Raw genomic sequence first — 144,179 nt, 5'->3', positions numbered from 1 at the left:
CACAAACATGGAAGATCACCGTGTGTTCAAATGGTGACGTCCAAGTCTTGAGGACGGTCAAAAATGGGGTGTCTACACAAGTAAACACCATAATTACATATCTGCCATCATTCATGAGGGTCCGAATAAGTGTCCAAGGGTTTAAACCCCAATGCATGAGAAATGGCAAACAAACATCATAATTACATATCTGCCATCATGCAAGATGGTCCGAATAAGTGTCCTAGTGTTTAAACCTTAATGCATGAGAAATGGCAAGTAAACACCATAATTACATATCTGCCATCATGCAAGAGGGTCCGAATAAGTGTCCGAGTGGTCGAATCCTAATGCTCGAGAATTGGAAAGTAAACACTATAATTACATATCTGCCATCATGCAAGAGGGTCCGACTAAGTGTCCGAGAGTTTGAACCCTACTACAAAAGAAATGGGCAGTAAACACTATAATTACATATCTGCCACCGTGCAAAAGGGTCCAAAGAAGTGTCCGAGTATTTAAACCCCAATACATGAGAACTGGCATGGAAACACCATAATTACATATCAGCCATCATGCATGAGAGTCCGAATAAGTGTCTGAGGGTTTAAACTGCAATGCATAAGAAATGGCAAATAAACACCATAATTACATATCTGCCATCATGCAAGAGGGTCTGAATAAGTGTCCGAATGTTCGAATCCTAATGCTCGAGAAATGGCAAGTAAACAATATAATTACATGCCTGCCATCATACAAACTGTCCGAATAAGTGTCCGAGTTTTTAAACCCTAATGCATGAGAAATGGCAAGTAAACACCATAATTACATATCTGCCATCATGCCAGAGGGTCCGAATAAGTGTTCGAGTGTTTAAACCCTAATGCATGAGAAATGGCAAATAAACACCATAATTACATATCTGCCATCAGGCAAGAGGGTCTGAATAAGTGTTCGGGTGTTCGAATCCTCATGCTCAAGAAATGGCATGTAAACACCATAATTACAGATTTGCCATCATGTAAGAGGGTCCGAATAAGTGTCCGAGTGTTTAAACCCTAATGCCTGAGAAATGGCAAGTAAACGCCATAATTACATATCTGCCATCATGCAAGAGGGTCCAAACAAGTGTCTGAGTGTTTAAACCATAATGCATGAGAAACTGCAAATGAACACCATAATTACATATGTGCCGTCATGCAAGATGGTTCGAATAAGTGTCCGAGTGTTTAAACCCTAATGCATGAGAAATGGCAAGTAAATACCAAAATTACAAATCTGCCATCATGCAAGAGAGTCCAAATAAGTGTCCGAGTGTTTAAACCCTAATGCATGAGAAATGACAAGTAAACACCATAATTACATATCTACCATCACGTAAGAGGGTCCGAATAAGTGGCCGAGTGTTTAAACCCTAATGCAATAGAGATGGAAAATAAACACCATAATTACATATCTGCCATCATGCAAGACGGTCCGAATAAGTTTCCAATAGTTTGAACCCTAATGCATAAGAAAAGGTAATTAAACACCATAATTACATATCTGCCATCATGCAAGCGGGTTCGAATAAGTGTCCGAGTGTTTAAACCCTAATGCACGAAAAATGGCAAGTAAACACCATAATTACATATCAGCCATCATGTAAGAGGGTCCGAATAAGTGTCCGAGTGTTTAAACCCTAATGCATATGAAATGGCAAATAAACACCATAGTTACATATGTGTCGTCATGCAAGAGGGTCCGAATAAGTGTCCGAGTGTTTAAACCCTAATGCATGAGAAATGGCAAGCAACTACCAAAATTACATATCTGCCAACATGCAAGAGAGTCCGAATAAGTGTCCGAGTTTTTAAACCGTAATGCAGGAGAAATGGCAAATAAACCCCATAATTACATATCTGCCATCATGCATGAGGGTCCGAATAAGTATCCGAGGGTTTAAACCGCATTGCATGAGAAATGACAAATAAACACCATAATTACATATATGGCGTCTTGCAAGATGGTCCAAAAAAGTGTCCTAGTGTATAAACCTTAATGCATGAGAAATGGCAAGCAAACACCATAATTACTTATTTGCCATCATGCAAGAGAGTCTGAATAGGTGTCCGAATGTTCGAATCCTAATGCTCGAGAAACGGCAAGTAAACACCATAATTAAATATCTGCCATCATGCATGAGTGTCCGAATAAGTGTTCGAGTGTTTAAACCCTAATGCATGAGAGAAGGCAAATAAACACCATAATTACATATCTGCCATCGTGCAAGAGGGTAGGAACATGTTTCCGAGTGTTCGAATCCTCATGCACGAGAAATGGTAAGTAAACACCATAATTACATTTCTGCCATTATGCAAGAGAGTCCGAATAAGGGTCCGAGTGTTCGAATCCTAATGCTCGAGAAATGGCAAGTAAACACCACAATTACATATCTGCCATCATACAAGAGGGTCCAAATAAGTGTCCGAGTGTTTGCACCCTAATGCATGAGAAAATGGAAAGTCCACATCATAATTACATATCCGCCATCGTGCAAGAAGGTCCAAATAAAACTTGGTCCAGAAGGCTGTGTTTCGCTCTTGGCTTTGTGTACCATGTTGGTTTGGTTTCTCACCAAACATACATTAAGCCTTTTGGTGTTTTGTTCCCCCTACTCTGTTTATTCCTTCAATAAATAAAACTTTCTTTGCTGATCAAAAAAAAAAAAAAAAGAAGGTCCAAATAAGTGTCCGAGTGTTTAAACCCAAATGCATGAGAAATGGCAAGTAAACACCATAATTACATATCTGCCATCATGCAAGAGTGTCCGAATAGGTGTCCAAGTGTTTATACCCTAATGGATGAGAAATGGCAAGTAAACACCGTAATTACATATCTGCCCTCTGGCAAGAGGGTCCGAATAAGTGTCCGAGTGTTTAAACCCTGATGCATGAGAAATGGCAAGTAAACACCATAATTACATATCTGCCGTCATGCAAGGCGGTCTGAATAAGTTTCCGAGTGTTTAAGCCCTAATGCATGAGAAATGGCAAGTAAACGCCATAATTACATATCTGCCATCCTGCAAGAGGATCCGAATAAGTTTCCGAGTGTTTAAACCCTAATGCATGAGAAATGGCAAGAAAACACCATAATTACATATATGTCATCTGGCAAGAGGGTCCGAATAAGTGTCCGAGTGTTAAAACCCAAATGCATGAGAAATGCCAAATAAACACCATAATTACATATCTGCCATCGTGCAAGAGAGTCTGAATAAATGTTCGACTATTTAAATCCTAATGCATGAGAAACGGCAATTAAACACCATAATTACATATCGCCTATCACGCAAGGGGGTCCAAGTAAGTGTCCGAGTGTTCGAATCCTATTGCTCGAGAAACGGCAGGTAAACATCATAATTACATGTCTGCCATCGTGCAAGAGGCCGAATAAGGGTCCGAGTGTTTAAACCGTAATGCTTGAGAAAAGGCAAGTAAACACCATAATTATATATCTGCCATCATGCACGAGGGTCTGAATAACTGTCTGAGAGTTTAATCACTAATGCATGAGAAATGGCAAGTAAACACCATAATTACATATCTGCCATCATGGAATAGGGTCCGAATAAGTGGCCGAGTGTTTAAACCCTAATGCAAGAGAGATGGAAAATAAACACCATAATTACATATCTGCCATCATGCAAGAGGGTCCAAATAAGTGTCCGAGTGTTTAAACCCAAAAGCATGAGAATTGACAAGTAAAAACCATAATTACATATCTGCCATCATGCAAGACGGTCCGAATAAGTGGCCGACTGTTTAAACCCTAATGCGAGAGAGATGGAAAATAAACACCATAATTACATATCTGCCATCATGCAAGAGGGTCCGAATAAGTTCCAATAGTTTGAACCCTAATGCATAAGAAAAATCAAGTAAACACCATAATTACATATCTTCCATCATGCAAGAGGGTCCAAATAAGTGTCCGAGTGTTTAAACCCTAATGCACGAGAAATGGCAAGTAAACACCATAATTACATATCTGCCATCATGTAAGAGGGTCCGAATAAGTGTCCGAGTGTTTAAACCCTAATGCATGGGAAATGGCAAGTAAACACCATAATTACATATCTGCCATCATGCAAGAGGGTCCGAATAAGTGTCCGAGTGTTTAAACCCTAGTGCACGAGAAATGGAAAATAAACACCATAATTACATATGTGCCGTCATGCAAGAGGGTGTGAATAAGTGTCCTAGTGTTTAAACCCTAATGCATGAGAAATGGCAAGTAAATACCAAAATTACATATCTGCCATCATGCATGAGAGTCCAAATAAGTGTCCGAGTGTTTAAACCCTAATGCATGAGAAATGGCAAGTAAACACCGTAATTACATATCTGCCATCATGCTAGAGCGTCCGAATATGTGGCGAGTTTTAAACCCTAATGCAAGAGAGATGGCAAATAAACACCATAATTACATATCTGCCATCATGCAAGAGGGTCCAAATAAATGTCCGAGTGTTTAAACCCTAATGCATGAGAAATGGCAAGTAAACACCATAATTACATATCTGCCATCATGCAAGAGGGTCCGAATAAGTGGCCGAGTCTTTAAACCCAAATGCAAGAGAGATGGCGAATAAACACCATAATTACATATCTGCCATCATGCAAGAGGGTCCGAATAAGTTTCAAATAGTTTGAACCCTAATGCATAAGAAAAATCAAGTAAACACCATAATTACATATCTTCCATCTTGCAATAGGGTCCGAATAAGTGTCCTAGTGTTTAAACCCTAATGCACGAGAAATGGCAAGTAAACACCATAATTACATATCTGCCATCATGCAAGAGGGTCCGAATAAGTGTCCGAGTGTTTAAACCCTAATGCATGAGAAATGGCAAGTAAACACCATAATTACATATCTGCCATCACGCAAGAGGGTCCGAATAAGTGGCCGAGTCTTCAAACCCTAATGCAAGAGAGATGGCTAATAAACACCATAATTACATATCTGCCATCATGCAAGAGGGTCCGAATAAGTTTCAAATAGTTTCAACCCTAATGCGTAAGAAAAATCAAGTAAACACCATAATTACATATCTTGCATCATGCAATAGGGTTCGAATAAGTGTCCTAGTGTTTAAACCCTAATGCACGAGAAATGGCAAGTAAACACCATAATTAAACATCTGCCATCATGCATGAGTGTCCGAATAAGTGTTCGATTGTTTAAACCCTAATGCATGAGAAAAGGCAAATAAACACCATAATTACATATCTGCCATTATGGGTCCGAATAAGTGTCCGAGTGTTCGAATCCTCATGCTCGAGAAATGGCAAGTAAACACCATAATTACATATCTGCCATCGTGTAAGATGGTCCAAATAAGTGTCCGAGTGTTTGAATCCTAATGCTCGAGAAATGGCAAGTAAACACCACAATTACATATCTGCCATCATGCAAGAGGGTCCAAATAAGTGTCCGAGTGTTTAAACCCTAATGCATGAGAAAATGGAAAGTAAACACCATAATTACATATCTCCCACCATGCAAGAGGGTTCGAATATGTGTCCGAGTGTTTAAACCCTAATGCATGAGAAATGGCAAGTAAACACCATAATTACATATCTGTCATCATAGAAGAGGGTCAGAATAAGTGTCCGAGTGTTTAAACCCTAATACACGAGAAATGCCAACTAAACACCATAATTACATATTTGCCATAATGCTAGAGGGCCCGAATAAGTGTCCGATTGTTTAAACCCTAATGCATGAGAAACGACAAATAAACACCATAATTACATATCTGCCATCATGCAAGAGGGTCCGAATAAGTGTCCGAGTGGTCGAATCCTAATGCTCGAGAATTGGAAAGTAAACACTATAATTAAATATCTGCCATCATGCGAGAGGGTCCGAATAAGTGTCCGAGAGTTTGGACCCTAATGCATTAGAAATGGCAAGTAAACACCATAATTACATTTCTGCCATCATGCAAGAGGGTCCGAATAAGTGTCCGAGTGTTTAAACCCTAATGCATGAGAAATGCCAAATAAGCACTATAGATACATATCTGCAATCATGCAAGAGGGTCCTAATAAGTGTTAGTGTGTTTGAACCCTAATGCATGAGAAATGGCAAGTAAACACCATAATTACATATTTGCCATCATGCAAAAGGTTGCGAATAGCTGTCTGAGTGTTTAAACGCTAATGCTTGGGAAATGGCAAGTAAACACCATAATTACATATCTGCCATCATGCAAGAGGGTCCGAAGAGGTGACCGAGTGTTTATACCCTAATCGATGAGAAATGGCAAGTAAACACCATAATTACATATCTACCATCAGGCAACAGGGTCCGAATAAGTGTCCAAGTGTTTAAACCCTAATGCACGAGAAATGGCATGTAAACTCCATAATTACATATCTGTCATCATGCAAGAGGGTCTGAATAAGTGTCCGAGTGTTTAAACCGTAATGCATGAGAAATGGCAAGTAAACACCACAATTACATATCTGCCATCATGCAAGAGGGTCCGAATAAGTGGCCAAGTGTTTAAACCCTAATGCAAGAGAGATGGCAAATAAACACCATAATTACATAACTGCCATCGTGCAAGAGGGTCCAAATATGTGTCCGAGTATTTAAACCCTAACGCATGAGAAATGGCAAGTAAACACCCTAATTATATATTTGTCATCATGCAAGAGGGTCCGAATAAGTGTCCGAGTGTTCGAATCCTAATGGTCGAGAAATGGCAAGTAAACACCATAATTACATATCTGCCATCATGCAAGAGTGTCTGAAAAAGTGCCCGAGTCTTTAAGTGTCCGAGTGTTCGAATCCTAATGCTCGAGAAAAGTCAAGTAAAAACCATGATTACATATCTTCCATCATGCAAGAGGGTCCGAATAAGAGTCCGACTGTTTAAACCCTAATGCTTGAGAAATGGCAAGTAAACACCATAATTACATATCTGCCATCATGCAAGAGGGTCCGAATAAGTGTCCGAGTGCTTAAATGCTAATGCATGAGAAATGGCAATTAAACACCATAATTACATATCTTCCATCATGCAAGAGGGTCGGAATAAGTGTCCGAGTGTTTAGACCCTAATGTATGAGAAGTGGCAAGTAAACACCATAATCACATATCTGCCATCACGCAAGAGGATCCGAAAAAGTGTCTGAATTTTCGAATCCAAATGCACAAGAAATGAAAAGTCGACACCATAATTACATATTTGCTATCTTACAAGAGGGTCCGAAGAAGTGTCCGAGTGTTTAAACCCGAATGCAAATGAAATGACAAGTAAACACCACAATTACATATCTGCCATCATGCAGGAAGTTGCGAATAAGTGTCTGAGTGCTTAAACCCTAATGCATGGGAAGTGGCAAGTAAACACCATAATTACATATCTGCCATCATGCAAGATGGTCCGAATAAGTTTCCGAGTGTTTAAACCCTAATGCATGAGAAATGGCAATTACACACCATAATTACATATCTATCATCTAGCAAGAGGGTCCGAATAAGTGTCCGAGTGTTTAAATCCTAATGGAAGAGAAATGCCAAATAAACCGCAGAATTACATATTTGCCATCATGCAAGAGGGTCCAAATAGGTGTCCGAGTGTTTAAACCCCAATGCACGAGAAATTGCAAATAAACACCATAATTACATATCTGCCATCATGCAAGAGGGTCCGAATAGGTGTCCGACTGCTTAAACCCTAATGCTTGAGAAATGGGAAGTAAACACCATAATTACATATCTGGCATCGCGCAAGAGGGTCCGACTAAGTGTCCGAGAGTTTGAACCCTAATGCGTGAGAAACGACAAGTAAACACCAGAATTACATATCTGCTATCATGCAAGACGGTGCAAATAAGTGTCCGAGTGTTCGAATCCGAATGCTCGAGAAACGGCTGGTAAATGTCGCAATTACATATCTGCTATCCTACAAGAGGGTGCGAATAAGTGTACGAGTGTTTGAACCGTAATGCTTGAGAAATGGCAAGTAAACACCATAATTACATATCTGCAATCATGCAAGAGGGTCCGAATAAGTGTCCGAGTGTTTAAATCCTAATGCATGAGAAATGGAAACTAAACACCATAATTACATATCTGCCATCATGCAAGAGAGTTTGAGTAACTGTCCGAGTGTTTAAACCCTAATGCATGAGAAATGGCTAGTAAACACCATAATTACATACCTGCCACCACGCAAGAGGATCTGAATAACTGTCCGATAGTTTAAACCCTAATGCATAAGAAATGGCAAGCAAACACCATAATTACATATCTGCCATCACGCAAGAGGATCCGAAAAAGTGTTTGAATTTTCGAATCCAAATGCACAAGAAATGGAAAGTCGACACCATAATTACATATCTACCATCTTACAAGAGGGTCCGAACAAGTGTCTGAGTGTTCGAATCCTAATGCTCGAGAAATGGCAAGTAAACACCATAATTACAGATCTGCCATCATGCAAGAGGGTCCAAATAACTGTCCGTGTGTTTAAACCCTAATGCATGAGAAATGGCAAGTAAACACCATAATTACATATCTGCCATATTGCAAAAGGTAGCGAATAACTGTCTGAGTGTTTAAACCCTAATGCCTGGGACATGGCAAGTAAACACCATAATTACATATCTGTGTAGCACGCCCGCGTGGGGCCCTCGCTACAGTTCGGACTCGGTTTGTGTCACGGTTCTTAATCTTTGAGCCAAAGAGTCCAAATCTGGCAAATCGTTTTGAGAAAACAGATTTTAGGAAAGAAGTGCCAAACATGGACTGCTTTGCCAGATACAGAGTCGCCACCTAAATATTTTTTAAGGGAGAATTTAGGAAACCCTGACTCGGTGCCGAATGCCACATGTCCGTCATCACCGGAGTTGTCTCGGCTCGGGAGCTTGGGTACGATCGGGGAAGGTCAGCTACGAGCACCCTCTTTCGCCCGGTCCAAAGACCGGCCTCTACTAACCATGATATCCGATTTTGAAAATGTTATGTGTTTTTATTCCATTTATTAGCCTAGAATTACTATGTTATGCGCGCAACAAACAATTATAGGCTAGATTGCCTAATTTGGAAATAAGCATTGCATATCCATTTGTTTTGGAAAATGTTTTCGAATTTGCTACTCGCAAGTAGGCTAAAATACAGATTTCAACGAGTTTTTCCAACTCAAATAATCCAACCTTCACCCACAGGCATTCAAACAGTTTATCTCATATAAGCACTTAGCCACATAGTAAGCATGCTATCATGTTAACATTCACACGCATGCGAGATGCTAAAGCATAAATACTTACATCGTACTCCGTGCCAAAACAATAAACTAGTTAGCAAACATGCGTGATCCTAGTTCATGTCAAATTGACTAATGCAACACATGCAAGATGTAATTAGAGTAGGCTCGGCTAACCTAAACATGGCATGTGAAATGTAACCAATTGATGCACGTATTCAATTTGGAATTTGAAATACAAATGACGTTAGCATGATGTACCGAGCCCGGTGTATGCAGGACAGATGTATGAATGCACGCATGCATTGCATAAGGTATGCTAATTTTAAACATGCCCTAGTCTACCATCATAAGCAGGTAAATAAAAGGGAAGAAAGAAGTGGGGATTGGAAGACATACACATCACTCACACACACTTATTACAAATTTGCCCTCGCGCGGAGGGACCAAATAAATAATACAAATTAATTAAGTACACAAGCTAATTAAATATTACAAATTTCCTAATTAATTAACAAGTTAATTAAGCTAGGAAAAAGCGATAAACCGCCTCGGGAGGAGAGCCAGATGCAGCACGCGCTCGGGTCTTGCTCGGAAGCGCACCGCCATGCATAGTCTGCCTCTGTTTTCCCTGCTCTGCCTCTCTGAAGACTGCCAAAGTCTCAAGGATGCCTCTCTGGATACTGGGAATCACCACCGGCAGAGTAGAATTACCACCGGCAGTGGTATGTGGTCACCGGCACTAAATGCATCCATCGGCTGGTGATTTAATGCCGGTCGGCAATTTATAATGCCGGTCGGCAAAGAATGCCTGCAAAACCTGCAACTCACAGCAGCAGAGGACAGAACTTGCATGGCAATACAATTCAAGCAATGTATGCACCAATCATGTCCCCTATCATGTTTGTGACTCAAAGGGGCATGTGTCTCGATTCTCGGACCGCGAATCACGCATTTCCATGCATGACGGCCCAAAGAATCAAGTGTGCAACTTTCATGTCAAATGAAATGCAAACCAAACAAACAAACCAAGGCCCAATTCCTATCACCAAGTCAAGGAATAAGGCATGCATGCAAGATGCAATGCAACCTAGGCATGCAAGCTAAGGATGCAACATGGCATGGCAAGACACTTATGTAAGCATACAAGCAAACATGAGGCAATGCAAATTGATGGAAAGGTGGACTTACACATGATTTAGGCAACTCTAAATAGGCCTAAAACAATGGCCAAAATGACAAAAATAAAGGACTAAACACATACACACATGCACATGTTGAAGGCCTAAATGCTTAAGCATCAAAAGACTACTTCTAAGCACACTTCGAAGGGAATGATCATGGACATATAACATGCAAGGTAAGCATTGAAAATCATGTTAATGTGATGACAAAACTAACCTACCAATGCAAGCTATGCATGCAACAAATGGCCCAAGCATTCAAAGTAAACCAATGGAGTATTGAACTACACTTAACAAGACCAAACATGGCATGAACTTATTGACCAAAAACAGAGTTTTAGCACATTAAGACAAGGCCTAGAGATCACTTAGATGGCATCCAAATGACCTAAATTCAAAGGCATGCATAAATGCCAAAACAAGGAGCATGCTACCCAAGCTTTCAAAGCATTAAGGAGACATCCAAGGCAAACATATAGGCATGCAAAAGGGACTGAAATGACATGGTGGATGGTTCCAAACCACTAAATCAATGCAAGAATGTCATGCTATACATTCATACACTTAAGGCCAACAAGCCGGAATGCAAAGGAGCTATACTAAGCATGTCAAATCTGACCCAAACAACCTAGGACATACCTTAAACATGGCAAAATGAGCACAAAACCTTCACAAGGCTAAGCCTAAAACATGCTAGAACAAAGGCTAACAACCTAAGGCATATTAAGGCAATAACATGGCATTACATGGTAGGTATGCTAAGCATGCATGGTGTACCAAAACCAACACACAACAAGGTTATATCATGGCATAATAAGCATGGAAAACAGCCAAGATATGATCAATACACACTCTAACATGATGCTCTCTCAAGAGGCCAAAAAGGGTCCATTTTAAGGACAACAAGGAGAGGGGGTGGCCCTCCCCTTTTGGAGACTTCAAGGCACCATCTCCGCCACTGAAATCCCTCAAGATTTCAGTGGTGAAGAGGCCCAAACACCAAAGTCTCGAATCTCACTCAAAATAGCACAAAATGGGGCCTTTCAAGGCCTAAGAGGGGTCAAACACCTCCAAACCACAAAACACTCTTAATAAATAGTCAAGAGGGTTAAAAAACAGAAATTTTTTGTATTATACACTAAGCTCAAAAACGATTTTAAGATAGGTAGAAATACAATGCAAGATTGGGGAATAAAGAGGCAAAATTGTTACCCTTGAAGACCCCTTCAACAATGGTGCTCCAACAGCTCCTTCTAGGTTGAAACCAGCTCCAAAACTTCAAAACCAACCTCTTAGAACCTCAGTAGCTAAGTGAAGGTGAAACACTATGTGTTTGTATGCAATAGTAAGACACAAATGCACCTAAACACACACAAGAGGGAGATATAGAGATAGAAAGTGTATGGTTTCTAACCCTAGAACTCAAAACCCTAAGAATGGCTGTCTAAAAATATCTCAAGTCTCTCAAGTGTCTAACCTTTGCAACCAAGAGAGAAGACTCTCTCTTATAGAGCCTTTTGTCTTGTAAAGCTTACAAGACAAGCTTCTCAAGAGAGAGATCCCTCCATACACGTGTATGGAGGGGAGCCAAAAGCAAGACAGCTGTGATAAAATATCTGCAAAAGCAGATGCACAGTAGTCGGCCGGCCAAAGATGCCATTTTGGCAAAAAGGAGTGCCGACTGGCAAACAAAAGTGCCGATGGTAGCAAAAACCAGCCGGTGACCTCTAGCCACTGCTGGTGGTGTGTGGGGATGCCTCACAAAGCATTCCCTGCCCTTCCAAGGCAAAACACAAGTGTTTGGTGCAAAACCAGACACTGAAAAGTCGAGTTCGGAGATCCTGAGGCAGGGCGCGTAGCCGAGACCTCCGGGAACTCCAAACGAACACAAACATGGATGATCACCGAGTGTTCAAACGGTGACGTCCAAGTCTTGAGGACGGTCAAAAATGGGGTGTCTACAATCTGCCATCGTACAAGAGGGTCCGAATAGGTGTCCGAGTGTTTATACCCTAATGGATGAGAAATCGCAAGTAAACACCGTAATTACATATCTACCATCAGGCAAGAGGGTTTGAATAAGTGTCCGAGTGTTTAAACCCTAATGCATGAGAAATGGCAAATAAACACCATAATTACATATCTGCCATCATGCAAGAGGGTCTGAATAAGTTTTCGAGTGTTTAAACCCTAATGCATGAGAAATGGCAAGTAAACAACATAATTACATATCTGCCATCACGGAAGAGGGTCTCAATAAGTGTCTGAGTGTTCGAATCCTAATGCTCGATAAATGGCATGTAAACTCCATAATTACATATCTTCCATCATGCAAAAGGGTCCGAATAAGTGTAAGAGTGTTCAAATTGTAATGCTCGAGAAATGGCAAGTACACGCCATAATTACATATCTGCCATCACGCAAGAGGATCTGAATAAGTTTCCGAGTGTTTAAACCCTAATGCATGGGAAATGGCAAGTAAACACCATAATTACATATCTGTCATCTGGCAAGAGGGTCCGAATAAGTGTCCGAGTGTTTAAACCCTAATGCACGAGAAATGCCAAATAAACACCATAATTACATTTCTGCCATCATGCAAGAGGGTCCAAATAGGTGTCCGAGTGTTTAAACCCTAATGCATGAGAAATGGCATGTAAACACCATAATTACGTATCTGCCACCATGCAAGAGGGTCCGAATAAGTGTCCAAGTGTTTAAACCCTAATGCATGAGAAATGGCAAGTAAACACCCTAATTACATATCTCCCATCGTGCAAGAGGGTCTGAATAAGTGTCCGACTATTTAAACCATAATGCATGAGAAACGGCAAGTAAACACCATAATTACATATCGCCTATCACGCAAGGGGTCCAAGTAAGTGTCCGAGAGTTCGAATCCTATTGCTCAAGAAACGGCAGGTAAACATCATAATTACATATCTGCCATCATGCAAGAGGGTCCGAATAAGGGACCGAGTGTTTAAACCGTAATGCTTGAGAAATGGCAAGCCAACACCATAATTACATATCTGCAATCATGCAAGAGGGTCCGAATAAGTGTTCGAGTGTTTAAATCCTAATGCATGAGAAATGCCAACTAAACACCATAATTACATATCTGCCATCACGCACGAGAGTGCGAGTAAGTGTCCGAGTGTTTAAACCCTAATGCATGGGAAATGGCAAATGAACACCATAATTATATATCTGCCATCATGCAAGAGGGTCAGAATAAGTGTCCGAGTGTTTAAACCCTAATGCATGAGAAATGGCAAGTAAACACCATAATTACATATCTGCCATCATGCAAGAGGGTCTAAACAAGTGTCTGAGAGTTTAAACCCTAATGGATGAGAAATGGCAAATAAACACCATAATTACAATTCTGCCATCACGCAAGAGGGTCTGAATAAGTGTCCGAGTGTTTAAACCCTAATGCATGAAAAATGGCAACTAAAAAATATAATTACATATCGGCCATCATGCAAGAGGGTCTGAATAAGTTTCCGAGTGTTTAAACACTAATGCATGAGAAATGGCAAGCAAACACCATAATTACATATCTGCTATCACGCAAGACGGTTCAAATAAGTGTCCGAGTGTTCGAATCCTAATGCTCGACAAATGGCAGGTAAATGTCATAATTATATATCTTCCATCATGCAAGAGGGTCCGAATAAGTGTCCGAGTGTTTAAACCGTAATGCTTGAGAAATGGCAAGTAAACACCATAATTACATATCTGCAATCATGCAAGAGGGTCCGAATAAGTGTAAGAGTGTTTAAATCCTAATGCAAGAGAAATGGCAACTAAACTCCATAATTACATATCTGTCATCATGCAAGAGAGTCCGAGTAATTGTCCAAGTGTTTAAACCCTAATGCATGAGAAATGGCAAATGAACACGATAATTATATATCTGCTATCATGCAAAAGTGTCGGAATAAGTGTCTGAGTGTTTAACCCCTAATGCATGAGAAATGGCAAGTAAACACCATAATTACATATCTGCCATCATGCAAGAGGGTCTGAACAAGTGTCTGAGAGTTTAAACCCTAATGGATGAGAAATGGGAAGTAAACACCATAATTACATATCTGCCATCACGCAAGAGGGTCCGAATAAGTGTCCGAGTGTTTAAACCCTAATGCATGAGAAATGGCAAGTAAACACCATAATTACATATCTGCCATCAGGCAAGAGGGTCGGAATAAGTGTCCGAGTGTTTAAACCCTAATGCATGAGAAATGGCAAATAAACACCACAATTACATATCTGCCATCATGGAAGAGAGTCTAAACAAGTGTCCGAGAGTTTAAACCCTAATGGATGAGAAATGGGAAGTAAACACCATAATTACATATCTGCCATCACGCAACCGGATTCGAAAAAGTGTATGAATTTTCAAATCCAAATGCACAAGAAATGCAAAGTCGACACCATAATTACATATCTAACATCTTACAAGATGGTCCGAACAAGTGTCTGAGTGTTCGAATCCTAAATCTCGAGAAATGGCAAGTAAACACCATAATTACAGATCTGCCATCATGCAAGAGGGTCCAAATAAGTGTCTGTGTGTTTAAACCCTGATGCATGAGAAATGGCAAGTAAACACCATAATTACATATCTGCCGTAATGCAAAAGGGTCCGAACAGGTCCCCGAGTGTTTATACCCTAATGGATGAGAAATGGCAAGTAAACACCGTAATTACAAATCTGCCATCAGGCAAGAGGGTCCGAGTAAGTGTCCGAGTGTTTAAACCCTAATGCATGAGAAATGGCAACTAAACACCATAATTACATATCTGCCATCATGCAAGAGGGTCGGAATAAGTGTCCGAGTGTTTAAAGCCCAATGCATGAGAAATGGCTAGTAAACACCATAATTACATATCTGCAGTCATGCAAGAGGGTCCGAATAAGTGTACGAGTGTTTAAATCCTACTGCAAGAGAAATGGCAACTAAACACCAAAATTACATATCTGCCATCATGCAAGAGAGTCCGAGTAATTGTCCGAGTGTTTAAACCCTAATGCATGAGAAATGGCAAATGAACACCATAGTTATATATCTGCTATCATGCAAGAGGGTCGGAATAAGTGTCCGAGTGTTTAAAGCCTAATGCATGAGAAATGGAAAGTAAACACCATAATTACATTTCTGCCATCATGCAAGAGAGTCTGAACAAGTGTCCGAGAGTTTAAACCCTAATGGATGAGAAATGGCAAGTAAACACCATAATTACATATCTGCCATCACGCAAGAGGGTCTGAATAAGTGTCTGAGTGTTTAAACCCTAAGGCATGAGAAATGGCAAGTAAACACCATAATTGCATATCTGCCATCATGCAAGAGGGTCTGAATAACTGTCCGAGAGTTTAAACCCTAATGGATGAGAAATGGCAAGTAAACCCCATAATTACAGATCTGCCATCATGCAAGAGGGTCTGAATAAGTGTCCTAGTGTTTAAACCCTAATGCATGAGAAACGGCAACTAAATACCATAATTACATATTTGCCATCCTGCAAGAGGGTCTGAACAAGTTTCCGAGTGTTTAAACCCTAATGCATGAGAAATGGCAAACAAACACCATAATTACATATCTGCTATCACGCAAGATAGTTCAAATAAGTGTCCGAGTGTTCGAATCCTAATGCTCGAGAAACGGCAGGTAAATGTCATAATTACATATCTTCCATCATGCAAGAGGGTCCGAATAAGTGTCCGAGTGTTTAAACCGTAATGTTTGAGAAATGGCAAGCAAACACAATACATATCTGCTATCACGCCAGACGGTTCAAATAATTGTCCGAGTGTTCGAATCCTAATGCTCGAGAAACGGCAGGTAAATGTGATAATTACATATCTTCCATCACGCAAGAGGGTCCGAATAAGTGTCCGAGTGTTTAAACCGTAACGCTTGAGACATGGCAAGTAAACACCATAATTACATATCTGCAATCATGCAAGAGAGGCCAAATAAGTGTACGAGTGTTTAAATCCAAATGGAATGGAAATGGCAACTAAACACCATAATTACATACCTGCCATCATGCAAGAGAGTCTGAGTAATTGTCCGAGTGTTTAAACCCTAATGCATGAGAAATGGAAAATAAACACCATAATTATATGTCTGCTATCATGCAAGAGGGTCGGAATAAGTGTCCGAGTGTTTAAACCTTAATGCATGAGAAATGGCAAGTAAACCGCATAATTACATATCTGCCATCGTGCAAGCGGGTCTGAACAATTGTCTGAGAGTTTAAACCCTAATGGATGAGAAATGGCAAGTAAACACCATAATTACATATCTGCCATCACGCAAGAGAGTCTGAATAAGTGTCCGAGGGTTTAAACCCTAATGCATGAGAAAGGGCAAGTAAACACCATAATTACATACCTGCCATCACGCAAGAGGGTCTGAATAAGTGTCCGAGTGTTTAAACCCTAATGCATGACAAATGGCAACTAAACACGATAATTACATATCTGCCATCAGGGAAGAGGGTCTGAATAAGTTTCCGAGTGTTTAAACCCTAATGCATGAGAAATGGAAAGCAAACACCATAATTACATATCTGCTATCACGCAAGACGGTTCAAATAAGTGTCTGAGTGTTCGAATCCTAATGCTCGAGAAATGGCAGGTAAAGGTCATAATTACATATCTTCCATCATGCAAGAGGGTCCGAATAAGTATCCGAGTGTTTAAACCGTAATGCTTGAGAAATGGCAAGTAAACACCATAATTTCATATCAGCAATCATGCAAGAGGATCCTAATAAGTGTACAAGTGTTTAAATCCTAATGCAAGAGAAATGGCAACTAAACACCATAATTACATATCTGCCATCATGAAAGAGAGTCCGAGTAATTGTCCGAGTGTTTAAACCCTAATACATGAGAAATGGCAAGTGAACACCATAATTACATATCTGCCATCATGCAAGAGGGTCGGAATAAGTGTCCGAGTGTTTAAACCCTAATGCATGAGAAATGGCAAGTAAACACCATAATTACATATCTGCCATCATACAAGAGAGTCTGAACAAGTGTCCGAGAGTTTAAACCCTAATGGATGAGAAATGGCAAGTAAACACCATAATTACATATCTGTCATCACACAAGAGGATCTGAATAAGTGTCCGAGTGTTTAAACTCTATTGCATGAGAAATGGCAAGTAAACACCATAATTACATATCTGCCATCATGCAAGAGGGTTTGAATAACTGTCCGAGAGTTTAAACCCTAATGGATGAGAAATGGCAAGTAAACACCATAATTACATATCTGCCATCACGCAAGAGGGTCTGAATATGTGTCCGAGTGTTTAAACCCTAATGCATGATAAATTTTAAGTAAACACCATAATTACATATCTACCATCATGCAAGAGGGTCTGAATAAGTGTCCGAGTGTTTAAACCATAATGCATGAGAAATGGCAAGTAAACACCATAATTACATATCTGCCATCATGCAAAAGGGTCAAGCGAAGGAGTTTACGCTCGAGCGGACTTTTGGGGTTCTCAGCAATTTTGCAGACGGCCTGAGATTCTGGGAGTTGTGAATCTCCGCTTGAGCGGAGAAGTTGACGCTCGAGCGGACTGCTTTATTGGTCTGTGCGCGCTCGAGCGGTTGAAGCGACGCTCGAGCGTGAGAAGTAAGATTTCCCTTGACATTGTAGTGGTGTATTTGGAACGCCGTTATTTTATTTTGGGGTCTTGATTGTGGTGGTAATATGATGGTAGAGTAAGATTGGATCAAAAACTTTTGTCTGAATATTTTGTCTACGATCAGCCGCCACTCTTTTGCCCTGTTCTTTTTCCACACTTTGAATTTGGATGTGAGGTTGGAACCATTGGAAAGCTTATTTTCGGGGCTTCAATTTGAGCAGAAGAACGACTTAAAACGGAGTCCGGATGGGAGAGTTATGCCTATTTGAAGTTTTGACATCTGTGCTGAATGCATGTACGCTCGAGCGTGAAGATGTGCGCTCGAGCGGGTTTCTCGGACCAGCAGCTTTAAAAACGGGATTTTGGATCATTTTAGATGTTTTTCTTCTTTCCTCTTCCTTCCTCTCTTCCATGTCCGAAACCCTAGCCCCCAAACCCTTGAATTCCTTTACTTTGATCACAATCCACCATGGTTTTTGGCATCAAGGATGAAGAACAAGGGAGGATTAATGTTTTTACCCGATTGGAACTTGGATTTGCGAAGGCTTCTTTCCAAGCCCACTCTTTTGCTTGATTATTGAGGACACGCTTCGGGAGGAATAGATGCTCCACCAATGCACTGTGAGTAATAGTACGGAGATGTACATTTTATTTATTATTGATGATTATTATCACTAACGCTCTGTTTCTTGTAAGTGTTACACAAACATCTTACATGAACAATTATGATGAGTGAAAGTCAATGTGAACGTTGAAAGATTGGCATATATCAGTATGACATTGGAATGACTTCGTTTTATCAATAGCGAATAATAATTCTCTATTATCTATAAGCAAACTACGTCGTTTCTTAATGAATAACTAGAGTTATGTTCATCTTTAAGCCAAGTATCTGTATGAAACTGAGATTATTCTATTGTGTTGCTTATGGACCCGAGGTCATCAAGAACCTATGACACGCATGCAATGTTTAATATTATTATGTGGCCTCAGTTAATAATTGTTATGATTATTATTATCCAGTTGTTCGCGAGACACCTGTATTAATTTGTAATCAGGCCATGGGAAACTTATGTGCATTATTGCATACTGATACTTTAAGAAGACTGAAATCATCCTCATTACAAGGGCTTTATGCCATTACAAGTTTCATGGGCTTTATGCCATTACAAGTTACATGGGCTTTATGCCATTACAAGTTACATGGGCTTTACGCCATTACAAGTTTCATGGGCTTTATGCCATTACAAGTTACATGGGCTTTATGCCATTACAAGTTTCATGGGCTTTATGCCATTACAAGTTACAAGGGCTTTATGCCATTACAAGGGCTTTATGCCATCACAAGTTACAAGGGCTTTATGCCATTCCAAGGGCTTTATGCCATTACAAGGGCTTTATGCCATCACAAGTTACAAGGGCTTTATGTCATTCCAAGGGCTTCATGCCAACTTTTCAAGGGCTATATGCCATCTTTCAAGGGCTTTTAATGCCATATGTTTCAAGGGCTATTGTGCCAGATGTTCCAAGGGCTTTTATGCCATATGTTTCAGGGCTTTGACGCCAATGTGTTTCAAGGGCTTTATGCCGTTTTGATAAGAGCTTCATGCCATTTTGTTAAGGATTGCAAGCCGTTCTGTTAAGGGCTTAAAGCCATTGTGTTCAAGATTAGGCTCAAGGCCGTTCCGTCAAAGATACTTAAAATATAAATGACTTTGATGAAATCCGTATTTGGAGTTACGAAATGTTTCATATGATAAGTAACTTCTGAAATGAGAAAAATGCTATGAACTTATGATATGTTTATAATATGATATGCTTGCCGGATAATTTTCCCCAAAATGCCTAGATGCACTATGGAACCCCGAATGTTCAAGATATGACAAGTTTTCTGAAAAAGATACTTAGCTATGCATACAGAAACAAATAAACCATATGTTCTCTTTATTGATAAACACACGGATATGGATTATAATTCACGTTGAGCATTGAATTGTTATGTATTATTATTCACTGAGCTTGACTCACTCTATTTTATGTTTGTTTCTGTAGGCACTCAACCTGGAGATCAACCTTCACTTGTGGCTTTTGTTACCCAGTTGTCAAACCCTGAGTATCTAAGCCCTTAGATGTTGAATGTTCAAGTTGTGGAGTTTTGCTAGTTTTAATTTGTACCCTAAATGTCTGTTAAGATCGGCGTATATGTATATGTACATAGCTATCTTCAGGTGCACGTCACTGTATATTTAACGGCATTATGTTCTGTTTGTGATCCTGGCATGGTAGTGGTAGCTCAATGGATATGTTGTTACTATTATTATTATTTTTTTTTGTTTGCTATTATATACTATTAAATGCTTCCGTTCAGGCCCCGTAGATTATATTCATCAGGTTTTATGTCCGTTTTTCTGAGGTGGTCATGCCCAAACTTTTAGGGGCGAGTTCTGGGCGTGACAAGTGGTATCAGAGCACGTGTTGCTATCTCACACACGGATCCATTGAGCTGTAGGATGTCTAGAAAAGATTTAGGCTTCATGCATGACATCCTTAGTACATACGAAAAGACTGATAGCAACGGTAAATGTAATTTGTTCACGTTAACGATTATGAGTCATGTTTATTGTACATTCCTTGTGTATATTTTGATTGATTGTTGTGTAGAGCATGGCGGAAATAAGGATAGAGGATCACCTCGGGTTGGTTAGACAAAATGAAAAGGGAAAGTGATTGGTGAGTAATGCACATGCAATTTTTGGTTGATTTTGAACTGATAGTTACCTATCATTTATTTAGATGATTTGCAAATTGCTTAAATACTAAGTATGGAATATTTATGATACAGTTATGTCTTCCTTGTCATGCTACTATATGGACCTATGATTTGAAAACAAAATATTGGGATATGTACTTTGATTATCCTATTTTGTTAAGCACATGACAATGACATGATATGACAAGCAATGCTTTATTTTCTGATATGTTATGTTACGAATTAAGGAATGATGATGGTTTCAGTATGTTACAAGATATGTTTTGCCATCGATGGTCTTGTACGGATGGTGCCACCGACGGTCTTGTACGGGTGGATTATGATCAAGCATAAACTCTGATTTCTGTTTTTGATTCAAGTATAACTAGGAATATGTATGAATATGTTTCTATTATCTGTTTCGTTTATGTGCAATCGGGATCGATTATGGAATCCATGATTTGTGATTTGAAGTCTGTAATCTGATTTGTTTACGTGTATCCTGTAATTTGCGATCAGGATTTCGTGTAAAAATGATTGAATGATATAAAGGACCTTACCCACATCGCGTGTCTACTTACACGAGACAAAAAAAGAAGAAGAGAGAGTAGCTATTGACTACTTCGACGTCAAACTAAATGATCAGTAAATAGCTAAGCTACTGCAAGAATTCAAATTCTGTTTTTGTATATTAAGTGATTTAAGATTGAGAAAATCATTCCTGTGAACTATCTGTGTAACTATGCAAATGTTAGCAATTATGACATTGTCCTATATCACTTATATGGCAGTTATGATGTGAATACGAAACCATGTGATTGACCTCGTGTCTTCCAGTAAGAAAAAGAAGAATCGTTTGAAAGATAAAAAAAAAAAAAAAAAAAAAAAAAAGAAGAGAAGAGGCCAAATTAATTTGTGCTATGACAAGAAAAAGTGTTAGCAAAGGAAAATATCATACCTTATGGTTATGATTGATTAATCAAGTAAGATTTTGAATTCGATTTCTAGCTTTGTTTGATAACTGTATATATTATCCAAATTTGAACTTATGACGGCATGATCAGGTGTTTATAATGGGGATTCTTCTTCCCACCGTTCCGATCTTGTCAACAATTAGTAAATGTGGTTTTGACTCCACATAACGATATGATTTTGATATGTTTTCGGAAATGAAATGACTTTGAGCTTATCACTGTATTGGGGACTGGTGAAATGGAATATATTGTGCCTCTTAGGCAGAACCTTATTTGGTAGGTTATAAGATCTGGTTCAATGATGCAAAATCGGATTTTTATTTGACCACATAATTAAGTTGTTTTGAGAACTATACGTAACCGTAATGGTCATGTACCACCGAGTAAATTGCCTTATAAGATTTACTTAAGGAATTAATGTATGCTGTAGGAATTTTTAAATCATGTTTTCAGTCCTTGTTTTGTACCTTTAAATGTTTACGGTGAAATCCCCTGAGCAGTTAAGACTAAATAGTGGAACCATGTTTAAGGATTCCTATCTGTTTAACAAGAAACGTATCTGTTATACTTAGAATAATCGAATAAGGAATTGGAAGCCTTAAAAGTTTAATTATTTGAATTGATTATGTATCTGTGATTGGCATAATTTTATGTAATCTTAAGTATGGTTACGAGATTTCAATATCTGAATGATTTAACGATTGGATTTTGTCCTATATGTTTTTATATATGACTATCTATATGTATACCTAAGTCTTCATACGTAAGGAATAAGGGTTGAAAAGAAGAGCATAGATCCTCTAGGGAGCAAATGAGAAAGTGAAAGAGGGTATAGAAATCCTAAAACTTAAGGTATGTTTGTTTGGCCTCTCTTGAAGTTAAGTAGGAACTCCTCTACGTAATTGTTTTTAAGGAGCAATTGTATGATGGTCATCACTGTTTTTGTTTTTTTTTTTTAAATGTCAAGTGGAATAAAGAATTAATGATGCTGTTAAGTGAAGTGTAATTGAAAATTTGTTGTTAATTGAGAAGTTATTATGGACTTTGGGATTATAAATGGTTAGTGTTGCTCCTTACCTGTTGAAATTCTGATATGTATGTGTTGATCGAAAGTATTTGTGACCCTATCCTATCCCAAGTGTGGATCTAGTTTTGGAACATTGCAGGGTGTGTTTCCGTTTATGTTTGAACTGTCTTCTATTTGGTTTCTTCAATTTCGAGGACGAAATTTCTTAAGGCGGGAAGGATGTGACGACCAAGAATTTTTCCCTCCGCTCGAGCGAAGGAGTTTACGCTCGAGCGGACTTTTGGGGTTCTCAGCAATTTTGCAGACGGCCTGAGATTCTGGGAGTTGTGAATCTCCGCTCGAGCGGAGAAGTTGACGCTCGAGCGGACTGCTTTATTGGTCTGTGCGCGCTCGAGCGGTTGAAGCGACGCTCGAGCGTGAGAAGTAAGATTTCCCTTGACATTGTAGTGGTGTATTTGGAACCTCGTTATTTTATTTTGGGGTCTTGATTGTGGTGGTAATATGATGGTAGAGTAAGATTGGATCAAAAACTTTAGTCTGAATATTTTGTCTACGATCAGCCGTCACTCTTTTGCCCTTTTCTTTTGCCACACTTTGAATTTGGATGTGAGGTTTGAACCATTGGAAATCTTATTTTCGGGGCTTCAATTTGAGCACAAGAACGACTTAAAACGGAGTCCGGATGGGAGAGTTATGCCTATTTGAAGTTTTGACATCTGTGCTGAATGCATGTACGCTCGAGCGTGAGCATGTGCGCTCGAGCGGGTTTTTCGGACCAGCAGCTTTAAAAACGGGATTTTGGATCATTTTAGATGTTTTTCTTCTTTCCTCTTCCTTCCTCTCTTCCATGTCCGAAACCCTAGCCCCCAAACCCTTGAATTCCTTTACTTTGATCACGATCCACCATGGTTTTTGGCATCAAGGATGAAGAACAAGGGAGGATTAATGTTTTTATCCGATTGGAACTTGGATTTGCGAAGGCTTCTTTCCAAGCCCACTCTTTTGCTTGATTATTGAGGACACGCTTCGGGAGGAATAGATGCTCCACCAAGGCACTGTGAGAAATAGTTCGGAGATGTACATTTTATTTATTATTGATGATTATTATCACTAACGCTCTGTTTCTTGTAAGTGTAACACAAACATGTTACATGAACAATTATGATGAGTGAAAGTCAATGTGAATGCTGAAAGATTGGCATATATTGGTATGACTTTGGAATGACTTCGTTCTATCAATAGCGAATAATAATTCTCTATTATCTATAAGCAAACTACGTCGTTTCTTAATGAATAACTAGAGTTATGTTCATCTTTAAGCCAAGTATCTGTATGAAACTGAGATTATTCTATTGTGTTACTTATGGACCCGAGGTCATCAAGAACCTATGACACGCATGCAATGTTTAATATTATTATGTGGCCTCAGTTAATAATTGTTATGATTATTATTATCCAGTTGTTCGCGAGACACCTGTATTAATTTGTAATCAGGCCATGGGAAACTTATGTGCATTATTGCATACTGATACTTTAAGAAGACTGAAATCATCCTCATTACAAGGGCTTTATGCCATTACAAGTTTCATGGGCTTTATGCCATTACAAGTTACATGGGCTTTATGCCATTACAAGTTTCATGGGATTTATGCCATTACAAGTTACATGGGCTTTATGCCATTACAAGTTACATGGGCTTTATGCCATTACAAGTTTCGTGGGCTTTATGCCATTACAAGGGCTTTATGCCATCACAAGTTACAAGGGCTTTATGCCATTACAAGGGCTTTATGCCATCACAAGTTACAAGGGCTTTATGCCATTCCAAGGGCTTCATGCCAACTTTTCAAGGGCTATATGCCATCTTTCAAGGGCTTTTAATGCCATATGTTTCAAGGGCTATTGTGCCAGATGTTCCAAGGGCTTTTATGCCATTTGTTTCAGGGCTTTAATGCCAATGTGTTTCAAGGGCTTTATGCCGTTTTGATAAGAGCTTCATGCCATTTTGTTAAGGATTTCAAGCCGTTCTGTTAAGGGCTTAAAGCCATTGTGTTCAAGATTAGGCTCAAGGCCGTTCCGTCAAAGATACTTAAAATATAAATGACTTTGATGAAATCCGTATTTGGAGTTACGAAATGTTTCATATGATAAGTAACTTCTGAAATGAGAAAAATGCTATGAACTTATGATATGTTTATAATATGATATGCTTGCCGGATAATTTTCCCCAAAATGCCTAGATGCACTATGGAACCCCGAATGTTCAAGATATGACAAGTTTTCTGAAAAAGATACTTAGCCATGCATACAGAAACAAATAAACCATATGTTCTCTTTATTGATAAACACACGGATATGGATTATAATTCACGTTGAGCATTGAATTGTTATGTATTATTATTCACTGAGCTTGACTCACTCTATTTTATGTTTGTTTCTGTAGGCACTCAACCTGGAGATCAACCTTCACTTGTGGCTTTTGTTACCCAGTTGTCAAACCCTGAGTATCTAAGCCCTTAGATGTTGATTGTTCAAGCTGTGGAGTTTTGCTAGTTTTAATTTGTACCCTAAATGTCTGTTAAGATCGGCGTATATGTATATGTACATAGCTATCTTCAGGTGCACGCCACTGTATATTTAACGGCATTATGTTCTGTTTGTGATCCTGGCATGGTAGTGGTAGCTCAATGGATACGTTGTTACTATTATTATTATTTTTTTTTGTTTGCTATTATATACTATTAAATGCTTCCGTTCAGGCCCCGTAGATTATATTCATCAGGTTTTATGTCCGTTTTTCTGAGGTGGTCATGCCCAAACTTTTAGGGGAGAGTTCTGGGCGTGACATTACATATCTGCCATCACGGAAGAGGGTCTGAATAAGTGTCCGAGTGTTTAAACCCTAATGCATGAGAAATGGCAACTAAACACCATAATCACGTATCTGCCATCATGCAAGAGGGTCTGAATAAGTTTCCGAGTGTTTAAACCCTAATGCATGAGAAATGGCAAGCAAACACCATAATTACATATTTGCTATCACGCAAGACGGTTCAAATAAGTGTCCGAGTGTTCGAATCCTAATGCTCGAGAAACGGCGGGTAAATGTCATAATTACATATCTTCCATCATGCAAGAGGGTCCGAATAAGTGTCCGAGTGCTTAAACCGTAATGCTTGAGACATGGTAAGTAAACACCATAATTACATATCTGCAATCATGCAAGAGGGTCCGAATAAGTGTACGAGTGTTTAAATCCTAATGCAAGAGAAATGTCAACTAAACACCATAATTACATATCTGCCATCATGTAAGAGAGTCCGAGTAATTGTCCGAGTGTTTAAACCCTAATGCATGAGAAATGGCAAATGAACACCATAATTATATATCTGCTATCATGCAAGAGGGTCGAAATAAGTGTCCCAGTGTTTAAAGCCTAATGCATGTGAAATGGCAAGTAAACACCATAATTACATATCTGCCATCATGGAAGAGAGTCTGAACAAGTGTCCGAGGGTTTAAACCCTAATGGATGAGAAATGGCAAGTAAACACCATAATTACATATCTGCCATCACGCCAGAGGGTCTGAATAAGTGTCCGAGTGTTTAAACCCTAATGCATGACAAATGGCAAGCAAACACCATAATTACATATCTGCAATCACGGAAGACGGTTCAAATAAGTGTCCGAGTGTTCTAATCCTAATGCTCGGGAAACGGCAGGTAAATGTCATAATTACATATCTTCCATCATGCAAGTGGGTCTGAATGAGTGTCCGAGTGTCCAAACCGTAATGCTTGAGACATGGCAAGTAAACACCACAATTACATATCTGCAATCAAGCAAGAGGGTCCGAATAAGTGTACGAGTGTTTAAATCCTAATACAAGAGAAATGGCAACTAAACACCATAATTACACATCGGCCATCATGCAAGAGAGTCTGAATAAGTGTCTGAGAGTTTAATCCCTAATGGATGGGAAATGGCAAGTAAACACCATAATTACATATCTGCCATCACGCAAGAGGGTCTCAATAAGTGTACGAGTGTTTAAACCCTAATACATGAGAAATGGCAACTAAATACCATAATTACATATCTGCCATCATACAAGAGGGTCTGAATAAGTTTCCGAGTGTTTAAACCCTAATGCATGAGAAATGGCAAGCAAACACCATAATTACATATCTGCTATCACGCCAGACGGTTCAAATAAGTGTCCGAGTGTTCGAATCCTAATGCTCGAGAAACAACAGGTAAATGTCATAATTACATATCTTCCATCATGCAAGAGGGTCCGAATAAGTGTCCGAGTGTTCAAACCGTAATGCTTGAGACATGGCAAGTAAACACCATAATTACATATCTGCAATCATGCAAGAGGGTCCGAATAAGTGTACACGTGTTTAAATCCTAATGCAAGAGAAATGGCAACTAAACACCATAATTACATATCTGCCATCATGCAAGAGAGCCCGAGTAATTGTCCGAGTGTTTAAACCCTAATGCATGAGAAATGGAAAATGAACACCATCATTATATATCTGCTATCAGGCAAGAGGGTCGGAATAAGTGTCCGAGTGTTTAAAGCCTAATGCATGAGAAATGGCAAGCAAACCCAATAATTACATATCTGCCATCATGCAAGAGAGTCTGAACAAGTGTCCAAGAGTTTAAACCCTAATGGATGAGAAATGGCAAGTAAACACCATAATTACATATCTGCCATCTGTAACAGCGCCCGGGGAGGGGCCTCGCGCTACAGTTCGGACTCTCGATTTGTGTCACGGTTCTTAATCTGAACCAAAGAGTCCAAATCTGGCAAATCGTTTTGAGAAACAGATTTTTGAAAAAGTAGTGCCAAACATGGACTGCTTTGCCAGATACAGAGTCGCCACCTAAATATTTTAAAATGGGGGAATTTAGGAAACCCTGACTCGGTGCCGAAGGCCACATGTCCGTCATCACCGGAGTTGTCTCGGCTCGGGAGCTTGGGTACGATCGGGGAAGGTCAGCTATGAGCACCCCCTTTCGCCCGGTCCGAAGACCGGCCTCTACTAACCGTGATATCTGATTTTGAAAACTTTATGTGTTCTTATCCCGGTTATTAGCCTAGAATTACTATGTTATGCGCACAGCAAACAAGTATAGACTAGATTGCCTAATTTGGAAATAAACATTGCATATCCGTTTGGTTTGAAAATGCTTTGGAATTTGCTACTCGCAAGTAGGCTAAAATACGGATTTCAACGAGTTTTTCCAACTCAAACAATCCGGCCTTCACCCACAGGCATTCAAAACAGTTTAACACATAAGCATCTAGCCACATGTTAAGCATGCTGTTATGGCAACATTCACACTCATGCGATATGCTAAAGCAAAAATACTTACATCGTACTCCGTGCCAAAACAGTAAACTAGTTAGCAAACATGTATGTCCTAGTTCATGTTAAAAGTGGCTAATGCATCACATGCAAAATGTCGCTAAGATAGGCTCGGCTATCCTAAACATGTCATTTGAAAATGCACAATTATCACGTATTCAGTTTGAAAATTGAAGTATTGATGCAATTAGCGTGATGTACCGAGCCTAATGCATGTAATACAAATGCATGAATGCACGCATGCATAGCATAAGGTATGCTAAATTAGACGTGACCTAATACTAACCATCAAAGCAGGTAAGTAAAAGGGAAGAAAGAAGTGGGGATTGGAAGACATTCACACACCCACACACACTTATTACAGATTTGCCCTCGCTCGGAGGGACCAAATAAATATTACAAATTAACTAACTACGCAAGCTAATTAATATTACAAATTAACTAATTTAATTAACAAATTAAATTAAATTAATTAAAGCAGGAAAGCGTCTCGGGAAACGCGCCACCATGCGCAAGCTGCCTCTGTTTTCCTCCCTTTCCTCCTCTGGAGGTTGTCAAAACCTCAGGACTACATCCTTGGACAGAGGGGATCACCACCGGCTAGATGAAACTTCCACCGGCAGTGTGGTATGGCCATCGGCACAAAATAGGGCCTGTCGGCAGAGAAAATTGTGCCGGTCGGCACATTACACTGCCGGTCGGCAGAGTATTCCTGCAGAACCTGCAACTCACAGCAACAGAGGGCAAAACAAGGCATGACAGCATATTTCAAGACATGTATGCACTAACCATGTCCCTTATCATTGTGATGACTCAAAGGGACATGTGCCTCGGTTCTCGGACCACCAATCACGCATTTCCATGCATGATGGCCCAAGGAACCAAGTAAGCAACTTTGGTTTCAAATGCATGCAAACCAATCAAACAAATAAGGCCCAATTCCTATCACCAATTCAAGGAACAAGGCATGCATGCGAAATGCAATGCAACCTAGGCATACAAGCTAGGAATGCAACATGGCATGGCAATCAACTCATGCAAGCATACAAGCATGCATAGAGCAATGCAAATGGATGGCAAAGATGGACTTAAACATGAATTAGGCGACTCTAAAATAGGCCTAAAACAGTAGCCAAAAGTGCTAAAGAGTGAGAGCTAAATGGCATGCACACACACATGCTCATAAGGACCAACACTTAAGCATGAATCAAACAACATTTAAGCACACTTGAAAGAAGGAAACATGGACAAATTAGCATGCAACATGAGCCTTAAAATCATGTTATAAAATGATGCCAAATCAAATTATAAATCAAGTCAAGCATGCAACAAAAAGTCCAAGTGTTCAAGGCAAGTTGATAAGGCATTGAACTACACTTATCATGACCAAACATGGCATGCATTAAACAACTAAAAATAGATTTTTAGCTCATAACAAGGCCAAAGGACTCCTTAGATAGCATCTAAGTGGCCCAAATTCAAAGGCATGCAAAGGCACCAAAACATGGAACATTGCAAAACATGCTTTCAAAGCATTAAAGAGACATGCGAGGCAATCAAACAAGCATGGAAATGGGACTGAAATGACATATAGAATGATCCCAAATCACCAAAACAATGCAAAGATGGCATGCTACACATGCACATACTCAAGGCCAACACGCCCAAATGCAAAGGAGCCTTATAATGCATGCTAAAATCGACCCAAACGACTATGGACAGATCTAAAACATGGCAAAATAAGCATATAACCTTCACAAATACAAGCCTAAAACATGCTCCAACAAAGGCTAACAACCTAGAACATGTTAAGGCACAAATAAGGCATTACATGGCAACTATGCTAAACATGCATAAGGTTCCAAAACCAACTTGAAATCATGTTATATCATGGATATATAAGCATGAAAAACAAACCAAACATGCTCAACACACACTCAAGCATAGGCTTCTTTAAGAGGCCAAAATGTGCCCTTTTCAAGGACAACAAGGAGAGGGGGTGGCCCTCTCCTTCTTGGGACTTCAAAGCATCATCTTTACCACTGAAATCCCTCAAGATTTCAGTGGTGAAGAGACCTCAACACCAAAATCCCGGAGCTAGCACAAAATGGCTCAAAATGAGGCCTTTTGGGGCTTAAGGGTGGTCAACACCCCTCAAACAACAAAACACTCTTAACAAACAATAAAGAGGGCTTAAAAATAGAACTTTTTTATGTTATACAATAATCACAAAAACAGCTCTAAGATAGGTATAAAATTGATGCAAGAATGGGGAATAAAGGTGTAAGTTTCTTACCCTTGTAGTCCTCTTCAACAAGGATGCTCCAATGGCCTCCTTTGGCTCCAAATCAGTCAAGAAGCTCAAGAACAACCCCTTAGAACTCTAATCTTAAGAGGAAGGTGAAACACTAGGTGTTTGTGTGCAATAGTAAGGCACAAAACACCTAGTGTGCAAAATGGGAGGGAAAGAGAGATAGATTGAGTGTATCTAACCCTAACCCTAGAAAACCAGAGCTCTCCTCTGTCTTTTTTCTCTCAAAAATGTCTAAGCCTCCTTTTTAAGCCTTAGAGAGAGCCCTCTCTATAAGCCTCTTGTAAAGCTTATTCAACAAGCTTTGCAAGAGGGAGATCCCTCCATACACGTGTATGGAGGGGAGAAAAAGTTATACAGCTGTCCTAAAATATCTGCAAAAGCAGATGAACAGCAATCGGCCGGAAAAAAATGCCATCTTGGCCAAACAAAGTGCCGACCGGCACAAAAAAGTGCTGACCGGCAACAAATAGTGCCGACCGGCAAACTATTTTGCCGGTGGCAGCAAAAACCAGCCGGTGGCCTCTAGCCACTGCCGGTGATGGGTGGGGATGGTCTACAAGCCCTACCCTGCCCTTCCAAGGCAAAACACAAGTGTTCGGTGCAAAATCGGACACTGAACGGTCAAGTTCGGAGATTCTGAGGTAGGGCGCGAGAGCCAAAACCTCCGGGAACTCCAAACAAACACAAACAAGGATAATCACCGAGTGTTCAAGCGGTGACGTCCGAGTCTTGAGGACGGTCAAAAATGGGGTGTCTACAGTTGCCCCTCTTTGACAGAACTCGAAAGTCATAACAATGACGGGAGTGAATGTCAAAGCCTAGAGACGACCCATTTTTGACAAGGCCGAAGACTTAGACAAACATGCAATACAAATAAGATATGCGCCCGAAGGCAGGGGCAAAATGCACGACAATGCACAGAGCCGAGCATAACTTATGATCATGCAAAGAAAGCTGTAATGAAGCGAACATGCAACAATTTTAAGCTAGCATACCAAACTACACTACAATGCAGAAAGGATGTAAGAGAATTATGGAATTCTCAATACGTCTCACTCGGGAGATACAATACCTGCGCGGCTCGTCTGGTTGCACCAGCTTCAAATGAACCGTACATACAATATCGTGCCTGAAAAAGAAAACAAACTTAACAGGTACAATATTGTTAGCGACATGCATGACAATGCAAAATGGATGAAAAACGAAATGCAATATATACAAAACAATGTATAAACAATGCAAATGCAGATGCAATGTAATTGAAACAATGCAAGCTACATGCAAAGCAATTGAATCGTGATCCAATCACGAGCGGTTCGAAACCACACCTATGTCAAATAGATTGATGGAGGTAACAAGTCTGTCTACCATAGAACGGTCAACTGAACTATGAGTATTGTAGACAGACGCAAGAACAAGTATTGGGTGGAATGACACAAGTGGGGAAACAACCCGCTGGAGAAAGGACTACGATCCTAATGCCGGATGCAAAAATTACACTACAATGTAATGGGTGGATATGGCACGCAGGCCAAACCAAATCTTGCCTAGGAAAGGCATGCATACATACAAGCCATGTGTAACACAGAAAAGGTGCCGCAACCCTCAACCAACATATCAACGTGGAATCGGCGCGATACACATACAGAACTGTGTTCTAACATGAAAAGTAAGGGCACATACCAGACCAAGCTCAACCTGGAAAGGCGCAAGCCATTAGACGGAAGGTGATGCAATGAATGCATGCAATCTACAATGCAATATTTACAAATATGTAATGGAATGGATACAATGGATATGGCATACAAGCCAAACCAAATCTTGCCTAGGAAAGGCATGCACACATACGAGCCATGTGTAACACAGAAAAGGTGCCGCAACCCTCAACCAACATATCAACGCGGAATCGGCGCGATACACAAGAACTGTGTTCTAACATGAAAAGTAAGGACACATACCAGACCAAGCTCAACCTGGAAAGGCGCAAGCCAAAGGCGGAAGGTGATGCAATGAATGCATGCAAACTACAATGCAAATGCAAGACAATGCAAATATGCAATGACTATGATTGCAACTTTCCCTATCTTACCAACAGGGTGATATACTAGGTTGGTTCAGTATCCAGAACTGAGGCGTAGACATGCCGCCTCAACCTATGGGGCTTCCATACAGATTTCAAGCCGAGGGTAAACCTCTGGGTATTTAAACCAGACTTTAGTCTCGGAACTCCCGAACCTTTGCGTTCTAGGCATAAGCCGTTTGAACTCTAGTTTCCACCGTCCCCGTTGGTCTTCTAGGAACTCATCGCAAGCACAGACAGGTGGCTTTACTAGACCACCGAAAGTCGTTCGGGCACGACAAACACCGAAGGAATTGCACCTTCAGAGGATTTAAGGTCTCCTAGACCGGGATGCAAAATGTATGCATGACAATGCATGTTTTGTTGTTTTTTTTTTGAAGTGCAAATGATGTATGAAATGCATGTTGCATGAGATGCGCGACAACACGCGGCTTAAGATATGTACAAAGCAATAGTGTGCACACCAATGCAATAAAGGTCTTGCACCTTCCAAGGATTTAAGGTCTCCTAGACCGTACGTGTTTAAGGTCTCGCCAGACCATGCGTGTTTAAGGTCTCGCCAGACCATGCGTGTTTAAGGTCTCGCCAGACCACGGGGGTATTTACAAGACGCGTGACAATGCGCTGAAGGTTTCGCACCTCCAAAGGATTTAAGCTCTCCTAGACCGTGCGTGTTTAAGGTCTCGCCAGACCGTGCGTGTTTAAGGTCTCGCCAGACCATGCGTGTTTAAGGTCTCGCCAGACCGGCGGTATTTACAAGACGCGTGACAATGCGCTGAAGGTTTCGCACCTCCAAAGGATTTAAGGTCTCCTAGACCGTGCGTGTTTAAGGTCTCGCCAGACCGTGCGTGTTTAAGGTCTCGCCAGACCATGCGTGTTTAAAGTCTCGCCTGACCGGCGGTATTGCACGACGGTATGATGCGCAAAATAGCGCAATGCGTTAGGCAACGCGAGTGCACAAGACAGTGCGATGGAATGCATGCAAAATGCAATGAGATGCGCAAAACAGCGCGAACAATTTTGAAATGCACAGAACAGTGCGATGCGCAGAACAGCGCGAGGTTTGAAATGCACAAGACAGTGCAATGCGCAGAACAGCACGAACAATACAATGCACTAACAAGTGCAATGCGCAGAACAGCGCGAACAAAATACAATGCACTAACAAGTGCAAGTAAGGTGCGCAACATAGCGCGAACAAAATACAATGCACTAACAAGTGCAAGTAAGGTGCGCAAGATAGCGCGAACAAAATACAATGCACTAACAAGTGCAAGGCCAAGTGTGACGTGCATGCCACACGGAGTGTAAATGGGCTTAAATGCGCAACAACGCACGTATTCCGGAATGCATGACAATGCATGGAATGGAAATGCAATGATGATGCATGAGAAATGTGCACGACAATGCAAAGGGGTGCGTGTTGCAACGCATGTAACACGTGCATAACAATGCAAATGTGTGGCGCGTGACAGCGCGATGTAATGCACCGAAGTAGTGTGATGAGTTCGTGCAACACACATGGGGCAACTTTTGAATTCAAAAGGATACAAAAAGGATACACCTTGCACGAATTCGAGTGCCACGCACTGGAGACACGGCCCGAAGTCAAAACGGAGGCCGGTTGAATATCGGAGATGCACTTTCTTGCACTTTCTTGAGCTATGAAGACCACAAACTTCTCATATGGCCTAACCAAGGCTGTGGGAACCCCACCGGCAGTAATGGGAGGCCACCGGCTGGACATCGGCACAAAAATAATTCTATCGGCACAAAAAAGTGCCGGCCGGCACAAAACATTGCCGACCGGCAAACAGTTGCTGAATCGGGGCAGTTTTGTCTTTTCACTTCGGGCATTATAAAATAGGGCTTGAAAACCCTATTCTTCACTTTTCCACCGCCGAAAATTCTTGCCCTCTCTCTCTAGAGTGCTTCTGTCTCATTTTTCGCCCGTTTCTTCGCGTTCTACGCCCGTTTCGTCGTCGGATTCGCGTTTCTCTTCGCGTTTCGGACACTTTCCACCGATCACATTCTCGTTTCGGCGCCTCGTTCGGCGTTCTCGCCTTCTCGGGGTTTGTTCCCCTCACTTTCCTCTTCATTTCCGTGTCCTTTCACATTCCGGCCTTCCCGGCCATTTCCGACCCTCTCGGGAGTTGACTTTTCAGTTGACTCTTCGTATTCCGGCTCGGTTTTCCTTTTCCGGCCATTTTCACACCACTCTCTACATGGCGGACGACATTCCACGTGTCGGGACTCCCCCGGACCACGAGATGGACCCCGGGGTCGAGCTCTTACCACTGAGCGAGCGCCCGTTCGACCCGGCGACCTACCGGCCGGCGATTCACGTTCTGCCCCCAGACGGCCTGCGTCAGTTCCGGAGTTTCGAGAGGTACGCGGCCCCTGAGCTACTGCTGCGTGAGCCTACCTCCCACCTTTCATTCGGCACTCCCGAGGTAACTCTTCATCTTCTGCTTTACTTTCTGCAATGTAGGATACAAAACTGCCATAGTTAGCTGTATTCTTTAATTGCTGAAACCTGATATGCCGTAGACCGTAGTTGACTGTAAACATACATACAACTGATATCTGCTTGAGACTGACACATGCACACACACTGCACTAGTCCTGAATCACCCAAACACACGGCACACACTGTATTCTACTGCACACACACTGGTACCCAGTATTTGTCTGAATCTGTTCGATTTGCACACATGCCACATCTGTTCTGAAACGCCCAAACACGCTGACACAGCACACGTATTTTCTATAAGCACACCGGCACCCGGTATCTGCCTGAATCTGACAAACTTGCATACATGCCATATTTGTCTTTTCAAAATCGCATTTTGAATGTTGTCCTGCAATTGTTGTTTTCTGTTTACAGGAGGGTTCCCATACCATTCGCGGGTATGGGAATACTGGTGCGCGGGAGTGGTATGACGAGCTCCCTGATGCGGTCCAGCGCATCGTGGACCGAGCGGGCTTCGGCACCTTCTGCCGAGGGCTCTCTAGGTTGTCCACCTGCAGACCTCTTCTTCCTGCTCTGGCGGAGAGGTGGTGGGACACCACCGATTCTTTCCACTTTTCTGCCGCAGGGGATATGACGATGACCCCTTATGACTTCTCGATGCTCACAGGCATCGGGGTAGGGGGTGATCCGATCCCCTTCGACATAGCGATGGATGAGTGGACCGCCGCTCAGGTTCATTTACTGGGGGAGGCCCCTCCGCTAGCTCGCCCAGGCTTCGTCCGCTATTCCTGGTTCGAGGCACAGTTCAGGGTCCTGCCCGCATTGGGGGAGGAGACTCAGATGACCGAGGAGGACGTGGAGAGATATGCTCGGGGCTTCCTCATGTTCCTTTTCGGGACTACTATCTTCGCCGACCGGGCGAACACCGTGCCTCTCTGCCTTCTCAGTGCACTGGTGGACGTCTGAGATATTCTGCACTTCGATTGGGGCGGCGCTGCTCTGGCCACCTTATACGGATATATGAGCTCGGCTTCTCGCGGCAGCGGCCAGCTGCTCGGAGGTTACTGGCGAGCTTGGGAGGTACATTTCTTCTCCACTTTTCATTTCTGTCTCGTACTTTCTGTACTCTGTATACTGCACACACTGTAGTCTGCGTTACACTCACTGTATACTGTACACACGGCACACACATACATTCTGTTTTACACTGACTGTACACTGCTCACACTGTACACTGCACACAATACACTGCACAACACACGACTCTGCCATTTCTGCTTTATTCTGTATACCCTGCTTTATCTGAAGGTCATACTGACATCTGTTTTGCAGTTGTGGGTTTATGCCTACTTCCCTAGGCTTGCACCTGTGCCAGTTGCGGAGCCTCCTCCGGCTGTTCCTTTCTCGAGTCGCTTTGACGGGGGATGCACCCGGCGACCTCGGGAGACATTCGGCTTCTTCCGCCGATACTTCGACACCATCACCCCCACAGAGGTATGCTTTACTTTCAGTTCGTTTAGCTTCGCTTTCCCACTGCATGTTTCAATAACAGTAGATAACAAACTGTCTGTTACTTTCAGATCACATGGCGGCCATGGGCTTCCTTGCCGTCGGCGATGCGGGGTCGGTTCCCTGGTGCTGAGGAGACCTCGCGTTTCCGGATTCTGCTAGAGGGCCCGGTCTGTCGGGCTTGGTACCTGGGGGAGCGTTTTCTACGCCAGACCCGCGGGTTACCTGAGCAGATAGTCCCGGCTCACCCTCCTGCAGAGATGAGGGAGACCGAGGGGCTGACCCCTGAGCAGCTGGATGATTACTCCATCGGCTGGGAGGAGGCCGGCTTCCGAGGCACCGGCGACTATCAGGAGTACGTGCGGACGTACCTGATGCGACCTTTGAGCGGTCGTCGAGCAGAGGGGGCCAGGCCTGTAGCATCGGCGGCTGGGGCCGGAGCAGGAGCAGGGGCTGGATCTTCGAGGAGGGCCCGAGTCCGTGGCAGGGGCGGAGCGCGGGGAGGACGAGGAGCTGGCTGGCCTGCCCTGCCTGCTGTACTGACTTTCCAGGGGCAGGGTGGGGCGACCTATCAGATCCCCTTCGCCCCTCCACCAGCTGGGCATGAGTTCACTGACATCCCCGACCTTCCGCCGGTATGTATCACTGCACTTCGTACAGTTATCTCACTTCAGTTTACTGATATTCCACAGAATACTAATGCATCTGATACCTTTGCAGGCTTCTCCTGAGTACACCCGTCAGTCGTTGGCGATGAATGCCTCGATGATGGGGATGCTCCAGCGGACATTTGACCTTCTGGCTGTCTACAGCATACCGGTATGTCCTTCTGACACTGGCCTCAAACCATTCATACACTGCTTCGCATAATCTGATTCACGGCACAACATCTGATACACTGATCTCACTGTATCTGAGCACTGCATACACTGCATTCTGCACTAAACTCTGTACTGACAAACTGCTCACGGCATTCATACACTGTATCCATACACTGCATTCTGCACTGATAAACTGTCTACAGTATACTGATGCATTTCACTTTTTGTGTGCTTTTTCAGCCTCCCTTCCAGATTCCCATGGCAGGAGGTGCTCCAGCCAGACCTTCTGTCCCTGCCCGGGGTAGAGATGAGGAGGGCAGGATATTTCCCCGCACTAGGGGTGGGCGTACTCACGTCGGGAGCAGCTCTCGGGCTCCAGTCCCGGACGATGACGACGACGAGGAGTCAGAGGCGGAGGCAGGGTCGTCGGAGGAGGAGACCGCAGACGGTTCTAGCTCGGGCTCTGATGACGACGCTGTTGGTGCTCCTGGACCTTCGTCCAGGAAGAGGGCCAGGACGGACTGACGGCCCTTGGAGTGATCGACACAGATGCAGATTTTTGTTATCTTTTCTTTCTTTCCTTGTACTTTTCTTTTTGGTTGGTAGATAGATTACCTTGTACTGCCACAGGCAGGTTTTGTTTCCAAAGCTTGTACATTTGAAAAAGATAATGAAATGAAACGAAACGAACTTTTTATCTGAAAAAGTGTTTACTTTTACACATTTCATGCATTGCATCGCATCTCATCATGTTACACCTCAATGTAAATGGAATTGATTGGTTGTCTGAAAATTGAACACTTGCACTGTAATAATCAGATAACTTAAACAGCTAACAACCGAAACAACCCAAGCAACCCACTGCCTGATTCTTAGACACACAGCCCTTACTCTGTTGGGGATTGATCTGCATACAGCCCAAAACACAGCATTCAGTTCATTCTGCACACTGCAATTCTCAAACAAGACAGCCCAATCTAATCAGGACGGACCTCAAAGATGGAACCGGTTGGAGTCGGAACACGTTCCAATGTAGAGAATGGCACAGCATTCTGAGCATAAGCGATTTTTGAAATCGAATGAGGGTTTTTCAAACCGGGATATCGAGCCTACCACTGAACAGAGCGGAAAGGACTCAAATATAGGTACACGACCTAAACACAACGAGACACGCTCGGGAAAGTCTAAAAACAAAAGACGAGACCGTCAAATGAAAGAGACACGACACGCAGACGCGTAACCAAAGATGGGGGACCTCGGACCACGAGGAGCCAGTTCAATCTGGGTATTGTTTCCCACCCCTTCTTATTTGTGATTCTCACATCACTCAATTCTCAAGCTCGGATTTTCTCTCGAAACCCTTTTCCTCGCTTTTCTCTCAACTTACACCTCTCTATTCTTCATTCTCTCATTTTTCATCCCTCCCCGGGGTGATTGATAGAAAGGTGTGGGTTCACGCCCGATGCCGTCAGCTCACAGCTATTTCTTCTGGTGGGCAGAGTGCTCTTCTGGCAAGTACGTCGATGACGGGGGAGAGACAGAACGCCTGGCTCAACTGTGCCCCTAGTTCATCATTTTAACCATTCTTTCGTTTTTGCTTTCTACCAAAACGGTTTTGATCAAAACGAGAGTCGGATTAACGTACTTGTTCGACTTTTGATTTGAAAAGCATGCAAGTCAGGCAGCAAGCACTGAAAATTTTCCTTTTGGGTCCAAGACAATGGTCCGGTTTTGGAAAATGAAATAGTTTTCGAGAAAATAGTCAACCTCAGTAAAAATTTTCAAAAATTATTTTTCAAACAGCTGATGCTCAACAAGCATGGAACTTACTCTTCGAGATGCGCGACCTCGGATCGGAGGCAATGGAAAATTGCCCCTGGTTTGAAGGAGGGTGGGAGGCAACGGAAAGTTGCCCCTAGTTTGAAAGGCGGCTCACAGCGGCTCGTGGCAACGGAAAGTTGCCCCTTGTTTGGGATGGTGCCGCAGCAATTCACAGACAGTCTTCATTGGCGGTGGTCGAGCTCTTAGACACAGCGATGACGAAGACGGTCACAACACATATATGGACACAGTCACCTTGAAGGGTGTTGGCCACTGGACTTTGGAACGAAATTGAAACCATTGCATGGACTGAGACGCTTATGAAAGCGTTGGGGGCTGGACTTCATGATGAAGTTGCCTTCGTATCCCAAACATGGGAATCAAGCCTTACGTAGTTCCGGTTAAGGTCCACTCGGGTATTTTAACCTTCACTTTGTTTGGCTCTTATTTTTGCCAAGGCGCCCAATGCGGGTTTTCGACCTTGCGAGCTTCTTTTCATTTTCTATTTCTTCTTCATTTCTTTTGCATTTTTCTTTTTCTTTTCTTTTTGGTATCTTTTGTCTTTTCTTTTCTTTTCTTCTTTTTTTTTTGTATTTTTCTCTTGCTCTAACTTTTGCCTGGGTCGCCCTTCTGGGTTTTCGGCCCAGCGAGCCTCTCAAAGGGTAAAAGTGTAGCAAGTCCATGCCAAATGGTTCCTGAACTGGAAGCCTCTCCGTGTCTAAGAGAACGGCTGTTGCACTGATTTGCGGAGAACCCATCAGGGTTACTCTACGAGCTTCTTCCGGCGAGATCTACTCCTTCTGATTCGGCCTTGATGCTTCTTGATCGAAGGCTACCTCAAAACTGGCCACACGGGCCTTTCATGGCGTTTGTCCGTTGAACTTTTTGAACAGTCTGAATGGGTTCAAAGTCGGAGCGGGTTGAATCTTGAGGCTGAGAGCGATCCTAAGCTGCGCGATCTCAAGAACGATTCCACACAGGTCTTCACAAGGCCGCGTAAAATATTTGTTTTTGAAAGTTTTTAAGAAAGCGACGAATCGCTCGTGCCGAAGATAGTGTGGAACCAATCTGGATCAGGCCAGGGTCCTTCTCAGTACTCACGCCGACAAGCATGATTTCATTCATAAAAAGGCTTAGCACGCCTCTCTTTCTCTCAAAATGATCAAAATTTTACAAAACCCAAGGAATTCCTTCCTCTTCGTTTTCATCACCGCAGTGTTCAAAAAGTTTTTTTTTGAAAACTTAGGTTAATGCTATGAGTTTGGTGCGCAGGAGAGCAGGCGAGATGTACTGTCAGCCCATTCAAATTCTCTGGTCCTTATGCTGAAAGCAAGCATGAAGGTTGAGATAGCAACAGCTGTTTCAATCGGCTCTGTTGGTGTAACTGGCCCCTCGGCAGGAACAGACTCAAAACAAAAACAGATAATAATAAAACAAGACGGTGTTCGGGACAACAACCCCTGAATCACCGGGTATTATATACAACGGGGACTGACTCGATACAACAAGACAGACCCTTAAGCAAAAAAAGACTGACTCAAGACAAAGAGACAGACTCAAAACAAAAGACCGACTCGATATCCAAGCCAGAATTTACAAAACTCGGTTTCACCGATGCTCAAAAATGCGTGCCAAACGCTTCATCAAAAAAAATACCAAATGTTGCCCGCAGGCGGTTCACTTTACATACTCGCAGTATCTGAGCCCTCGAAATCCAACAACTGAGTGGTGACGGGCTTGCCTGAGGTAGGTGGTAGGATAACCTTATTATCAATCAAATCCTGCACTTCATGGCGAAGGCGGGAACATCCATCGGTGCTGTGACCGGACTGTTGATGGTACGCGCAGTACAAGGTAGCATCATGGGTGGCGGGGAGATTCTTCGGGAGCGGTCGGGGCTCCAAAGGCTTAAGATGCCCATTCTTCGCCAATATCAACAATGCCCTAGACAAAGGCATGTGGAGGTCGTGAAAGACTCTGCGCCCTCGAGGTAGGTACTTTGCAGTTTGAGGATTCTTGCCAGACGCGCTGGCGAAAGGATCAGCTGGCGCTGCCTTGGCTTTTTGAACCTTTCCCGGTGCAGGGTTGGGAACAACAGGAACTGTTTGGGCATGACGGGGCCCATCCCGGTTTTCTGCCTGGCTTGAACTGCCTTTGGTTGGAGCGGGGAAAGCATCATCTATAGCTTTGGTCACTATTGCGGATGTTTGTTGCTTGTTCATCCCTCTGGCCTTCAGAGCCTCGACTGCCCACAGCAGTTGTTCAATAGGGTCGGCATCTACCTTTGCCTTGTCCTTTCCTTTGGCCTCAGCCTGATCGAGGGTCGGGGTTAGTGCTGACATATCGTGGCTATAGCCAGAAGCCATCTCTGGCTGGCTGAGCTCTATCACAATCCGCCCCAGTAGCGGGGGCTCCTGTGGTACAAAATTCCCGGCATACGGTGCCGCTGGTGGTGAAGCCGACATTCCATAGGCGAGGTCTGCCACAGACCTTTGGAGATCGCCTATCATCCCCATCAATTCGAAGGTGGTGGGCTCACGAGCCTGGTATAACTGGGGAGCCCAAACCGGGTGCACAACGGGCGACCTGGGCGGATATGACATACTGATGCTGGCTTCATTCTGCGGAGTGGTTCCCTGCTCCGGTGCGGCTGTCATGACCACAATTTCTTCTGAACTTTGTGTCGCCATGAATCTTGCCTCAGCAAAGGGGAGACACTGGCTGTTCTGTATCAACTCTGCAATTCGCTGGACTGAAAGAAAAACAGACAGCACTTCAGCCCAAACTGATCAAACACGGGTGTAGCCGAACAACTGTTCCCTACTGCTGATCACTGTTCCCAGATTTCTGTTCCCCAAAATACTGAATCTGATACCCGCGGATAACTGATTCTCAAATTCTGATACCAATGCCCTTAGGCCTGATGCCCCAAACTTGCAAACTGGTATGTACATTCCTGTAGAGATACACTCTAAAAGCACATAGCAAGTAAGAGAGAGCCAAAACACCCCTATGTTGGGGTAGGGTTTCCCTGTCCTATTTTGTCAGGAACTAGGATTTCACTACGCACGCAGCGGTTTCAAACAACCTATAATCGGGTAAGCAACCTGTCCTAGCTTGGAATGGTCACTATGGATTCCGAATATGCACTAGGTCGAATGGTCAAAAAAAAGGGTGCCCCGGTAAACCGGGGTTTGTGTTCCCACACTGTCAGAGCCCATAGCCGGTCAGCCTTATGGACATGCCTTGACAAGACAAGCCTCCGGCAAACCGTTCAGGAATGGCAGATGGCAAACACTGTGTTCCTAGGCGCACCAATGCACATGTAATGCAAAAAAAACACATAAATGAGATCAAAAACAGGATATCACGAGTTCGAGTCAAACTCTCTAAAAGTCCCCAGCAGAGTCGCCAGAAACTGTAGCAGCGCCCGCGTGGGACCTCGTGCTACAGTTCGGACTCGATTTGTGTCACGGTTCTTAATCTGAACCAAAGAGTCCAAATCTGGCAAATCGTTTTGAGAAACTGATTTTTTGAAAAAGTAGTGCCAAACATGGACTGCTTTGCCAGATACAGAGTCGCCACCTAAATATTTTTAAAATGGGGAAATTTAGGAAACCCTGACTCGGTGCCGAAGGCCACATGTCCGTCATCACCGGAGTTGTCTCGGCTCGGGAGCTTGGGTACGATCGGGGAAGGTCAGCTATGAGCACCCCCTTTCGCCCGGTCCGAAGACCGGCCTCTACTAACCGTGATATCCATTTTTGAAAACTTTATGTGTTCTTAAACCAATTGTTAGCTTAGAATTACTATGTTATGCGCGCAGCAAACAAGTATAGACCAAATCGCTCAAATTAGAATAAAACATTTCCATGTTTGTTTTTGAAAATGGTTTGCTACTCGTAAGTAGGCTAAAATGCAGGTTTTGCCACCTTCAAGTGGGCTTAAAAAAAATCGCAGTTTTAACGCATTATCCCAATTTAAGCAATTTGACCTCCACCCACAGGCATTCAAGCAGTTTATCTCATGTAAGCACTTAGCCGCATGGCAAGCATACTATTATGGAAACATTCACACGCATGCTGGATGCTAAAGCATAACCACTTACATTGTACTCCGTGCCAAAACAATAACTAGTTAGCAAATGTGCGTGTCCTAGTTCATATTATTTTGCCTAATGCAACACATACAAGATGCAATTTTAGTTAGGCTCGGTTAACCTAAATATTACATACGATATGCAACCAACTGATTCATGTATTCAATTTGGAATTGAAAGTACAATGCAGTTAGTATGATGCGCCGAGCCCGATGCATGCAATACAGATGAATGATGCAAACATGCTGTCATACTGTATGCTAATTGAAATATGCCCTAATCTAACCATCAAAAGCGGATAAATAAAAGGGAGAAAGACGTGGGGTTGGAAGACATACATCACACTCACCCACACTTATTACAGTTGTGCCCTCACTCGGAGGGTCCAAATTAATATTACAGTCCCAAAATAATGAACAAATAAAATTATTACAAAATTTCCTAATTAATTAAAAAAAGGAGGCAAAAGAATGAAGAGGGTGGCCACAGCCTCTGCCTCGGGGCGCGCAGATGATGCATGCTCGAATCCGTCCTGCCCGGAAAACCCGTACTATACTCTTATCGCCTCTGTTTGTACTGCCTTGTCTTTCCGAAAATTACCAAAGTGCTGGAGCAAGCTCTCTGCATCTTGCAGAGCACCACCGGCCAGACAGAATTGCCACCGGCACTCCAAAATTCCCGTCGGCACTTTATCAGACCCATCGGCATTCCAGATAGTGCCGGTCGGCACTAAATTCTGCCGGTCGGCAGAAACTTCCTGCAGCAGACAATTTGACAGCAAAACAGAGAACAGACAATGCATGGCATGGGGTTCTTGGACACATGTAAGCATGGTCCTACTTCTTATCATATTTCGAACTCAAAGAAGCATGACCTTCGATCTTTGAGTCATCTAAGGTGCATGATGACTCAATGGATCAAATTTGCTATTTGATATGAAAATGCATGCAACAAATAACGTGAAAACCGGGGCCTTATCAAATTGGAGTCAAAGGTCCCGATGACCGGGGATCAAGGCACATAACATCACTTGAAGTATGAATGGTCCTTGACTCCCGCACTTGGTTTGACACCCGAAACCAAGTAAATGCAATGCATGTAATGCTCACAAGCCTCAAATGTGTCATACCACCAAGATGTAAAACACGACAAGCAATATGCAACTATGATGACAAAATGTATGATACCAAGCACACAAGATACAAACATGATGCAAACATGAAGCAAATTGACCATGGAATTGATGTGCTACAAAGCTTAATGGAACAACTATCCAACAAACATGGAGCAAGCATGCAAGAGGGCTTAAAAAAAAACAAAGGGACAGACCCTTACCCTCCTCAAAACAGTGACCAAAGGTGCTTAAAATGGTAGGCAATCAACTCATGTTATCAAGCAAATTCATGGCCCCAAAGTTAAGACACAAAGAGGAGACAACCCACCCCCATTACCATGACCACTCATGGCATGATCAAAACAAGCCCAAAAGGGAATTTATGCATGCAAGATAGGACCCCAAGAAGCTCCTAATATGGCAACTAAGATATCCCCCATGAAGCAAACAAACTAAGGCTCATTCTTAGGCATAAGAGGACACATCTTCAAGGCATGAAAGAGGCCATGCATGCACACATACAAGCATGATTCTTGGACTAAAATATGACCCTAGATGATGCCAAATCAAAAGGGTAAACACAACCATGCATGCTAGAGGTCAAAATGCTCAAGGCTTCCAAGCCAAAATACAAAGCAACTCTAACAAACATGCTAAACATGACCAAGTTGATAACCAACAGATTTTAAACATGGAAAAATAATGCCAAATACTCCATGGAACCAAGCCAACACACACAAAAATCATGGCCTAATCATGGGGTATACTTTTAAGCAAAATGGAGCAATACAAAGCAAATATCACAAGCATGCAAGAGGGTCCAAATCCGACCAAAAACAGAGATTATGTAAGACCTAAGATGCCTAAAAAAGTACTGAAATGAAGCCAAGAAACAACAAGTACACATGCTATCCTTTTGAGCCCAAAAAGCAAGTGAACAAAACCATAAAGGGAGAGGGGTGTCCCTCCCCTATGCAAGACTTCAAACCAACTTTTTTGACACGAAAATACACTGATTTTTGGTGATCAAAAGATCAAAATGCCGAAGTGAACAAAACCTTATCAAAAGGGTACCAAAATAGGCCAAACAAGGCCTATGAGGGTGAGTTTGCGATCTAACCACAAAGAGACCTCAATGAAAGTGTTAGAGCAGGAGAATATGAACCTTTTTTATGTTATACACAAGAGCCAAAACAATAAACAAAATAGGTAGAAAACCAATGCAAGTTTGGGGAATAAAAGGGAAGATGCTCACCCTTGAAGAACCCTTGAAGAACAAATGGTCTAACCTCCTTCTTTGGATCAAAACCAGTCCAAAACTCAAGAAACAAATCCCCCAAGTCCCTCAATCTCGGACTAAGGTGTGATAGTGTGTGTAATGGTGCAAAAGTAAGGTAAAACACACCTTTTGGGCCAAGAAACACACACAAAGGAAGGGGAAGAGGGAGATATAGAGATAGAGTGTATCTATATTGTTAAGGGCTGGTTTTTGCTTCTAAGAGTCTAACCTAGAACCAAGAGGGAGGACCTCCTCTTATAAGGATCCCTCTTGCAAAGCTTATACAACAAGCTTGGCTAGGGGGAAATCCCTCCATACACGTGTATGGAGGGGAAAGGAGTTGGTGCCAGCTATCACAGCTGGCACAAAATATCTCCATAAAGTGGAGGAACAGTGGTCGGCTGCCCAAAAAAGCTATTCCGGCAAAAAACAGTGCCGACCGGCAACATCTTATGCCGACCGGCAATAAAGTGTGCCGACCGGCAAACAAAAGTGCCGATGGAAGAAAAAGACCGGCCGGTGGCCTCCAGCCACTGCCGGTGGTGTATGGGGGTGTCTCACAAGACATTCCCTGCCCTTCTAAGGCAAAACAAAAGTGTTCGGTGTAAAACCGGACACCACACGGTCAAGTTCGGAGATCCTGAGGTAGGGCGCGCGAGCCGAGACCTCCGGGAACTCCAAACGAACACAATCATGGATAATCACCGAGTGTTCAAACGGTGACGTCCAAGTCTTGAGGAGGGTCAAAAATGGGGTGTCTACACCATCACGCAAGAGGGTCTGAATAAGTGTCCGAGTGTTTAAACCCTAATGCATGAGAAATGGCAAGCAAACACAATAATTACATATCTGCAATCACGCAAGACGGTTCAAATAAGTGTCCGAGTGTTCGAATCCTAATGCTCGAGAAACGGCAGGTAAATGTCATAATTACATATCTTCTATCATGCAAGAGGGTTAGAATAAGTGTCCGAGTGTTTAAACCGTAATGCTTGAGACATGGCAAGTAAACACCAGAATTACATATCTGCAATCATGCAAGAGGGTCTGAATAAGTGTACGAGTGTTGAAATCCTAATGCAAGAGAAATGGCAACTAAACACCATAATTACATATCTGCCATCATGCGAGAGAGTCCGCGCATTTGTCCGAGTGTTTAAACCCTAATACAAGAGAAATGTCAAATAAACACCATAATTACATATCCGCCATCATGCAAGAGGGTCAGAATAAGTGTCTGAATGTTTAAACCCTGATGCATGAGAAATGGCAAGTAAACACCATAATTACATATCTGCCATCATGCAAGAGAGTCTGAACAAGTGTCTGAGAGTTTAAACCCTAATGGATGAGAAATGGAAAGTACACACCATATCTACATATCTGCCATCACGCAAGAGGATCTGAATAAGTGTCCGAGGGTTTAAACCCTAATGCATGTGAAATGGCAAGTAAACACCATTATTACGTATATGCCATCTTGCAAGAGGGTCTGAATAACTGTCCGAGAGTTTAAACCCTAATGGATCAGAAATGGCAAGTAAACACCATAATTACATATCTGCCATCACGCAAGAGGGTCGGAATAAGTGTCCGAATGTTTAACCCCAATGCTTGAGAAGTGGCAATTAAACACCATAATTACATATCTGCCAACATGCACGAGGGTCTGAATAACTGTCTGAGGGTTTAATCCCTAATGGATGAGAAATGGCAAGTAAACACCATAATTACATATCTGCCATCACGCAAGAGGGTCTGAATAAGTGTCCGAGTGCTTAAACCCTAATGCATGAGAAATGGCAACTAAACACCGTAATCACAAATCTGCCATCATGCAAGAGGGTCTGAATAAGTTTCTGAGTGTTTAAACCCTAATGCATGAGAAATGGCAAACAAACACCATAATTACATATCTGCTATCACGCAAGACGGTTCAAATAAGTGTCCAAGTGTTCGAATCCTAATGCTCGAGAAACGGCAGGTAAATGCCATGACTACATATCTTCCATCATGCAAGAGGGTCCGAATAAGTGTCCGAGTGTTTAAACCGTAATGCATGAGCAATGGAAAGCAAATACCATAATTACATATCTGCTATCACGCCAGACGGTTCAAATAAGTGTCCGAGTATTCGAATCCTAATGCTCGAGAAACGGCAGGTAAATGCCATAATTACATATCTTCCATTACGCAAGAGGGTCCGAATAAGTGTCCGAGTGTTTAAACCGTAACGCTTGAGACATGGCAAGTAAACACCATAATTACATATCTGCAATCATGCAAGAGGGTTCGAATAAGTGTACGAGTGTTTAAATCCTAATGCAAGAGAAATGGCAACTAAACACCATAACTACATATCTGCCATCATGCAAGAGAGTCCGAGTAATTGTCCGAGTTTTTAAACCCTAATGCATGAGAAATGGCAAGCAAACACCATAATTACATATCCGCTATCACGCAAGACGGTTCAAATAAGTGTCCGAGTGTTCGAATCCTAATGCCCGAGAAACGGCAGGTAAATGCCATAATTACATATCTGCCATCATGCAAGAGAGTCCGAGTAATTGTCCGAGTGTTTAAACCCTAATGCATGAGAAATGGCAAGTAAACACCATAATTACATATCTGCTATCATGCAAGAGGGTCGGAATAAGTGTCCGAGTGTTTAAAGCCTAATGCATGAGAAATGGCTGGTAAACACCATAATTACATATCTGCCATCATGCAAGGGAGTCTGAACAAGTGTCCGAGAGTTTAAACCCTAATGGATGAGAAATGGTAACTAAACACAATAATTACATATCTGCCATCACGGAAGAGGGTCTGAATAAGTGTCCGAGTGTTTAAACCCTAATGCATGAGAAATGGCAAGTAAACACCATAATTACAGATCTACCATCATACAAGAGTATCTGAATAACTGTCCGAGAGTTTAAACCCTAATGGATGAGAAATGGCAAGTAACCACCATAATTACATATCTGCCATCACGCAAGAGGGTCTGAATAAGTGTCCGAGTGTTTAAACCCTAATGCATGAGAAATGGCAACTAAACACCATAATTACATATCAGCCATCATGCAAGAGGGTCTGAATTACTTTCCGAGTGTTTAAACCCTAATGCATGAGAAATGGGAAGCAAACACCGTAATTACATTTCTGCTATCACGCAAGACGGTTCAAATAAGTGTCCGAGTGTTCGAATCCTAATGCTCGAGAAACGGCAGGTAAATGTCATAATTACATATCTTCCATCATGCAAGAGGGTCTGAATAAGTGTCCGAGTGTTTAAACCGTAATGCTTGAGAAATGGAAAGTAAACACCATAATTACATATCTGCAATCATGCAAGAGGGTCCGAATAAGTGTATATGTGTTTAAATCCTAATGCAAGAGAAATGGCAACTAAACACCATAATTACATATCTGCCATCATGCACGAGAGTCCGAGTCATTGTCCGAGTGTTTAAACCCTAATTCATGAGAAATGGCATGTAAACACCATAATTACATATCTGCCATCATGCAAGATGGTCGGAATAAGTGTCCGAGTGTTTAAACCCTAATGGATGAGAAATGGCAAGTAATACAATAATTACATATCTGCCATCATGCAAGAGAGTCTGAACAAGTGTCCAAGAGTTTAAACCATAATGGATGAGAAATGGCAAGTACACGCCATAATTACATATCTGCCATCACGCAAGAGGATCTGAATAAGTGTCCGAATGTTTAAACCCTAATGCATGAGAAATGGCAAGTAAACACCATAATTACATATCTGCCATCATGCAAGAGGGTCTGAATTACTGTCCGAGAGTTTAAACCCTAGTGGATGAGAAATGGCAAGTAAACACCATAATTACATATCTACCATCACGCAAGAGGGTCGGAATAAGTGTCCGAATGTTTAAACCCTAATGCATGAGAAATGGCAAATAAACACCATAATTACATATCGGCCATCATGCTAGAGGGTCTGAATAACTGTCTGAGAGTTTAAACCCTAATGGATGAGAAATGGCAAGTAAACACCATAATTACATATCTGCCATCACGCAAGAGGGTCTTAATAAGTGTCCGAGTGTTCAAACCCTAATGCATTAGAAATGGCAACTGGACACCACAATTACATATCTGCCATCATGCAAGAGGGTCTGAATAAGTTTCCGAGTGTTTATACCCTAATGCAAGAGAAATGGCAAGCAAACACCATAATTACTTATCCGTTATCACGCAAGACGGTTCAAATAAGTGTCCGAGTGTTCGAATCCTAATGCTCGAGAAACGGAAGGTAAATGTCATAATTACATATCTTCCATCATGCAAGAGGGTCCGAATAAGTGTCCGAGTGTTTAAACCGCAATGCTTGAGAAATGGCACGTAAACAGCATAATTACATATCTGCAATCATGCACGAGGGTCCGAATAAGTGTACGAGTGTTTAAATCCTAATGCAAGAGAAATGACAACTAAACACCACAATTACATATCTGCCATCATGCAAGAGAGTCCGAGTAATTGTCCGAGTGTTTAAACCCTAATGCATGAGAAATGGCAAATGAACACCATAATTATACATCTGCTATCATGCAAGAGGGTCGGAATAAGTGTCCGAGTGTTTAAACCCCAATGCATGAGAAAGGGCAAGTAAACACCATAATTACATATCTGCCATCATGCAAGTGGGTCTGAACAAGTGTATGAGAGTTTAAACCCTAATGGATGAGAAATGGCAAGTAAACAACATAATTGCATATCTGCCATCATGCAAGAGGGTCTGAACAAGTGTCCGAGAGTTTAAACCCTAATGGATGAGAAATGGCAAGTACACACCATAATTGCATATCTGCCATCACGCAAGAGGATCTGAATAAGTGTCCGAGGGTTTAAACCCTATTGCATGAGAAATGGCAAGTAAACACCATTATTACATATCTGCTATCATGCAAGAGGGTCTGAATAACAGCCCGAGAGTTTAAACCCTAATGGATGAGAAATGGCAGGTAAACACCATAATTACATATCAGCCAGCATGCAAGGGGGTCGGAATAAGTGTCCGAGTGTTTAACCCTAATGCATGAGAAGTGGCAAATAAACACCATAATTACATATCTGCCACCATGCACGAGGGTCTGAATAACTATCTGAGAGTTTAATCCCTAATGGTTGAGAAATGGCAGGTAAACACCATAATTACATATCTGCCATCACGCAAGAGGGTCTGAATAAGTGTCCGATTGTTTAAACCCTAATGCATGAGAAATGGCAACTAAACACCATAATCAAAAATCTGCCATCATGCAAGAGGGTCTGAATAAGTTTCTGAGTGTTTAAACCCTAATGCATGAGAAATTGCAAGCAAACACCATAATTACATATCTGCTGTCACGCAAGACGGTTCAAATAAGTGTCCAAGTCTTCGAATCCTAATGCTCGAGAAACGGCAGGTAAATGTCATAATTACATATCTTCCATCATGCAAAAGGGTCGGAATAAGTATCCGAGTGTTTAAACCCTAACGCATGAGAAATGGCAAGTACACACCATAATTACATATCTGGCATCATGCAAGAGAGTCCGAACAAGTGTCCGAGTGTTTAAACCCTAATGGATGAGAAATGGTAAGTAAACACCATAATTACAATTCTGCCATCACGGAAGAGGGTCTGAATAAGTGTCCGAGTGTTTAAACCCTAATGCATGAGAAATGGCATGAAAACACCATAATTACAGATCTACCATCATGCAAGAGGGCTGAATAACTGTCCGAGAGTTTAAACCATAATGGATGAGAAATGGAAAGTAAAGACCATAATTACATATCTGCCATCACGCAAGAGGGTCTGAATAAGTGTCCGAGTGTTCCAATCCAAATGCTCGAGAAACGGCAGGTAAATGTCATAATTACAAATCTTCCATCATGCAAGAGGGTCTGAATAAGTGTCCGAGTGTTTAAACCGTAATGCTTGAGAAATGGCAAGTAAACACCATAATTACATATCTGCAATCATGCAAGAGGGTCCGAATAAGTTTACATGTGTTTAAATCCTAATGCAAGAGAAATGGAAACTAAACACCATAATTACATATCTGCCATAATGCACGAGAGTCCGAGTAATTGTCCGAGTGTTTAAACCCGAATTCATGACAAAGTGCAAGTAAACACCATAATTACATATCTGCCATCATGCAAGAGGGTCGGAATAAGTGTCCGAGTGTTCAAACCCTAATGCGTGAGAAATGGCAAGTAAATACGATAATTACACATCTGCCATCATGCAAGAGAGTCTGAACAAGTGTCCGAGAGTTTGAACCCTAGTGGATGAGAAATGGCAAGTACACGCCGAAATTACATATCTGCCATCACGCAAGAGGATCTGAATAAGTGTCTGAGAGATTAAACCCTAATGCATGAGAAATGGCAAGTACACACCATAATTACATATCTGCCACCATGCGAGAGAGTCTGAATTATTGTCCGAGAGTTTAAACCCTAATGGATGAGAAATGGCAAGTAAACACCATAATTACATATCTGCCATCACGCAAGAGGGTCGGAATAAGTGTCCGAGTGTTTAAACCCTAATGTATGAGAAATGGCAAATAAACACCATAATTACATATCTGCCATCATGGTAGAGGGTCTGAATAACTGTCAGAGAGTTTAAACCCTAATGGATGAGAAATGGCAAGTAAACAGCATAATTACATATCTGCCATCACGCAAGAGGGTCTGAAAAAGTATCCGAGTGTTTAAACCCTAATGCATGAGAAATGGAAACTACACACCACAATTACATATCTGCCATCATGCAAGAGGGTCTGAATAAGTTTCCGAGTGTTTAAACTCTAATGGAAGAGAATTGGCAAGCAAATACCATAATTACATATCTGCTATCACGCAAGACGGTTCATATAAGTGTCCGAGTGTTCGAATCCTAATGCTCGAGAAACGGCAGGTAAATGTCACAATTACGTATCTTCCATCATGCAAGAGGGTCCGAATAAGTGTACGAGTGTTTAAACCGTCATGCTTGAGAAATGGCAAGTAAACAACATAATTACATATCTGCAATGACGCAAGAGGGTTCGAATAATTGTACGAGTGTTTAATTCCTAATGCAAGAGAAATGACAACTAAACACCATAATTACATATCTGCCATCATGCAAGAGAGTCCGAGTAATTGTCCAAGTGTTTAAACCGTAATGCATGAGAAATGGCAAATGAACACCACAATTATGTATCTGCTATCATGCAAGAGGGTCGGAATGAGTGTCTGAGTGTTTAGACCCAAATGCATGAGAAATGGCAAGTAAACACCATAATTACATATCTGCCATCATGCAAGAGGGTCTGAACAATTGTCTGAGAGTTTAAACCCTAATGGAAGACAAATGGCAACTAAACACCATAATTACATATCTGCCATCACGCAAGAGGGTCTGAATAAGTGTCCGAGTGTTTAAACCCTAATGCTTGAGAAATGGCACGTAAACACCATAATTGCATATCTGCCATCACGCAAGAGGATCTGAATAAGTGTCCGAGTGTTTAAACCCTAATGCAAGAGAAATGGCAACTAAACACCATAATTACATATCTGCCATCACGCAAGAGGGTCGGAATAAGTGTCCGAGTGGTTAAACCCCAATGCATGAGAAATGGCAAGCAAACACCATAATTACATATCTGCTATCACGCAAGACGGTTCAAATAAGTGTCCGAGTGTTTGAATCCAAATGCTCGAGAAACGGCAGGTAAATGTCATAATTACATATCTTCCATCATGCAGGTGGGCCCGAATAAGTGTTCAAGTGTTTAAACCGTAATGCTTGAGAAATGGCAAGTAAACACCATAATTACATATCTGCAATCACTCAAGAGGGTCCGAATAAGTGTACAAGTGTTTAAATCCTAATGCAAGAGAAATGGCAACTAAACACCATAATTACATATCTGCCATCACGCAAGAGAGTCCGAGTAATTGTCCGAGTGTTTAAACCCTAATGCATGAGAAATGGCAAATGAACACCATAATTATGTATCTGCTATCATGCAAGAGGGTCGGAATAAGTGTCCGAGTGTTTAAACCCTAATGCATGAGAAATGGCAAGTAAACACCATAATTACATATCTGCCATCACGCAAGAGTGTCGGAATAAGTGTCCGAGTGTTTAAACCCTAATGCATGAGAAATGGCAAATAAACACCATAATTACATATCTGCCATCATGCTAGAGGGTCTGAATAACTGTCAGAGAGTTTAAACCCAAATGGATGAGAAATGGCAAGTAAACACCATAATTACATATCTCCCATCACGCAAGAGGGCCTGAATAAGTATCCGAGTGTTTAAACGCTAATGCATGAGAAATGGCAACTACACACCACAATTACATATCTGCCATCATGCAAGAGGGTCTGAATAAGTTTCCGAGTGTTTAAACTCTAATGCAAGAGAATTGGCAAGCAAATACCATAATTACATATCTGCTATCACGCAAGACAGTTCAAATAAGTGTCCGAGTGTTCGAATCCTAATGCTCGAGAAACGGCAGGTAAATGTCACAATTACGTATCTTCCATTATGCAAGAGGGTCCGAATAAGTGTCCGAGTGTTTAAACCGTCATGCTTGAGAAATGGCAAGTAAACACCATAATTACATATCTGCAATCACGCAAGAGGGTTCGAATAATTGTACGAGTGTTTAAATCCTAATGCAAGAGAAATGACAACTAAACACCATAATTACATATCTGCCATCCTGCAAGAGAGTCCGAGTAATTGTCCGAGTGTTTAAACCCTAATGCATGAGAAATGGCAAATGAACACCATAATTATGTATCTGCTATCATGCAAGAGGGTCGGAATAAGTGTCTGATTGTTTAAACCCTAATGCTTGAGAAATGGCACGTAAACACCATAATTACATATCTGCCATCAAGCAAGAGGATCTGAATAAGTGTCCGAGTGTTTAAACCCTAATGCAAGAGAAATGGCAACTAAACACCATAATTACATATCTGCCATCACGCAAGAGGGTCGGAATAAGTGTCCGAGTGTTTAAACCCTAATGCATGAGAAATGGCAAGCAAACACCATAATTACATATCTGCTATCACGCAAGACGGTTCAAATAAGTGTCCGAGTGTTCGAATCCAAATGCTCGAGAAACGGCAGGTAAATGTCATAATTACATATCTTCCATCATGCAGGAGGGCCCAAATAAGTGTTAAAGTGTTTAAACCGTAATGCTTGAGAAATGGCAAGTAAACACCATAATTACATATCTGCAATCACTCAAGAGGGTCCGAATAAGTGTACAAGTGTTTAAATCCTAATGCAAGAGAAATGGCAACTAAACACCATAATTACATATCTGCCATCATGCAAGAGAGTCCGAGTAATTGTCCAAGTGTTTAAACCCTAATTCATGAGAAATGGCAAGTAAACACCATAATTACATATCTGCCATCATGCAAGAGGGTCGGAATAAGTGTCCGAGTGTTTAAACCCTAATGCATGAGAAATGGCAAATAAACACCATAATTACATATCTGCCATCATGCAAGAGAGTCTGAACAAGTGTCCAAGAGTTTAAACCCTAATGGATGAGAAATGGCAAGTACACACCATAATTACATATCTGCCATCACGCAAGAGGATCTGAATAAGTGTCCGAGTGTTTAAACCCTAATGCATGAGAAATGGCAAGTAAACACCATAATTACATATCTGCCATCATGCAAAAGGGTCTGAATTACTGTCCGAGAAACCCTAATGGATGAGAAATGGCAAGTAAACACCATAATTACATATCTGCCATCACGCAAGATGGTCGGAATAAGTGTCCGAGTGTTTAAACCCTAATGCATGAGAAATGGCAAGTAAACACCATAATTACATATCTGCCATCATGCTAGGGGGTCTGAATAACTGTCTAAGAGTTTAAACCCTAATGGATGAGAAATGGCAAGTAAACACCATAATTACATATCTGCCATCACGCAAGAGTGTCTGAATAAGTTTCCGAGTGTTTAAACTCTAATGCATGAGAAATGGAAAACAAACACCATAATTACATAGCTGCTATCACGCAAGAAGGTTCAAAGAAGTGTCTGAGTGTTCGAATCCTAATGCTCGAGAAACGGCAGGTAAATGTCATAATTACATATCTTCCATCATGCAGGAGGGTCCGAATAAGTGTCCAAGTGTTTAAAGCGTAATGCTTGAGAAATGGCAAGTAAACACCATAATTGCATATCTGCAATCATGCAAGAGGGTCCGAATAAGTGTACAAGTGTTCAAATCCTAATGCAAGAGAAATGGCAACTAAACACCATAATTACATATCTGCCATCATGCAAGAGAGTCCGAGAAATTGTCCAAGTGTTTAAACCCTAATTCATGAGAAATGGCAAGTAAACACCATAATTACATATTTGCCATCATGCAAGAGGGTCGGAATAAGTGTCCGAGTCTTTAAACCCTAATGCATGAGAAATATCAAGTAAACACCATAATTACATATCTGCCATCATGCAAGAGTGTCTGAACAAGTGTCCGAGAGTTTAAACCCTAATGGATGAGAAATGGCAAGTACACGCCATAATTACATATCTGCCATCACGCAAGAGGATATGAATAAGTGTCCGGGTGTTTAAACCCGAATGCATGAGAAAATGGCAAGTAAACACCATAATTACATATCTGCCATCATGCAAGAGGGTCTGAATTACTGTCCGAGTGTTTAAACCCTAATGGATGAGAAATGGCAAGTAAACACCATAATTACATATCTGCCATCACGCAAGAGGGTCGGAATAAGTGTCCGAGTGTTTAAACCCTAAGGCATGAGAAATGTCAAGTAAACACCATAATTACATATCTGCCATCATGCAAGAGTGTCTGAACAAGTGTCCGAGAGTTTAAACCCTAATGGATGAGAAATGGCAAGTACAAGCCATAATTACATATCTGCCATCACGCAAGAGGATATGAATAAGTGTACGAGTGTTTAAATCCTAATGCAAGAGAAATGGCAACTAAACACCATAATTACATATCTGCCATCATGCAAGGGAGTCCGAGTAATTGTCCGAGGGTTTGAACCCTAATCCATGAGAAATGGCAAGTAAACACCATAATTACATATCTGCCATCATGCAAGACAGTCTGAACAAGTGCTCGAGAGTTTAAACCCTAATGGATGAGAAATGGCAAGTAAACACCATAATTACATATCTGCCATCACGCAAGAGAGTCTGAATAAGTGTCCGAGTGTTTAAACCCTAATGCATGAGAAATGGCAAGTAAACACCATAATTACATATCTGCCATCACGCAAGAGGGTCTGAATAAGTGTTTGAGTGTTTAAACCCTAATGCATGAGAAATGGAAAGTAAACACCATAATTACATATCTGCCTACATGCATGAGGGTCTGAACAAGTGTCTTAGAGTTTAAACCCTAATGGATTAGAAATGGCAAGTAAACACCATAATTACATATCTGCCATCACACAAGAGGGTCTGAATAAGTGTCGGAGTGTTTAAACCCTAATGCATGAGAAATGGCAAGTAAACACCGTAATTACATACCTGCCATCACGCAAGAGGGTCTGAATAACTGTCCGAAAGTTTAAACCCTAATGCATGAGAAATGGCAAACAAATACCATAATTACATATCTGCCATCACGCAAGAGGGTCTGAATAAGTGTCTGAGTGTTTAAACCCTAATGCATGAGAAATGGCAAGTAAACACCATAGTTAAATATCTGCCATCATGCAACAGGGCCTGAATAACTATCGGAGTGTTTAAACCCTAATGGATGAGAAATGGCAAGTAAACACCATAATTACATATCTACTATCACGCAAGAGGGCCGGAATAAGTGTCCAAGTGTTTAAAGCGTAATGCTTGAGAAATGGCAAGTAAACACCATAATTGCATATCTGCAATCATGCAAGAGGGTCCGAATAAGTGTACAAGTGTTTAAATCCTAATGAAAGATAAATGGCAACTAAACACAATAATTACATATCTGCCATCATGCAAGAGAGTCCGAGTAATTGTCCAAGTGTTTAAACCCTAATTCATGAAAAACGGCAAGTAAACACCATAATTACATATCTGCCACCATGCAAGAGGGTCGGAATAAGTATCCGAGTGTTTAAACCCTAATGCATGAGAAATGTCAAGTAAACACCATAATTACATATCTGCCATCATGCAAGAGTGTCTGAACAAGTGTCCGAGAGTTTAAACCCTAATGGATGAGAAATGGCAAGTACACGCCATAATTACATATCTGCCATCACGCAAGAGGATATGAATAAGTGTCCGGGTGTTTAAACCCTAATGCATGAGAAAATGGCAAGTAAACACCATAATTACATATCTGCCATCATGCAAGAGGGTCTGAATTACTGTCCGAGTGTTTAAACCCTAATGGATGAGAAATGGCAAGTAAACACCATAATTACATATCTGCCATCACGCAAGAGGGTCGGAATAAGTGTCTGAGTGTTTAAACCCTAAGGCATGAGAAATGTCAAGTAAACACCATAATTACATATCTGCCATCATGCAAGAGTGTCTGAACAAGTGTCCGAGAGTTTAAACCCTAATGGATGAGAAATGGCAAGTACAAGCCATAATTACATATCTGCCATCACGCAAGAGGATATGAATAAGTGTACGAGTGTTTAAATCCTAATGCAAGAGAAATGGCAACTAAACACCATAATTACATATCTGCCATCATGCAAGGGAGTCCGAGTAATTGTCCGAGGGTTTAAACCCTAATCCATGAGAAATGGCAAGTAAACACCATAATTACATATCTGCCATCATGCAAGACAGTCTGAACAAGTGCTCGAGAGTTTAAACCCTAATGGATGAGAAATGGCAAGTAAACACCATAATTATATATCTGCCATCACGCAAGAGAGTCTGAATAAGTGTCCGAGTATTTAAACCCTAATGCATGAGAAATGGCAAGTAAACACCATAATTACATATCTGCCATCACGCAAGAGGGTCTGAATAAGTGTCTGAGTGTTTAAACCCTAATGCATGAGAAATGGCAAGTAAACACCATAATTACATATCTGCCTACATGCATGAGGGTCTGAACAAGTGTCTTAGAGTTTAAACCCTAATGGATTAGAAATGGCAAGTAAACACCATAATTACATATCTGGCATCACACAAGAGGGTCTGAATAAGTGTCGGAGTGTTTAAACCCTAATGCATGAGAAATGGCAAGAAACACCGTAATTACATACCTGCCATCACGCAAGAGGGTCTGAATAACTGTCCGAAAGTTTAAACCCTAATGCATGAGAAATGGCAAGCAAATACCATAGTTACATATCTACAATCACGCAAGAGGGTCTGAATAAGTGTCTGAGTGTTTAAACCCTAATGCATGAGAAATGGCAAGTAAACACCATAGTTACATATCTGCCATCATGCAAGAGGGCCTGAATAACTATCCGAGTGTTTAAACCCTAATGGATGAGAAATGGCAAGTAAACACCATAATTACATATCTACTATCATGCAAGAGGGCCGGAATAAGTGTCCAAGTGTTTAAAGCGTAATGCTTGAGAAATGGCAAGTAAACACCATAATTGCATATCTGCAATCATGCAAGAGGGTCCGAATAAGTGTACAAGTGTTTAAATCCTAATGAAAGAGAAATGGCAACTAAACACCATAATTACATATCTGCCATCATGCAAGAGAGTCCGAGTAATTGTGCAAGTGTTTAAACCCTAATTCATGAGAAATGGCAAGTAAACACCATAATTACATATCTGCCATCATGCAAAAGGGTCGGAATAAGTGTCCGAGTGTTTAAACCCTAATGCATGAGAAATGTCAAGTAAACACCATAATTACATATCTGCCATCACGCAAGAGTGTCTGAACAAGTGTCCGAGAGTTTAAACCCTAATGGATGAGAAATGGCAAGTACACGCCATAATTACATATCTGCCATCACGCAAGAGGATATGAATAAGTGTCCGGGTGTTTAAACACTAATGCATGAGAAAATGGCAAGTAAACACCATAATTACATATCTGCCATCATGCAAGAGGGTCTGAATTACTGTCCGAGTGTTTAAACCCTAATGGATGAGAAATGGCAAGTAAACACCATAATTACATATCTGTCATCACGCAAGAGGGTCGGAATAAGTGTCCGAGTGTTTAAACCCTAAGGCATGAGAAAATGTCAAGTAAACACCATAATTACATATCTGCTATCATGCAAGAGTGTCTGAACAAGTGTCCGAGAGTTTAAACCCTAATGGATGAGAATTGGCAAGTACAAGCCATAATTACATATCTGCCATCACGCAAGAGGATATGAATAAGTGTCCGAGTGTTTAAATCCTAATGCAAGAGAAATGGCAACTAAACACCATAATTACATATCTGCCATCATGCAAGAGGGTCTGAATAAGTGTCCGAGTGTTTAAACCCTAATGCATGAGAAATGGCAAGTAAACACCACAATTACATATCTGCCATCACGCAAGAGGGTCTGAATAAGTGTCTGAGTGTTTAAACCCTAATGCATGAGAAATGGCAAGTAAACACCATAATTACATAACTGCCTACATGCAAGAGGGTCTGAACAAGTGTCTTAGAGTTTATACCCTAATGGATTAGAAATAGCAAGTAAACACCATAATTACATATCTGCCATCACACAATAGGGTCTGAATAAGTGTCGGAGTGTTTAAACCCTAATGCATGAGAAATGGCAAGTAAACACCGTAATTACATACCTGCCATCACGCAAGAGGGTCTGAATAACTGTCCGAAAGTTGAAACCCTAATGCATGAGAAATGGCAAGCAAATACCATAATTACATATCTGCCATCACGCAAGAGGGTCTGAATAAGTGTCTGAGTGTTTAAACCCTAATGCATGAGAAATGGCAAGTAAACACCATAGTTACATATCTGCCATAATGCAAGAGGGCCTGAATAACTATCCGAGTGTTTAAACCCTAATGGATGAGAAATGGCAAGTAAATACCATAATTACATATCTGCTATCATGCAAGAGGGCCGGAATAAGTGTCCGAGTGTTTAAAGCCTAATGCATGAGAAATGGCAAGCAAACACCATGATTACATATCTGCCCTCATGCAAGAGAGTGTGAACAAGTGTCCGAGAGTTTAAACCCTACTGGATGAGAAATGGCGAGCAAACACCATAATTACATATCTGCTATCACGCAAGACGGTTCAAATAAGTGTCTGAGTGTTTGAATCCTAATGCTCGAGAAACGGCAGGTAAATGTCATAATTACATATCTTCCATCATGCAAGAGGGTCCGAATAAGTGTCCGAGTGTTTAAACCGTAATGCATGAGAAATGGCAAGTAAACACCATAATTACATATCTGCAATGATGCAAGAGAGACCAAATAAGTGTACGAGTGTTTAAATCCTAAAGCAAGGGAAATGGCAACTAAACACCATAATTACATATCTGCCATCATACAAGATAGTCCGAGTAATTGTCCGAGTGTTTCAACCCTAATGCATTAGAAATGCCAAATCAACACCACAATTATATATCTGCTATCATGCAAGCGGGTCGGAATAAGTGTCCGAGTGTTTAAACCCTAATGCAGGAGAAATGGCAATTAAACACTATAATTATATATCTGCCATCATGCAAGAGGGTCTGAACAAGTGTCTGAGAGTTTAAACCCTAATGGATGAGAAATGGCAAGTAAACACCATAATTACATATCTGCCATCAAGCAAGAGGGTCTGAATAAGTGTCCTAGTGTTTAAACCCTAATCCATGAGAAATGGCAAGTAAACCCCATAATTACATACCTGCCATCACGCAAGAGGGTCTGAATAAATGTTCGAGTGTTTAAACCCTAATGCATGAGAAATGGCAACTAAACACCATAATTACATATCTGCCATCAAGCAAGAGGGTCTGAATAAGTTTCCGAGTGTTTAAACCCTAACGCATGAGAAATAACAGGCAAACAACATAATTACATATCTGCTATCACGCAAGACGGTTCAAATAAGTGTACGAGTGCTCGAATCCTAATGCTCGAGAAACGACAGGTAAATGTCATAATTACATATCTTCTATCATGCAAGAGGGTCCGAATAAGTGTTCCAGTGTTTAAACCGGAATGCTTGAGAAATGGCAAGTAAACACCATAATTACATCTCTGCAATCATGCAAGAGGGTCCGAATAAGCGTACAAGTGTTTAAATCCTAATGCAAGAGAAATGGCAAGTAAACACCATAATTACATATCTGCCATCATGCAAGAGAGTCCGAGTAATTGTCCAAGTGTTTAAACTCTAATGGATGAGAAATGGCAAATGAACACCGTAATTATATATCTGCTATCGTGCAAGAGGGTCGGAATAAGTGTTCGAGTGTTTAAACCCAAATGCATGAGAAATGGCAAGAAAACACCATAATTACATATCTGCCATCATGGAAGAGAGTCTGAACAAGTGTTCGAGAGTTTAAACCCTAATGGATGAGAAATGGCAAGTAAACACCATAATTACATATCTGCCATCACGCAAGATGGTCTGAATAAGTGTCCAAGTGTTTAAACCCGAATGCATGAGAAATGTCAAGTAAACACCATAGTTACATATCTGCCATCACACAAGAGGATGTGAATAAGTGTCCGAGTGTTTAAACCCTAATGCATGAGAAATGGCAATTAAACACCATAATTACATATCTGCCATCACGCAAGATGGTCTGAATAAGTGTCCGAGTGTTTAAACCCTAATGCTTGAGAAATGGCACGTAAACACCATAATTACATATCTGCCATCACGCAAGAGGATCTGAATAAGTGTCCGAGTGTTTAAACCCTAATGCAAGAGAAATGGCAACTAAACACCATAATTACATATCTGCCATCACGCAAGAGGGTCAGAATAAGTGTCCGAGTGTTTAAACCCTAATGCAGGAGAAATGGCAAATAAACACCATAATTACATATCTGCCATCATGCAAGAGGGTCTGAATAACTGTCTGAGAGTTTAAACCCTAATGGATGAGAAAATGTCATGTAAACACCATAATTACATATCTGCCATCACGCAAGAGGGTCTGAATAAGTGTCCGGGTGTTTAAACTTTAATGCATGAGAAATGGCAAATAAACACCATAATTACATATCTGCCATCACGCAAGAGGGTCTGAATAACTGTCTGAGAGTTTAAACCCTAATGGATGAGAAATGGCATGTAAACACCATACTTACATATCTGCCATCACGCAAGAGGGTCGGAATAAATGTCCGTGTGTTTAAACCCTAATGCATGAGAAATGGCAAATAAACACCATAATTACATATCTACCATCATGCAAGAGGGTCTGAATAGCTGTCTGAGAGTTTAAACCCTAATGGATGACAAATGGCATGTAAACACCATAATTACATATCTGCCATCACGCAAGAGGGTCTGAATAAGTGTCCGAGTGTTTAAACCCTAATGCATGAGAAATGGCAGCTAAACACCATAATTACATATCTGCCATCATAAAAGAGGGTCGGAATAAGTTTCTGAGTGTTTAAACCCTAATGAATGAGAAATTGAAAGCAAACATCATAATTACATATCTACTATCACGCAAAACGGTTCAAATAAGTGTCCGAGTGTTCAAATCCTAATGCTCGAGAAACGGCAGGTAAATGTCATAATTACATACCTTCCATCATGCAAGAGGGTCCGAATAAGTGTCCGAGTATTTAAACCGTAATGCTTGAGACTTGGCAAGTAAACACCATAATTACATATCTGCAATCATGCAAGAGGGTCCGAATAAGTGTACGAGTGTTTAAATCCTAATGCAAGAGAAATGGCAACTAAACACCATAATTACATATCTGCCATCATGCAAGAGAGTCCGAGTAAGTGTCCGAGTGTTTAAACCCGAATGCATGAGAAATGGCAAGTAAACTCCATAATTACATATCTGCCATCATGCAAGAGAGTCTGAACAAGTGTTTGAGAGTTTAAACCCTAATGGATGAGAAATGGCAAGTAAACACCATAATTACATATCTGCCATCACGCAAGAGGGTCTGAATAAGTGTCCGAGTGTTTAAACCCTAATGCATGATAAATGTCAAGTAAACACCATAATTACATATCTACCATCATGCAAGAGGGTCTGAATAAGTGTCCGAGTGTTTAAACCCTAATGCATGAGAAATGGCAAGTAAACACCATAATTACATATCTGCCATCATGCAAGAGAGTCTGAACAAGTGTTCGAGAGTTTAAACCCTAATCGATGGGAAATGGCAAGTAACCACCATAATTATATATCTGCCATCACGCAAGAGGGTCTGAATAAGTGTCCGAGTGTTTAAACCCGAATGCATGAGAAATGGCAAGTAAACACCATAATTACATATCTGCCATCGTGCAAGAGAGTCTGAACAAGTGTTCGAGAGTTTAAACCCTAATGGATGAGAAATGGCAAGTAAACACCATAATTACATATCTGCCATCACGCAAGAGGATCTGAATAAGTGTCTGAGTGTTTATACCCTAATGCATGAGAAATGGCAAGTAAATACCATAATTACATATCTGCCATCAAGCAAGAGGGTTTGAATAACTGTCCGAGAGTTTAAACCTTAATGGATGAGAAATGGCAAGTAAACACCATAATTACATATCTGCCATCACGCAAGAGGGTCGGACTAAGTGTCCGAGTGTTTAAACCCTAATGCATGATAAATGGCAAATAAACACCATAATTACATATCTGCCATCATGCAAGAGGGTCTGAGTAACTGTCTGAGAGTTTAAACCCTAATGGATGAGAAATGCCAAGTAAACACCATAATTACATATCTGCCATCACGCAAGAGGGTCTGAATAAGTGTCCGAGTGTTTAAACCCTAATGCATGAGAAATGGCAAGTAAACACCATAATTACATATCTGCCATCATGCACGAGGGTCAGAAAAAGTGCCTTGGAGTTTAAATCCTAATGGATGAGAAATGGCAAGTAAACACGATAATTACAAATCTGCCATCACGCAAGAGGGTCTGAATAACTGTCTGAGTGTTTAAACCCTAATGCATGAGAAATGGCAAGTAAACACCATAACTGCATACCTGCCATCACGCAAGAGGGTCTGAATAACTGTCCGAAAGTTTAAACCCTAATGCATGAGAACTGGCAAGTAAACACCATAATTACATATCTGCCATCACGCCAGAAGGTCTGAATAAGTGTTCGAGTGTTCAAACCCTAATGCATGAGAAATGGCAAGTAAACACCATAATTACATATCTGCCATCATGCAAGAGAGTCTGAACAAGTGTCCGAGAGTTTAAACCCTAATGGATGAGAAATGGAAAGTACACACCATAATTACATATCTGCCATCACGCAAGAGGATCTGAATAAGTGTCCGAGGGTTTAAACCCTATTGCATGAGAAATGGCAAGTAAACACCATTATTACATATCTGCTATCATGCAAGAGGGTCTGAATAACAGCCCGAGAGTTTAAACCCTAATGGATGAGAAATGGCAGGTAAACACCATTATTACATATTTGCCATCACGCAAGAGGGTCAGAATAAGTGTCCGAGTGTTTAACCCTAATGCATGAGAAGTGGCGAATAAACACCATAATTACATATCTGCCACCATGCACGACGGTCTGAATAATTATCTGAGAGTTTAATCCCTAATGGTTGAGAAATGGCAGGTAAACACCATAATTACATATCTGCCATCACGCAAGAGGGTCTGAATAAGTGTCCGATTGTTTAAACCCTAATGCATGAGAAATGGCAACTAAACACCGGAATCAAAAATCTGCCATCATGCAAGAGGGTCTGAATAAGTTTCTGAGTGTGTAAACCCTAATGCATGAGAAATGGCAAGCAAACACCATAATTACATATCTGCTATCACGCAAGACGGTTCAAATAAGTGTCCAAGTCTTCGAATCCTAATGCTCGAGAAAGGGCAGGTAAATGTCATAATTACATATCTTCCATCATGCAAGAGGGTCCGAATAAGTGTCCGAGTGTTTAAACCATAATGCATGAGAAATGGCAGGCAAACACCATAATTACATAGCTGCTATCACGCCAGACGGTTCAAATAAGTGTCCGAGTGTTCGAATCCTAATGCTCGAGAAACGGCAGGTAAATGTCATAATTACGTATCTTTCATCACGCAAGAGGGTCAGAATAAGTGTCCGAGTGTTTAAATCGTAACGCTTGAGACATGGCAAGTGAACACCATAATTACATATCTGCAATCACGCAAGAGGGTCTGAATAAGTGTACGAGTGTTTAAATCCTAATGCAAGAGAAATGGCAACTAAACACCGTAATTACATATCTGCCATCATGCAAGAGAGTCCGAGTAATTGTCCGAGTGTTTAAACCCTAATGCATGAGAAATGGCAAGCAAACACCATAATTACATATCTGCCATCATACAAGAGGGTCTGAATAACGGTCCGAGAGTTTAAATCCTAATGGATGAGAAATGGCAAGTAAACACCATAATTACATATCTGTTATAATGCAAGAGGGTCGGAATAAGTGTCCGATTGTTTAAACCCTAATGCATGAGAAATGGCAAGTAAATACCATAATTACATATCTGGCATCATGCAAGAGAGTCTGAACAAGTGTCCGAGTGTTTAAACCCTAATGGATGAGAAATGGTAAGTAAACACCATAATTACATTTCTCCCATCACGGAAGAGGGTCTGAATAAGTGTCCGAGTGTTTAAACCCTAATGCATGAGAAATGGCAAGTAAACAACATAATTACAGATCTACCATCATGCAAGAGGGTCTGAATAACTGTCCGAGAGTTTAAACCATAATGGATGAGAAATGGCAAGTAAAGACCATAATTACATATCTGCCATCACGCAAGAGGGTCTGAATAAGTGTCCGAGTGTTCCAATCCAATTGCTCGAGAAACGGCAGGTAAATGTCATAATTACATATCTTCCATCATGCAAGAGGCTCTGAATAAGTGTCCGAGTGTTTAAACTGTAATGCTTGAGAAATGGCAAGTAAACACCATAATTACATATTTGCAATCATGCAAGAGCGTCCGAATAAGTGTACAAGTCTTTAAATCCTAATGCAAGAGAAATGGCAACTAAACACCATAATTACATATCTGCCATCATGCAAGAGAGTCCGAGTAATTGTCCAAGTGTTTAAACCCTAATGCATGAGAAATGGCAAGTAAACAACATAATTACAGATCTACCATCATGCAAGAGGGTCTGAATAACTGTCCGAGAGTTTAAACCATAATGGATGAGAAATGGCAAGTAAAGACCATAATTACATATCTGCCATCACGCAAGAGGGTCTGAATAAGTGTCCGAGTGTTCCAATCCAATTGCTCGAGAAACGGCAGGTAAATGTCATAATTACATATCTTCCATCATGCAAGAGGCTCTGAATAAGTGTCCGAGTGTTTAAACTGTAATGCTTGAGAAATGGCAAGTAAACACCATAATTACATATTTGCAATCATGCAAGAGGGTCCGAATAAGTTTACATGTGTTTAAATCCTAATGCAAGAGAAATGGCAACTAAACACCATAATTACATATATGCCATCATGCAAGAGGGTCGTAATAAGTGTCCGAGTGTTCAAACCCTAATGCATGAGAAATGGCAAGTAAATACGATAATTACACATCTGTCATCATGCAAAAGAGTCTGAACAAGTGTCCGAGTGTTTAAACCCTAGTGGATGAGAAATGGCAAGTACACGCCATAATTACATATCTGCCATCACGCAAGAGGATCTGAATAAGTGTCTGAGTGTTTAAACCCTAATGCATGAGAAATGGCAAGTAAACACCATAATTACATATCTGCCATCACGCAAGAGGGTCGGAATAAGTGTCCGAGTGTTTAAACCCTAATGCATGACAAATGGCAAATAAACACCATAATTACATATCTGCCATCATGCTTGAGGGTCTGAATAACTGTCAGAGAGTTTAAACCCTAATGGATGAGAAACGGCAAGTAAATAGCATAATTACATATCTGCCATCACGCAAGAGGGTCTGAATGAGTATCCGAGTGTTTAAACCCTAATGCATGAGAAATGGCAACTACACACCACAATTACATATCTGCCATCATGCAAGAGGGTCTGAATAAGTTTCCGAGTGTTTAAACTCTAATGCAAGAGAATTGGCAAGCAAATACCATAGTTACATATCTGCTATCACGCAAGACGGTTCAAATAAGTGTCCAAGTGTTCGAATCCTAATGCTCGAGAAACGGCAGGTAAATGTCACAATTACGTATCTTCCACCATGCAAGAGGGTCCGAATAGGTGTCCGAGTGTTTAAACCGTCATGCTTGAGAAATGGCAAGTAAACACCATAATTACATATCTGCAATCACGCAAGAGGGTCCGAATAATTGTACGAGTGTTTAAATCCTAATGCAAGAGAAATGACAACTAAACACCATAATTACATATCTGCCATCACGCAAGAGAGTCCGAGTAATTGTCCGAGTGTTTAAACCCTAATGCATGAGAAATGGCAAATGAACACCATAATTATGTATCTGCTATCATGCAAGAGGGTTGGAATAAGTGTCTGAGTGTTTAAACCCAAATGCATGAGAAATGGCAAGTAAACACCATAATTACATATCTGCCATCATGCAAGAGGGCCTGAACAATTGTCTGAGAGTTTAAACCCTAATGGAAGACAAATGGCAAGTAAACACCATAATTACATATCTGCCATCACGCAAGATGGTCTGAATAAGTGTCCGAGTGTTTAAACCCTAATGCTTGAGAAATGGCACGTAAACACCATAATTACATATCTGCCATCACGCAAGAGGATCTGAATAAGTGTCCGAGTGTTTAAACCCTAATGCAAGAGAAATGGCAACTAAACACCATAATTACATATCTGCCATCATGCAAGAGGGTCGGAATAAGTGTCCGAGTGTTTAAACCCTAATGCATGAGAAATGGCAAGCAAACACCATAATTACATATCGGCTATCACGCAAGACGGTTCAAATAAGTGTCCGAGTGTTCGAATCCAAATGCTCGAGAAACGGCAGGTAAATGTCATAATTACATATCTTCCATCATGCAGGAGGGCCCGAATAAGTGTTCAAGTGTTTAAACCGTAATGCTTGGGAAATGGCAAGTAAACACCATAATTACATATCTGCAATCACTCAAGAGCGTCCGAATAAGTGTACAAGTCTTTAAATCCTAATGCAAGAGAAATGGCAACTAAACACCATAATTACATATCTGCCATCATGCAAGAGAGTCCGAGTAATTGTCCAAGTGTTTAAACCCTAATTCATGAGAAATGGAAAGTAAACACCATAATTACATATCTGCCATCATGCAAGAGGGTCGGAATAAGTGTCCGAGTGTTTAAACCGTAGTGCATGAGAAATGGCAAGTAAACACCATAATTACATAACTGCCATCATGCAAGAAAGTCTGAACAAGTGTCCAAGAGTTTAAACCCTAATGGATGGGAAATGGCAAGTACACGCCATAATTACATATCTGCCATCACGCAAGAGGATCTGAATAAGTGTCCGAGTGTTTAAACCCTAATGCATGAGAAATGGCAAGTAAACACCATAATTACATATCTGCCATCATGCAAGAGGGTCTGAATTACTGTCCGAGAGTTTAAACCCTAATGGATGAGAAATGGCAAGTAAACACCATAATTACATATCTGCCATCACGCAAGAGGGTCGGAATAAGTGTCCGAGTGTTTAAACCCTAATGCATGAGAAATGGCAAATAAACACCATAACTACATATCTGCCATCATGCTAGGGGGTCTGAATAACTATCTAAGAGTTTAAACCCTAATGGATGAGAAACGGCAAGTAAACACCATAATTACATATCTGCCATCACGCAAGAGTGTCTGAATAAGTTTCCGAGAGTTTAAACCCTAATGCATGAGAAATGGCAAACAAACACCATAATTACATATCTGCTATCACGCAAGAAGGTTCAAATAAGTGTCTGAGTGTTCGAATCCTAATGCTCGAGAAACGGCAGGTAAATGTCAGAATTACATATCTTCCATCATGCAGGAGGGTCCGAATAAGTGTCCAAGTGTTTAAAGCGTAATGCTTGAGAAATGGCAAGTAAACACCATAATTGCATATCTGCAATAATGCAAGAGGGTCCGAATAAGTGTACAAGTGTTTAAATCCTAATGCAAGAGAAATGGCAACTAAACACCATAATTACATATCTGCCATCATGCAAGAGAGTCCAAGTAATTGTCCAAGTGTTTAGACCCTAATTCATGAGAAATGGCAAGTAAACAGCATAATTACATATCTGCCATCATGCAAGAGGGTCGGAATAAGTGTCCGAGTGTTTAAACCCTAACGCAAGAGAAATGTCAAGTAAACACCGTAATTACATATCTGCCATCATGCAAGAGTGTCTGAACAAGTGTCCGAGAGTTTAAACCCTAATGGATGAGAAATGGCAAGTACACGCCATCATTACATATCTGCCATCACGCAAGAGGATATGAATAAGTGTCCGGGTGTTTAAACCCTAATGCATGAGAAATGGCAAGTAAACACCATAATTACATATCTGCCATCATGCAAGTGGGTCTGAATTACTGTCCGAGAGTTTAAACCCTAATGGATGAGAAATGGCAAGTAAACACCATAATTACATATCTGCCATCACGCAAGAGGGTCTGAATAAGTGTCCGAGTGTTTAAACCCTAATGCATGAGAAATGGCAAGTAAACACCATAATTACATATCTGCCATCACGCAAGAGGGTCGGAATAAGTGTCCGAGTGTTTAAACCCTAATGCATGAGAAATGGCAAGTAAACACCATAATTACATATCTGCCTACATGCAAGAGGGTCTGAACAAGTGTCTTAGAGTTTAAACCCTAATAGATTAGAAATTGCAAGTAAACACCATAATTACATATCTTCCATCACACAAGAGGGTCTGAATAAGTGTCCGAGTGTTTAAACCCTAATGCATGAGAAATGGCAAGTAAACACCGTAATTACATACCTGCCATCACGCAAGAGTGTCTGAATAACTGTCCGAAAGTTTAAACCCTAATGCATGAGAAATGGCAAGCAAATACCATAATTACATATATGCCATCACGCAAGAGGGTCTGAATAAGTGTCTGAGTGTTTGAACCCTAATGCATGAGAAATGGCAAGTAAACACCATAGTTACATATCTGCCATCATGCAAGAGGGCCTGAATAACTATCCAAGTGTTTAAACCCTAATGGATGAGAAATGGCAAGTAAACACCATAATTACATGTCTGCTATCATGCAAGAGGGCCAGAATAAGTGTCCGAGTGTTTAAAGCCTAATGCATGAGAAATGGCAAGCAAACACCATGATTACATATCTGCCCTCATGCAAGAGAGTCTGAACAAGTGTCCGAGAGTTTAAACCCTACTGGATGAGAAATGGAAAATAAACACCATAATTACATATCTGCCATCACGCAAGAGTGTCTGAATAAGTGTCCGAGTGCTTAAACCCTAATGCACGAGAAATGGCAAGTAAACACCATAATTACATATCTGCCATCAAGCCAGAGGGTCGAAATAACTGTCCGAGAGTTACAACCCTAATGGATGAGAAATGGCAAGTAAACACAATAATTACATATCTGCCATCACTCAAGAGGGTCTGAATAAGTGTCCGAGTGTTTAAACCCTAATGCATGAGAAATGGCAACTAAACACCGTAATTACATATCTGCCGTTAAGCAAGAGGGTCTGAATAAGTTTCCGAGTGTTTAAACCCTATTGCATGAGAAATGGCGAGCAAACACCATAATTACATATCTGCTATCACGCAAGACGGTTCAAATAAGTGTCTGAGTGTTCGAATCCTAATGCTCGAGAAACGGCAGGTAAATGTCATAATCACATATCTTCCATCATGCAAGAGGGTCCGAATAAGTGTCCGAGTGTTTAAACCGTAATGCTTGAGAAATGGCAAGTAAACACAATAATTACATATCTGCAATGATGCAAGAGGGACCAAAGAAGTGTACGAGTGTTTAAATCCTAAAGCAAGGGAAATGGCAACTAAACACCATAATTACATATCTGCCATCATACAAGAGAGTCCGAGTAATTGTCTGAGTGTTTAAACCCTAATGCATTAGAAATGGCAAATCAACACCACAATTATATATCTGTTATCATGCAAGCGGGTCGGAATAAGTGTCTGAGTGTTTAAGCCCTAATGCACGAGAAATGGCAAGTAAACACTATAATTATATATCTGCCATCATGCAAGAGGGTCTGAACAAGTGTCTGATAGTTTAAACCCTAATGGATGAGAAATGGCAAGTAAACACCATAATTACATATCTGTCATCAAGCAAGAGGGTCTGAATAAGTGTCCTAGTGTTTAAACCCTAATCCATGAGAAATGGCTAGTAAACCCCATAATTACATACCTGCCATCACGCAAGAGGGTCTGAAGAAATGTCCGAGTGTTTAAACCCTAATGCATGAGAAATGGCAACTAAACACCATAATTACATATCTGCCATCAAGCAAGAGGGTCTGAATAAGTTTCCGAGTGTTTAAACCCTAACGCATGAGAAATGGCAGGCAAACAACATAATTACATATCTACTATCACGCAAGACGGTTCAAATAAGTGTCCGAGTGTTCGAATCCTAATGCTCGAGAAACGGCAGGTAAATGTCATAATTACATACCTTCCATCATGCAAGAGGGTCCGAATTAGTGTCCGAGTGTTTAAACCATAATGCTTGAGACTTGGCAAGTAAACACCATAATTACATATATGCAATCATGCAAGAGGGTCCGAATCAGTGTACGAGTGTTTAAATCCTAATGCAAGAGAAATGGAAACTAAACACCATAATTACATATCTGCCATCATGCAAGAGAGTCCGAGTAATTGTCCGAGTGATGAAACCCTAATGCATGAGAAATGGCAAATGAACACCATAATTATATATCTGCTATCATGCAAGAGGGTCGGAATACGTGTCCGAGTGTTTAAACCCGAATGCATGAGAAATGGCAAGTAAACTCCATAATTACATATCTGCCATCATGCAAGAGAGTCTGAACAAGTGTTTGAGAGTTTAAACACTAATGGATGAGAAATAGCAAATAAACACCATAATTACATATCTGCCATCACGCAAGAGGGTCTGAATAAGTGTCCGAGTGTTTAAACCCTAATGCAAGAGAAATGGCAAGTAAACACCATAATTACATATTTGCCATCATGCACGAGGGTCTGAACAAGTGTCTTGGAGTTCAAACCCTAATGGATGAGAAATGGCACGTAAACACCATAATTACATATCTGCTATCATGCAAGACGGTTCAAGTAAGTGTCCGGGTGTTTGAGTCCTAATGCTTGAGAAACGGCAGGTAAATGTCATAATAATTGTCCGAGTGTCCGAGACTTTAAACCCTAATCGATGGGAAATGGCAAGTAAACACCATAATTACATATCTGCCATCACGCAAGAGGGTCTAAATAAGTGCCCGAGTGTTTAAACCCGAATGCATGAGAAATGGCAAGTAAACACCAGAATTACATATCTGCCATCATGCAAGAGAGTCTGAACAAGTGTTCGAGAGTTTAAACCCTAATGGATGAGAAATGGCAAGTAAACACCATAATTACATATCTGCCATCACGCAAGAGTGTCTGAATAAGTGTCCGAGTGTTTAAACCCTAATGCTTGAGAAATGGCAAGTAAACACCATAATTACATATCTGCCATCACGCAAGAGGATCTGAATAAGTGTCTGAGTGTTTAAACCCTAATGCATGAGAAATGGCAAGTAAATACCACAATTACATATCTGCCATCATGCAAGAGGGTTTGAATAACTGTCCGAGAGTTTAAACCTTAATGGATGAGAAATGGCAAGTAAACACCATAATTACATATCTGCCATCACGCAAGAGGGTCGGACTAAGTGTCCGAGTGTTTAAACCCTAATGCATGAGAAATGGCAAATAAACACCATAATTACATATCTGCCTTCATGCAAGAGGGTTTGAGTAACTGTCTGAGAGTTTAAACCCTAATCGATGAGAAATGCCAAGTAAACACCATAATTACATATCTGCCATCACGCAAGAGGGTCTGAATAAGTGTCCGAGTGTTTAAACCCTAACGCATGAAAAATGGCAAGTAAACACCATAATTACATATCTGCCATCATGCACGAGGGTCAGAACAAGTGCCTTGGAGTTTAAACCCTAATGGATGAGAAATGGCAAGTAAACACGATAATTACAAATCTGCCATCACGCAAGAGGGTCTGAATAACTGTCTTAGTGTTTAAACCCTAATGCATGGGAAATGGCAAGTAAACACCATAATTGCATACCTGCCATCATGCAAGAGGGTCTGAATAACTGTCCGAAAGTTTAAACCCTAATGCATGAGAACTGGCAAGTAAACACCATAATTACATATCTGCCATCACGCCAGAAGGTCTGAATAAGTGTCCGAGTGTTTAAACCCTAATGCATGAGAAATGGCAAGTAAACAACATAACTACATACCTGCCATCACGCAAGAGGGTCTGAATAACTGTCCGAAGGCTTAAACCCTAATGCATGAGAAATGACAAGTAAACACCATAATTACATATCTGCCATCACGCAAGAGGGTCTGAATAAGTGTCCGAGTGTTTAAACCCTAATGCACGAGAAATGGCAAGTAAACACTATAATTATATATCTGCCATCATGCAAGAGGGTCTGAACAAGTGTCTGAGAGTTTAAACCCTAATGGATGAGAAATGGCAAGTAAACACCATAATTACATATCTGTCATCAAGCAAGAGGGTCTGAATAAGTGTCCCAGTGTTTAAACCCTAATCCATGAGAAATGGCTAGTAAACCCCATAATTACGTACCTGCCATCACGCAAGAGGGTCTGCAGAAATGTCCGAGTGTTTAAACCCTAATGCATGAGAAATGGCAACTAAACACCATAATTACATATCTTCCATCAAGCAAGAGGGTCTGAATAAGTTTCCGAGTGTTTAAACCCTAACGCATGAGAAATGGCAGGCGAACAACATAATTACATATCTGCTATCACGCAAGACGGTTCAAATAAGTGTCTGAGTGCTCGAATCCTAATGCCCGAGAAACGGCAGGAAAATGTCATAATTACATATCTTCCATCATGCAAGAGAGTCCGAATAAGTGTTCGAGTGTTTAAACCGGAATGCTTGAGAAATGGCAAGTAAACACCATAATTACATATCTGCCATCATGCAAGAGGGTCGGAATAAGTGTCCGAGTGTTCAAACCCTAATGCATGAGAAATGGCAAGTAAACAGCATAATTACATATCTGCGATCATGCAAGAGAGTCTGAACAAGTGTCCGAGAGTTTAAACCCTAATGGATGAGAAATGGAAAGTACACACCACAATTACATATCTGCCATCACGCAAGAGGATCTGAATAAGTGTCCGAGTGTTTAAACCGTAATGCATGAGAAATGGCAAGTAAACACCATAATTACATATCTGCCATCATGCAAGAGGGTTTGAATAACTGTCCGAGAGTTTAAACCCTAATGGATGAGAAATGCCAAGTAAACACCATAATTACATATCTGCCATCATGCAAGAGGGTCTGAATAACTGTCTGAGAGTTTAAACCCTAATAGATGAGAAATGGCAAGTAAACACCATAATTACATATCTGCCATCACGCAAGAGGGTCTGAATAAGTGTCCGAGTGTTAAAACCCTAATGCATGAGAAATGGCAAGTAAACACCATAATTACATATCAGCCATCATGCAAGAGGGTCTGAATATGTTGCCGAGTGTATAAACCCGAATGCATGAGAAATGGAAAGAAAACACCAAAATTACATATCTGCTATCACGCAAGACGGTTCAAATAAGTGTCTGAGTGTTCTAATCGTAATGCCTGAGAAACGGCAGGTAAATGTCATAATTACATACCTTCCATCATGCAAGAGGGTTCGAATAAGTGTCCGAGTGTTTAAACCGTAATGCTTGAGACATGGCAAGTAAACACCATAATTACATATCTGCAATCATGCAAGAGGGTCCAAATAAGTGTACGAGTGTTTAAATCCTAATGCGAGAGAAATGGCAACTAAACACCATAATTACATATCTGCCATCATGCAAGAGAGTCCGAGTAATTGTCCAAGTGTTTAAACCCTAATGCATGAGAAATGGCAAATGAACACTGTAATTATATATCTGCTATCGTGCAAGAGGGTCGGAATAAGTGTTCAAGTGTTTAAACCCGAATGCATGAGAAATGGCAAGAAAACACCATAATTACATATCTGCCATCATGCAAGAGAGTGTGAACAAGTGCTCGAGAGTTTAAACCCTAATGGATGAGAAATGGCAAGTAAACACCATAATTACATATCTGCCCTCACGCAAGAGGGTCTGAATAAGTGTCCGAGTGTTTAAACCCGAATGCATGAGAAATGTCAGGTAAACACCATACTTACATATCTGCCATCACACAAGAGGATGTGAATAAGTGTCCGAGTGTTTAAACCCTAATGCATGAGAAATGGCAAGTAAACACCATAATTACATATCTGCCATCACGCAAGAGGGTCGGAATAAGTGTCCGAGTGTTTAAACCCTAATGCATGAGAAATGGCAAATAAACACCATAATTACCTATCTGCCATCACGCAAGAGGGTCTGAATAACTGTCTGAGAGTTTAAACCCTAATGGATGAGAAATGGCATGTAAACACCATAATTACATATCTGCCATCACGCAAGAGGGTCTGAATAAGTGTCCGAGTGTTTAAACCCTAATGCATGAGAAATGGCAGCTAAACACCATAAATACATATCTGCCATCATACAAGAGGGTCGGAATAAGTTTCTGAGTGTTTAAACCCTAATGAATGAGAAATGGAAAGCAAACATCATAATTACATATCTACTATCACGCAAGACGGTTCAAATAAGTGTCCGAGTGTTCGAATCCTATTGCTCGAGAAACGGCAAGTAAATGTCATAATTACATACCTTCCATCATGCAAGAGGGTCCGAATTAGTGTCCGAGTGTTTAAACCATAATGCTTGAGACTTGGCAAGTAAACACCATAATTACATATCTGCAATCATGCAAGAGGGTCCGAATCAGTGTACGAGTGTTTAAATCCTAATGCAAGAGAAATGGAAACTAAACACCATAATTACATATCTGCCATCATGCAAGAGAGTCCGAGTAATTGTCCGAGTGATTAAACCCTAATGCATGAGAAATGGCAAATGAACACCATAATTATATATCTGCTATCATGCAAGAGGGTCGGAATACGTGTCCGAGTGTTTAAACCCGAATGCATGAGGAATGGCAAGTAAACTCCATAATTACATATCTGCCATCATGCAAGAGAGTCTGAACAAGTGTTTGAGAGTTTAAACCCTAATGGATGAGAAATAGCAAGTAAACACCATAATTACATATCTGCCATCACGCAAGAGGGTCTGAATAAGTGTCCGAGTGTTTAAACCCTAATGCAAGAGAAATGGCAAGTAAACACCATAATTACATATCTGCCATCATGCACGAGGGTCTGAACAAGTGTCTTGGAGTTCAAACCCTAATGGATGAGAAATGGCACGTAAACACCATAATTACATATATGCCATCACGCAAGACGGTTCAAGTAAGTGTCCGAGTGTTTGAGTCCTAATGCTTGAGAAACGGCAGGTAAATGTCATAATAATTGTCCGAGTGTCCGAGACTTTAAACCCTAATCGATGGGAAATGACAAGTAAACACCATAATTATATATCTGCCATCACGCAAGAGGGTCTGAATAAGTGTCCGAGTGTTTAAACCCGAATGCATGAGAAATGGCAAGTAAACACCACAATTACATATCTGCCATCATGCAAGAGAGTCTGAACAAGTGTTCGAGAGTTTAAACCCTAATGGATGAGAAATGGCAAGTGAACACCATAATTACATATCTGCCAGCACGCAAGAGTGTCTGAATAAGTGTCCGAGTGTTTAAACCCTAATGCTTGAGAAATGGCAAGTAAACACCATAATTACATATCTGCCATCACGCAAGAGGATCTGAATAAGTGTCTGAGTGTTTAAACCCTAATGCATGAGAAATGGCAAGTAAATACCATAATTACATACCTGCCATCATGCAAGAGGGTTTGAATAACAGTCCGAGAGTTTAAACCTTAATGGATGAGAAATGGCAAGTAAACACCATAATTACATATCTGCCATCACGCAAGAGGGTCGGACTAAGTGTCCGAGTGTTTAAACCCTAATGCATGAGAAATGGCAAATAAACACCATAATTACATATCTGCCTTCATGCAAGAGGGTCTGAGTAACTGTCTGAGAGTTTAAACCCTAATGGATGAGAAATGCCAAGTAAACACCATAATTACATATCTGCCATCACGCAAGAGGGTCTGAATAAGTGTCCGAGTGTTTAAACCCTAACGCATGAGAAATGGCAAGTAAACACGACAATTACATATCTGCCATCATGCACGAGGGTCAGAACAAGTGCCTTGGAGTTTAAACCCTAATGGATGAGAAATGGCAAGTAAACACGATAATTACAAATCTGCCATCACGCAAGAGGGTCTGAATAACTGTCTGAGTGTTTAAACCCTAATGCATGGGAAATGGCAAGTAAACACCATAACTGCATACCTGCCATCATGCAAGAGGGTCTGAATAACTGTCCGAAAGTTTAAACCCTAATGCATGAGAACTGGCAAGTAAACACCATAATTACATATCTGCCATCACGCCAGAAGGTCTGAATAAGTGTCCGAGTGTTTAAACCCTAATGCATGAGAAATGGCAAGTAAACACCATAACTACATACCTGCCATCACGCAAGAGGGTCTGAATAACCGTCCGAAGGCCTAAACCCTAATGCATGAGAAATGACAAGTAAACACCATAATTATATATCTGCCATCACGCAAGAGGGTCTGAATAAGTGTCCGAGTGTTTAAACCGTAATGCAAGAGAAATGGCAAGTAAACACCATAATTACATATCTGCCATCATGCAAGAGAGTCCAAGTAATTGTCCGAGTGTTTAAACCCTAATACTTGAGAAATGGCAAGTAAACACCAAAATTACATGTCTGCCATCATGCAAGAGGGTCGGAATAAGTGTCCGAGCGTTCAAACCCTAATGCATGAGAAATGGCAAGTAAACACCATAATTACATATCTGCCATCATGCAAGAGAGTCTGAACAAGTGTCCGAGAGTTTAAACCCTAATGGATGAGAAATGGAAAGTACACACCATAATTACATATCTGCCATCACGCAAGAGGATCTGAATATGTTGCCGAGTGTTTAAACCCGAATGCATGAGAAATGGCAAGTAAACACCATAATTACATATCTGCCAGCATGCAAGAGGGTTTGAATAACTGTCCGAGAGTTTAAACCCTAATGGATGAGAAATGCCAAGTAAACACCATAATTACATATCTGCCATCACGGAAGAGGGTCGGAATATGTGTCAGAGTGTTTAAACCCTAATGCATGAGAAATGGCAAATAAACACCATAATTACATATCTGCCATCATGCAAGAGGGTCTGAATAACTGTCTGAGAGTTTCAACCCTAATGGATGAGAAATGGCAAGTAAACACCATAATTACATATCTGCCATCACGCAAAAGGGTCTGAATAAGTGTCCGAGTGTTTAAACCCTAATGTATGAGAAATGGCAACTAAACACCATAATTACATATCTGCCATCATGCAAGAGGGTCTGAATAAGTTGCCGAGTGTTTAAACCCGAATGCATGAGAAATGGCAAGCAAACACGAAAATTACATATCTGCTATCACGCAAGACGGTTCAAATAAGTGTCCAAGTGTTCTAATCCTAATGCTCGAGAAACGGCAGGTAAATGTCATAATTACATACCTTCCATCACCCAAGAGGGTCCGAATAATGTCCGAGTGTTTAAACCGTAATGCTTGAGACATGGCAAGTAAACACCATAATTACATATCTGCAATCATGCAAGAGGGTCCAAATATGCGTACGAGTGTTTAAATCCTAATGCGAGAGAAATGGCAACTAAACATCATAATTACATATCTGCCATCATGCAAGAGAGTCCGAGTAATTGTCCGAGTGTTTAAACCCTACTGCATGAGAAATGGCAAATGAACACCGTAATTATATATCTGTTATCGTGCAAGAGGGTCGGAATAAGTGTTCGAGTGTTTAAACCCGAATGCATGAGAAATGGCAAGAAAACACCATAATTACATATCTGCCATCATGGAAGAGAGTCCGAACAAGTGTTCGAGAGTTTAAACCCTAATCGATGAGAAATGGCAGGTAAACACCATAATTACATATCTGCCATCACGCAAGAGGGTCTGAATAAGTGTCCGAGTGTGTAAACCCGAATGCATGAGAAATGTCAGGTAAACACCATAATTACATATCTGCCATCACACAAGAGGATCTGAATAAGTGTCCGAGTGTTTATACCCTAACGCATGAGAAATGGCAAGTAAACACAATAATTACATATCTGCCATCACGCAAGAGGGTCGGAATAAGTGTCCGAGTGTTTAAACCCTAATGCATGAGAATGGCAAATAAACACCATAATTACATATCTGCCATTATGCAAGAGGGTCTGAATAACTGTCTGAGAGTTTAAACCCTAATGGATGAGAAATGGCATGTAAACACCATAATTACATATCTGCCATCATGCAAGAGAGTCTGAATAAGTGTCCGAGTGTTTAAACCCTAATGCATGAGAAATGGCAGTTAAACACCATAATTACATATCTGCCATCATACAAGAGGGTCGGAATAAGTTTCTGAATGTTTAAACCCTAATGCATGGGAAATGGAAAGCAAACATCATAATTACATATCTACTATCACGCAAGACGGTTCAAATAAGTGTCTGAGTGTTCGAATCCTAATGCTCGAGAAACGGCAGGTAAATGTCATAAATACATACCATCCATCATGCAAGAGGGTCCGAATAAGTGTCCGAGTGTTTAAACCGTAATGCTTGAGACTTGGCAAGTAAACACCACAATTAAATATCTGCAATCATGCAAGAGGGTCCGAATAAGTGTACGAGTGTTTAAATCCTAATACAAGAGAAATGGTAACTAAACACCATAATTATATATCTGCCATCATGCAAGAGAGTCTGAGTAATTGTCCGAGTGATTAAACCCTAATGCGTGAGAAATGGCAAATGAACACCATAATTATATATCTGCTATCATGCAAGAGGGTCGGAATAAGTGTCCGAGTGTTTAAACCCGAATGCATGAGAAATGGCAAGTAAACTCCATAATTACATATCTGCCATCATACAAGAGAGTCTGAACAAGTGTTTGAGAGTTTAAACCCTAATGGATGAGAAATGGCAAGTAAACACCATAATTACATATCAGCCATCACGCAAGAGGGTCTGAATAAGTGTCCGAGTGTTTAAACCCTAATGCAAGAGAAATGGCAAGTAAACACCATAATTACATATCTGCCATCATGCACGAGGGTCTGAACAAGTGTCTTGGAGTTCAAACCCTAATGGATGAGAAATGGCAAGTAAACACCATAATTACATATCTGCCATCACGCAAGAGGGTCTGAATAAGTGTCAGATTTTAAACCGTAATGCATGAGAAATGGCAAGTAAACACCATAATTACATACCTGCCATCACGCAAGAGGGTCTGAATAACTGTCCGAAAGTTTAAACCCTAATGCATGAGAATTGGCAAGTAAACACCATAATTACATATCTGCCATCACGCAAGACGGTTCAAGTAAGTGTCCGAGTGTTTGAATCCTAATGCTTGAGAAACGGCAGGAAAATGTCATAATAATTGTCCGAGTGTCCGAGACTTTAAACCCTAATGGATGGGAAATGGCAAGTAAACACCATAATTGTATATCTGCCATCACGCAAGAGGGTCTGAATAGGTGTCCGAGTGTTTAAACCCGAATGCATGAGAAATGCCAAGTAAACACCATAACTACATATCTGCCATCACGCAAGAGTATCTGAATAAGTGTCCGAGTGTTTAAACCCTAATGCGTGAGAAACGGCAAGTAAACACCGTAATTACATATCTGCCATCACGCAAGAGGATCTGAATAAGTGTCTCAGTGTTTAAACCCTAATGCATGAGAAATGGCAAGTAAATACCATAATTACATATCTGCCATCATGCAAGAGGGTTTGAATAACTGTCCGAGAGTTTAAACCCTAATGGATGAGAAATGGCAAGTAAACACCATAATTACATATTTGCCATCACGCAAGAGGGTTGGAATAAGTGTCCGAGTGTTTAAACCGTAATGCATGAGAAATGGAAAATAAACACCATAATAACATATCTGCCATCATGCAAGAGGGTCTGAGTAACTGTCTGAGAGTTCAAACTCTAATGGATGAGAAATGCCAAGTAAACACCATAATTAAATATCTGCCATCACGCAAGAGGGTCTGAACAAGTGTCTTGGAGTTTAAACCCAAATGGATGAGAAATGGCAAGTAAACACGATAATTACATATCTGCCATCACGCAACAGGGTGTGAATAACTGTCCGGGTGTTTAAACCCTAATGCATGAGAAATGGCAAGTAAACACCATAACTGCATACCTGCCATCACGCAAGAGGGTCTGAATAACTGTCCGAAAGTTTAAACCCTAATGCATGAGAACTGGCAAGTAAAGACCATAGTTACATAACTGCCATCACGGCAGAAGGTCTGAATAAGTGTCCGAGTGTTTAAACCCTAATGCATGAGAAATGGAAAGTAAACACCATAACTACATACCTGCCATCACGCAAGAGGGTCTGAATAACTGTCCGAAGGCTTAGACCTTAATGCATGGGAAATGACAAGTAAACACCATAATTACATATCTGCCATCACGCAAGAGGGTCTGAATAAGTGTCCGAGTGTTTAAACCGTAATGCATGAGAAATGGCAAGTAAACACCATAATTACATATCTGCCATCAGGCACGAGGGTCTGAACAAGTGTCTTGGAGTTTAAACACTAATGGATGAGAAATGGCAAGTAAACACCATAATTACATATCTGCCATCACGCAAGAGGGTCTGAATAAGTGTCCGAGTGCTTAAACCCTAATGCCTGAGAAATGGCAAGTAAACACCATAATCACATACCTACCATTACGCAAGTGGGTCTGAATAACTGTCCGAAAGTTTAAACCCTAATGCATGAGAAATGACAAGTAAACACCATAATTACATATCTGCCGTCACTCAAGACGGTTCATATAAGTGTCCGATTGTTCGAATCCTAATGCTCGAGAAACAGCAGGTAAATGTCATAATAAGTGTCCGAGTGTCCGAGACTTTAAACCCTAATGGATGGGAAATGGCACGTAAACACCATAATTACATATCTGCCATCACGCAAGAGGGTGTGAATAAGTGTCCGAGTGTTTAAACCCGAATGCATGAGAAAAGGCAAATAAACACCATAATTGCATATCTGCCATCATGCAAGAGAGTTTGAACAAGTGTTCGAGAGTTTAAACCCTAATGGATTAGAAATGGCAAGTAAACACCATAATTACATATCTGCCATCACGCAAGAGGGTCTGAATAAGTGTCCAAGTGTTTAAATCCTAATGCATGAGAAATGGCAAGTAAACACCATAATTACATATCTGCCATCACGCAAGAGGATCTGAATAAGTGTCTGAGTGTTTAAACCCTAATGCATGAGAAATGGCACGTAAATACCATAATTACATATCTACCATCATGCAAGAGAGTTTGAATAACTGTCCGAGAGTTTAAACCCTAATGGATGAGAAATGGCAAGTAAACACCATAATTACATATCTGCCATCACGCAAGAGGGTTGGAATAAGTGTCCGATTGTTCAAACCCTAATGCATGAGAAATGGCAAATAAACACCATAATTACATATCTGCCATCATGCAAGAGGGTCTGAATAACTGTCTGAAAGTTTAAACCCTAATGGATGAGAAATGGCAAGTAAACACCATAATTACATATCTGCCATCACGCAAGAGGGTCTGAATAAGTGTCCGAGTGTTTAAACCCTAATGCATGAGAAATTGCAAGTAAACACCATAATTACATATCTGCCATCATACATGAGGGTCGGAACAAGTGTCTTGGAGGTTAAACCCTAATGGATGAGAAATGGCATGTAAACACCATAATTACATATCTGCCATCACGCAAGAGGGTCTGAATTAGTGTCCGAGTGTTTAAACCCTAATGCATGAGAAATGGCAAGTAAACACCATAATTACATACCTGCCATCACGTAAGAGGGTCTGAATAACTGTTCGAAAGTTTAAACCCTAACGCATGAGAACTGGCAAGTAAACACCATAATTACATATCTACCGTCACGCAAGACGGTTCAAATAAGTGTCCGAGTGTTCGAATCCTAATGCTTGAGAAACAGCTGGTAAACGTCATAATAATTGTCCGAGTGTCCAAGACTTTAAACCCTAATGGATTGGAAATGGCAAGTAAACACCATAATTACATATCTGCCATGACGCAAGAGGGTCTGAATAAGTGTCCGACTGTTTAAACCCGAATGCATGAGAAATGGCAAGTAAAACACCATAATTACATATCTGCCATCATGCAAGAGGGTCTGAGCAAGTGTCCGAGAGTTTAAACCCTAATGGATGGGAAATGGCAAGTAAAAGCCATAATTACATATCTGCCATCACGCAAGAGAGTCTGAATAAGTGTCCGAGTGTTTAAACCCTAATGCATGAGAAATGGCAAGTAAACACCATAATTACATATCTGCCATCATGCAAGAGGGTCTGAATAAGTTTCCGAGTGTTTACACCCTAATGAATGCGAAATTGCAAGCAAACACCATAATTACATATCTGCTATCACGCAAGACGGTGCAAATAGGTGTCCGAGTGTTCGAATCCTAATGCTCGAGAAACAGCAGGTAAATGTCATAATTACATATCTTTCAACATGCAAGAGGGTCCGAATAAGTGTCCTATTGTTTAAACCGTAATGCTTGAGAAATGGCAAGTAAACACCATAATTACATATCTGCAATCATGCAAGAGGGTCCGAATAAGTGTACGAGTGTTTAAATCCTAATGCAACGGAAATGGCAACTAAACACCATAATTACATATCTGCCATCATACAAGAGAGTCCGAGAAATTGCCCGAGTGTTTAAACCCTAATGCATTAGAAATGGCAAATGAACACCATAATTATATATCTGCTATCATGCAAGAGGGTCAGAATAAGTGTCCAAGTTTTTAAACCCTAATGCACGAGAAATGGCAAGTAAACACCATAATTATATATCTGCCATCATGCAAGAGGGTCTGAACAAGTGTCTGAGAGTTTAAACCCTAATGGATGAGAGATGGCAAGTAAACACCATAATTGCATATCCGCTATCATGCGAAAGGGTCTGAATAAGTGTCCTAGTGTTTAAACCCTAATCCATGAGAAATGGCAAGTAAACTCCATAATTACATACCTGCCATCACGCAAGAGGGTCTGAATAAATGTCCAAGTGTTTAAACCCTATTGCATGAGAAATGACAACTAAACACCATAATTACATATCTGCCATCAAGGAAGAGGGTCCGAATAAGTGTTCGAGTGTTTAAACCGTAATGCCTGAGAAATAGCAAGTAAACACCATAATTACATATCTGCAATCATGCAAGAGGGTCCGAATAAGTGTACAAGTGTTTAAATCCTAATGCAAGAGAAATGGCAAGTAAACACCATCATTACATATCTGCCATCATGCAAGAGAGTCCGAGTAATTGTCTGAGTGTTTAAACCCTAATATTTGAGAAATAGCAAGTAAACACCATAATTACATATCTGCCATCATGCAAGAGGGTCGGAATAAGTGTCCGAGTGTTTAAACCCTAATGCATGAGAAATGGCAAGTAAACACCATAATTACATATCTGCCATCATGCAAGAGAGTCTGAACAAGTGTCCGGGAGTTTAAACCCTAATGGATGAGAAATGGAAAGTACACACCATAATTACATATCTGCCATCACGCAAGAGGATCGGAATAAGTGTCCGAGTGTTTAAACACTAATGCATGAGAAATGGCAAGTAAACACCATAATTACATAACTGCCATCATGCAAGAGGGTTTGAATAACTGTCCGAGAGTTTAAACCCTAATGGACGAGAAATGCCAAGTAAACACCATAATTACATATCTGCCATCACGCAAGAGGGTCGGAATATGTGTCCGAGTGTTTAAACCCTAATGCATGAGAAATGGCAAATAAATACCATAATTACATATGTGCCATCGTGCAAGAGGGTCTGAATAACTGTCTGAGAGTTTAAACCCTAATGGATGAGAAATGGCAAGTAAACACCAAAATTACATTTCTACCATCACGCAAGTTGGTCTGAATAAGTGTCCGAGTGTTTAAACCCTAATGCATGAGAAATGGCAACTAAACACCATAATTACATATTTGCCATCACGCAAGAGGGTCTGAATAAGTTGCCGCGTGTTTAAACCATAATGCATGAGAAATGGCAAGCAAACACCAAAATTACATATCTGTTATCACGCAAGACGGTTCAAATAAGTGTCTGAGTGTTCGAATCCTAATGCTCGAGAAACGGCAGGTAAATGTCATAATTACATACCTTCCATCATGCAAGAGGGTCCGAATACGTGTCCGAGTGTTTAAACCGTAATGCTTGAGACATGGCAAGTAAACACCATAATTACATATCTGCAATCATGCAAGAGGGTCCAAATAAGTGTACGAGTGTTTAAATCCTAACGCGATAGAAATGGCAACTATTCACCAGATTTACATATCTGCCATCATGCAAGAGAGTCCGAGTAATTGTCCGAGTGTTTAAACCCTAATGCATGAGAAATGGCAAATGAAGACCATAATTATATATCTGCTATCGTGCAAGAGGGTCGGAATAAGTGTTCGGGTGTTTAAACCCGAATGCAAGAGAAATGGCAAGTAAACACCATAATTACATATCTGCCATCATGGAAGAGAGTCTGAACAAGTGATCGAGAGTTTAAACCCTAATGGAGGAGAAATGGCAAGTAAACACCATAATTACATATCTACCATCACGCAAGAGGGTCTGAATAGGTGTCCGAGTGTTTAAACCCAAATGCATGAGAAATGTCAAGTAAACACCATAATTACATATCTGCCATCACACAAGAGGATCTGAATAAGTGTCCGAGTGTTTAAACCCTAATGCATTAGAAATGGCAACTAAATACCATAATTACATATCTGCCATCTTGCAAGGGGGTTTGAATAACTGTCCGAGAGTTTAAACCCTAATGCATGAGAAATGGCAAGTAAACACCATAATTACATATCAGCCATCACGCAAGAGGGTCGAAATTGGTGTCCGAGTGTTTACACCCTAATGCATGAGAAATGGCAAATAAACACCATAATTACATATCTGCCATCATGCAAGAGTGTCTGAATAACTGTCTGAGAGTTTACACCCTAATGGATGAGAAATGGCAAGTAAACACCATAATTACATATCTGCCATCACGCAAGAGGGTCTGAATAAGTGTCTTAGTGTTTAAACCCTAATGCATGAGAAATGGCAGCTAAACACCATAATTACATATCTGCCATCATACAAGAGGGTCGGAATAAGTTTCTGAGTGTTTAAACCCTAATGCGTGAGAAATGGAAAGCAAACATCATAATTACATATCTACTATCACGCAAGACGGTTCAAATAAGTGTCCGAGTGTTCGAATCCTAATGCTCGAGAAACGGCAGGTAAATGTCATAATTACATACCTTCCATCATGCAAGAGGGTCCGAATAAGTGTCCGAGTGTTTAAACCGTAATGCTTCAGACTTGGCAAGTAAACACCATAATTACATATCTGCAATCATGCAAGAGGGTCCGAATAAGTGTACGAGTGTTTAAATCCTAATGCAGGAGAAATGGCAACTAAACACCATAATTACATATCTGCCATCATGCAAGAGAGTCCGAGTAATTGTCCGAGTGTTTAAACCCTAATGCATGAGAAATGGCAAATGAACACCATAATTATATATCTGCTATCATGCAAGAGGGTTGGAATAAATGTCCGAGTGTTTAAACCCGAATGCATGAGAAATGGCAAGTAAACACCATAATTACGTATCTGCCATCATGCAAGAGAGTCTGAACAAGTGTTTGAGAGTTTAAACCCTAATGGATGAGAAATGGCAAGTAAACAGCATAATTACATAGCTTCCATCATGCAAGAGGGTCTGAATAACTGTCTGAGAGTTTAAACACTAATGGATGAGAAATGGCAAGTAAACACCATAATTACATATCTGCCATCACGCAAGAGGGTCTGAATAAGTGTCCGAGTGTTTAAACCCTAATGCATGAGAAATGGCAAGTAAACACCATAATTACATATCTGCCATCATGCACGAGGGTCTGAACTAGTGTCTTGGAGTTTAAACCCTAATGGATGAGAAATGGCAAGTAAACACCATAATTACATATCTGCAATGACGCAAGAGGGTCTGAATAAGTGTCCGAGTGTTTAAACCCTAATGCATGAGAAATGGCAAATGAACACCATAATTACATATCTGCCATTATGCAAGAGGGTCTGAATAACTGTCTGAGAGTTTAAACACTAATGGATGAGAAATGGCAAGTAAACACCATAATTACATATCTGCCATCACGCAAGAGGGTCTGAATAAGTGTCCGAGTGTTTAAACCCTAATGCATGAGAAACGGCAAGTAAACACCATAATTACATATCTGCCATCATGCACGAGGGTCTGAACAAGTGTCTTGGAGTTTAAACCCTAATGGATGAGAAATGGCAAGTAAACACCATAATTACATATCTGCAATGACGCAAGAGGGTCTGAATAAGTGTCCCAGTGTTTAAACCCTAATGCATGAGAAATGGTAAGTAAACACCATAATTACGTACCTGCCATCACGCAAGAGGGTCTGAATAACTGTCCGAAAGTTTAATCCCTAATGCATGAGAATTGGCAAGTAAAAACCATAATTACATATCTACCGTCACGCAAGAGGGTCTGAACAAGTGTCCGAGAGTTCGAATCCTAATGCTCGAGAAACGGCAGGTAAATGTCATAATAAGTGTCCGAGTGTCCGAGACTTTAAACCCTAATGGATCGGAAATGGCTTGTAAACACCATAATTACATATCTGCCATCACGCAAGAGGGTTTGAATAAGTGTCCGAGTGTTTAAACCCGAATGCAAGAGAAATGGCAAGTAAACACCATAATTACATATCTGCCATCATGCAAGAGGGTCTGAATATGTGTCCGAGTGTTTAAACCCTAATGCATGAGAAATGGCAAGTAAACACCATAATTACATATCTGCCATCATGCACGAGGGTCAGAACAAGTGTCTTGGAGTTTAAACCCTAATGGATGAGAAATGGCAAGTAAACACCATAATTACATATCTGCAATGACGCAAGAGAGTCTGAATAAGTGTCCGAGTGTTTAAACCCTAATGCATGAGAAATGGCAAGTAAACACCATAATTACATACCTGCCATGACGCAAGAGGGTCTGAATAACTGTTCGAAAGTTTAAACCCTAATCCATGAGAATTGGTAAGTAAAAACCATAATTACATATCTACCGTCACGCAAGAGGGTCTGAACAAGTGTCCGAGAGTTCGAATCCTAATGCTCGAGAAACGGCAGGTAAATGTCATAATAAGTGTCCGAGTGTCCGAGACTTTAAACCCTAATGGATGGGAAATGGATTGTAAACACCATAATTACATATCTGCCATCACGCAAGAGGGTCCGAATAAGTGTCTTTGTGTTTAAACCCGAATGCATGAGAAATGGCAAGTAAACACCATAATTACATATCTGCCATCATGCAAGAGGGTCTGAACAAGTGTCCGAGAGTTTAAATCATAATGGATGAGAAATGGCAAGTAAAAGCCATAATTACATATCTGCCATCACGCAAGAGGGTCTGAATAAGTGTCCGAGTGTTTAAACCCTAGTGCATGAGAAATGGGAAGTAAACACCATAATTACATATCTGCCATCATGCAAGAGGGTCTGAATAAGTTTCCGAGTGTTTAAACCCTAATGCATGCGAAATTGCAAGCAAACCCCATAATTACATATCTGCTATCACGCAAGACGATCCAAATAGGTGTCCGCGTGTTCGAATCCTAATGCTCGAGAAACGGCTGGTAAATGTCTTAATTACATGTCTTCCATCATGCAAGAGGGTCCGAATAAGTGTCCGATTGTTTAAACCGTAACGTTTTAGATATGGCAAGTAAACACCATAATTTCATATCTGCCATCATGCAAGAGGGTCCAAATAGGGGTCCGAGTGTTTAAACCCAAATGCATGAGAAATGGAAACTAAACACTATAATTACATATCTTCCATCATGCAAGAGGGTCTGAATAAGTGTCTGAGAGTTTAAACCCTAATGCATGAGAAATGGCTAATAAACACCAGAATTACATATCAGCCATCATGCAAGAGGTTCTGAATAAGTTTCCGAGTGTTTAAACCCTAATCCATGAGAAATGGCAAACAAACACCATAATTACATATCTGCTATCACGCAAGACGGTCCAAATAGGTGTCCGAGTGTTCGAAGCCTAATGCTCGAGAAACGGCAGGTAAATGCCATAATTACATATCTTCCATCATGTAAGAGGGTCAGAATAAGTGTCCGGGTATTTAAACCGTAATGCTTGAGAAATGGTAAGTAAACACCATAATTACATATCTGCAATCATGCAAGAGGGTCCGAATAAGTGTCCGAGTGTTTAAATCCTAATGCATGGGAAATGGCAACTAAACACCATAATTACATATCTGCCATCATGCAAGAGTGTCCGAGTAAGTGTCCGAGTGTTTAAACCCTAATGCATGAGAAATGGTAAATGAACACCATAATTACATATCTGCCATAATGCAAGAGGGTCCAAATAGGTGTCGGAGTGTTTAAACCCTAATGCATGAGAAATGGCAAGTAAACACCATAATTACATATCTGCCATCATGCAAGAGGGTCTGAACAAGTGCCCGAGAGTTTAAACCCTAATGGATGAGAAATGGCAAGTAAACACCAAAATTACATATCTGCCATCACGCAAGAGATGCTGAATAAGTGTCCGAGTGTTTAAACCCTAATGGATGAGACATGGCAAATAAACACCATAATTACATATCTGCCATCATGCAAGAGGGTCTGAATAAGTTTCCGAGTGTTTAAACCCCAATGCGTTAGAAATGGCAAGCAAACACTATAATTAAAATCTGCTATCACGCAAGACGGTCCGAATAAGTGTTCGTGTGTTCGAATCCTATTGCTCGAGAAACGGCAGGTAAATGTCATAATTACATATCTTCCATCATGCAAGATTGTCCGAATAAGTGTTCGAGTGTTTAAACCGTCATGCTTGAGAAATGGCATGTAAGCACCATAACTACGTATTAGCAATCATGCAAGAGGGTCCAAATAAGTGTCCGAGTGTTTAATTCCTAATGCATGAGAAATGGCAACTCAACACCATAATTACATATCTGCCATCATGCAAGAGAGTCCGAGTAAGTGTCCGAGTGTTTAAACCCTAATGCATGAGAAATGGCAAATGAAAACCATAATTATATATCTGCCATCATGCAAGAGGGTTGGAATAAGTGTCCGAGTGTTTAAACCCTAATGCATTCGAAATGGCAAGTAAACACCATAATTACATATCTGCCATCACGCAAGCGGATCCGAAAAAGTTTCGGAGTTTTCGAATCCTAATGCACAAGAAATGGAAAGTCGACCCCATAATTACATAACTACAGATCTGAGTGTTTGAATCCTAATGCTCGAGAAATGGCAAGTAAACACCATAATTACAGATCTGCCATCGTGCAAGAGGGTCCAAATAAGTGTCCATGTGTTTAAACCCTAATGCATCAAAAATCGCAAGTAAACACCATAATTACATATCTGCCATCATGCAAAAGGTTGGGAATAACTGTCTGAGTGTTTATACCCTAATGCTTGGGAAATGGCAAGTAAACACCATAATTACATATCAGTCATCATGCAAGAGGGTCTGAACAAGTGTTCGAGTGTTTATACCCTAATGGATGAGAAACGGCAAGTAAACACCATAATTACACATCTGCCACCATGCAAGAGGGTCTGAATAAGTTTCCGAGTGTTTAAACCCAAATGCATGAGAAATGGCAAGTAAACACCATAATTACATATCTGCCATCACGCAAGAGGGTCCAAATAAGTGTCTGAGTGTTTGAATCCTAATGCTCGAGAAATGGCATGTAAACGCCATAATTACATATCTTCCATCGTGCAAGAGGGTCTGAATATGTGTCCGAGTCTTTAAACCATAATGCTTGAGAAATGGCAAGTAAACACCATAATTACATATCTGCAATCATGCAAGAGGGTTCGAATAAGTGTCCGAGTGTTTAAATCCTAATGCAAGAGAAATGGCAACTGAACACCATAATTACATATCTGCCATCATGCAAGAGAGTCCAAGTAAGTGTCCGAGTGTTTAAACCCTAATGCATGAGAAATGGCAAATGAACACCATAATTATATTTCTGCCATCACGCAAGAGGGTCTGAATAAGTGTCTGAGTGTTTAAACCCTAATGCATGAGAAATGGCAAGTAAACACCATAATTACATATCTGTCATCTGGCAAGAGGGTCCGAATAAGTGTCCGAGTGTTTAAACCCTAATGCAAGAGAAATGCCAAATAAACACCATAATTACATATCTGCCATCATGCAAGCGGGTCCAAATAGGTGTCCGAGTGTTCGAATCCTAATGCTCGAGAAACGGCAGCTAAACATCATAATTACATAACTTCCATCATGCAAGAGGGTCCGAATAAGTGTCCGAGTCTTTAAACCGTAATGCTTGAGAAATGGCAAGTAAACACCATAATTACATATCTGCAATCATGCAAGAGGGTCCGAATAAGTGTCCGGTTGTTTAAACCGTAATGCTTGAGAAATGGCAAGCAAACACCATAATTACATATCTGCAATCGTGCAAGAGGGTTCGAATAAGTGTCCGAGTGTTTAAACCGTAATGCTTGAGAAATGGCAAGTAAACACCATAATTACATATCTGCCATCATGCAAGAGAGTCCGAGTAAGTGTCCGAGTGTTTAAACCCTAATGCATGAGAAATGGCAAATGAACACCATAATTATATTTCTGCCATCACGCAAGAGGGTCAAAATAAGTGTCCGAGTGTTTAAACCCTAATGCATGAGAAATGGCAAGTGAACACCATAATTACATATTTGCTATCACGCAAGAGGGTCTGAATAAGTTTCTGAGTGTTTAAACCCAAATGCATGAGCAATGGCAAGTAAACACGATAATTACATATATGCTATCATGCACAGGCGTCCAAATAAATGTCCGAGTGCTCGAATCCTAATGCTCGAGAAACGGCACCTAAACATCAAAATTACATAACTTCCATCGTGCAAGAGGGTCGGAATAAGTGTCCGAGTGTTTAAACCCTAATGCAGGAGAAATGGCAAGTAAACACCATAATTACATATCTGCCATCACGCAAGAGGGTCTGAATAATTGTACGAGTGTTTAAACCCTAATGCATGAGAAATGGCAAGTGAACACTATAATTACAAATCTGCCATCATGCAAGAGGGTCTAAATAAGTTTACGAGTGTTTAAACCCTAATGCATGAGAAATGGCAAGCAAACACCGTAATTACATTTCTGCCATAACGCAAGAGGGTCCAAATAAGTGTCGGAGTGTTCGAATCCTAATCCTCAATAAACGGCAAGTAAACACCATAATTACATATCTGCCATCATGCAAGATGGTCCGAATAAGTTTCCGAGCGTTTAAACCGTAATGCATGAGAAATTGCAAATAAACAACATAATTACTTATCTGTCATCCGGCAAGAGGGTCCGAATAAGTGTCCGAGTGTTTAAACCCAAATGCAAGAGAAATGCCAAATAAACACAATAATTACATATCTGGCATCATGCAAGAAGGTCCAAATAGGTGTCCGAGTGTTTAAGCCCTAATGCATGAGAAATGGAAAATAAACACCATAATTACATATCTGCCATCATGCAAGAGTGTCTGAATAAGTGTCCGACTGTTTAAACCCTAATACATGAGAAATGGCAAGTAAACACCATAATTACATATCTGCCATCGTGCAAGAGGGTCTGAATAGGTGTCCAACTAATTAAACCCTAATGCATGAGAAACGGCTAGTAAACCCCATAATTACATATCTGCTATCACGCAAGAGGGTCCAAATAAGTGTCCGAGTGTTCGAATCCAAATGCTTGAGAAACGGCTGGTAAATGTCATAATTACATATCTTCCATCATGCAAGAGGGTCCGAATAAGTGTCCGATTGTTTAAACCGTAATGCTTGAGAAATGGCAAGTAAACACCATAATTACATATCTGCAATCGTGCAAGAGAGTCCGAATAAGTGTCCGAGTGTTTAAATGCTAATGCATGAGACATGGCAACTAAACACCATAATTACATATCTGCCATCATGCAAGAGAGTCCGAGTAAGTGTCCAATTGTTTAAACCCGAATGCATGAGGAATGGCAAATGAACACCATAATTATATATCTTCCATCATGCAAGAGGGTCGGAATAAGTGTCCGAGTGTCTAAACCCTAATGCCTGAGAAATGGCAAGTAAACACCATAATTACATATCTGCCATCACGCAAGCGGGTCCGAAAAAGTGTCCGAATTTTTGAATCCAAATGCACAAGAAATGGAAAGTCGACACCAAAATTACATATCTGCCATCTTACAAGAGCGTCCGAATATGTGTCTGAGTGTTCGAATCCAAATGCTCGAGAAATGGGAAGTAAACACCATAATTACAGATCTGCAATCATGCAAGAGGGTCCAAATAAGTGTTCGAGTGTTTAAACCCTAATGCATGAGAAATGTCAAGTAAACACCATAATTACATTTCTGCCATCATGCAAACGGGTCCAAATAAGTGTCTGCTTGTTCGAATCCTAATGCTCAAGAAATGGCAAGTAAACCCCATAATTACATATCTACCAACATGCAAGAGGTTCCAAATAAGTTTCCGAGTGTTTAAACGCTAATGCATGAGAAATGACAAGTAAACACCATAATTACATATTTGTCATCATGTAAGAGAGTCCGGATAAGTGTCCGAGTGTTTAAACCCTAATGCTAGACAAATGCCAAATAAACACCATAATTGCATATCTGTCTTCATACAAGAGGGTCCAAATAAGTGTCCGAGTGTTTAAACCCTATTGCAAGAGAAATGGCAAGTAAACACCATAATTACATATCTGCCACCGTGCAAGAGGATCTGATTAAGTGTCCGACTGTTTAAACCCTAATGCATGAGAAATGGCAAGTAAACCCCATATTTACATATTTGCTATCACGCAAGATGGTCCGAATAAGTGTCCGAGTGTTCCAATCCTAATGCTCGAGAAATGGGAAGTAAACACCATAATTACATATCTGCCATCATGCAATAGGGTCCGAATAAGTTTCCGAGTGTTTAAACCCTAATGCATGAGAAATGGCAAGTAATCACCAGAATTACATATCCGTTATCCGGCAAGAGGGTTCGAATAAGTGTACGAGTGTTTAAACCCTAATGCAAGAGAAAGGGCAAGAAAACACCATCATTACATATCTGCCACCATGCGAGAGGGTCCAGATAAGTGTCCGAATGTTTAAGCCCTAAGGCACGAGAAATGGCAAGTAAACACCATAATTACATATCTGCCACCGTGGAAGAGGGTCTGAATAAGTGTCCGACTGTTTAAACCCTAATGAATGATAAATAGCAAGTAAACACCATAATTACATATCTGCTATCACGCCAAAGGGTCCGAATATGTGTCCGAGGGTTCAAATCCTAATGCTCAAGAAATGCCAAGTAAACACTATAGTTACATATCTGCCGTCATCCAAGAGGGTCTGAATGAGTGACCAAGTGTTTAAATCCTAATGCAAGAGAAATGGCAAGTAAACATCATAATTACATATCTAGCATCATGCAAGAGGGTCCGAATAAGTGTCCGAGTGTTTCAACCCTAATGCTTGAGTAATGGCAAGTAAACAGCATAATTACATATCTGCCATCATGCAAGAGTGTCCGAATAAGTGTCCTAGCGTTTAAACACTAATGCTTGAGAAATGGCAAATAAACGCCATAATTATATATCTGCCATCATACAAGAGGGTCCGAACAAGTGTCCGAGTGTTTAAGCCCTAATGGATGCGAAATGGCAAGTAAACACCATAATTACATATCTGCCGCCACGCAAGAGGGTCTGAATAGGTGTCCAAGTGTTCGAATCCTAATGCTCGAGAAATGGTAAATAAACACTATAATTACATATCAGCCATCATGCAAAAGCGTCTGAACAAGTGCCCGAATGTTTAAACCCTAATGCATGAGAAATGGCAAGTAAACACCATAATTACATATCTGCCACCATGCAAGAGAGTCCGAATATGTGTCCTAGTGTTCGAATCCTAATGCTCGAGAAACGGCAAGTAAACACCATAATTACATATCTTCCATCATGCAAGGGGTCCGAATACGTGTTTGAGTGTTTTAACCCTAATGCTTGAGAAATGGCAAGTAAACACCATAATAACATATCTTCCATCATGCAAGAGGGTCCGAATAAGTGTCCGTGTGTTTAAATCCTAATGCATGAGAGATGGCAAATAAACACCATAATTACATATCTGCCATCAGGCAAGAGAATCCGAGTGAGTGTCCGAGTGTTTAAACCCTAATGCATGAGAAATGGCAAATAAACACCACAATTACATATCTGCCATCATGCAAGAAGGTCGGAATAAGTGTTCGAGTATTTAAACCCTAATGCATGAGAAATGGCAAGTAAACACCATAATTACAAATCTGCCGTCACGCAAGAGGATCCAAAAAAGTGTCCGAATTTTTGAATCTGAATGCACAAGAAATGGAAAGTCGACACCAAAATTACATATCTGCCATCTTACAAGAGGGTCTGAATAAGTGTACAAGTGTTCGAATCCTAATGCTCAAGAAATGGCAAGACCATAATTACAGATTTGCCATCATGGAAGAGGGTCCGAACAAATGTCCGAGTGTTTAAACCCTAATGCAAGAGAAATGCCATATAAACACCATAATTACATATCTGCCATCATGCAAGAGTGTCCGAATAAGTGTCCGACTGTTTAAACCCTAATACATGAGAAATGGCAAGTAAACACCATAATTACATATCTGCCATCGTGCAAGAGGGTCTGAATAGGTGTCCAACTAATTAAACCCTAATGCATGAGAAACGGCTAGTAAACCCCATAATTACATATCTGCTATCACGCAAGAGGGTCCAAATAAGTGTCCGAGTGTTCGAATCCAAATGCTCGAGAAACGGCTAGTAAATGTCATAATTACATATCTTCCATCATGCAAGAGGGTCCGAATAAGTGTCCGATTGTTTAAAACGTAATGCTTGAGAAATGGCAAGTAAACACCATAATTACATATCTGCAATCGTGCAAGAGGGTCCGAATAAGTGTCCGAGTGTTTAAATGCTAATGCATGAGACATGGCAACTAAACACCATAATTACATATCTGCCATCATGCAAGAGAGTCCGAGTAAGTGTCCAATTGTTTAAACCCGAATGCATGAGGAATGGCAAATGAACACCATAATTATATATCTTCCATCATGCAAGAGGGTCGGAATAAGTGTCCGAGTGTCTAAACCCTAATGCCTGAGAAATGGCAAGTAAACACCATAATTACATATCTGCCATCACGCAAGCGGGTCCGAAAAAGTGTCCGAATTTTTGAATCCAAATGCACAAGAAATGGAAAGTCGACATCAAAATTACATATCTGCCATCTTACAAGAGGGTCCGAATATGTGTCTGAGTGTTCGAATCCAAATGCTCGAGAAATGGGAAGTAAACACCATAATTACAGATCTGCAATCATGCAAGAGGGTCCAAATAAGTGTTCGAGTGTTTAAACCCTAATGCATGAGAAATGTCAAGTAAACACCATAATTACATTTCTGCCATCATGCAAACGGGTCCAAATAAGTGTCTGCTTGTTCGAATCCTAATGCTCAAGAAATGGCAAGTAAACCCCATAATTACATATCTACCAACATGCAAGAGGTTCCAAATAAGTTTCCGAGTGTTTAAACGCTAATGCATGAGAAATGACAAGTAAACACCATAATTACATATTTGTCATCATGTAAGAGAGTCCGGATAAGTGTCCGAGTGTTTAAACCCTAATGCTAGACAAATGCCAAATAAACACCATAATTGCATATCTGTCTTCATACAAGAGGGTCCAAATAAGTGTCCGAGTGTTTAAACCCTATTGCAAGAGAAATGGCAAGTAAACACCATAATTACATATCTGCCACCGTGCAAGAGGATCTGATTAAGTGTCCGACTGTTTAAACCCTAATGCATGAGAAATGGTAAGTAAACCCCATATTTACATATTTGCTATCACGCAAGATGGTCCGAATAAGTGTCCGAGTGTTCCAATCCTAATGCTCGAGAAATGGGAAGTAAACACCATAATTACATATCTGCCATCATGCAATAGGGTCCGAATAAGTTTCCGAGTGTTTAAACCCTAATGCATGAGAAATGGCAAGTAATCACCAGAATTACATATCCGTTATCCGGCAAGAGGGTCCGAATAAGTGTACGAGTGTTTAAACCCTAATGCAAGAGAAATGGCAAGAAAACACCATCATTACAAATCTGCCACAATGCGAGTGGGTCCAGATAAGTGTCCGAATGTTTAAGCCCTAAGGCACGAGAAATGGCAAGTAAACACCATAATTACATATCTGCCACCGTGGAAGAGGGTCTGAATAAGTGTCCGACTGTTTAAACCCTAATGAATGATAAATAGCAAGTAAACACCATAATTACATATCTGCTATCACGCCAAAGGGTCCGAATATGTGTCCGAGGGTTCAAATCCTAATGCTCAAGAAATGCCAAGTAAACACTATAGTTACATATCTGCCATCATCCAAGATTGTCTGAATGAGTGACCAAGTGTTTAAATCCTAATGCAAGAGAAATGGCAAGTAAACATCATAATTACATATCTAGCATCATGCAAGAGGGTCCGAATAAGTGTCCGAGTGTTTCAACCCTAATGCTTGAGTAATGGCAAGTAAACAGCATAATTACATATCTGCCATCATGCAAGAGTGTCCGAATAAGTGTCCTAGCGTTTAAACACTAATGCTTGAGAAATGGCAAATAAACGCCATAATTATATATCTGCCATCATACAAGAGGGTCCGAACAAGTGTCCGAGTGTTTAAGCCCTAATGGATGCGAAATGGCAAGTAAACACCATAATTACATATCTGCCGCCACGCAAGAGGGTCTGAATAGGTGTCCAAGTGTTCGAATCCTAATGCTCGAGAAATGGTAAATAAACACTATAATTACATATCAGCCATCATGCAAAAGCGTCTGAACAAGTGCCCGAATGTTTAAACCCTAATGCATGAGAAATGGCAAGTAAACACCATAATTACATATCTGCCCCCATGCAAGAGAGTCCGAATATGTGTCCGAGTGTTCGAATCCTAATGCTCGAGAAACGGCAAGTAAACACCATAATTACATATCTTCCATCATGCAAGGGGTCCGAATACGTGTTTGAGTGTTTTAACCATAATGCTTGAGAAATGGCAAGTAAACACCATAATAGCATATTTTCCATCATGCAAGAGGGTCCGAATAAGTGTCCGTGAGTTTAAATCCTAATGCATGAGAGATGGCAAATAAACACCATAATTACATATCTGCCATCAGGCAAGAGAATCCGAGTGAGTGTCCGAGTGTTTAAACCCTAATGCATGAGAAATGGAAAATAAACACCACAATTACATATCTGCCATCATGCAAGAAGGTCGGAATAAGTGTTCGAGTATTTAAACCCTAATGCATGAGAAATGGCAAGTAAACACCATAATTACAAATCTGCCGTCACGCAAGAGGATCCAAAAAAGTGTCCGAATTTTTGAATCTGAATGCACAAGAAATGGAAAGTCGACACCAAAATTACATATCTACCATCTTACAAGAGGGTCTGAATAAGTGTACAAGTGTTCGAATCCTAATGCTCAAGAAATGGCAAGACCATAATTACAGATTTGCCATCATGGAAGAGGGTCCGAACAAATGTCCGAGTGTTTAAACCCTAATGCAAGAGAAATGCCATATAAACACCATAATTACATATCTGCCACCATACGAGAGGGTCCAAATAAGTGTCTGAGTGTTTAAACCCTAACGCATGAGAAATGGCAAGTAAACACCATAATTAGATATCTGCCATCAATCAAGAGGGTCCGAGTAAGTGTTCGAGTGTTTAAACCCTAATGCTTGAGAAATGGCAAGTAAACACCATAATTAGATATCTGCCATCGGGCAACAAGGTCTGAATAAGTGTCCGAATGTTTGAACCCTATTGCATGAGAAATGGCAGGTGAACACCATAATTACATATCTGCTATCACGCAAGAGGGTCCGAATAAGTGTTCGAGTGTTCAAATCCTAATGCTCGAGAAATGGAAAATAAACACTATAACTACATATCTGCCATCATGCAAGAGGGTCTGAATAAGTGCCCGGGTGTTTAAACACTAATGCATGAGAAATGGCAAGTAAACAACATAATTACATATCTTCCATCATGCAAGAGGGTCCGAATAAGTGTCCGAGTGTTCGAATCCTAATGCTCGAGAAATGAAAAATAAACACTATAACTACATATCTGCCATCATGCAAGAGGTTCTGAATAAGTGCCCGAGTGTTTAAACACCAATGCATGAGAAATGGCAAGTAAACACCATAATAACATATCTGCCATCATGCAAGAGGGTCCGAATGGGTGTCCGAGTGTTGAAATCCTAATGCATGAGAAATGGCAAATAAACACCATAATTACATATCTGCCATCATGCAAGAGAGTCCGAGTAAGTGCCCGAGTGTTTGAACGCTAATGCATGAGAAATGGCACGTAAACACCAAAATTTCATATCTGCCATCACGCAACAGGATCCGATAAAGTGTCCGAATTTTCGACTCCAAATGCACAAGAATTGGAAAGTCAACACCAAAATTGCATATCTGCCATCTTACAAGTGGGTCCGAATAAGTTTCCGAGTGTTCGAATCCTAATGCTCGAGAAATGGCAAGTAAACACCATAATTAGATATCTGCCATCAGGCAAGAGGGTCTATATAAGTGTCCGAGTGTTTAAACCCTAATGCATGAGAAATGGCAGGTAAACACCATAATTACATATCTGCTATCACACAAGAGGGTCCGAATAAGTGTCCCAGTGTTCGAATCGTAATGCTCAAGAAATGGCAAATAAACACTATAATTACATATCTGCCATTATGCAAGAGGGTCTGAGTAAGTGCCCGAGTGTTAAAACACTAATGCATGAGAAATGGCAAGGAAAAACACCATAATTACATATCTTCCATCATGCAAGAGGGTTCGAATAAGTGTCTGAGTGTTTAAATCCTAATGCATGAGAAACGGCAAATAAACACCATAATTACATATCTACCATCAGGCAAGAGAGTCCGAGTAAGTGTCCGAGTGTTTAAACCCTAATGCATGAGAAATGTCAAATAAACACCGTAATTACATATCTGCCATCATGCAAGAGTGTGGGAATAAGTGTCCGAGTTTCAAACCCTAATGCTTGAGAAATGGCAAGTAAAGACCAAAATTTCATATCTGCCATCACGCAAGAGGATCCGAAAAAGTGTCCGAATTTTCGAATCCAAATGCACAAGATTTGGAAAGTCGACACCAAAATTGCATATCTGCCATCTTACAAGAGGGTCCGAATAAGTGTACATGTGTTCGAATCCTAATGCTCAAGAAATGGCAAGTAAAGACCATAATTACAGATTTGCCATCATGGAAGAGGGTCCGAACAAGTGTCCGAGTGTTTAAACCCTAATGCAAGAGAAATGCAACATAAACACCATAATTACATATCTGCCACCATACGAGAGGGTCCAAACAAGTGTCTGAGTGTTTAAACCCTAACGCATGAGAAATGGCAAGTGAACACCATAATTAGATATCTGCCATCAATCAAGAGGGTCCGAATAAGTGTTCGAGTGTTTAAACCCTAATGCTTGAGAAATGGCAAGTAAACACCATAATTAGATATCTGCCATCGGGCAACAGGGTCTGAATAAGTGTCCGAATGTTTGAACCCTAATGCATGAGAAATGGCAGGTAAACACCATAATTACATATCTGCTATCACGCTAGAGGGTCCGAATAAGTGTTCGAGTGTTCGAATCCTAATGCTCGAGAAATGGAAAATAAACACTATAACTACATATCTGCCATCATGCAAGAGGGTCTGAATAAGTGCCCGAGTGTTTAAACACTAATGCATGAGAAATGGCAAGTAAACACCATAATAACATATCTGCCATCATTCAAGAGGGTCCGAATGGGTGTCTGAATAAGTGTCCGAGTGTTCAAATCCTAATGCATGAGAAATGGCAAATACACACCATAATTACATATCTGCCATCATGCAAGAGAGTCCGAGTAAGTGCCCGAGTGTTTGAACGCTAATGCATGAGAAATGGCAAGTAAACACCAAAATTTCATATCTGCCATCACGTAACAGGATCCGAAAAAGTGTCCGAATTTTCGAATCCAAATGCACAAGAATTGAAAAGTCGACACCAAAATTACATATCTGCCATCTTACAAGTGGGTTCGAATAAGTTTCCGAGTGTTCGAATCCTAATGCTCTAGAAATGGCAAGTAAACACCATAATTACAGATCCACCATCATGCCAGAGGGTCCAAATAAGTGTCCGAGTGTTTAAACCTTAATGCATGAGAAATGGCAAGTAAACACCATAATTAGATATCTGCCATCAGGCAAGAGGGTCTATATAAGTGTCCGAGTGTTTAAACCCTAATGCATGAGAAATGGCAGGTAAACACCATAATTACATATCTGCTATCACACAAGAGGGTCCGAATAAGTGTCCCAGTGTTCGAATCGTAATGCTCGAGAAATGGCAAATAAACACTATAATTACATATCTGCCATTATGCAAGAGGGTCTGAGTAAGTGCCCGAGTGTTAAAACACTAATGCATGAGAAATGGCAAGGAAAAACACGATAATTACATATCTTCCATCATGCAAGAGGGTTCGAATAAGTGTCTGAGTGTTTAAATCCTAATGCATGAGAAACGGCAAATAAACACCATAATTACATATCTACCATCAGGCAAGAGAGTCCGAGTAAGTGTCCGAGTGTTTAAACCCTAATGCATGAGAAATGTCAAATAAACACCGTAATTACATATCTGCCATCATGCAAGAATGTGGGAATAAGTGTCCGAGTTTTAAACCATAATGCTTGAGAAATGGCAAGTAAAGACCAAAATTTCATATCTGCCATCACGCAAGAGGATCCGAAAAAGTGTCCGAATTTTCGAATCCAAATGCACAAGATTTGGAAAGTCGACACCAAAATTGCATATCTGCCATCTTACAAGAGGGTCCGAATAGGTGTACATGTGTTCGAATCCTAATGCTCAAGAAATGGCAAGTAAAGACCATAATTACAGATTTGCCATCATGGAAGAGGGTTCGAACAAGTGTCCGAGTGTTTAAACCCTAATGCAAGAGAAATGCCACATAAACACCATAATTACATATCTGCCACCATACGAGAGGGTCCAAACAAGTGTCTGAGTGTTTAAACCCTAACGCATGAGAAATGGCAAGTAAACACCATAATTAGATATCTGCCATCAATCAAGAGGGTCCGAATAAGTGTTCGAGTGTTTAAACCCTAATGCTTGAGAAATGGCAAGTAAACACCATAATTAGATATCTGCCATCGGGCAACAGGGTCTGAATAAGTGTCCGAATGTTTGAACCCTAATGCATGAGAAATGGCAGGTAAACACCATAATTACATATCTGCTATCACGCTAGTGGGTCCGAATAAGTGTTCGAGTGTTCGAATCCTAATGCTCGAGAAATGGAAAATAAACACTATAACTACATATCTGCCATCATGCAAGAGGGTCTGAATAAGTGCCCGAGTGTTTAAACACTAATGCATGAGAAATGGCAAGTAAACACCATAATAACATATCTGCCATCATTCAAGAGGGTCCGAATGGGTGTCCGAATAAGTGTCCGAGTGTTCAAATCCTAATGCATGAGAAATGGCAAATACACACCATAATTACATATCTGCCATCATGCAAGAGAGTCCGAGTAAGTGCCCGAGTGTTTGAACGCTAATGCATGAGAAAAGGAAAGTAAACACCAAAATTTCATATCTGCCATCACGCAACAGTATCCGAAAAAGTGTCCGAATTTTCGAATCCAAATGCACAAGATTTGGAATGTCGACACCAAAATTGCATATCTGCCATCTTACAAGAGGGTCCGAATAGGTGTACATGTGTTCGAATCCTAATGCTCAAGAAATGGCAAGTAAAGACCATAATTACAGATTTGCCATCATGGAAGAGGGTCCGAACAAGTGTCCGAGTGTTTAAACCCTAATGCAAGAGAAATGCCACATAAACACCATAATTACATATCTGCCACCATACGAGAGGGTCCAAACAAGTGTCTGAGTGTTTAAACCCTAACGCATGAGAAATGGCAAGTAAACACCATAATTAGATATCTGCCATCAATCAAGAGGGTCCGAATAAGTGTTCGAGTGTTTAAACCCTAATGCTTGAGAAATGGCAAGTAAACACCATAATTAGATATCTGCCATCGGGCAACAGGGTCTGAATAAGTGTCCGAATGTTTGAACCCTAATGCATGAGAAATGGCAGGTAAACACCATAATTATATATCTGCTATCACGCTAGAGGGTCCGAATAAGTGTTTGAGTGTTCGAATCCTAATGCTCGAGAAATGGAAAATAAACACTATAACTACATATCTGCCATCATGCAAGAGGGTCTGAATAAGTGCCCGAGTGTTTAAACACTAATGCATGAGAAATGGCAAGTAAACACCATAATAACATATCTGCCATCATTCAAGAGGGTCCGAATGGGTGTCCGAATAAGTGTCCGAGTGTTCAAATCCTAATGCATGAGAAATGGCAAATACACACCATAATTACATATCTGCCATCATGCAAGAGAGTCCGAGTAAGTGCCCGAGTGTTTGAACGCTAATGCATGAGAAATGGAAAGTAAACACCAAAATTTCATATCTGCCATCACGCAACAGTATCCGAAAAAGTGTCCGAATTTTCGAATCCAAATGCACAAGAATTGGAAAGTCGACACCAAAATTACATACTGCCATCTTACAAGTGGGTTCGAATAAGTTTCCGAGTGTTCGAATCCTAATGTTCTAGAAATGGCAAGTAAACACCATAATTACAGATCCACCATCATGCAAGAGGGTCCAAATAAGTGTCCGAGTGTTTAAACCTTAATGCATGAGAAATGGCAAGTAAACACCATAATTAGATATCTGCCATCAGGCAAGAGGGTCTGTATAAGTGTCCGAGTGTTTAAACCCTAATGCATGAGAAATGGCAGGTAAACACCATAATCACATATCTGCTATCACACAAGAGGGTCCGAATAAGTATCCTAGTGTTCGAATCGTAATGCTCGAGAAATGGCAAATAAATACTATAATTACATATCTTCCATCATGCAAGAGGGTTCGAATAAGTGTCCGAGTGTTTAAACACTAATGAATGAGAAATGCCAGATAAACACCATAATAACATATATGCCATCATGCAAGAGGGTCCAAATAATTGTCTGAGTGTTTAAATCCTAATGCATGAAAAACGGCAAATAAACACCATAATTACATATCTACCATCAGGCAAGAGAGTCCGAGTAAGTGTCCGAGTGTTTAAACCCTGATGCATGAGAAATGTCAAATAAATACCGTAATTACATATCTGCCATCATGCAAGAGGGTGGGAATAAGTGTCCGAGTTTTAAACCCTAATGCATGAGAAATGGCAAGTAAAGACCAAAATTTCATATCTACCATCATGCAAGAGGATCCGAAAAAGTGTCCGAATTTTCGAATCCAAATGCACAACAATTGGAAAGTCGACACCAAAATTGCATATCTGCCATCTTACAAGAGGGACCGAATAAGTTTCCGAGTGTTCGAATACTAATCCTCGATAAATGGCAGGTAAACACCATAATTACAGATCCACCATAATACAAGAGGGTCCAAATAAGTGTCCGAGTGTTTAAACCCTAATGCATGAGAAATGGCAAGTAAACACCAAAATTTCATATCTGCCATCATCCAAGAGGGTACGAATAAGTGTCCGAGTGTTCGAATCCTAATGCCCGAGAAATGGAAAATAAACACCATAATTACATATCTGCCATCATGCAAGAGGGTCCGAATAATTTCCGAGTGTTTAAACCCAAGTGCATGAGAAATGGCATGTAAACACCATAAATACATATCTGTCATCCGGCAAGAGGGTCCGAATAAGTGTCCGAGTATTTAAACCCTAATGCAAGAGAAATGCCAAACAAACACCATAACTACATATCTGCCATCATGCAAGACGGTCCAAATTAGTGTCCGAGTGTTTAAACCCTAATTCATGAGAAATGGCAAGTAAACACCATAATTACATATCTGCCATCATGCAAGAGGGTCGGAATAAGTGTCCGAGTGTTTACACCCTAGTGCATGAGAAATGGCAAGTAAACACCATAATTACATATCTGCCATCATGCAAGAGGGTCAAAATAAGTGCCCAAGTGTTTAAACCCTAATGCATGAGAAATGGTAAGTAAACACCATAATTACATATCTGCCATCATACAAGAGGGTCCGAATAAGTGTCCGAGGGTTTAAACCCTAATGCATGAGAAATGGCAAATAAACACCATAATTACATATCTGCCATCGTACAAAAGGGTCTGAATAAGTGTCCGAGTGTTCGAATCCAAATGTTCGAGAAATGGCAAGTAAACACCATAATTACAAATCTGCCATCATGCAGGAGGGTCTGAATAAGTGTCCGAGTGTTTAACACCTAATGAATGAGAAATGGTAAGTAAACATCATAATTACATATCTGCCATCACGCAAGAGGGTCCGAATAAGTGCCCGAGCGTTAGAATCCTAATGCTCGAGAAATGGCAAGTAAACACCATAACTACATATCTTCGATCATGGAAGAGGGTCTGAATAAGTGTCCGAGTTTTTAATCCCTAACGTTTGAGAAATGGGAAGTAAACACCATAATTACACATCTGCCATCATGCAACATGGTCCGAACAAGTGTCCGAGTTTTTAAACCCTAATGCATGAGAAATGGCAAGTGAACACCATAATTACAAATCTGCCATCATGCAAGAGGGTCCGAATAAGTGTCCGAGTGTTCGAAAGCAATTGCACAAGAAATGGAAAATCGACACCAAAATTACATATCTGCCATCTTACAAGAGGGTCCGAATAAGTGTCCGAGTGTTCGAATCCTAATGCTCAGGAAAAGGCAAGTAAACACCATAATTACAGATCTGCCATCATGCAAGAGGGTCCGAATAAGTGTCCGTATGTTTAAACCCTAATGCAAAAAAAATGCCAAATAAACATCATAATTACATATCTGCCATCATGCAAGAGGGTCCAAATAAGTGTCTGAGTGCGTAAACCCTAATGCAGGAAAAATGGCAAGTATGCACCATAATTAGATATCTGCCATCATGCAAGAGGGTCCGAATAAGTGTCCGAGTGTTTAAGCCCTAATGCATGAGAGATGGCAAGTAAACACCAGAATTACATATCTACAATCGTGCAAGAGGGTCTGAATAACTGTCTGACTATTTAGACCCTAATGCAAGAGAAATGGCAAGTAAACACCATAATTATATATCTGCTATCACGCAAGAGGGTCAGAATAAGTGTCCGAGTGTTCGAATCCTAATGCTCGAGAAATGGCAAATAAACCCTATAATTACATATCTGCCATCATGCAAAAGGGTCTGAATTAGTGCCCGAGTGTTTAAACCCTAATGCATGAGAAATGGAAAGTAAACCCCATAATTACATATCTACCATCATGCAAGAGTGTCCGAATAAGTGTCAGAGTGTTCGAATCCTAATGCTAGAGAAACGGGAAGTAAATACCCTAATTACATATCTTCCATCATGCAAGAGGGTCCGAATATGTGTCCGAGTGTTTAAACCCTAATGCTTGAGAAATGGCAAGTAAACACCATAATAACATATCTGCCATCATGCAAGAGGGTCCGAATAAGTGTCCGAGTGTTTTAACCCTAATGCTTGAGAAATGGCAAGTAAACACCATAAATAATATATCTGCCACCATGCAAGAGGGTCCCAATAAGTGTCCGAGTGTTTAAATCCTAATGCATGAGAAATGGCAGATAAATACCATAATTACATATCTACCGTCATGCAAGAGGGTCGGAATAAGTGTCCGAATGTTTAAACCCTAATGCATGAGAAATGGCAAGTAAACACCAAAATTTCATATCTGGCATCACGCAAGAGGATCCAAAAAACTGTCCGAATTTTCGAATCGAAATGCCCAAGAAATGGAAAGTCGACACCAAAATTACATATCTGCCATCTTACAAGAGGGTCCGAATAAGTTTCGGAGTGTTCGAATCCTATTGCTCGAGAATTGGCAAGTAAACACCATAATTACAGATCTGACATTTTGCAAGAGGGTCCAAATAAGTGTCCGAGTTTTTAAACCCTAATGCATGAGAAATGGCAAGTAAACACCATAATTACATATCTGCATCACGCAAGATGGTCCGAATAAGTGTCCGAGTGTTTGAATCCTAATGTTCGAGAAATGGGAAGTAAACACCATAATTACATATCTGCCATCATGCAAGAGGGTCCAAATAATTTCCGAGTGTTTAAATCCTAATGCATGAGAAATGGCATATAAATCCGAAGAAGTGTCCGAGTGTTTAATCCCTAATGCAGGAGAAATGCCAAACAAAGACCATAATTACATATCTGCCATCATGCAATAGGGTCCAAATAAGTGTTCAAGTGTTTAAACACTAATGCATGTGAAATGGCAAGTAAACACCATAATTACAGATCTGCCATCATGCAAGAGGGTCGGAATAAGTGTCCGAGTGTTTAAACCCTAATGCATGAGAAATGGCAAGTAAACACCATAATTACATATCTGCCATCGTACAAAAGGCTCAGAATAAGTGTCCGACTGTTTAAACCCTAATGCATGAGAAATGGCAAGTAAACAACATAATTACATATTTGTTATCACGCAAGAGGGTCCGAATAAGTGTCTGAGTTTTCAAATCCTAATGCTCGAGAAATGGCAAGTAAATACCATAATTACATATCTGTCATCATGCAGGAGGGTCTGAATAACTGTCCGAGTGTTTAACCCCTAATGCATGAGAAATGGCAAGTAAACACCATAATTACATATCTGCCATCGTACAAAAGGCTCAGAATAAGTGTCTGACTGTTTAAACCCTAATCCATGAGAAATGGCAAGTAAACACCATAATTACATATTTGCTGTCACGCAAGAGGGGTCGAATGAGTGTCTGAGTTTGCAAATCCTAATGCTCGGGAAATGGCAAGTAAACACCATAATTACATATCTGCCACCATGCAGGAGGGTCTTAATAACTATCCGAGTGTTTAACCCCTAATGCATGAGAAATGCCAAGTAAACACCATAATTACATATCTGCCATCATGCAAGAGGGTCCGAATAAGTGTTCGAGTGTTAGAATCCTAATGCTCGAGTAATGGCAAGTAAACACCATAATTACATAAATGTCATCATGCAAGAGGGTCCGAATAAGTGTCCGAGCATTCGAATCCTAATGCTCGAGAAACGGCAAGTAAACACCATAATTACATATCTTCCATCATGCAAGAGGGTCTGAATAAGTGTCCTAGTGTTTAAACCCTAATGCTTGAGAAATGGCAAGTAAACACCATAATTAGATATCGGCCATCACGCAACAGGGTCCGAACAAGTGTCCGAATTTTCGAAACCAATTGCACAAGAAATGGAAAGTCGACACCAAAATTACATATCTGCCATCTTACAAAAGGGTACGAGTAAGTGTTCGAGTGTTCGAATCCTAATGCTCAAGAAATGGCAAGTAAACACCATAATTACAGATCTTCCATCATGCATGAGGGTCCGAATAAGTGTCCGAGTGCTTAAACCCTAATGCAAGAGAAATGCCAAATAAACTCGATAATTACATATCTACCATCATGCAAGAGGGTCCAAATAAGTGTCTCAGTGTTTAAACCCTAACGCAAGAGAAATGGCAAGTAAACACCATATTTAGATATCTGCTATCATGCAAGAGGGTGTGAATAAGTGTCCGAGTGTTTATACCCTAATGCATGGGAAATGGCAACTAAACACCAAAATTACATATCTGCAATCGTGCAAGAGGGTCTGAATAACTGTCTGACCATTTAAACCTTAATGCATGAGAAATGGAAAGTAAACACCATAATTACATATCTGCTATCACGCAAGAGGGTCAGAATAAGTGTCCGTGTGTTCGAATCCTAATGCTCGGGAATGGCAAATAAACTCTATAATTACATATCTGCCATCATGCAATGGGCCTGAATTAGTGCCCGAGTGTTTAAACCCTAATGCATGAGAAATGGCCAGTAAACACCATAATTGCATGTCTGCCATCATGCAAGAGGGTCCGAATAAGTGTCCGAGTGTTCGAATCCTAATGCTCGAGAAACGGGATGTAAACACCCTAATTACATATCTTCCATCATGCAAGAGGGTCAGAATAAGTGTCCGAGTGTTTAGACCCTAATGCTTGAGAAATGGCAAGTAAACACCATAATAGCATATCTGCCATCACGCAAGAGGGTCCGTATAAGTGTCCGAGTGTTTAAACCTTAATGCTTGAGAAATGGCAAGTAAACACCATAATAACATATCTGCCATCACGTAAGAGGGTCCGAATAAGTGTCCGAGTGTTCAAATCCAAATGCATGAGAATTGGCAAATAAACACCACAATTACATATCTGCCGTCATGCAAGATGGTCGGAATAAGTTTCCGAGTGTTTAAAACCTAATGCATGAGAAATGGCAAGTAAACACCAAAATTTCAAATCTGCCATCATGCTAGAGGATCCGAAAAAGTGACCGAATTTTCGAATCCAAGTGCACAAGAAATATAAAGTCAACACCAAAATTACATATCTGCCATCTTACAAGAGAGTCTGAATAAGTTTTCGAGTGTTCGAATCCTAATGCTCGAGAAATGGCAAGTAAACACCAGAATTACAGATCCGCCATCATGCAAGAGGGTACAAATAAGTGTGCAAGTGTTTAAACCCTATTGCATGAGAAATGGCAAGTAAACACCATAATTACATATCTGTATCATGCAAGAGGGTCCGAATAGGTGTCCGAGTGTTCGAATCCTAATGCTCCAGAAATGGAAACTAAACACCATAATTACATATCTGCCATCATGCAAGAGGGTCCGAATAATTTCCGAGAGTTTAAACCCTAATGCATGAGAAATGGCATGTAAATCCGAATAAGTGTCCGAGTGTTTAAAACCTAATGCAAGAGAAATGCCAAATAAACACCATAATTACATATCTGCTATCATGCAAGAGGGTCCAAATAAGTGTCCGAGTGTTTAAACCCTAATGCATGAGAAATGGAAAGTAAACACCATAATTACATATCTGCCATCATGCAAGAGGGTCAGAGTAAGTGTTCGATTGTTTAAACCCTAATGCATGAGAAGTGGCAAGTAAACACAATGATTACAAATCTGCCATCGTACAAAAGGGTCTGAATAAGTGTCCGACTGTTTAAACCCTAATGTATGAGAAATGGCAAGTGAATACCATAATTACATATTTGCTGTCACGCAAGAGGGTCCGAATGAGTGTCCAAGTGTTCGAATTCTATTGCTCGAGAAATGGCAAGTAAACACCAAAATTACATATCAGCCATCATGCAGCAGGGTTTGAATAAGTGACCGAATGTTTAACCCCTAATGCATGAGAAATGGGAAGTAAACACCATAACTGCATATCTGCCATCACGCAAGAGGGTCCGAATAAGTGTCCGAGTGGTCGAATCCTAATGTTCGAGTAATGGCAAGTAAACACCATAATTACATAAATGCCATCATGCAAGAGGGTCCGAATAAGTGTCACAGTGTTTAAGCTCTAATGCATGAGAAATGGCAAATAAATATCATAATTACATACCTGCCATCATGCAAGAGAGTCCGAATAAGTGACCGAGCGTTCGAATCCTAATGCTCGAGAAATGGCAAGTAAACACCATAATTTCATATCTTCCATCATGCAAGAGGGTCTGAATAAGTGTCCGAGTGTTTAAACCCTAATGCTTGAGAAATGGCATGTAAACACCATAATTACATATCTGCCATCACGCAGGGGGGTCCGAACAAGTGTCCGAGTGTTTACACCCTAATGCATGAGAAATGGCAAGTAAACACCATAATTACATATCTGCCATCATGCAAGAGTGTCCGAATAAGTGTCCGAGTGTTCGAATCCTAATGCTCGAGAAATGGCCAGTAAACAACATAATTACATATCTGCCATCATGCAAGAGGGTCCAAATAATTTCCGAGTGTTTAAACCCAAATGCATGAGAAATGGCATGTAAACACCATAATTACATATCTGTCATCCGGCAAGAGGGTCCAAATAAGTGTCCGAGTGTTTAAACCCTAATGGAAGAGAAATGCCAAATAAACACCGTAATTACATATCAGCCATCATGCAAGAGGGTCCAAATAAGTGTCCGAGTGTTTAAGCCCTAATGCATGAGAAATGGCAAGTAAACACCATAATTACATATTTGCCATCATGCAAGAGGGTTAGAATAAGTGTCTGAGTGTTTAAACCCTAATGCATGAGAAATGGCAAGTAAACACCATAATTACAGATCCACCATCATCCAAGACGTTCCAAATAAGTGTGCGAGTGTTTAAACCCCAATGCATGAGAAATGGCAAGTAAACACCATAATTACATATCTGCATTATGCAAGAGGGTCCGAATAAGTGTCCGACTGTTCGAATCCTAATGCTCGAGAAATGGCAAGTAAACACCGTAATTACATATCTGCCATCATGCAAGAGGGTCCAAATAAGTGTCCGAGTGTTTAAACCCTAATGCATGAGAAATGGCAAGTAAACACCATAATTTCATATCTGCCATCATGCAAGAGGGTCAGAATAAGTGTCCGATTGTTTAAACCCTAATGCTTGAGAAATGGTTAGTAAACACCATAATTACATATCTGCCATCATACAAAAGGGTCTGAATAAGTGTCCGACTGTTTAAATCCTAATGCATGAGAAATGGCAAGTAAACACCATAATTACATATCTGCTATCATGCAAGAGGGTCAGAATAAGTGTCCGAGTGTTCGAATCCTAATGCTCGAGAAATGGCAAATAAACAATATAATTACATATCTGCCATCATGCAAGAGGATCTGAATTAGTCCCCGAGTGTTAAAACCCTAATGCATGAGAAATGGCAAGTAAACACCATAATCACATATCTGTCATCATGCAAGAGGGTCCGAATAAGTGTTCGAGTGTTCGAATCCTGATGCTCGAGAAACGGGAAGTAAACACCTTAGTTACATATCTTCCATCATGCAAGAGGGTCCGAATAAGTGTCTGAGTGTTTAAATCGTAATGCTTGAGAAATGGCAAGTAAACACTATAATAACATATCTGCCACCTTACAACAGGGTCCGAATACGTGTCTGAGTGGTCGAATCCTAATGCTCGAGAAATGGCAAGTAAACACCATAATTACGTATCTGCCATCATGCAAGAGGCTCCGAATAAGTTTCCGAGTGTTTAAACGATAATGCATGAGCAATGGCACGTAAAACCATAATTACATATCTGTCATCCGGTAAGACGGTCCAAATAAGTGTCCGAGTGTTCAAACCCTAGTGCAAAAGAAATGCCAAATAAACGCCAAAAGTATATAAATGCCATCATGCAAGAGGGTCCAAATAAGTGTCCATGTGTTTAATCCCTAATGCATGAGAAATGGCAAGTAAACTCCATAATTACATATCTGGCATCACGGAAGAGGGTCCGAATAAGTGTCTGAGTGTTCGAATCCTAATGCTCGAGAAATGGCATGTAAACACTGTAATTACAGATCAACCATCATGTAAGAGGGTCCAAATAAGTGTCCGAGTGTTTAAACCCGAATGCATGAGAAATGACAAGTAAACACCCTAATTATATATCTGCCATCATACAAGAGGTTGCGAATAAGTGTCTGAGTGTTTAAACCCTAATGCATGGGAAATGGCAAGTAAACACCATAATTGCATATCTGCCATCCTGCAACAGGGTCCGAACAAGGGTCCAAGTGTTTAAACCCTAATGGATGTGAAATGGCAAGTAAACACCGTAATTACATATCAGCCATCATGCAAGAAGGTCTGAATAAGTGTCCTAGTGTTTCAACCCTAATACATGAGAAATGGCAAGTAAACACCATAATTACATATCTACCATCATGTAAGAGGGTCCAAATAAGTGTCTGAGTGGCCGAATCTAATGCATGAGAAATGGCAAATAAACACCATAGTTACATATCGGCCATCATGCAAGAGGGTCTGAATAAGTGTTCCACTGATTAAGCCCTAATGCATGAGAAATGGCAAGTAAACACCATAACTACATATCTGCCACCACGCAAGAGGATTCGAATAAGTGTCCGAGTATTCGAATCCTAATGCAAAGGAAATGGAAAGTCGACACCATAATTACATATCTGGCATCATGCAAGAGGGTCCGAATAAGTGTCCGAGTGTTCGAATCCTAATGCTCAAGAAATGGCAAGTAAACACCATAATTACATATCTGCCATCATGCAAGAGGGTCCGAATAAGTGTCTGAGTGTTTAAACCCTAATGCATGAGAAATGGAAAATAAACACCATAATTACATATGTGGCATCATGCAAGAGGGTCCGAATAAATGTTCGAGTGTTTAAACCCTAATGCATCAGAAATGGCAAGTAGCACCATAATTACGTATCTGCCATCGTGCAAGAGGGTCCGAATAAGTGTCCGAGTGTTTAAACCCTAATGCATGAGAAATGACAAGTAAACACCATAATTATATATCTGCCATCGTGCAAGAGGTTACAAATAAGTGTCTGAGTGTTTAAACCCTAATGCATGGGAAATGGCAAGTAAACACCATAACTACATATCTGCCATCGTGCAAGTGGGTCCGAACAAGTGTCCAAGTGTTTAAACCCTAATGGATGTGAAATGGCAAGTAAACACCATAATTACATATTTGCCATAATGCAAGAGGGTCTAAATAAGTGTCCGAGTGTTTAAACCCTAATGCATGAGAAATGGAAAGTAAACACCATAATTACGTATCGATCATCCTGCAAGAGGGTCCAAATAAGTGTCCGTGTGGTCGAATCTAATGCATGAGAAATGGCAAGTAAACACCATAATTACATATCTGCCATCCTGCAAGAGGGTCTGAATAAGTGTCTGTAGACGTCCCCGAACGCTTCCGGGAGGAACGAGCTCCCGTTCTGTTCATTTGGGGTCACTACAGCTCAGGACTCTCAAATTTGTCACGGTTCTAAGTCTGAAGCAAAGAGTCCAAATCCGGCAAATCGTTTTGAGAAAAACAGATTTTTGAAAGAAATGCCAAACATGGACTGCTTTGCCAGATACAGAATCGCCACCTAAATGTTTTTTTATGGGAAATTTAGGAAACCCTGACTCGGTGCCAAAGGCCACGTGTCCGTCATCACCAAAGTTGCCTCAGGTCGGGAACTTGGGTACGATTGGGGAAGGTCACTTCGTGAGCACCCCCGCTCACCCGGTCAGAGACCGGCCTCTACTAACCATGATATCTATTTTTGAAGACATTATGTGTTCTTATTCCGGTTATTAGCTTAGGTTACTATGCGATGCACACAGCATATAAGTATAGACCGGGTCGCCCGAATTGGAACAAAACATTTCATGCTTGTTTATTTGAAAGATGGTTCGCTACTCGCAAGTAGGCTTAAAACATTTGATGATTTATTCCAATTTAAGTAACCCAACCTTCACCCACAGGCATTCAGGCAGATATATCACATAAGCAAATAGCCTCATGGTAAGCATGCTATTCATGGCAGTTACTCACACGCATGCAAGGATGCTAAAGCATAAAACTCACCGAGTACTCCAAGCCAAAATGGAAACCATATTAGAAATCATGCATGATCCTAAGTATACAGAAATGCCTAATCCAACACATGCAAAATGCAACTATAGCAGGCTCGGCTATTCTAAACATGGCATACGAAATGCTAGAGTTAACATGTATTCAATCTTGGAATTGAAAATACAATGCAGTTAGTATGATGCGTCGAGCCCGGTGCATGCAAAACAGATGAATGATGCAAACATGTTGTCATACTATATGCTAATTGAAATATGCCCTAATCTAAACATCATAAGCGGATAAATAAAAGGGAGAAAGACGTGGGGTTGGAAGACATACAACACACACACGCATACTTATTACAGTTATGCCCCCGCGCAGAGGGTCCGAATAAATATACAGTCCCGAATAAAAGAATATTACAGTCCAAATAATACAGTCCAAATAATATACAAATTCCTAATTAATTAATCAAATTAACTAAGAAAGCTGTAAAACTGGCGTGCAAGCCAGGGACTGCCTTGCTTTTGATGAATGATGCATGTCTGGGCTGCCTTGCGCGGAAATCCACTGGGATGCCCCAATTATCCTCTGTTTTGTGATTTTTCTTGGAAAATGCGCCAAACTCCGGAAGTTTCCTGATTTTTCATTTGCTGCAACAGAGAGCAGGAAAGGGGCATAGCAATGTATTTTCACAGATATATGCATGCCTCGATCCTCGCGCCACCAATCACACATATCGAGGCATGATGGCCGAGGAGTCGAATTGCACAATTTAATATGGGATGAATGCACGTATAAACACAACAAGAACCTAACTCCATCATGGATGATCCGGAGTGTCGGTGACTAGGGAATTGAGACACATTCCGTCACTCGGAGTACGAAATGCACCTCGTTTCCCGTGCCCGGGCTAACTTCTATCCCGAACACGATACAATATGCATGATATGCATGAATGCAACTAAGATACAGCCTAGTATGCACAATGCTATGAAAATGAGATGTCTCGAAATGCGTGCACACGGGCACGCAAACTGAGAAAATGACAGAATGCGATCTAAGATACAACCTAGTATGCACTATGCTGTAAAAAAGAGATGCCTCGAAATGCGTGCACACGGGCACGCAAACCGAGAAAATGACATACGCAATGCAAATGACATGGAAATGTGATATGGGCTTACACTAACATGAGAGAGCCTCAGCCCCACTCACATAGGATGCCGATGGATAAAAATGAAGTGCCTCGAAATGCGTGCACATGGGCACGCAAACCGAGGCAATGGCATACGCAATGCAATGGCATGGAAAATGATATGCAAACATGCTAATGGGATTTCAGCACCAAAATGTGGGGGGAAACAGCCCCGAAATGAGGCGAAAGTACACCCGATGCATGGAATAGTCCCGAAACATGAATTTTGGCACCCGAAATGGCCTATAGCTATACCAAACATGCGCAATATGGGCATCCAATGAATAGAAAGTAGCAAGGCAGTCCCAAAATCAGTATTTTTCCAGTATAAATCATGGCCAAACAGCAAGCAAAGATAGGGCAACAATGGCATGCAAAAATAGGGGCCAAAAGAGGGTAATGAAACAAGTGGTATATGTAAAACCCAAACTGAAAAATTCCCTTCTACAACACTTAAGAGGGACCAAAAATATGCACATTTACAGTTTATGGCAACCCCAAAATCAGTATACAAACATGCTTGAAATGCAATGCAAAATGAGGCCCAAAAGTGGCTATAACATAAAGTACACAAAATATTCATCAAACAGCCAAAGACCCTTAATGAAACATGAATAATGGGCCAAAATAAGACTATTTTCAGTTTTGTAAAATGACTAAAAACCGAAGCACAATAGGCTGCCAAGATATGCAAGAAAAGGGGACCAAGGAGGGATATAACATGAAGTAGCATATGGAGGTCCCAAACCATGATGAGCCCTTAATAAAACATGAAGAATGGACCAAAATAAGACTATTTTCAGTGCTGTAAAATGACCAAAAACCGAAGCATAGTAGGCTGCCAAAACATGCAAGAAAAGGGGACCAAAGAGGGATATAACATGAAGTAGCATATGGAGGTCCCAAACAGTGATGAGCCCTTAATAAAACATGAAGAATGGACCAAAATAAGACTATTTTTAGTGCTTTAAAATGAACAAAAACCGAAGCATAATAGGCTGCCAAAACATGCAAGAATGGGACCCAAAAGAGAATATAAAGGCAAGTATAGCATGGAGGTTCCAAACAGTGACGAGCCCTTAATAAAACATTAATAATGGACCAAAATAAGACTATTTTTAGTGCTGTAAAATGACCAAAAACCGAAGCATAATAGGCTGCCAAAACATGCAAGAATGGGACCCAAAAGAGAGTATAAAGGCAAGTATAGCATGGAGGTCCCAAACAGTGATGAGCCCTTCTTCAATGTTGAAGCGGGGATCAAAATAAGCCTATTTACAGTTTACATCATGCTCCAAAACAGATCACACACAAGCTAAAACTACTACGCAAGATAACAGTATTTAAGAAGGATATTGAAGCAAGTGCAATATGGGGGGCTCAAACAGTGTTGAGCCCTTAAGAAAAAGTGAAAAAGAGCTCAAAATAAGGCCACTTTCATATAGGGCCGGAGCTCAAAACGGCAAGAATATATGGCTAAGGAATGTTGCAAAAATTGGCTTAAAAAGAAGGAAATGGCAACTCACCCTTGTAGACCAATCTTTGGTTGCTTCTTGGACCAAGTTGCAGCACCTTTAGCCTCTGAGAAACCCTCATTGCTGCTGGAAATGGAGTGGTGGTGATGGTGTTAGGTGGTAGTGAAGAAAAGGGGATGAAACTTGGGTGTTTTAGGGTAGAAATGAGAGAAGGAGAGGGGATATAATGCAAGAGGCTTAATGGATTTTTTTGTAACCCATAATACAAATGCTGGCCCCTGGTTATATGGAACAAAAAAAGGGAGTAAAGGTGGGGAAAAGGTGGGGGAAAAGGAGGCAAGTTTTCCCCCAAAAAATATCCCCCGGATTGAGATATTTTCTAGGGGATACAACTATACAGCTGTAAAGTGTGTATTGCAAGGAACATGGCCGACCACCTTTTGGAGCTGCAGGTGGCCGGCCGGCCACCCCCCCTAGCCAGCCGGCTAGGGGTCAAAAAGGTCAAGTTGAGTTAGTGGCCGGCCACCACAAAAAGATGGCCTCCCAGGTCCCCTCATCACAACCCTGTGGTTCGAATTTGGAAAGTCTAAAACAAGAGAGAGAACAAACCATTTTTAGGAGGAGTTCAAAAGGTTCAATTGGAGTTTATGGCCGGCCATAAACTTTTAGGGTCCTCCCATGTGTGTAGAACACAAATATGTGGTTTGGGGTTGAAGAAAGTGGCCCCAAGGTGTTCAACATTGGCTCGGAAGTGAGAAAATGGGTGTCGGGGGGCGAAAATGGAATATAACTGGTTGCTAAGATAATTGCTGGCCTCCCACCCTCCAGTGACCTTCCCGGTGATGAAACTGAGGTACCTGCCAAAAATGAACGAAAACCGATGCAAAACGAATGCTCGGGGGCCAAAACGCGCAGCTCGGGGTCCCGAAAATTGCCTGCTAAGCACCAAAAGTGGCGTTCGGCCACGAAGTGGGTTTCTCAGACCCCAGTGTCCCTCAAAAGGGAGAAAAAAGGAAGTATGCCAAAAATCAGAACAAACGGAGATGGTTAGGCGGTCCCGAACCGAGGCACACGGCCAACGGTCCCGAAAAACCGGAAACCGGACTCCGAAATGGGCAAAATGGCCTATAGCCACAAAATGTAGCCCACGGCCACTGAGAGATGGTCTACGGGACCTCTCCCTCCCCTCAGGAAAAGAAACAGAGAAAACCGAGCCTGGTTCGCAAACCGAGGCAAGGCACAGAAGAGGGTTCAGAAGTCCGGAGGCGGGGCTCACGGCCGCGACTCTGAAACTTCTGAACAAGCACATTATGCAACATCACCAAGCGCTCAATCGGTGACGTCTGAGTCTTAAGGTCGGTCAAAAATGGGGTGTCTACAGTTGCCCCTCTTTGATAGAACTCGGAAGTCATAAGTGACGGGAGTGAATGTCAAAGCCCAGAGACGACCCATTTTTGACAAGGCCGAAGACTTAGACAAACGTACAAGATAAACAGAGATGTGTCCGCAGGCATGCCCGCAGGCAAGGGGGAAAAATGCAAAGCGATAATGCAAGAAGCCGAAGGTAACTCAAAGATCGTGCAAATGCAGCAAGCTGTAATGAAACAAGTATTCGCAAATAGATGCAACAGTTTTAAGCATGAATGCAAAACAGCAACTACATTTCATGCAGTTAAGAATGCGGAGGATTATTCAATCCTCGCCACGTCTCACACGGAGAAGATACGATACCTGAGCGATTCGTCTGGTCGCACCAGCCTCAAATGAACCGTACATACAATATCGTGCCGGCAAAAGAGAGAAATTCAACAAGCACAACATGCTAACAACATATATTCAATGTGATTCTGAAAGTTCGACACACGCAGTGTCAGCAAGTGAATGCATCGCGATGCGAGAAAGGAACGTGAGTGACAAAGCATGCTCAAGCGCAGAGGTATGGTAATATCAAGAAAAGCGCACAATAATGCAAGTATGCTCATGAGAATGCAAGTTATGTGCACGATAGTGCAAAACGAGCCAAAATCAAGGTGCCCGTTTGTTACGAAATAACGAGCAAGGAAACGCATGTTTCGGCGAAGGCGACTCGATCACGGCCTCCGATTCACTTCCTGGAAAGGCTACAACACATTCAAAAGGATACATCTTGATTTTGATGAATAATGATGAGACACATGTCAGAACTTGAAGCTGAAGTTCCGGCGGAGCAATTTCGCGACCGGAAGTGTACTTTTCTTGAACTTTTTCAGGTCCCGGGAACTCCAATCTTCCTCAAAATTTGCAGGGAGCTAGGTGAGCCTGTGAGGGACACGGCCGGCTAGTTTTATGAGGGATGAGAGCTGGCCGGCTGGTTTTACAAAAAGAGAATGGCTGGCCGGCCGGAAAAGGTGGCCGGCCGGCCATTTGCCCAAATCCGAGGACAAATTGGTCTTTTCACTTCCCTTTCTTTGTGCTCTCTCACCCAAACACTTTGAGCCTATAAATACAGCCACGAGATCTTCTCCTCTTGCTTTCTGCACCATTTTCTCCTCCAGATCTGAGCTCCATACGCGTTTTCCAACGTCCCGCGCAAGTTGATTTTGCGAAAACATTCAGTTTCAAGCACTTTGGAGCGATTAAATTTTGGCTTCGGGGCTTCTTTTCTCATTTTCGCCACTTGAGGTGAGTTTGTCTCAATATTTGGAAGATTTTCTCGGGAGTTGACTTTTGTTGACTTTTTCATTTCCCGAGAGTTGACTTTTGTTGACTTTTTCCAATTTTGGCTCATTTTTGCTCATTTTTGCTCCTTTTGCAGATTTTCTGAAAATGGCGGGTAACTCTCCTCATGGTGGGGGTTTTCCAGGTGCTGAGGATGATTTTGATGCCATGACTTTGCCCCCGAGGGTCTGCCCCTTTATTCCCGGGAGGTATGCTCCACCAGCACATGTCCTCCCTCGGGCCGTTTTTCGTCATTTCACTGATTTTGATGAGTGAGCCCCTGGAGATCTACTCCTGCGGGAGCCAGAGCATCACCACTCCTACGAGGCACGAGAGGTATTTACTTCATTTTCCGCATTTTTCGTGAATTTCGTGTTTTTGCCATGCTTGAACGCACAGTTTAGCTTATGACATAGTACTTTGTTTGCATCCTGAATATGTAGTTTAAACACTTGAATTTCTGAACACTCGGCTGATTAATTGATTGCGAGCGCACAGCACACATTAGTTAAGAAATGAACACACGGCTCACACACTGATTTGTCGAACACACAGCCCGAATTAAATGGTGAACATATAGCACTCACTGACTTAGAGTAGAACACACAGCCCAAACTTCGATTTTCTGAACACGCAGCCCAGATTGATAGTGAACACGCAACCCACACTAATTGAGAGTTGAACACGCAGCCCACACTAATTGAGAGTTGAACACGCAGCCCAGATTGATAGTGAACACGCAGCCCACACTAATTGAGAGTTGAACACGCAGCCCAAACTAATTTCCTGAACACGCAGCCCAGATTGATAGTGAACACGCAGCCCACACTGATCGAAAGTTGAACACGCAGCCCAAACTTTAATTTCCTGAACACGCAGCCCAGATTGATAGTGGACACGCAGCCCACACTGATTGAAAGTTGAACACGGAGCCCAAACTTTAATTTCCTGAACACGCAGCCCAGATTGATAGTGGACACGCAGCCCACACTGATTGAAAGTTGAACACGCAGCCCAAACTTTAATTTCCTGAACACGCAGCCCAGATTGATAGTGAACACGCAGCCCACACTGATTGGAATTTGAACACGCAGCCCAGATTGATAGTGGACACGCAGCCCACACTGATTGAAAGTTGAACACGCAGCCCAAACTTTAATTTCCTGAACACGCAGCCCAGATTGATAGTGAACACGCAGCCCACACTGATTGAAAGTTGAACACGCAGCCCAAACTTTAATTTCCTGAACACGTAGCCCAGATTGATAGTGAACACGCAGCCCACATTAATTGAAGGTTGAACACGCAGCCCAAACTGATTTCATTTGCACACAGCCTATTTACTTGCACACAGCTTATTCATTTCATTGGCACATAGCCCACTTCATTTCGTTGGCACACAGCCCATTTCATTTCATTGGCACATAGCCCATTTCATTTCATTGGCACACAGCCCATTTCATTTCATTGGCACACAGCTCATTTCATTTTATACTGACACATGTATTCATTCTGAATGCAGGTTGGTTCTCGCAGTGTACGGGGGTATGGCTCCACCGCCGCGCGGGATTGGTATGTCGAGCTCCCGGAGGCTGTCCGAGATTTAGTAGATCTGGCAGGGTTTGGGGCCTTCTGTATTGGATTGTCACGTTGTCCTGCCAGGAGGACACTGATGGCAGCCTTGGTGGAGAGATGGTGGGACACCACCAACTCCTTTCATTTCTCTGCCACTGGGGGCATGACTATGACCCCTCTGGATTTTACTGTGTTGACCGGCCTGGACATAGGAGGTTGGTCCATCCCTTATGACGAGGACATGGGCGAGTGGGAGGCCGCAGGGATATATCTACTGGGAGCTCGCCCGCCTGTCGACACAGTTTCCGGGAGAGTTCGATATACTTGGTTCTCTTCTCACTTCCGGCGGGCGGAGATGGAGCCCGAGACTCCTGAGGAGACAGAGCAGTATGCCCGCGGTTTACTTATGTTCCTCTTCGGGACTACTCTGTTTGCCGATAGAGGGAACACGGTCGGGCTATATCTGTTGAGCGCTCTGGTTGACCTATCACAGGTCAGTCGATACGACTGGGGTGGCGCCGGCCTGGCTACCCTTTACTGCTATATGAGCGCGACCTCCCGCGGGCAGGGAGATTTACTTGGCGGCTACTGGAGAGCCTGGGAGGTACTTTTCTGTCCCCTTGATTTACATTTCTGCTCTTCATTACTTGTACATTGCACACACAGCGCACTTTACAGTCTGTATTTTGCCCTCAACACTTTGTACTTACATTCTGCACTGCTTTTCTCAGTTATGGGTTTACGTATACTTCCCAGTATTAGCCCCAGAGTTGGAGGCGGCAGGCCCTCCCATGACCCCATATTCACTGGTGTTCGAGGGCCCGCACCGGCCGAGACCCCGAGAGACTCTCCTTTATCTTCGGCAGTACTTTGATACTATGCGGCCATCGGAGGTACTTCAGAACTCTCAGTCCCTTCCATTTTCATCTTTGATTTGCTACGCATATTCCCGATTTCTGATTGGTTTATGGACTTGTTATCCGCAGATTACATGGCAGCCTTGGGCGCTCTTGGGTGATGGTCTCCGATTTCAGTATCCCGGAGGATCGGGCACCTCCCAGTACAGGTTCCTGCTCGAAGGACCTGTTGGTAGAGCATGGTTTCTGGGGGAATGCTTTCTGCGTCAGGTATGGGGGTATACTTCTCAGGACCCTGCCGCAGCACCCCCAGTCAGTATGCGGACTGCTGATAGGCTCTCTCACCAGGAGGTAGTCGGCGCTATGCTGGGTAGTGATGCCTTGTTGCACCTCGAGGAGGGGGACTACGCCACTTACTGTCATACGTATTTGATGCCTCCACTGGCGGGGGTTCGCATCCCGATGACGAGGTCTGCTGGTACGTCATCTTCGAGCCAGGCCCGGGCTTGGGCTACAGACGCCCCTTCTACTAGTAGGGCTGCTATATCGAGAGGTGGGGGTAGATCGGTTCCTCCGATTCCTCCGACTTATCCTCATCCTGGATGGCCGGACATGCCGTCCGAGTTGGCAGGATGGCGTTTTGGGACTCCTTACTCGATTCCATTAGAGCCTCCACTTCCTGACCATAGATATGTCAGGGATCCTGATTCACCACCGGTATGATTTATAGCTTTGATTTATCAGTCGGGTACTTAGACATTCATTCCTTTACTGATAGTTTTGCCTTTGTATCTGCAGCCTCCGGTTGAGTATGTGGACGAGATGCTCGGGGTGATGGCCGCACTTGAGGGCATGGTCCTTCGGAGAGAGACACACCTATCTGTTATGGGTGTGCTGGTACCGTTCATTTTTCTTGTATTTATCACACTTCTGATGACACACTGGTTTTGAACATTCTTCTGCATTGTAGAGCACATCCGACACACATCCCACTCACATACTGTACTCGTATTTGATTTTCATATTTGAACTGATGTATTGAACTTTTCATTTTCAGATGCCTCCTGTATATGCTCAGCCGCGGGCCGGGCCACCTGGGCCTCCTTGGGGAGCTGGGCCATCTGGGCCTTTTTACGGAGCTGGCCCATCTGGGCCTTCTCAGTGAGCTGGGCCATCCAGGCCTTTCCGAGGAGCTGGGCCATCCAGGCCTTTTCGAGGAGCTCGAGGAGGGTCCTCCCGCAGACGCAGGGCACACGTTGTAGAGGCGGAGCCCGAGGAGGAGGAGGAGGCTACCGACCGCCAGTCAGAGACATCTGCTGAGGAGGGGGGCTCCGGTCTTGGTTCGGGGAGCAGAGGCGAGGCTGGGGGGGATCCTGAGGACGACAGCTCCGACCCGGATGATGATGATGGTGCAGAGGTTGTCCCGCAGAAGAGGATGAGGAGTGCTTCTCATTCCCGCTCCCGAGGGCATTGATGCTGCTGTTTCCTGCTTTATTTTCCGCTTTGCTAGTAGTTTGTAGCACTTTGCACATTGTTAGGCAGTTTTATTTTTTTGTAAAACTTGTACCTTTGTTTGTTGTAAAACATGATGGAATGAAACAGCTTTTGAAAAGGTGTTTGTATTTTAAACTTTTAGCATCGTATCGCATCATTTTATTTTGCACAAAAATGAAATTGAATGGGAATGTGCATTGTGTAATCACCAAGTCAGGTAGTGAACCGACGCAACAAACTAAGCAACTCAACTTACTAAGATATAACAGAACCTTAGGAAGTTTACAACTCAATAAGCAAAATACAATAGTGTTGACAACGTAAATAAACAAGACTTAAACAACTCAAAGATTGTTTAAACAGAGAGCAATGACTCGAAAACACGAAGCACGTCCGCTCGACAAACAACTCGATAAGCAAAACAACAACTCGATAATCAAAACAACAACTCGATAAACAAAACTCCACAACAACAAAGTGTACTTCGGACGATCTGGGCACCGGAACGCATCCGAAACAGAGGGAAATGAAGGCCTTTGACTCTCCCGTTGCATGGAAATGCTTGAAACTTTCCCTCGAAGGGTAAAACAGGGCCAAGGAGATACACTGGAGCATTGACGGCCACCTTTGGGAGCCGGCCGGCCAATTTTATGGAGAGGGGGAGCCGGCCGGCCAGTTTTGTAAAAAGCAAATGGCTGGCCTGCCAGAAAAGGTGGCCGGCCGGCCACTTATCCCTGCAGTCGCCCAATTTTTGACACGTGTCTTCCTGAATAGTGTTTTTCCCTCTATAAAAGCCTCAACTTCGGGAGCATTCATTTCATCTTAGTTTTACACAAAGATGGAGGCGTTTCTCGCAGAAAATCTCACATCTTGGATCTCTTCTCTAGATGGCTCGGAAAAGCTGAACTTCCGTGGTTTTGGTTTGAATGCACTATTCACGCTGAGCCGTACTCCGCTACATCTCCCTTTTCTCCATGCCGCGGCAAGGTTCTGGAACCCAGTGACGCACGTTTTTAGCTTCGGCGGCCAAGAGGTATGTCCCACTGTCGAAGATTTTCAGGTTTTGATGGAGTCTAAATGCTCTGAAGTGATCTTGCCCCAGCTCCGTTTTGGTCATGCCCAGGCTTTAGGGCAGATGTGTGGGCTCACAGCGCATGATGCTCGATCTCTGATCTGCAGTGGGGAACTGGATATTCTCGGCTTGATCCATCGCTTTTCCAACGCCGGTGACCGCAGCAACCATTATTGGCAGGGTTTCCGGCAACACGCCCTCTGCTTGTGTTTGTTGTCTCACTTTCTGCTTTCCTCGGGCTTCGGCGGAGCTAGCATCCGTCTGATTGAAGTTGCCCAAGGCTTGAGAGAAGGAAAGAGCTGTATCGCCATGACCTTGGCTGAGACACTGATGGGCTTAGATTCTGTCTATCGCCGGGAGACGACTAGGTTTGCTGGGAGTCCACTGCTACTGCAGGTAATGTTTCCCACCCAACCTTACATATATATTTGCTCACATCACTCGACCCTCAGGCTCGGTTTTTCTCACAAAACCCTTGTCTTACTTTTCTCTCATCGTACACCTCTCTATTCTTTATTCTCTCATTTTCATCCCTCCCCAGGTATGGTTAATGGACAAGTTGCAGGTTGTGGACTCTTGCCCAGCCTACTCGGCTCGAGGCTATTTCTTTCGACAGCGCCTAGTCAATGCCCTCAATGAAAGATGGTGGTTTGACTGGATGTGCAATCTGTCCGCAGATCATATTGCTTGGCGTTGCCCTTGGCTCAACCTCCCGGCAATGAGCTATAGTATGTCCCGGCTGATTGGGATCCAGTTGATTGGTCTAACCCACTGCATATTCTATTTTCCGTTCCGGTTCCTGCGCCAGTTTGGTCACGATCAGATCTGCCCACCGGAGGGGATTGAGTACCCAGCTGCTTTTCCGGTCCGAGGTGCACAGCTTGCCCGATATGCCACAGCATGGAGGACTAGAGAGCTCCTGGCTCCAGCTCCCACTTTCAGTTGCACTTTGTCTGCCGAGTGCTTGGATTGGCTCAACGAGGAGGCACAGGTTGGGCGTAGCTTGGCATCAGATGCTTCGACCAGCTCTGGGAGGGGGCGCAGAGATACTTGACTCAACTATGCCCCAAATTTATTGCTTTATTAGCATTTTCAAGTTTTCTTTATGAATGTAATAAAAAAGCAACCTCGATTGTATGCAAGAGCAGGAGAACTCTGTTTTGAAATCAATGAAATTTGAAGGTTGTGGTACTGAAAATTTTCCGCGTTGGTCCAAAAATGGTCTTAATCGTAAAAAGATTAATTTGAACAAAGTCAACTTTTATTAAAACTTTTCAAAACTATTTTCGATGTGGATTAGAACTAGACAAGCCGAAGATCTGTCACTGAGATGCACAACCCCAGATCCCTGCAACTGGAAAGTTGCCCCTAGTCTGAAGAACAATGCGGCACTGCATGGCAACGGAAAGTTGCCCCTAGTCTGAGTAACTTTGCACCGTCGCGGCAACGGAAAGTTGCCCCTAGTCTGAATAGCACTGTACCAGAGATCACGATAAATGCTGATGGGTGAAGATGACTGAGATGATCAAAATGGACAGAGTTGATCGGGGAAGAGTTTATGGCTGAACTTCAAGGTGAAGTTGCCTACGTATCCCAAAGATGGGAATCAAGACTTACGTAGTTCAGGCTCAGGTTCACTCGAGTATTTTCACTCTCCTTTTGCGCTCTAACTTTTGCCAAGGCCGCCATTTGTGGGTTTTCAACATTGCGAGCTCAGTTTTTATATTTTCCAATTTTTTGTGCTCTAACTTTTGCCTAGGTCGCCCTTTCGGGTTTTCGGCCTAGCGAGCCTCTCAAGGATAATATTTCTTCAACTTGTCCATGTTAATTGGTTGTGAAAACTCTAGGCCATCTAGATCCATCAGAACCACAGCTCCACCTGACCAGATAGCTTTGATGATGTAAGGACCAGTCCAATTGGGTTTGAACTTGCCCCTTGGGTCGTGGATGGGAGTTCGGTTGTCTTTGAGCACCAAATCTCCTTCTTTCAGATTCCTGGACTTAACCTTCTTGTTGAAAGCCCGGGCAATTCTGCGTTGATAGCCTTGAATATGGTACAGTGCTTTCAGTCTTCTTTCATCAAAGAGCATGAGTTCCTCAAATCTGCTCTGCTGCCAATCTGTTTCGGCTATTTGGCACTCAGCCAACACTCGTAACGACGGAACCTCAATCTCGATGGGTAGAATGGCCTCCATTCCATAGACCAGTGAATACGGAGTCGCTCCGGTAGAAGTTCTGATTGAAGTCCTGTAGCCCCACAGAGCAAATGGCAGCTTGTCTGGCCAATCCCGGTAGGTTCCCACCATCTTCTGCAGTATATGTTTGATATTCTTGTTGGCGGCCTCGACCGCTCCGTTGGTTTGCGGCCGGTATGTAGATGACTTATGGAAAGCCACATTGTATTTTTCCAACAAGTCTATCACTTCCTTCTTGAAGTGGGAACCATTATCTGAAATTATCTCGTTTGGCACCCCGTAGCGACAGATGATGTTGTTTCTGATGAACTTTGCGACGTGCGACGCCTTCAACACCGCGTATGATTGGGCCTCGACCCACTTTGTGAAATAATCTATCGCTACCAGGATAAACTCATGCCCGTTTGACCCCTTCGGGGTAACAGCTTTGATCACATCAATTCCCCAAACTGAAAAAGGCCATGGCGAAGTCATGTTGTACAGCTTTGACGGCGGGATGTTCATGCGGTTTGCATGAATTTGACACTTGTGGCATCGCCGAACAAAATTAATACAATCCTCCTCCATGGTTGACCAGTAGTAGCCCTGTCTGAGGATCTTTCTGGCCAGCATTACTCCATTCATGTGTGCACCGCACTCCCCTCTATGGATGGCCTCCATCAGGCGCTTCGACTCTTCAGCTTCTACACAGAGCTTATGCATTCCCAGATGACCCCTTTTGTACAGCTTACCCCCGCAGATGATGAATTGAACAGCCATTCTTCTGATGGCCCTCTTATCCTTGGCATTTGCCCCTAGTGGATACGTCTCCTTTTCCAAGAAGTTCCAAATGTCGTAATACCAGGGGTTGCCGTCTTGAGCCTCATCTATGGCGGAAATCGACTCGTATGCTGGCGCAAACTTTTGATTAATAATGACTGGACGCATCCGAACTCCAGACGGGATGTCTATCATGGAAGATAGAGTTGCTAGTGAATCTGTGAACCTGTTGTTCTCTCTTACGAGGTGGGTGAAATTTAGCTTCTCAAACCGAGGAATTAACAAATCCAAGGTTTGGTGGTAAATTATCATCCTTTCCTCCTTGACTTTCCAATCTCCTTTTGCTTGAGACACAACAAGGTTTGAGTCCCCAATGACGTCCAACCGTCTTGCCCCTAGTTCTAGGGCTGCTTCCAGGCCAGCAATACATGCCTCATACTCTGCTTCATTGTTCGAGACTTTGAACCGGAGCTTGAATGCTAAAGGGATACGGGAATTGTCAGGCGCTATCAGCAACACCCCTATCCCATACCCATACTGGTTTGACGCTCCGTCAAAGTACATCGTCCAAGTTTCATCTTCGATGTGCAGAATGGCTTCATCTGGGAATAGGTACTCAACCGCTTCATCCCCCTCAACCAGGTGGTCGGCAAGGAACTCTGCTACCGCTCTTTCTTTTACTGACTTGCGCGTTACATACTTCAAATCAAATTCGGAGAGCAATAGTAGCCAACGAGCTAGCCTACCCGTAAGTGCTGGTTTCTCGAAAAGAAATTTGATGGGATCCAAACGTGAAACCAACATTACAGAGTGAGCTAACAGGTAGTGCCGCAGCTTCCTGGTAGCCCATACCAAGGCCAAACAAGCCTTCTCCAGCGGTGTATAGCGGGTCTCGTAATCCAGCATCTTTTTGCTCAGATAGTAGATGGCCCTTTCCACTTTGTCTTCTGACTCCTGCGCGAGCATGCAGCCTATGGTAGTCTCAGTTACCGAAAGGTACAATATCAACGGTCTCCCCGGCTCTGGTGGTGACAACACGGGCGGGTTCTGTAGATACTCTTTGATCTGTTCAAAAGCTGCTTGACATCGGCCGTCCCATTGGAATTTCTTTCCTTTCTTCAGGAGACCAAAAAGTGGTTCACAAGTCAAGTTTAATTTTGAGATAAATCGTCTTATGAATTGCACTTTACCCAGAAAGCCTCGCACCTCCTTTTCAGTCCTTGGTGGTGGCATTTCTAAGATGGCCTTGATTTTGGAAGGGTCGACCTCGATGCCCCTTTGTGTAATCAGAAACCCTAGCATTTTTCCCGCTGTAACACCAAACGTGCACTTCAGGGGATTCAACCGCAGCCGAAACTCTCTGATCCTTTGAAAGAATTTTTGTAAGGCGGTGTAGTGGCCCTCTCTTTCTTTGGACTTGACAATCATGTCGTCCACATACACCTCGACCTCTTTATGGATCATGTCATGCAATATTGTAGTTGCTGCCCGTTGATAAGTAGCTCCAGCGTTTTTCAACCCAAATGGCATCACTCTATAACAATATGTACCCCACGAGGTAGTGATTGCAGTCTTCTCCCGGTCTTCGGGTGCCATTACTATCTGATTATAGCCTGAGAAACCATCCATAAACGAAAGCAAGGCGTGTCCTGCCGTGAAATCCACCAATTCATCAATGTGTGGCAAGGGAAAGTCGTCCTTCGGACTGGCCCTGTTCAAATCTCTGAAGTCTACACAGACCCGAATTCTGTCATCCTTCTTTGGCACCGGAACAATGTTGGCCAACCAAGTTGGGTATTCGGATACCAGCAGGAAACCTGCGTCAATTTGCTTGGTGACTTCTTCCTTAATCTTGAGAGCCCAGTGTTGGCGGATCCTTCTGAGTTTTTGTTTGACAGGTCGGGCCTCGGGGTCAAGAGGGATCCGGTGCTGTATAATCTCAGGATCGATTCCAAGCATGTCTTCGTAGGACCACGCGAAAACATCTTTGAAATCTTTTAATAAAGCGACTAAGCGCTCGCGTTCCTCCGAAGAACGTGGACCCGATCTGGACCAGCAGCGGGTCCTTCTCAGTACCAACATTCACGGTAGTGATTTCATCCATTAAGGGTTTAACAAATCTTTCCTGCTCTTGATCAATTAACCGTTGCAAAACCGGAGGAATTTCTCCCTCGTTGTTTTCATCAAAATTTTGAAAATCCTGATTTAAGCAATAAATCAAAGGCACAGAAAAATACTCAGAAACCACATCCACATTATTCTCATTAAATATTTCCAAGCTGTCGGATTCCTCTGTTACAACAGACTCAAAAGAAAATGAAAATGACGACCTAGACAGGACTGTGGCATCCGGGTTATCAGCCCCAGGAATACCGGACTCAGACTCAGCCGAGCTGGAACCTGATTCCGACGCACAAGATTCGGTGGAATCAGATTCCGGCTCACTACCTGACCCGGTGCTGCTAGATAAAAAGCCTTCTTCATATTGCCAGATGAGAGAAGGTGCGATAGATGCATCCAAGATAGGCGCTGGAAAGCCCGCAGCTATTTCATCCCCAATCATAGAAACCGAAGAGTTGTCCCCCAAGCACTCTTGGTCGATCAAAGGATCTGAAAGTAGACACGCCAGTGCTACCCCCATTTCAAGCTCGGTGCTCTCAGAATCCACTGCTTTACACTGCTCAACCTCAGTTGGTGGGTCTGTCTGCGCTTCGGCAACGTCATCCCCAGGTAATTGTAAGTCGAAGAAGATTTCGAAACCAGGCACGCGCTTCCTCTCCGCGTTCAGCCATGGTTCTGGGAAGCCGCAGAATGGAAAGTCTTCCCCCTCCCGGACGAAGCGTCCGTTTAGGGTATCCCAGATGGGCCTATGCATTAACTCAAATGGCTTCCCAGCCTTCTTTGCTCTGGCTCTTCCGGCCATTTCTTTCCCCTTCCTCACTCAGTCCTCTTTGGTGGGCAGATAACCCAATCCAAAGGTGTGAGGGTTGTGTGGCGCTTCGGCCGATGCCGCGACGCCTTTCCGGCCGCTTCTTCCTAATCCCATTCCGGGGATATGTTGTAGCTTGTTCATGAGGTAGACAGATTGAGCACTGACGTACATACCCTCATTCACAGCCATGACATTCTGCGCCACTCGAGCCTCGGCCAAAGTGAACCTCGATAAAAACACATCCTCCGTGCCGTGCTCGATCTCCAAGACAGGTGTGGACACTTCCAGCGGCAGATGGATTGATGAATTTCCAAAAACGATCGCTACCCCTTTCCCGTGAGGGTACTTTAGCATCTGATGTAGAGTGGAAGAGACTGCCTTGACCTGGTGCAACCACGGTCGCCCTAAAAGTAGGTTAAAGGTTGCGGGAACGTCCAAGATATGAAATTCAATGCTGTGTTGTCCTGGACCAACCTTGGTTTGAATTTTAACAGTCCCCATCACTTCTCTGCTGGTATTGTCGTATGCTCTGATCACTTGAGTAGTTGGGACGAAGTCCACGGGCTTCAACCCGATTGCGTATGCCGTTCTGGTCGGGCAGACATTAATCGCAGACCCGGTATCAACAAGTACCACCGGTATCCACTTATCTCTACATTCCACAGAAATATAGAGAGGTTTGTTATGATTTGTGCCCTCAGGCGGTAGTTCCTTGTCCGAAAAGGTTAATGCCGGGGAACCTCCTCCCGGAAAAACCAGCCCAACCAACTGTTCAGGCGTGGTATCTATGGAGAGTTTGGACTTGCCCATAGCAGACAGGACAACTTCCCTATGTACTCGCGATGCCATTAGCAGTCCCCAGATGGAGATGTCTGCTTGTATCTTTTTTAACTGTTTCAGCACAACTTCCTCTTCAATCTGCTTCTCCTTCTGTTTCTCCGCTTCTCTATCCTTCCCGGATGCCTCGGGTTGGTCCAGGTGTCGGGGTTTGAAGTACCGCCCACTTCTCGTCATATGGTCAACCTCATCGAGGTACCAAGTGTCATCCGGTTGATTATTTCCCCAATCTTCATCCGTGTGGGCAAGACATAAGTCATCGTCTTCCCACCACATTCCGTCGGCAGCCAACAGACACCTGTCCAGCTCCGGTTCAGTTGCACTCGTAGTACTCTCCGTCTGCGTGCTCGCAGCATTCTCTATCTTCGTGCACACGGCACTCTCGGTCCCCTCAGGGCCCTTAGCTTTCCTAACTCTCTCAGCATCCTCCAACCTTTCTCGTTCCAGCTGCTTCAGTACAGCTGGTTGTCCAACGATCCCCGTATTCATAATGCCCAAGTCTCGAGCGGAATTCTTAGCACCGGCTCTCTCCGGCGATATAACTTGACTTCCGGCCCTTCCGGTCACAGCTGATACTCCTGCCCCTGTCGGGCTCTGTTCTGGTTGGGATTCCCCCACATCAACTGGTTGATCCTCGAGCCATCCAATGGCCTCCGCCGATTCCTCATAGTCGAACCAATTGATTGACGCATCCCCCGGTTCCTGGTCATCGAAAAATTGCAGGTTGGCAAAGTCCTCCTCTACGGCTGTCAGATCATCTGCCCCTAGCCCAGATCCATCCCCTCGGATCATGCACAGCTCTCCTATCTCTGGCAATTCTATACCTAGCCCAATTCGGCTTGTTGATAGGATGTACTCGCTTGGATCATAGGCTCCCCCAGCAAAGCTCTGTCCAGTCCCAGATTCAATAATCTCATTCTCTCCCGAAATCTGCCCTGCCCCATCTTCGACGGTCACCACCGTCGGTTCTGGTTGAGTTTTGGAGATGTCCACCATGCACAAGAAGTCAGTGCAATCGGGGAGGAACACCTCCAGCTTGGGTAGGTGGGATGGGGTGATATAGATACTGGGATCGTAAGATGCGACCCCAGTTTGGATAAAATTGATTCTGTTGCGAGGGGGAGCTTGGTTATGTGGTGGGAGAGGGTTGGTTGTGACATTGGGTTTATCGGGAGGCGCGATCACCTGTTTGTCGATAAGATCTTGGATCTCATGACGCAATCTGAAACAACGGTCGGTGTCGTGACCGTGTTGTTGGTGATACGCGTAGTACTTTGCTGGGTCATGAGAGGGAGGGAGTGGATTCGGTAGTGGCTTCGGCTCCAGGTGTTTCAAATGCTTTTTCCTGATCAATACCCCTAGAGCTTTGGACAGGGGCATATATAATGGGGTGAAGGTTCTTTGGCCTCGAGGTTGGAATCTGGTGGTTTGTGTGTTACTTTCGGACGCGCCGGAGAAGAGTGTGGCAGCCATGGGCCTTGGAGGGGGAGGGGGAGTGGTGGTGACCATACTGACTTCCGAGGCTCTTGTATTTGCAGCGCCACTCGGGCCCGCATTGTTGTTACGGTTGAAAGTCCTCCTCGGTTGTTCCCTATCGTGGTCAAACAGACCTTGTTTCATTGCATCTTCGATTTGCACCCCCATCTCGTGTAAATCTGAGAAAGTAGGAAAAGGGGATTACAATCATTCTCTGCATCAACTTTGGGTGGAGATTGTGCACAATCATCCGGATTTGGTCCTTATCCGTGGGCCTTAGAGTCATCATTGGCGCCTTTGCCCTCCATCAGATTACAAAGTCCGAGAAAGTTTCCTTGAGCTCTTGCCTTGTCGTTTCAAGATCACGAGTTGTAATCTCGATCTGAGTGTTGTACGAATATTCCGCGACAAAGGCCTCAGCCATTTCATCCCAATTCTTCTTCACTTCATCCTCTAACTTTGCGTACCAGTGGGCGGCCACACCCGACAGGGTTCGGCCGAATAATGAAAGCTTCTGTGGTCGCGTTAGGCCCATTGGCCGCAAGATGTCTGAGAACAGTCGGAGATGGACCATGGGGTCCCCGGACCCGTCAAAGCGTTCAATTTGAGGCATTTTGAACCTATCGGGCAATGTTACGGCCACGTCGGTATATCCATCCTCGATATCCGGGATAGCCTTGACCCCCTGGGATTTCTTGAAGAGCTTCTCAAGCTTGCTCAATTTCAGAGCTATATGATCAATCTCGAACTCGAAGGGAGAGTCTGGGTGATTGGGTGTATGGACCTTGGACAGTTGTGGCGGAAGCGGGGGCAGAGCTGGCCCCGTTGGAAGATTCGTGTCCTCTTGTAAGTTTTGGAGATTTGGCACGGCGTTCTGAGTGTTTGGCGGAGCGTTCTGAGCAGTAGGTGTTTGCTCAGGTAATGGAGCCCCTGCCGAAGGAGGAATTTGGTGTGAAGCAGATGCCGCATTCTGCTGTTGCAGTCTGGTGATTAGTTCAGCCTGTTGGGCCATGATCGCGGCCTGCTGTTTGGAGAACTCCGTTTGACGGGCGGCATCATCATGCATCTGTCTCATGCTCTCCTGCATCTGGCGCATTAGAGCCTCCATCCCTGATGTATTTTGCTGATCCATCTGACTAACTGGTATGTCTATTTCTACAGCAGTAATTGAGACCTCAGTCCTATAGTCCTCTAATGAAGTAACCCACTGCTCTGACAACCTCTGTTCTAACACACTGCGCTTTTTCGGCTTTCTTTTGGTAACGGGGGGTAGAGAATGGAACACTGGCTGTCCGTCGATTAGATCCTCAGATCGATTGAGTCGACGACCTCGTGTCCAAAGTGCTTGGGGAATGCCTGCTGGGTTGGAAGCAATTGTGCTAGAACTGACCTAGCAAAAGATAAATAAAGCGAAAAAGAAATAAATAAACAGATAAACGGACAGCATAACAGCTTAAAATAAAATGCATGACACACAGCCTGGCATAACAACACACAGTCGATAAGCTGAATACACACTGTCCTCAAACACTGGTTATTATCCCTGAATCACTGTTCCCAAAAGTTGAATCTGATACCCGCAGATAACTGATTCTCAAATGCTGACTGATGCCCGCAGGCCTGATACCCATAATACTGAACTGATGCCCGCAGGCCTGATGCCCAAACTCATATACTGAACTGATGCCCGCAGGCCTGATACTGACAATACTGAACTGATGCCCGCAGGCCTGATGCCCAAACTCATATACTGATACATGCATTCCTGTAGAGACGCACTCTAAAGCACATAACAGATAAGTGAGAGCCAAAACACCCCTATGTTGGGGTAGGGTTTCCCTGTCCTATTTTGTCAGGAGCTAGGGTTTCACTACGCACACAGCGGTTTCAAACAACCTATAAACGGGTAAGCAACCTGTCCTAGTTTGGAATGGTCACTATGGATCCGAATATGCACTAGGTCGAATGGTCAAAGAGGGTGCCCCGGTAAAACCGGGGTTTGTGTTCCCATACTGGCAGAGCCCACAACCGGTCAGCCTTATGGTCATGCCTTGACAAGACAAGCCTCCGGCAAACCGTTCAGGAATAGCAGATGGCAAACACGGTGTCCTAGGCGCACCAATGCAAATGCAATGCAAAAAACACACAAGTGTAGTCAAAAACAGATATCATGAGTTCGAGTCAAGTTCTCTAAATCCCCAGCAGAGTCGCCAGAAACTGTAGACGTCCCCGAACGCTCCCGGGAGGAACAAGCTCCCGTTTTGTTCATTTGGGGTCACTACAGCTCAGGACTCCCAATTTTGTCACGGTTCTAAGTCTGAACCAAAGAGTCCAAATCCGGCAAATCGTTTTGAGAAAAATAGATTTTTGCAAGAAGTGTCAAACATGGACTGCTTTGCCAGATACAGAGTCGCCACCTAAATGTTTTTTTATGGAAAATTTAGGAAACCCTGACTCGGTGCCAAAGGCCACGTGTCCGTCATCACCAAAGTTGCCTCGGCTCGGGAACTTGGGTACGATTGGGGAAGGTCACTTCGTGAGCACCCCCGCTCGCCCGGTCAGAGACCGGCCTCTACTAACCATGATATCTATTTTTGAAGACATTATGTGTTCTTATTCCAGTTATTAGCCTAGGTTACTATGTGATGCACACAGCATATAAGTATAGACCGGGTCGCCCGAATTGGAACAAAACTTTTCATGCTTGTTTATTTGAAAGATGGTTCGCTACTCGCAAGTAGGCTTAAAACATTTGATGATTTATTCCAATTTAAGTAACCCAACCTTCACCCACAGGCATTCAGTCAGATATATCACATAAGCAAATAGCCTCATGGTAAGCATGCTATTCATGGCAGTCACTCACACGCATGCAAGGATGCTAAAGCATAAAACTCACCGAGTACTCCAAGCCAAAATGGAAACCATATTAGAAATCATGCATGATCCTAAGTATACAGAAATGCCTAATGCAACACATGCAAAATGCAACTATAGCAGGCTCGGCTATTCTAAACATGGCATATGAAATGCTACAGCTAACATGTATTCAATCTTGGAATTGAAAATACAATGCAGTTAGTATGATGCGCCGAGCCCGGTGCATGCAAAACAGATGAATGATGCAAACATGCTGTCATACTGTATGCTAATTGAAATATGCCCTAATGTAAACATCATAAGTGGATAAATAAAAGGGAGAAAGACGTGGGGTTGGAAGACATACAACACACACACGCACACTTATTACAGTTATGCCCCCGCGCAGAGGGTCCGAATAAATATACAGTCCCGAATAAAAGAATATTACAGTCCAAATAATATACAAATTCCTAATTAATTAATCAAATTAACTAAGAAAGCTGTAAAACTGGCGTGCAAGCCAGGGACTGCCTTGCTTCTGATGAATGATGCATGTCTGGGCTGCCTTGCGAAAAAATCCACTGGGATGCCCCAATTAGCCTCTGTTTTGTGATTTTTCTTGGAAAGCGCCAAACTTCAGAAGTTTATTGATTCTTCATTTGCTGCAACAGAGAGCAGGAAAGGGGCATAGCAATGTATTTTCACAGATATATGCGTGCCTCTATCCTCGTGCCACCAATCACGCATATCGAGGCATGATGGCCGAGGAGTCGAATTGCACAATTTAATATGGGATGAATGCACGTATAAACACAACAAGAACCTAACTCCATCATGGATGATCCGGAGTGTCGGTGACTAGGGAATTGAGACACATTCCGTCACTCGGAGTACGAAATGCACCTCGTTTATCCCGAACACGATACAATATGCATGATATGCATGAATGCAACTAAGATACAGCCTAGTATGCACAATGCTATGAAAATAAGATGTCTCGAAATGCGTGCACATGGGCACGCAAACTGAGAAAATGACAGAATGCGATCTAAGATACAACCTAGTATGCACTATGCTGTAAAAAAGAGATGCCTCGAAATGCGTGCACACGGGCACGCAAATCGAGAAAATGACATACGCAATGCAAATGACATGGAAATGTGATATGGGCTTACACTAACATGAGAGAGCCTCAGCCCCACTCACATAGGATGCCGATGGATAAAAATGAAGTGCCTCGAAATGCGTGCACATGGGCACGCAAACCGAGGCAATGGCATACGCAATGCAATGGCATGGAAAATGATATGAAAACATGCTAATGGGATTTCAGCACTGAAATGTGGGCGGAAACAGCCCCGAAATGATGCGAAAGTACACCCGATGCATGGAATAGTCCCGAAACATGAATTTTGGCACCCGAAATGGCCTATAGCTATACCAAACATGCGAAATATGGGCATGCAATGAATAGACAGTAGCAAGGCAGTCCCAAAATCAGTTTTTTTCCAGTATAAATCATGGCTAAACAGCAAGCAAAGATAGGGCAACGATGGCATGCAAAAATAGGGGCCAAGAGAGGGTAATGAAACAAGTGGTATATGTAAAACCCAAACTGAAAAATGCCCTTCTACAACACTGAAGAGGGACTAAAAATATGCACATTTACAGTTTATGGCAGCCCCAAAATCAGTATACAAACATGCTAGAAATGCAATGCAAAATGAGGCCCAAAAGTGGCTATAACATAAAGTATACCAAATATTCATCAAACAGCCAAAGACCCTTAATGAAACATGAAGAATGGGCCAAAATAAGACTATTTTTAGTTCTGTAAAATGACTAAAAACCGAAGCACAATAGGCTGCCAAGATATGCAAAAAAGGGGACCAAGGAGGGATATAACATGAAATAGCATATGGAGGTCCCAAACCATGATGAGCCCTTAATAAAACATGAAGAATGGACCAAAATAAGACTATTTTCAGTGCTGTAAAATGACCAAAAACCGAAGCATATTAGGCTGCCAAAACATGCAAGAAAAGAGGACCAAAGAGGGATATAACATGAAGTAGCATATGGAGGTCCCAAACAGTGATGAGCCCTTAATAAAACATGAAGAATGGACTAAAATAAGACTATTTTTAGTGCTGTAAAATGACCAAAAACCGAAGCATAATAGGCTGCCAAAACATGCAAGAATGGGACCCAAAAGAGAATATAAAGGCAAGTATAGCATGGAGGTCCCAAACAGTTATGAGCCCTTAATAAAACATGAAGAATGGACCAAAATAAGACTATTTTTAGTGCTGTAAAATCACCAAAAACCGAAGCATAATAGGCTGCCAAAACATGCAAGAATGGGACCCAAAAGAGAATATAAAGGCAAGTGTAGCATGGAGGTCCCAAACAGTGATGAGCCCTTCTTCAATGTTGAAGAGGGGCTCAAAATAAGCCTATTTACAGTTTACATCATGCTCCAAAACAGATCACACACAAGCTAAAAATACTACGCAAGATAACGGTATTTAAGAAGGATATTGAAGCAAGTGCAATATGGGGGGCTCAAACAGTGTTGAGCCCTGAAGAAAAATTGAAAAAGAGCTCAAAAGAAGGCCACTTTTAGTTAGGGCCGGAGCTCAAAATAGCAAGCATATATGGCTAAGGAATGTTACAAAAATTGGCTTAAAAAGAAGGAAATGGCAACTCACCCTTGTAGACCAATCTTTGGTTGCTTCTTGGACCAAGTTGCAGCACCTTTAGCCTCTGAGAAACCCTCCTTGCTGCTGGAAATGGAGTGGTGGTGATGGTGTTAGGTGGTAGTGAAGAAAAGGGGATGAAACTTGGGTGTTTTAGGGTAGAAATGAGAGAAGGAGAGGGGATATCATGCAAGAGGCTTAATGGATTTTTTTGTAACCCCTAATACAAATGGTGGCCCCTGGTTATATGGAACAAAAAAAGGGAGTAAAGGTGGGGAAAAGGTGGGGGAAAAGGAGGCAAGTTTTCCCCCAAAAAATATCCCCCGGATTGAGATATTTTCTGGGGGATACAGCTATACAGCTGTAAAGTGTGTATTGCAAGGAACATGGCCGGCCACCTTTTGGAGCTGCAGGTGGCCGGCCGGCCACCCCCCCTAGCCGGCCAGCTAGGGGTCAAAAAGGTCAAGTTGAGTTAGTGGCCGGCCACCACAAAAAGATGGCCTCCCAGGTCCCCTCATCACAACCCTGTGGTTTCAATTTGGAAACTCTAAAACAGGAGAGAGAACAAGCCATTTTTAGGAGGGGTTCAAAAGGTTCAATTGGAGTTTCTGGCCGGCCATAAACTTTTAGGGTCCTCCCATGTGTGTACGACACAAATATGTGGTTTGGGGTTGAAGAAAGTGGCCCCAAGGTGTTCAACATTGGCTCGGAAGTGAGAAAAACGAGTGTCGGAGGGCGAAAATGGAATATAACTGGTTGCTAAGATAATTGCTGGCCTCCCACCCTCCAGTGACCTTCCCGGTGATGAAACTGAGGTACCTGCCAAAAATGAACGAAAACCGATGCAAAACGAATGCTCAGGGGCCAAAACGCGCAGCTCGGGGTCCCGAAAATTGCTTAAGCACCAAAAGTGGCGTTCGGCCACGAAGTGGGTTTCTCAGACCCCAGTGTCCCTCAAAAGGGAGAAAAAAGGAAGTATGCCAAAAATCAGAACAAACGGAGATGGTTAGGTGGTCCCGAACCGAGGCACACGGCCAACGGTCCCGAAAAACCGAAAACCGGACTCCGAAATGGGCAAAATGGACTATAGCCCCAAAATGTAGCCCACGGCCACTGAGAGATGGTCTACGGAACCTCTCCCTCCCCTTAGGAAAAGAAACAGAGAAAACCGAGCCTGGTTCGCAAACCGAGGCAAGGCACAGAAGAGGGTTCGGAAGTCCGGAGGCGGGGCTCACGGCCGCGACTCTGAAACTTCTGAACGAGCACATTATGAAACATCACCAAGCGCTCAATCGGTGACGTCTGAGTCTTAAGGTCGGTCAAAAATGGGGTGTCTACAGTGTCCCACTGTTTAAGCCCAAATGCATGAGAAATGGCATGTAAACACCATAATTACATATCTGCCATCACGCAAGAGGATTCGAATAAGTGTCCGAGTTTTCGAATCCTAATGCAAAAGAAATGGAAAGTCGACACCATAATTACATATCTGGCATCATGCAAGAGGGTCCGAATAAGTGTCCGAGTGTTCGAATCCTAATGCTCAAGAAATGGCAAGTAAACACCAGAATTACATATCTGCCATCATGAAAGAGGGTCCCAATAAGTGTATGAGTGCTTAAACCTTAATGCATGAGAAATGGCTAATAAACACCATAATTACATATGTGGCATCATGCAAGAGGGTTCGAATAAATGTCCGCGTGTTTAAACCCTAATGCATCAGAAATGGCAAGTAACACCATAATTACGTATCGACCATCATGCAAGAGGGTCCGAATAAGTGTCCGAGTGTTTAAACCCTAATGCACGAGAAATGAAAAGTAAACAGCATAATTATATATCTGCCATCATGCAAGAGGTTGCGAATAGGTGTCTGAGTGTTTAAGCACTAATGCATGGGAAATGGCAAGTAAACACCATAATTACATATCTGCCATCGTGCAAGAGGGTCCGAACATGTGTCCAAGTGTTTAAACCCTAATGGATGTGAAATGGCAAGTAAACACCATAATTACATGTCTGCCATCATGCAAGAGGGTCTGAATAAGTGTCCGAGTGTTTAAACCCTAATGCTTGAGAAATGGCTAGTAAACACCATAATTACATATCAGCCATCATGTAAGAGGGTCAGAATAAGTGTCCGAGTGTTTAAACCCTAATGCTTGAGAAATGGCTAGTAAACACCATAATTACATATCTGCCATCGTGCAAAAGGGTCTGAATAAATGTCTGACTATTTAAACCCTAATGCACGAGAAATGGCAAGTAAACAACATAATTACATATTTGCAATCACGCAAGAGGGTTCGAATAAGTGTTCGAGTGTTCGAATCCTAATGCTCGAGAAATGGCAAGTAAACACCATAATTACATATCTGCCATCATGCAGGAGGGTCTGAATAAGTGTCTGAGTGTTTAACGCCTAATGCATGAGAAATGGCAAGGAAACACCATAATTACATATCTGCCATCACGCAAGAGGGTCCGAATAAGTGTCCGAGTGTTCGAATCCTAATGCCCGAGTAATGGCAAGTAAACACCATAATTACATAAATGCCATCATGCAAGAGGGTCCGAATAAGTGTCCAAGTGTTTAAACTCCAATGCCTGAGAAATGGCAAGTAAACACCATAATTACATATCTGCCATCATGCAACAGGGTCTGAATAAGTGTCCGAGTGTTCGAATCCTAATGCTTGAGAAACGGCAAGTAAACACCATAATTGCATATCTTCCATCATGGAAGAGGGTCCGAATAAGTGTCCGAGTATTTAAACCCTAATGGTCGAGAAATGGCAAGTAAACACCATAATTACATACCTGCCATCATGCAAGAGGGTCCGAATAAGTGTCCAAGTGTTTAAACCCTAGTGCCTCAGAAGTGGCAAATAAACACCATAATTACATATCTGCCATCATGCAAGAGGGTCCGAATAAGTATCCGAGTGTTTAAACCCTAATGCATAAGAAATGGCAAGTAAACACGATAATTACATATCTGCCATCACGCAAGAGGATCCGAATAACTGTCCGAATTTTTGAATCCAAGTGCACAAGAAATGGAAAGTCGACACCATAATTACATATCGGCCATCTTACAATAAGGTCCGAATAAGTGTCTGAGTGTTCGAATCCTAATGCTCGAGAAATGGCAAGTAAACACTGTAATTACTGATCAGCCGTCATGCAAGAGGGTCCAAATAAGTGTCCGAGTGTGTAAACCCTAATGCATGGGAAATGGCAAGTAAACTCCACAATTACATATCTGCCATCGTGCAAGAGGGTCTGAACAAGTGTCCTAGTCTTTAAACGCTAATGGATGGGAAATGGCAAGTAAACACCAAAATTACATATCTACCATCGTGCAAGAGGGTCCGAACACGTGTCCAAGTGTTTAAACCCTAATGGATGTGAAATGGCAAGTAAACACCATAATTACAAATCTGCCATCATGCAAGAGGGTCTGAATAAGTGTCCGAGTGTTTAAACCCTAATGCATGAGATATGGCAAGTAAACACCATAATTACATATCTGCCATCATGTAAGAGGGTTTGAATAAGTGTCCCACTGTTTAAGCCCTAATGCATGAGAAATGGCACGTAAACACCATAACTACATATCTGCCATCACGCAAGCGGATTCGAATAAGTGTCTGAGTTTTCGAATCCTAA

General features: G+C 41.8%; 1 protein-coding gene across 1 annotated transcript; it reads left to right on the top strand.

The window, feature by feature from the left end:
• The first annotated feature begins 36,095 nt into the window (after positions 1-36,095).
• Positions 36,096-122,210, top strand: LOC145818246 (uncharacterized). Its single transcript, XM_082912887.1, has 7 exons — positions 36,096-36,198; positions 36,451-36,612; positions 36,699-37,262; positions 37,348-37,446; positions 37,689-37,794; positions 121,844-121,932; positions 122,190-122,210. The coding sequence occupies exons 1-7, from the start codon at positions 36,139-36,141 to the stop codon at positions 122,208-122,210; spliced, it is 1,101 nt and encodes a 366-aa protein (XP_082769013.1). The 5' UTR covers positions 36,096-36,138.
• Positions 122,211-144,179: the final 21,969 nt, after the last annotated feature.

Source organism: Camellia sinensis, unplaced genomic scaffold (assembly GCF_055761805.1).
Source record: "Camellia sinensis isolate YWXY unplaced genomic scaffold, ASM5576180v1 Unanchor6, whole genome shotgun sequence".
NCBI classification, from domain to species: domain Eukaryota; kingdom Viridiplantae; phylum Streptophyta; class Magnoliopsida; order Ericales; family Theaceae; genus Camellia; species Camellia sinensis.
The sequence above is the reverse complement of the archived record's forward strand: the minus strand, read 5'-3'. Positions and strand labels throughout refer to the sequence as shown.

What these genes read in the sequence shown, in the direction of transcription:
- LOC145818246 (XM_082912887.1), top strand. Translation starts at nt 36,139, where the DNA reads ATGAGCTCGGCTTCTCGCGGCAGCGGCCAGCTGCTCGGAGGTTACTGG. An exon ending in TCCCCGCACTAGGGGTGGGC is followed by an intron (nt 37,795 to 121,843) that starts GTACTCACGTCG and finishes CTCCTTTTGCAG; the next exon opens with ATTTTCTGAAAATGGCGGGT. An exon ending in CCATGACTTTGCCCCCGAGG is followed by an intron (nt 121,933 to 122,189) that starts GTCTGCCCCTTT and finishes CTGAATATGTAG; the next exon opens with TTTAAACACTTGAATTTCTG.